The following is a 144,179-nucleotide window of genomic DNA, read 5'->3' as shown; positions in this document are numbered from 1 at the left end:
TTCAACAGCTCTCAGACTCTTTTTCACTTCCTAAACACCAGTTTTTTAGGTATTTACAGGCCCGCAGTTTTGTTCGCAGCACATTTCCAGAGAGAGGCCAATTAAACCAAATGCACTTTGTGCTCCGTTTGGTGTCTCCCCTTCAGCGTCACTCCACAAGCCCCAACGAGATGTTATAGCGTTCACAACTCTCTTGGCTAGACGGCTCATACTGATCACCTGGAAATCGAGTCGACCTCCCTCTCATACTCGCTGGATAAGAGATATTCTCTATTTCATTAAACTGGAAAAAATCCGGCTCTCAACCATTGGCTTATCCGACAAATTTGGCAGTATCTGGAGTCCTTTCCTTCAATATATCCAAAGGATTAAGTTCCCTCAGAGTGACCTAGATGTCTGAAAATGTAGGATGTGTGTCTCGGGTGGAGGTTATAGCAGGTCCCAACTTAAACTTTAAACAATTTTAAATTGTGTAATGACTGATGTGTTTCTGTTTCTGTTTGTTTTTTCTTTCTTTCTGAGTTGTATGTGTGAGTGTTTCTCAACTCAACTGTGTGATTATAATTGACTGACTATGTTAATATTTGCCAGATATCCATGTGATTAAAAAATGGTCTGTTGAAAAAAAAAAAAAAAGAAAACATGCAAACTCCTCTCAGAAAGGTTCAACTTGGATTCAAACTGGAGACATTCCTGCGGTAAGTCAAATGTGGAAACCACTACACACATTGTGTCCCCGAAATAGCTGTTAGAGATATTTAATGACTCCTCCAGGGCATCTCTCTACACAAACACCCAAATACACAGAGTGGTAATAGATTGTTTTTGTTGACAAAATAATCTTAAAGGAAGAAATTTTTCATGAAGCTGTCTTACATTTAAGAAACAAAACTGCAAAATTTGACCTTAGCAACTGCAAAGAAAAATACCTTAACTTGTTCTGTGCGTCATTGATTTATGGCCCCATTAAGAATAATTTATATCGTCCATAAATAAAATGCCCCCCCCCCCCATCACTGAGCGAGAGCGGAGGACTACATTTTCCCAAATGCGTTCCCAGAATCCATCTTACTGGGTAACGTCTGCTATTGAAGAGCCACAACAGGAAGACATAAATCGATTTGTAACAGCCTGTTGTACGTTCAACTGCAAAATAATGCCAGCTGTGATCTGTAATGTTGACATAAAACTGCACAATAAGTGTGACACGGCTGTTGAAAGTGGCATGTTAAAACGTCAACCAAATAGAATGTGACTGGTACCACTGGAAAGAGTAGGAAAAAATTAAGAAGATGACCCCAAAACCATTCAGATATCTTAACAAATGAGGAATTTATAGGCAAACAAATTTTATGAATTAGTGCAATAATTTTTTTTTTTTCTTTTTAAAGGTGCACAAACAAATGTAACTTTTTACACAAAAACACTTGCAGTTTCTTGAATAATCAAGATATCTCAATGAAGTTTTCAGAGAACGTGTATCTCTTTATACTCTTCAATCTGAAGGAATAATATTTTAAGTTTGAATATTTCAAGTTTGTTCTTGATCTGAAATAAATTTGATAGTATTAGGATTGGAGCTGCCACACTCTACTACCAGACTACTACATACTACCTACTACCACACCATATTTATTGTAATAGTCACTTTTTATCCATTTACATGTAATAACCTGTTAAAAGTGTGTCATGTATTTTTATTATATTGGTCTAAATCAGCAGGAGGCCCCGGTCAGAACGGTGAGGAAATGCTACATAACTTCATCGGTGGCTGAAAATTTTATAGAACTTTTACAGAATATCCCTGCTGAACTTTAGCTGCTCCATGTGATGTTATTGTTGACAATTTTAACAATAAACTAAAGTCAAATCTATACTTGGTGGCCCCAATGATCACAAGAAACATAAATAAAGCCAAACCACCAGCACCATGGAGAAACAAAGAAAACGATCAACACAAAAGAAACTACAGGATTGCTGAGGGGAGGTGGAGAAAGTCAAAACTCACCATTCACTATGAAATTTTCCATGACCATTTCAAATCTTACAATCAAACAGTCAAACAATCAAGTACTTTCTACTTCTTAAAGCTCATCAGAGACAACAAAAATAACCCCAATCTCCTCTTCTCCACCTTCAACCTTTTGACAAACACCAATTTTAATAAAAACTCATCACCCACTGCCTCCTTTTGTGAGGATTATGCCCACCACCTCAGAAGCAAAATCAATGACATCAGATCCAGTCTTTTACCTTTACAAAGTTTAACTTTTAATGCACCTGGACTGGTGTCTTCACCTGAGGAATTACTGGACTGTTTTGCTCTGGTTGAAGCAAGAACACATGGTGGAGTATTCTCCCAAGTTAACCTAACAACCTGCCTTTTAGATCCAATTCCTACATCACTTTTTAAGTCATTTTAGACTTTAGACTTTGCTTTATTTATCCCTTGGGATGACTCCATCAGGGAAATTTGAGTTCCAGCAGCTTAATAGAAGAGGAGCAGCACACAGAGGATAACAAAGATGAGTTACAGAAAAAGTTAATTCATCCATCTTCTCCCACTTATCCATTTCCGGGTCACAGTCTGAGGACTATCACCCAGATCACATCACACAGATTAAGAACCTTTCCTGCAGGTGGTGAGCCCACGGGAGGGTGGCACCTGGCGTAGGACACAAACCCACTACCTAGAGATTGTGAGTCTCATGCACTACCAACTGAGCTAGCCGGGTGACCCATGTAATTCACCTTAACTTAACTAAATATAGAAGTGGCAAAAAGAATAAGACACCTTGCAAATATTATACAAAAAATATAACATAATGTAAACTCTTAACCAACCTTGACTTAGGTAGATATAGAATGGCAAAAAGAGTAAATAAAACTCCTGCCAAAATTAAGTACTAAGTACAAAAAATATAGAATATTATAAACTCTTAACCAACCTTGACTTAGCTAGATATACAGTAGAATGGCAAAAAGAGTAAATAAAACTCCTGCCAAAATTTAGTACAAAAAATATAGAATAATATAAACTCTTAACTAAATATAAAAATGGCAAAAAGAATAAGACTCCTAATAAAATATAATAGTGAAAGTGGATGGACGTTAAATTGCACTGTGGTTACAGACAGAATTATTGCACAAGTATAATCATTTGCAGTGAATAGACAATTACATATTGCAGTTTTGCATTATGGTATGTGAGATGTGGATGGTGAGGTGGATGGTGGCTACTACTGTTACTTCCCTTCTGTCCTCTGTCACCTCCTCCCCCCCAGTGAGGAGTTGTATGGCCTGATGGCCTGAGGGACAAACGCAGCTCGACTGGTTGAAGGATCCACAGACCCATCTGTATAAAATTGTACGTGTCCATCCCAGTGCTCACTGATTACTTCACTGACCATATCAGCAGAGTTTCCCTTGCCCTTTTCCCTGAGAATGTCTCTAGCAGTTCAGTATATATCAGCCTCTGGAAGCACCCATGGGGGGACAGAGGGCCTCACCACCCTCGGAGCCATATCGAAAACTCAGGGGATTTCTCCCCCATACTCTTTTAACAAATGCTCCTCTCTCCTGCCCACCCTGAGCTGTCTCCCAACTTTCCTGAAGCAGACATTTCACCGTGTTACACTCTTCCTGGCTCTGGATTCTTCCAGGATACTGGAGGCCTAACCTTTCTCGCCTCAGCCAAAGAGGCATCTCTCCACATTCCACTAGAAGAGCCGGGATATGGGTGTTCCTAACTGCTCCACAACAGACCCTCAAGGCTTTAGTCTGCACCACATCCAGTTTAACAAGGTTCGTCTTTGCTGCACTCCCATACGCCAAACACCCATAGTCGAGAGAAGAGCGAACCATTGCTCGATAAATCATGAGCAGAGTGCTTTTATCTGCCCCCCACCGCATAATATTTATAATTTTTTCACATTTATTCACAGTTTTGTGTATATGGGTCTTCCAAGTCATTCTCTCAAAGTGCACACCTAAAAATGTAAAATTTTTTACTTTTTCCAAAGATTTGTTATACACGCTTAACCCTTCAGGCGCGACTCTACGTTTATTTCCAAATATCAAGTATTTGCTTTTTTCAGCAGAAATTTTGAACCCCCATCTTCCCGCCCACTCTGCCACTCTATCCAGGGCTCCTTGCATTTTCCCCATTATAAACTATATATTTCCCTCTTCCAAATCGCCCCATCATCTGCAAACAGCGAAAGTCCAGAACCCCGATCAATATTTTCAAAAACATCATTAATCATCACATTAAAAAGCACAAGGCTTGTTACGCTGCCCTGCGGCGTCCCATTGTCCACTTCCATAACCTCAGACAACGTACACCCTACCCTCACTTGGATTCTACGGTAATGTAAAAAAGCTTTAATCCAATTAAACATGCAACCTCCAACTCCCGCATCGTATGGAGGACCTCCCTCCACAACATATCATAGGCCTTCTCGATGTCTAGAAACACTGCAACAACAGCCTCCTTATTGGTCAGGGCCTTCTTGACATCATTATCCAACAATAAAACTGAATCCATTGTTCCTCTTTCTAACCTTAACCCGTTTTGAATTTTTGATAACTTTCCCTCTTTCTCCAGCTTATACACAGGTCTATCAGTCACCATTCTTTCCACAAAGTACTGCAGTCAAAGCTATTGGTCTGTATGACCCTGGGCTCTTAGCTTCCTTACCTGGCTTCAACATCGGCACCACCACTGCATGCCTCCATGCAGTTGGCACCTCTCCACTTCCCTATACATTTTTTTTTATCAGTGCTAAAATCTCATTCAAAACATATTCATCAAATTCTTTGTAAATCTCATAACCTATCCCATCCTTACCTGGTGATGTCTTGTCTCCTCTACTTATAGCATTCTGTAGCTCTCTTAGTGAAAAGAACAAGTTAACAAAATGATCACAGTTTACACCAAGTTTAAACTCCTGATTAACCAAAGTGTTATACCTCTCTCGGAGCCCATCCTCCCCAATATTATCCCCACAATGGACTTCTTGAAACTTCCTAGCCAGCATACCTGCTTTCTGCCTGTCACTCAAGGCCTCTATCCCCCTGTCTTCCAGAACAGGAACACCCCTACACCTGCAGACACCCAAAATACGCCGCCCAGCTGACCAAACTTCTGCCACTGACGTTTGCACACCCAGCTTGCTACAGTACTTCCTCCAGCATTCTCGTTTTGCTGTCTTTATTATTCTACAAGCCACTGTCCTCAGTCTTTTATACTCAACAGCATTCTGTTCTGAAGGGAACTTCCTTAATATTATCCTATATGCTTTATTCCTCTTTTGAACAGCCTCAGTATATGCTCTGTTCCACCAGGGCACACTCACCCTTGCCTTTGCTCCTGTGTTCTGAGGGATGAATTTACAACATTTTGAGTAGTAATCCCACACAGAGACTCCCACCATTCATCCACAGATCCTTCGTTAACCTGGTCCAGGTCCCTGTTACACCCCTCAACAAATTCCCTCCACCTTGCTTTACTAAAATCCAAAGATTTTGGCCTTCAACAGAGTAATCCCAAACTTTATCATAATTGGAAAATGATCACTCCCTATAGAGCATCTATCTAAAGTATCCCACTCCCTGCTCCTCGCTAGAACTGAAGAAGCCAGTCCCAAGTCAATGCATGAATGTCCTCTTGATCTAATATCAAACCTTGTGGGTCTACCATCATTTAAAAGTGATTTTCAACCTTTTTTGAGCCGCGGCACATTTTATATTTACAAAATCCTGGGGCACACCACCAACCAAAATGACACACAGTACATATAGTTAATAATATAGTTTCTAAATGTATTCATACTCACTTAGTGTGAAACCTGGGCCTGTTTCGATGAACACAAAATGGATATCCCGGCAGGAATGGTCGAAAGACACACACGAAGCTCTTCCTCAACAGCTCTCAGTCTCTCTGTTTTTAGTTTTTATCGCAGTCAAGCTTGAGAAGCTCAGCTCACATAGACATGTGGTTGAAAACGGGAGCAATGTCAAAATAGCTTTGTTGGCCAGAATGAGGAACTCCTTGGCAACAGATAACCAAAAACTGTCCAAAGGAAGATCAGCAAAGTTTAGCTTTAAACCACGATCTTGTTTCAGTTCAATGAGTTCCTCTTGCTCCTTTAAAGTCATGTCCTTTCCAGCAACGGATGCTGAGCTGTATGGGTCCCTAACCCAGTCAAGGCATTCTGTGAAGGTTGAAGAGAAATAAAATGACAACTTCTCCTCAGGAGTTTTCAAATGTGTGCCAATCACCTCGCACATTGCAGCAGTGTTGCCATCATGCAGTTTCTCGGTGAGTGGGAACATCTCCAGGTTGCCACGCTGCACATGTTGTTGCCAGAGCTGCACCTTTAAACAGAATCCATTAATTTTATCAGTGCTTGTAAGCAGGTTTTCATTTTGGCCTTGCATATGTGTGTTCAGTTCATTCAGATGATGAAATATATCAGCCAGGTATGCCAGCTTTGCACACCACTCATTACTTGCAAGCAGCTTTGAGTAATCGGACCTCTCATTTGTCAGAAATACTTTAAGTTCCTCTCGCAGCTCATACACACGGGCCAGTACTTTGCCGCGTGACAGTCACCGGACCTCCGTGTGGAGCAGTAAGACTTTATGTTCCGCTCCCATTTCCTCACACAAAGACGCAAATAAGCGACATTTCAAAGGTCGAGTCTTCACAAAGTTCACTATGCGCACAACATCATCCAACACAGGAGCTAGATCTGCTGGTAAGGTCTTTGCAACGAGGGCCTCACGGTGCAAAAAACAGTGCTTAACCATAACATCTGGGTTTCTTTCTTTGACAATACTTACGAAACCTTTGATGCGCCCGACAATGGCTGTGGCTCCATCAGTGCAGATACTTGTGCAGTTTTCCCACGTAAGCCCGCTTTTGTCAAGATATTCCGACGTGACCCGAAATATTTCCTCTCCTGTTGATTTTTCTGGCAGTGCCTTGTAAAATAGGAAGTTTTCTCTAATGGCTTCTCCATCCACAAAACGCACGTTGGCCAAGAGCTGACAATGTCCACTAATATCCGTCGACTCATCAAGTTGCAAGGCAAATTTCTTACTGATGCGCATCTTTTCCAAAACAACAGTTTCGATGTCCACAGACATGCCATCAATACGTCTGGCAATTGTGTTATCTGCGAGAGGCACTTTAGCTATCTCTTTGGCCACGTCAGGGCCGAGCATCTCATTTACAATGGCTTTACAAGCTGGCAGTATTAATGTTTCTGACACAGTGTGGGACTTTTTTGATTTAGCTATGAGTTCAGCAACAAGGTAGCTAGCTTTGAGGGCTCTCTCGTTAACTTTTGTGGTTTTTCTCAGAAAAGTTGCCTGTTTCTCATTGTTTGTACGTAAGTGTACAAAATAGTCCATCGGTTTGTTTTGAACGGAAGGGTGTTTTGTTTGGAGATGGCGTTTAAGCTTGCTTGGCACCATGGCGCTATTGGATAGCTTCTCACCACACACCAAGCACAGCGGAGTCGTTGCTGTCGCATCCCGGGTGAAAGTAAATCCAAATGAAAGATAGCTTTCGCTGTATTGCCTCAAGCTCACCGTCTTGTCTTTTTTCTTTTGTCGACCACTCATACTAGGGCCTTCATCTGGGTCCGAATCTTGTCCAGGACCCTGTTCGGCATTTGCATTTTCCCTTCTCAAAAACTTCTCCATCACTGTCACTTGCTCGCCTCGTCTTGCTGTGATCCCAAACTGTCACTGTCACGTGTCGCGCAGCGCTAACTCTCTTGTCTTTCCAGGCATTTATCGCCCTCTGCTGCCACCCACTGAAATAGAAGAGTATTACATCATCTGCCACACTTTATTACAGCACAGACACCCGACAATGGTTAATTAGTTGATATTAGATAATTTCCCACGGCACACCTGACGATCTCTCACGGCACACTAGTGTGCCATGGCACACTGGTTGAAAATCACTGCACTAAATAACTACACTCCATAAAATTCTCAACAATCTCCCCATTAAGATCCCGCCTACTACTACCCCAGAGTGGGCTGTGCGCATTAAAATCTCCCACCCACAAGACTGGTGCATCTACTGACTGCTGAATATGTTCTAAAGTGCCAACATTTAGGTGCATACCTGGATTCTATAAATTCACAACATCTATTTTACCTTGTGTACCCCACACCCTCACTGCTACACACTCCAACTGTGAGTTTAGTGTTAGCCTTTGATACTGAATCCCTTCTTTAATAAATATTGCACACACCCCTCCAGGACTACTTACTCGGTCTACCCTCTCACTATCATACCCAGGCACCACAAAATCTAAACAAGGTTTTAACAATGTCTCTTGTACACATATTAAATCAGGCTTATATTCAATTTCATCAATATATATTTTAAACTCCTGTCCATTTGCTATAAGGCTACGAGCATTCCACTGTAGCATTTGGAACATTTAACCTGCAGAACCTTCCCCACTCATTGGATTCTCCTTTGAGCGAGCATGAGATAGATTCAGGGGTTTTGGGGATACATCAACTCCTAAAAACTAGCGATGTCCCGATCACACTTTTTTGCCCCCGATACCGATCCGATTTTTCAGAATTGAGTATCGGCAGATACCGATACTTTCCCGATCCGATACTCGCATTGCTATTGCAAATATACTCAATAGTCTATTTTTGGAGCAACTAAGATGTCTGAAGCTAAAAGCACTATTGGCAGAAGCTTTGTTTAGCTAGAAATTATTGTAAAACTCACTTATTGAATCAAAATTCTACTCTTTAGTTGTTGTAAACTGAGGGTACACCCACACGACGAAAAAACAATCTTTTTCTCCCTGGCCTTCTCCCAAAAAAACCGTCCACACCTCACTATGAACACGGCTCAACACGAGGCTTCAGGGCATGTAGTACACATGTCAGGCACCAAACACAATAAAAAAAGCAGAAGAAGACAGACCACATAGAAATTTAGAAGTAGACTTCTGCACATAAACACATGAATCACTATTTATAACTCTAATTTTATAGGTCTATGGACCCGCTCCGCCTGCTTCTAGCTTCTGCAGCTCGACTAGAGCTTGTGGTCCGTGATTGTTGTGGTTATTAGGTGACATTGCGGACTGCGTTTTTTTTTTTTAGATCGGCGGGGTGATCGGCTGGTTTTGCCGATCCCCAATCACTCACAAATCACTAAATATCGGCCCCGATCCGATATCTACCGATCGGATCGGGACATCCGTACTAAAAACCTCTGAGCTTCCTTTGCAATTATTGTTTTAATGTCACTTGAAGTCTTAACCTGTCTTGCTGCCCACAAAATCTCAACTAAGAAAGCGAAAAATGCCATTTTGTCAATAACCAAGCTGTTTTCTGGGACGTCCATGGCCTCATTTGTCTTAATATACTGCGCCCTCTGGTGGACATCTCCCTGAGTCATGTTAACCTTTCTGACGGCCTCTGCATAAGATATATTTCTCGCCTGTTTTACGGTCTCCACTTTCTGAGCTTGGATAAGAGCTGCACATCTTCTATAAGCAGTCACATGGTTTCCCCAACAAGACCCCTGATCAGGTTCTGGCACTAAACATTCAACCGCACATTTATCCAACTCACTAACTTTTAGAGCTTTTTTCCTCTTAGCCTCAGACTTGCAAACTATCAAAACGTTCCCATTTGACAGACTTTTAGCGCGCAAAACGTCTCCAATTTTGCCACGAATCTCTGAGGATAATTCAAGAGGGTTAGGAACTTTCCTGACCTCATCACGAAACTTCAAAATAATTTTGAATTCTTTCTCATCTACCCTCACCATTTTGGTACCCTCTCCGTCTCGATTTTCCTTGCTGCTGGATCTTCCTCGCTAATGCTCAGCTTTCCCCTCTCCACCCCCTGGGCTCCCCCCTGTCTTTCCCATACAACTGGGGACTCCACCAGGGAACGGTGCAGATGCACACACAACAGTTCCTATACAGATGGTTCGATTGATTTCACCAGTTGTAAGCAGAATCCACTGAATTCCTCCACCACTCGCCTCACTGAGCGCACCCACCGGCCCGCTTCAAATTTCAGATCTTCTTTTCATTCCACGAAGACACGAGTGATTTGCTTTCAGAGCCAATTGCTGACTGTCCAAGTACCAGAACCACGAATGATGTTAAAAGGTGCCTTAAATACAGTACGCTCAACTAGGTGAAACCATTAAAAACTTCACAGGTGATAAAAGGTAACATTAGTTTCATAAAACTAGGTTAAAATCCTCCCCACCAAAACCATAACTATAAGTTAATGAAAAGAAAAAAACCTATTAACAAATAAATCTAAAAACCAAACATCTAAATAATAAACTAAATCCTAAACCCTGCTAAAACTATGTGCAACACCCCCTACTTGCTCCTCCTCTTGGTTCAGCCCGGAACCTTCTTTAGCAGTGTCCAGTGCAGGGGGAATCTTTTACCCGGACACCGGCCTGAACACAAGAGAAGAAGGTAAATGAAAACTCTCCTCACACACACCACACAACATTCTCACCCACATCTTAATACATTCAGAGCACACACATCAACAACTAAAAGAATCAGCCAGTCTTAAATACACATATTGCACCATGCTCAATCGATCATTTGTCTTTTGTGTTGCCTCCACAGATGGCCGGATCTAAGGATGACAACAAAAGATTCAATAAATAAGTTAAAAAAACAACAATTGTGTGCAAATTTCATTTATATGTGCAAATGGTGTCCTCTTAAAGTGCCGTGTGCTACTCAAACTGCTGGTGAACATTTAAAGTGCTGGAATAAAGTGCTGTGAGTGCTTAAATGAGGAATGGACTGCCTGTTCATTACAGTCCAATTTATTTCACAATAAGATAAAAATCAGTTTTACACTACATCTTGTGTCTAAAATATGTCTTATCAACTAGCAACACTCACCTCTGTCCACACTGACTCATGTTGTTCCAAACAAATGTCTTGATGGATGTTTCAAGGTCCGACTCTCCCCCTTTCAACAGAAACCTAATCTGCTGCTGACAGCCGCCATTAGTGGGTGTCAGGCCAAACTGACTAAGTGTGCATTGTCAAAGGTAGCTTGGTGTCCAACTGCGCAGTGCCATGTTATTATTGTTACAACACTTTGTGCTTCTTGGGGTCCCTATTAAAACATGCTAACAGATGACGCACGCCTGCCCTGCAAAACATCTGACAGTGATACCCTTGCTAAAGAACACAGTGGAGGACAGATGGGTTAACCCGCTGCCCTCACACCTCTGCAGCAAATCAGCCACCTTAACAGTTGTTCGCCAAGTGCTTTGGAGTTAGTCTAGCTTCATTGATTGAATCTAGTTACAGTCACTCTGTGATTACGGGGTTTCACTTTCTCCCATGGCGCTGGTATGTCACTGTCTCCCTAAGACATTAATCTGTGGGCCGTGTTCTTGTTTGAAGCTTTGAGCATGAGCTCATTCATGTCAAAGAATAACAGAGTTGCCTAGTGAAGTGTGAATGAGGGGGACTTACACTAAAACACTAATGTGCATGTTTCAGTACAATACCAGTTTGCAACACCACGCGTTTCTTTATGTATAAAAAAGTAACATTTGTGTGTTTTTACAGCTGCGAATGAACAATAAATTGCAAAAAAATAACAGAAGAAAAACTTCACACTAGTTTTTGATCTTTTTCGCTGCTGCTTCTGCTGTTTATGTCTGGGAACAATTACAGACCGTAGAAATGCCCCTACTGACTTTCATGAGAGAGACGACATTTTCAAATCAGGCAATTGCCTGCTGACATTCGGTTTCTAGGGTGATTTTTACCAACTAGTAGGTGGGCAGCAGAGGCCCAGCAACTCACGATAGAAAATGACTCTTTGTGCAGTTGAAGCTTTGTCTTATTCCAGAAATCACTCTGCAGTGGTGGTTTGATCCCACACTGGTGATAATAAAATAATTTCATGTTGCACTCTTTCTAGTAATACAGAAGTTAACATCATGACAAGCAAGTTGTTTATTCAGATGGACTGAATTGCACTAAACTCTGCTTGTCTCTGTGTCTTTAGACTTGTACAAAGTGTTTATTCAGTTGCTCTTTCATACAGATTTTGCCACAGGAAGTCATTGCAACGTGCACTCTAGCTTGAGGTTGCTTTAACATTTGATTACCCTTCCTACCACAATCAAAATTACAACCCGAGTCCCTCACACTCAAGGTCAAGGGGCAAACTCTGCACTGAAAAGCCCAGCCCAGATTCAAACTCACAACCTTCTTGCTACAAGATTGCTAACCAATATGTTGGAATAAAACTGTCAAAACAAGGAAGATTTTTTTTTTCTATTTGACCAACTTATGTGTGTCAGCCCACAGTCCACTGCTGCTTTCAAACACACATAACTTCTGTCCTGACATGGCTAAATGTAAACAACTGTTCACAGGCTTTGGGAAGTGTCGTGGTCTTTGTTGTAGGAAGTTGTCCTGGGCCAGATGCGTCGACGAAAGACCTTACGAACATTTAACACTACTTGTTATAGCTATACTGGTACTCAGCTATCCTAATGGTACAAAAAAGACAGAGAGTGGAGCTGGATGCAAAATAGAGTTTTATTTCTAAAACCCGGTGCACCGATCAGATCCCAGCGGACACAACGGACACACGATTGCTAGGCATGATCGGACACACTTGAGTCGTTTAGACTCCCTCCTTATATGCAGTGAATAAGGTCCACCTTCCCGCATAAGGTGCGACCCCTTTTTTGCTCGTCAAATCATCATTTGTGTAAACATAACCGTGTCTTGTTGGGGCATGTTTGGGATGCCCCTCCCATCGTTACTCCGTTCTTTTTACGACTCTACTGGTGTCTCCTCTTTTATTTATGTGAGGCCTTTTAGGCAGTGAAGCTATTGGCATCATCCTTTTCGGGTCTGCCTGATTTACGGTGGACACAGTTAGGATTGCCCAACGCTGCATTCCAATTTTTTAAGAAACATTTAAGAGTTTAATACATTGTTTTAACTCAGTTGGCATGCATAATAAGTTTGTGTTCACACAGAGATATCTGAATAATTATTCAACAGAAGACAGAGATTCCAAAATAGCCTCAACTGAAACTGATGTTTGTGATATTCAATGATAAACACATATACATGAACATATACATACATGAAGCCGTGTGTGTCAGTGAAAAGAGCCGTGGATGTGTTCATGCGTGAATTAATTTATTTTTAACATGTGAAAACTGTATATGTAAGTATGTCTGAAAAGGGTTGCAAGAGAAGAGGGTTGCCTCTGGTGTTGCCAGAGATTGAAACACTCCAACCAATATGGTGGCTGGATTTTACTCTCCAGAATTTAATCAGTCAGTTTTGACATGGAGTCCCTCCATAAGAATCTTTCGAACACATTCAAGCAGCATCCAATTAGGGGGCGCCTTTACGGGCAGTGGTGGACTCGCGGTGGTGGGTTCACGTTCCAGCTCTCTGACTATCAGTCATATTTTAATCATGGGTTAACGTCGCTACTGTATGAGCCCTGCAGCAACATGTCGGAAGTCGCACTTACGTGATGCACCTGAACGTATCACTCAAAGTGGTCAGCTATGAAGTGGCACTTTAACTTTTCAACTGCACAGCTTATTTGTTTTCAGAAATACATTTCTCTGAACTGTTTTAGTAATAAAAAAAGAAAGTTTGTGTCCAAGCCGCGATGTTGGTCTGGTTTTAACTGCAGGAGCTGACAGCTGTCTGCGCAGACATGGGGTGGAGTCACAAGACCGTTTCTGAGCTGGTGCACGGTGCGCCTCTGTTGAGTTTGCGCCCTGGGCAGCTGCCCACTTCGCCCATAGCAAAATCTGCCGCTGTTTACGGGTACACATGTGAGGAGGACTTCTAAAGTATTTCGATGTTGCCATGTCTTCTAGGCCGTTTCTTGACCACAAGTATTTTGTTTGAGCAATTGAAGTACTCAAAGTGAATCTATATTGTGCTAGGAATTTCTTTTAACTTTGTTTGTGATTGTACAGGGAAAATTTGGGTCCCTCTGGAACAGGGGTGAGCAACTAATTTTCCCAAAGGGCCACATAAAAAATTAGCATCGAGGGGCACATACCAAGATGGCAGCATAGAGCGGAGCTCCCAAGTCGATTAGGTGAATTATCCCCCAAAACTTAGATAAAACTTGAGAAACACGAATATTTGATCAACGCGAAATGAGCGGGGGACGAGGAAAGAAAGGTTCAAGAAAGAAAACCATGTCCAATGACCCAGAAGAACCCGACCACGAGGTCGAACTAACAGACGGGGAAAACGTGAGTGCCGAACAGCCTCATTTATTAATTGAGAGCCTCGGTGTTATTACAACAGAAATACGAAACTTGAAGAAAGAGATGAAAGAGGATCTTACGAAATTTGGAGATGACTTCAAAGCAGAAGTCAGACGAGAATTCGCCGGGTTCAAAGAGGAAATTAATAAAAAATTTAACGAAACGCCGAAGAAATTAAACAGCAGCGGAAGGATATTGACGAGATGCAGGAGCGTGGAGGCGAAATATGCAATCCTCACGTTACTACAACAACAAAAGAAACTACAGGAAAAGTTGACCGAGGTGGAGGGACACGGAAGACGCTGCAACTTGAGGATTTATAATGTCACTGAAAAGGACGGTGAATCCGTGCCTGGGCTGGTGGATGCGCTCCTTCACCGGGAGCTCGAGTTACCGGAAGGTTCCGAGTTACATATTCAACGAGCGCACAGGAGCTTTGGCAGGAAACCACCAGCGGGAGCGTCTCCGAGATCTATTGTGGTCAATTTCCTGAAATACGAGACAAAAGAGGATATTCTGGCCAAAGCATGGAAAAAGAATATTGAAATCGACGGAAGACAAATATTTTTTGACCACGATTATCCTACGGAGGTGATGAGGAGGCGCAAATCATACGCAGCGATTAAAAAGACCCTCCACGGAAAGAAGATCTGCTTCCAAACACCGCTGGATAAGATGAGGGTCCACTGGCCGGAAGGACCAAAGATATATAACAACGCCGAGGACGTGCTACAAGACATGAGGAAACGAGGAATGGAGACACCTGAAAGACGTGATGGCGCGGCCGACACCGGAGCGCCGCTCGAGGAGCGCCTGCAGAAAGCGCTTCAATGGCGACACGTCGGAGAGAAACAGGGGCAGAGCGGATCCGCTGCGGCATTAGAGGATCTGAGTCAGGACGCAGGAAACCGAGCAAAGGAAAGACTACAAGAGTTTAAAAGATAAAGCAGTGATATCTACCTGGTTAACAGAGAAAAGGTTTGGTTTCTTTTTTCTTGTTTTTGTTTTATTCACTGAACCTTTTGTGTTTTGGACAATAATTGACAGAGAGAGTTACTAAATTAATAACTGTTGGACTTATCTGGTGACATGGGAGGACCTACATCAGGTCTTCCCCCAAACACTAGGGGGGGCCCTTTTTTGTTTACAGAAGGTTATCCCCCACTCCTACCAACGGGGTGATTGGGTCGGTGTTGTGAGCGGCCCCTGTTTGCTGTGGAGTTCAGGTTTTGTGTTTGCCCTCTTTGTGTTCTCAGGGCTGTGTTTTTTGATATTGTTGATAATGTTACAGTTGAGGGTCTGAGGATAATTTCAAGGGATTCAAATTATGCAACATAGAGATATAAAGGTGGTGTCATTAAATGTTAATGGCTTGAAGAATTTCAAAAAAAGAGATAAAACTCTAACCAAGCTCAGAAAGGAAAAGATGCAGGTCATTTTCCTTCAGGAGACACATTTGTCACGGGAGGAGCATGCTAAGTTTAAAAAGTTAGGCTATAAGAACTCGTTTGCCAGCTCATTTGGAGAAAATCATAGAAGAGGAGTGGCAATATTGATTTCTAACACTCTGGGGTTTGAGATGATCAAAGAAATAATCGACAAGGAAGGGAGATATGTCATGGTCAAGGGTACTATGGAAAACAAACTGGTTACACTGTTTAATGTGTATGCACCCCCAGAATGTGGGAAAAAATTCTATAAAACAATATTCGATCTTTTGAACTCAGAAACAGAAGGGACATTGATATGTGGAGGGGATTTTAATGTGGTACTGGATTATAGGTTGGATTCGACAAGTACAAAAGGAAGCAAAAAGAAAAATAGTAGTTATGTAAACATGTTAGTGTCAGAGATGGACATGTTGGATGTATGGAGGGAACTCCACCCACTTGATCGAGATTATACCCACTATTCAGTCCCTCATGCGATGTACTCCAGGATTGATTATTTCTTGTTGAATAAGAGTGACATACACAGAATAAAGGAGTGTCAGATAGTGGTAGCTGATATATCAGATCACAGTGCAGTTTATCTAAAAATGTATTTGAATAATAAGAGGAAAAATACAATATGGAGACTCAACGAAGGTATTCTAAACAATAAGGGAGTAATTACAGAATTGAAGGGAGAAATTATGAGATACAGAGAAGAAAATGATAATGGGGAAGTATATCTGACAATTTTATGGGACGCCCTGAAGGCCGTGATGAGAGGGAAGCTGATATACACAGCTTTGGCCAAAAAAAACAGATTAGAGACGTATCAAAAGCAAATTGGTAAATTAAAAGAATTGGAACAGCAACATAAACAGTCAAATGACTCAGATGTATGTACTCAGATTCAGGAAATAAGGAAAGAAATAGATGATATATTGTTAGAAGCGGTGGAAAGGAAAGCAAGATTTTGTAAACAAACATACTATGAGGGAGGAGCAAGAGCCACAAAAAACATTTCCAGACGTATAAGGAAACAGCAAGCCTCAACAAACGTACATAAAATAAGGGATCCCATCACAAATGTAACTCTATATAAACCAGAAGAAATAGAGAAGGCTTTTGAGGAATATTATAGTAAACTGTATTCACGGCGTGCTTCTGTAGGAGGAGAACATCTGACAGAGTTCTTAGAAGGATTGGATTTGCCATCTATAGGCGCAAAACAAAATAAGATGCTGACTTCAGAAATCACACTAAAAGAGATAGAAGAAGCAATTAGCTGGGCAAAACCGGGGAAATGACCTGGAGCAGATGGATTTGGGGCCTCATTTTATAAAACCTTCAAGGGGGAGTTAAGTCAATAGTTATGTGACTCATTCAATTGTACCCTCAGGTCAGGTAAGATCCCTCCCTCATGGAAGGAGACCATCATCTCCATAATCCCAAAGGAGGGCAAGGATAGAGAATGCTGCAGTAACTACAGACCCATATCACTCTTAAATGTGGATTATAAGCTGTACACCTCCATTATAGCCAAAAGATTAGAGACATTTATGCAGGACTTGATCGATGAAGACCAATGTGGGTTTATCAAAGAAAGGCAAACACAAGATAATATCAGAAGTATATCATATTGTGGATTATGTCCAAATAAAGGGGGAAAATTTTGGTTAGTATTGATGCCGAAAAGGCTTTTGATAGTGTAGATTGGGAATTTTTATATACGGTAATGGCAAAATTCGGATTCAATGAACAATCAGTCAATTGTATTAAATCACTATATCAGCAGCCTAAAGCAAGGGTCAAAATAAATGGCAGCCTGACAAAACAATTCAGATTAGAGAGGGGGACTAGACAGGGATGTAGTCTCTCTCCGACTCTTTTTGCACTGTTTATGGAGCCACTGGCCCAGATGATCAGGCAGGAGGACGGAGTAGATGGAGTGAGATTATGAGGGGTAGAACATAAAATAGGATTGTTTGCCGACGATATATTGTTTTTCTTAAAGCATCCTGACAAAAGTTTTCCGAAAGCAATGAGACTATTGGAATGTTATGGTGGATATTCAGGATTCAAAAATAATGTGAAAAAAACACAGATTTTGACGATAAATTACTCGGCATCGCAAGACCTAAAGGATGTATATCAGCTCAAATGGGATGCTAAAATAATAAAATACCTGGGAGTCAACATTACGAACAGAATAGACAAGCTATATGAAGCAAATTACACAAAAGTGAACCATGATATTAGGAGGGACCTGGACATATGGTCGGCTATTTGTTTGGATTTCAGCTCAAGAATAGAGATAATTAAGTTTAACATTTTACCAAGACTTCTGTACCTGTTTCAATCTTTGCCGGTGAAAATCCCACAAAAACAGTTCATGGAATGGGTTAAGTGGATATCAAGGTTCATATGGGGAGGGAAGAAACCTAGGATTCGTTATAAAACCCTGCAGCTGCCTAAAGAGAAAGGAGGTCTTGCTTTGCCAAACCTGAAAGAATATTTCTATGCAGCACAAATCCGACCTCTGGTGTTTTGGTGCAACAATGCTTTTGTCGCAAGATGGAAAGATATAGAACTGGGCACAATGGACACAGAGTTACGGAACTTAATAGCAGACAAAGGACTGTTGAGAAAACTGGATAATAGACTGGATATAATAACTAAAACTACAGTAGAAATTTGGAATGTAGTGGTGGAAAAGTATAAATTGGAGGAGGAGATAAAGATGCTGATTTGGTTTGCATTTGACCACAGGTTTAAACCAGGGACGATTGATAGAGGATTTGAGCAATGGGCAAACAAAGGAATCACAGCAATATGCACCATAATGGAACGGGGGAAGCTGCAGGGTTTTGAGAGACTCAAGGAAAAATTTGGACTAAAGGAAAATGAACGCTATCGATATCTACAACTAAAACACTATTTCGAGAAGGAGATTAGGATTGACAGAGATAATGGAATAGTGGAGATATTCCAGAAAGTTTATGAAGGGAAAAAGTGTAGAGTGATCTCAGCTTTATACCAAAACCTGGTGTCGAATAGGGACGATTCCTCTCTATATATTAAAGAAAAATGGGAAAGAGAGCTAAATGAACAAATAACAGAAGAGGAATGGTTTGTTATGTGTAAATCACAGTGCACGGCCACGAGCTCCAGGGTTTGGCGGGAATTTAGCTGGAAAAATATTGTTCGATTTTTCATAACTCCAAAAATAAGGACAAAAGTGGTGTCGGCACAACAGCCATGTTGGAGATTGTGCGGACACGTTGATGCAGATCACACACACATATTTTGGTCCTGTCACAAATTACAGGTGTATTGGGAACAAATATGGCAGAGTTTACAAAAAGTAATAGGATATCAGTTCCCCAAAACTTTTAAGATTGTGTATTTGGGAAACATAACTCATAATGTGATACAAAGAGAAGACGTATATCTGTTTAAGATATTACTAACAGCAAGCAAGAAAGTGATTACCAGATTGTGGTACAAAGTGGAGCCGCCGACCCAGGAGCGGTGGTTACGTGTTGTTGAGGAAATATTTGTAATGGAGAGACTCACTCACAAACTAAAATTACAGGAGTCTCAATTTGAAGAAAAGTGAGGAAAATGGACTGACTTCAGGAGGACAGAAGAGGACACCGCCACCACTGGACAATAGAGACTTTGGTTGATGGAAGATGGATAGATTTTGTATATTTGTTTTGCCCTGACACTGTAACTGTGAAAACTGAAAACATTTCAATAAAAATTAAGTTAAAAATAAATAAATAAATAAAATTAGCATCACTATCGAGGGCCATGACTTACGCGGTTAAATCCACAGTTATTTACTGTATTTTTGTGAAGTTAATTACTGTAAAAAAACATTTTTTTTTACGGTAAATCGTTGTATAATAAGCAGTAATAATTTAAATAGTGTAGAAATCACAATAATTTTCATAATACTGTAGAAATTCACTGTGGACCTTGTTCTACTGTGATAAATCACAGTACTTGTAACACTACTGTACGGATTAACTGTAAACCCTATTCTACTGTAGAAAGTCACAGTAATATTACCACTACCATATAAAGTAAAAGCAAGAATTACAGTGCTGTAAAAATTCACAGTAACATATAATGTAACATAGAAAATCACAGCAATATTACCACTACCATATATAATCAAACCAATTATACAGTGCTGTAAAAATTCACAGTAACATATGTACTGTAGAAAATCACAGTATTATTACCACTACCGAATATAATCAAACCAATTATACAGTGCTGTAAAAATTCACAGTAGCATAATATCTTAGCAACCATTATAGTTCCTAAGAAATTCACAGTAACGTATCAAACATTACAGTAAAACATTGTATACAGTGGTGTTGGGCCTAGATCACCATGCACATTTAGTTAATAAACGCCTGTTAGCTGAATTGAACGATTCTTGGTGATTATTGTGTATTTATTGTTGACAATTCACTGGTTTGTAACAGTCTGTGCTCAGATCTCACACCTTTCCTTTTATTTAAGAGTGTTATATTTTTACACAGAAATATTAGCTAACTTAAATAAACCTTTTTACAAACGAGACTGTTATTTTGGTATTAACTATTTCCAGTTTATCTGGTGGTGCCCCCCCCCCCTTTTATTATTAATAAATATATAACAAATTTATGCAAATTAATGATTTTTCATTAATAAATTAATTTTTGATAATTTATTAACTTTTAAGTAATTACTTTAGGAGTTGTTAATGAGTAAATGACCGTTTACTTCCATTAATAATTAAAATTTTTCATAAATTGCTTCCAGTGATTTATTACTTTCAGTAATCCATTACTTACAGTAATTTAATGCTAATAACCAACCATAAATCCCAACAGTGGGAAATTGTAGCAACCACTACAGTACTGTAAAAAGTCAGTTACATATTGAAATATGTAGAAAATCCCAGAAACCATGTTAGTGCTATGGAAATTCACAGTAACATTTCAAAATTTACAGTATCATATTGTGCACTGTGGAAAATCAGGGCAAGCATTATAGAACTGTAGAAATTCATAGTGCCCTAAATGCCCTGTTACAAATAGCTGTGAAATCCAGTTATTTACTGTATTTATGGGAAAGGAATTACTGTAAATATTTTTTATAGTAAATTGTTGTATAACAACCAGTAATTAGTAAACTACTGTAGATATCACAGTAACAATCATATTACTGTAGAAATTCACAGATGAAGGACTGTTGAGGGGGTGGTGTGGCCTTGTAGCCTGTGAGAGTCTTTATCCCCTGCCACGTTCCTCTGGAGTCCCAAACATTTCTGGCTGGGGTTCTATCTGTTCATATTTACGATACAACAATATTTTCTTATATTTCTAAAATGCTTATTTAGCTTCTAATGTGTAGTTTTAATAGCACCCCAAAATTAATGATAATCTTTGTTACATTGTTTTGCATGTTTAAAAAAACAAACACGTTTTATGTGTGGAATAAATGAAGTTAGCTTTAATGTTATATTTTATTTTATTCATTGTATGATTAGTGTTTATATATACAAAGCAATAATGGGTGAGCAAGCCTGGTCCGCAGCCCTGCACGGTTTCAATGTGTCCTCACATCAACGCTAACAGCAACCATTGGCTCGTTATCAAGCATTCTGCAGAGCCTCATCGCGATAACTCAGGTGTGTTTGAGAAGGGATACATGGAAAACATGCAGGGCTGTGGCCCTCAAGGACCAGGATTGCTCACCCATCCGTCTCGCAATCAGAGAGCGCAATCAGAGGGCAGGGCTGCACTCACTACAGCTGCGTGAGCCATGAGGTGATCACCATGGGCTACATGAGCGGAGCTACAGGTGCGCGGCATGTTAACAGAGACACCGAGTGGCGCAAATGGACCGTTGTATGCTGTTTTTGAGAAGAAAAACACACTAATGGATATTATTTTATCTATTATATTTATCTACATTCTCTAGATTCTGCATGTTCCTAAACTGTGGCTGGCTCAAGGACAACAGATCTGAGATAGTTACGAATTAACACAATTATTTATTAAACAAAGACATTCTCACCACATGGTCAGCTGTACAGGACGGCCGTGCTCTCCCAAACACTTAAGACGAAGGAAAGACAGAGATTCTACACAAACACGGGCGGACTTCTCTATCCAGGCCCTCCCTATGACCCTGGACCACTCCGGCCAATCATAATGGACTCCTGTCCTTCAGGCGGGCTTCTGTTTGACAGGCTGCAGTGGGTACTTATTTACATGACAACACCATGGGTACGTCCGAACTGTCCCTCCTAACTCCTTAACTATCGACTTTATCTTAACCCCGTGGATGACGTCACGGGGTTAAGGAAAGGTGTTAGAGGGCTTCCTAAAGGAGTTAGTGAAAGGCGATCACGTTAGTGTGGCAGTCGGACAGCACTTTCACTTAGTGACGTCATAATAATGCGACGGCGGTGCAAGTTAGTGACGTCCACCATGGTGGGGAAAGAACTACAAGTTCATTTGGGCTTTATATGATTTAAAATTGTTAAAGTCAGATTATTGCGTTGGTAACTTACATGATCTGCTCCCTGTTTCCGACATCGTGAGTTTCGAGCGGGTCCCTTTAAATGCTGTCGCCGCACGGAATTGTGGGGCAGCATGAGTTCGCCTCCTTTGCGAAAGGATGCATCAGTGGTTCCTAAGCTAAAGGAGGCTCTAAAGGAAGCAATGAGCCTCCTTTCCTTAGCTTATTGAGAATTCGGACAGCACTTATCATGGCCACCACACAAAACACTTCCAGGGTTAAGGAAAAGTCGATAGTTAAGGAGTTAGGAGGGACAATTCGAACATACCTCTATTGTTCTTGAGAATCAGTGAAAACAACATTTAGGGAAACACATGGTCAAATGCAAAGCTTTTGTCTCTGTAACAGTGAACCTAAAATGGCAGACTACATAGAAGAATTCAAGTTAAAATAATACAACAACACTTATTGACTTCATTGGAGCTTCTGCACCAAATCCCACCAGACTGTGAAAGGAGTTCTCCAGTGGAGCCTGTTACTCCTGTGACATCACAGCAAGATGGAGGAGGGTGAGAAAGTTTGATCTGCTTAAGCGAGCGGCAGTAAAGTTTTACTTTCCCTCCTTTTTTGTAGTTTTTTACGAGCGGACGAAGGCAGTATGACAAAAATGTTTCATGATGAAAATATTTTTATTTTGTGTTGCTTTTTCTCAAAACTGATTTGGTGTCACAAGCTCTTAAGTGGCAAGGAGTCTGCGTATTATGGTGGAAGCTTTGCATACTTAATATCAGGTGTAGCAGTCAATATTTTGTGCAACAATCTTGTTTTTTTCCTCTGTAGAGTAAATACCAACTGTGTCACAGCATTTAGGTCCGAACACAACAACGAATACGAGTGTATCCACAAAACTTTCTTACACGGCACCAGTGTGCGGAGGCACTGTATCCGCAAAGTATTTTATCCGGCTCCCAAGGTGAAAAGATTCTTTCACGGCCGCTATTCCCTCCTGCAGAGACTGATGGAGGCTACAGAGCTTGTTACTGCGCATGCGCATCTCTCCCCCTCCCTCCTGCTCATCCAGTTGTAAACACACATGGCGGCCGCATAGTGGTACGACTCACAGTCCGTATTCTAGTTTTATCGTCCAGATCAGTAGTTTAATAGTTGAGACTCACCCCTGATAGCATCCGATGCGTCATCAGTCCATGCGGATGTCGGGTTCTCTCCATTTTCTTCACGTTCATAATGTATTGTTCTCTGCACACAGGTCTGTGTAGTTTCATTACAAAATCAAGCAACAGCACCCTTGTATGGCCCGGCATACTAACTACATCGTTGTCTCTGTGTCCGCTGCTGCAGTGTAAACACACTCCTTTTTTTAACGGATTAGGTGTTGTCAGTGTTGGGCCTGAACGAGTTCAACGAACGCTTGTTCATGAACTCGTTCATATTTTAGGCGAACGTGCTGTATTTCTGCCTGATGAACGTTACTGTGAGTGCACTCATTCTGGCGTTTGTGAACAGCGCTCGCATCTCACAGTTAAACATTGTTTAAGAGGGTACCAGATTTCCCAGCCTTCCAGTCGAAAACTCGGCTAAAGCACACCGTAAACGGGCCTTATCATGTAGGGGGAAAACAGCCAATCTGGCAACAGCAGCCAACACAGAGTCGCACCGCCGCATACGTCATCAGGATGCGAAGCATTGCGGCCAAAACAAATGGAAGACAGCAGCACTACCTCAGACTCTGCTTTCACCATTAATACTTCATCTTCGTATGGTTACCGTACATTCCGGACGATAAGCTGCTACTTTTTCTTTTTTTTTAAACATGCTTTGAAGCAGAGGACTCAGCTTTTTAAGGATTAATGAGCTTCATGCCGCAGATACCTGGTGATGCGTTCAGGTGCATCACAGACCTCCTACATTTCTTTTTCTTTTTTTCCCTTTTAAATTTGGTGGGTGCCGCTTATATTCCGGTGCGCTCATTAGTCCAGAATTCACGATACTTAAAATAATTTTATGAAAACGTCAGTGATGATCCAGGTGGGAAAAATCGTACTATTTTGTATAAACTTTGCCCGCCGGGTTTCAAGAAGCAACTCAACCACTTCAACATCAAACCTGAGACAGCTCATTGAACCCGGCTAGCTTTTCAAGGTATGTGCGAGTAACTGAAAAATTCCTTGAGGTTTCTACTATTTTAAGTTGTGATATGTTTGTAGAAACTGCCTGGTATATTTTCCTTTGCACCTTAAGGACTATTGTTCGGGTTTTTTTTGTTTTGTTTTCATAATTCCTCATTCAAAAAGACCATTCAAGCAGCAAGGTTTTCCTCATGTTTTTGAGAATATACTGTCAAGATGGGAAGCTGCAGCTGGCTACTAGTGTGGACTGAATGGGTGGCAACAATGGAGAAATGCCAGTATTCTGAGGGTAATAGCTCGAAGCAACCTATTGAAAAAAAAAACTATGAACTAGTTCATTTTTGAAACTGGGAATTTAGAACTATGAACTGAACTAGTTCACTTTAAAATTTGTGAACTGAACTTTGAACGAGTTCATGTAGAAACTGAACTTTCCCAACACTGGGTGTTGTCACGTGAAACGTTTGACTCCATATTACTGCAACTTCCCCACAACCTTAATGTTTAGATTTGGTGAGTGGATTTTGCTTCAGAGGTTTTTAACTGTGTTCTACTTTTTACATTTAGTTGTTTATTTTCAATATGTTCTATGCAAGAATAAAGTGATAGTGATTATCCTACATTTTGTTGATATAATAGAATAGAATAGAATAGAATAGAATAGAATAGAATGCCTTTTATTGTCACATGTACAGGTACAGTGAGATTAAAAACAACTCCAGTGACAGTGCAGCAGTCAAAAAGGGCAGAATATAGTGCAAGAAGGAGGGTGGGGGGTGTAGGGGGTAAGGTGCACGGTCCAGTCCTGTGAACGGTACAGAGGGTATTTACAGGGGTACAAAGTGTATTTACAGGAGTACAGAGTGTATTTACAGGATAATAAGAACTATAAAAATTATATTGCACATTATGAGGTAGTCTGTAAGTAAAGTTAAGTGAAGTCAGTGCATACAAGAGTTCACAGTGGTTATGGCTTTGGGGAAAAAACTGTTTTTGAATCTGTTCGTTTTTGATCTCATGACCCTGTAGCGCCTTCCCGAGGGCAGCAGGTGAAACAGGTCAGAGTCAGGGTGGGAGCTGTCCTTGATAATGTTCGTAGCTCTGCTGAGGCAGCGGGAGGTGTAAATGTCCATCAGGGAGGGGAGAGAGCAGCCGATGATCCTCTGTGCTGCCTTTACCACTCTCTGGAGCCTCTCGCTGTCTGCAACGGTGCAGCTGCCGTACCATACTGTAATACAGTAAGTCAGCAGGCTCTCGATAGATGAGCGGTAGAAGGTCAGCAGCAGGTTGGAGTCCAGGTTGTACTTTTTGAGAACTCTCAGGAAGGGCAGCCGCTGTTGAGCCTTCTTGGTGATTGCAGTGATGTTCTCTGTCCAGGAGATGTTGTTGGAGATGAGGACGCCAAGGAACCGGAAGGAGTGGACCCTCTCCACACACTCGCCGTTGATGTAGAGGGGGGCTGGGTCGGTGCTGTGTTTCCTGAAGTCGACGATGATCTCTTTAGTTTTCTTGGTGTTCAGAGCAAGGTTGTTCTCTGAGCACCAATCTGCCAGCTTCCGGAACTCCTCTCTGTAGGCTGTCACGTCCCCCCTCGAGATGAGTCCGACCACCGTAGTGTCGTCCGCGAACTTCACTATGAGGTTGTTGTTGTGGGTCGGACTGCAGTCGTAGGTGTAGAGGCAGTACAGGAGAGGGCTCAGCACACAGCCTTGTGGGGAGCCGGTACTCAGCGTGCGGGTGGAGGAGAGGTGGGGGCCGAGTCTCACTGTCTGGGGCCGGTTGGAGAGAAAGTCCTTAATCCAAGCACAAGTGAGGGGGGGGGGGGGGGCAAGAGTGTCTAGTTTTGTGATGAGGATGTATTAAAGGCAGAACTGTAGTCCACAAAGAGCATCCTGACGTAGCTCTGCTGTTGCTCCAGGTGGTGCAGAGCATGGTGGAGAGCTGCAGCGATGGCATCTTCAGTGGATCTGTTCGCCCGGTATGCGAACTGGTAGGGGTCGAGATCTTTGGGGAGATGGTCCTTAATGTGCTGTAGAACTAGCCTCTCGAAGCACTTCATGATTACCGGGGTGAGGGCCACCGGACGGTAGTCATTCAGGGTGGTGACGGGAGACTTCTTCGGCACCGGGATTATTGTGGCTGATTTGAGGCAGGACGGGATGACTGCCTGGGCCAGGGAGAGGTTGAAGATCCTGGTGAAGGTGGTGGTGAGCTGGTTGGCGCATGCTCTGAGCACCTTGCCAGGAACTCTGTCTGGGCCCGCAGCTTTCCTGGGGTTCACTGTCAGGAGCACCCGCCTGACCTCGTACTCCTGTACAGTCAGTGGAGTGGTGGGGGAGCCTGGTGGGGGTGAAGGCAGGGCTGGAGGCAGGGCTGGAACAGATGAGTGCTGCTGTGGTGTCTCGAAGCGAGCAAAGACTATATTAAGCTCTTCTGCTAGCAGCACACTCGGGTCTGCTGTTGTTACATCACAGCCTCTGAAGTTGGTGATGTGATGTATGCCCCGCCACACCTCTCGTGGGTTGTTGCTGGACAGGTGGGACTCTATTCTCATCCTGTGGTCCGCTTTAGCTTTTTGATTCCTTTCTTCAGGTCAGCTCGAGCAGCCCTGTACAGAACTCTGTCACCTGACCTGAAGGCAGCGTCGCGGGCCCTGAGGAGTGAGCGGACCTGGCTGGTCATCCAGGGTTTGTGGTTTGGGAAAACCGGGATGGTTTTGTCGACCGTCACATTCCCGATGCAGAACTTGATGAAGTCCAGTACCCTTCCTGTGTAAGTCTCCAGTTCCTGGTGTTCAAATAAGTCCCAGTCTGTTCGGCTGAAGCAGTCCTGTAGGTCTGAAAGTGCCTTCTCAGGCCAGGTTGTAACTGTCTTTATGGAGGGTCTGTCTCTGCGTCTGAGGGGGGTGTAGGCTGGAGAGAGCAGGAGGGAAAGATGGTCTGACTGTCCGAGGTGGGGGAGGGGTGTGGCTCTGTATGCGTGCTTGATGTTGGTGTAAACATGATCCAGAGTGTTCTCTCCCCTGGTAGAACACTTCACATGTTGGTAAAACTTCGGCAGCACAGTCTTCAAGTTGGCCTTATTAAAGTCCCCTGCAATAATGTGAACGCCATCCGGGTGGACCCGCTGCTGTTCGTTGATGGTGTTCAGCAGGAGAGAGAGCGCTGTGTTTACGTTGGCATCGGGTGGGATGTAAACAGCCGTGACGATCACTACAGTTAGCTCTCTCGGTAGAAAAAAAGGCCGGCATCTTACAGACATGTACTCGAGGTCTGGGGAACAGTGCTGGTCTATGATTGTCCCGTTGTTACACCAGTTATCATGCACGTACATACAGAGACCCCCTCCTCGGCTCTTACCGGAGTCCACAGTCCTGTCCCAGCGGAGCAAAGTGCGGCCTGCTAGCTGCATGCTAGCATCGGGGATCCCCGGGTGAAGCCATGTTTCAGTGATCACCAGAACACAGCAGTCCCGAACATAGCGATTTCCAGCGAATTGTAGTTCCAGGTCGTCCATTTTATGTACCAGGGATCTGGCATTGCAGAGAAACAGGCTCGGTAGAGGCGGCTTGTGTGGATGTTTCTTTAGCCGTAGCATAACACTGGACCTGCAGCCCCGTTTCTGCTTCCTCTCCCTTCGCAGTCTGCGCCGCCTCCCAGACCCGATAACAATCCACGGAGAGCCCGGTGGTCTTGCTATATCCTCTGGGATGTTGTGCTTGTGGTGGAAGTCGCTGGAGACCGATATCTGGCGATGGAAGCCGGTATCCAAAAGTGTCTGGCGGGTGTACCGAATGTTCGCCGAGCCGGTAGTACACGCATACGTGAGAAAAAAGTAAAAAAAGAAAGAAGTAAAGAAGTAAAAATACGATAAAGAATAGCACTGAGGAGGAGAGCCGCTAGCCGCCGCAACCGTGCGCGCCGCCATCTTGGATCAAAAAAAAATATTGCCACTGTTTTTAGGGATATTAATATCCACTGTTCTATGGTTACTAACATTTTAAAAATGTAGACATTATTGCAGAAGGTCAGTTATTCGCAGTTTAGTTCAGATGGACGAAAACTGCACGCATTATGTTCAGGAAGACAAAAATTCATTGTGTTTGTGGTAGCCATGGTATGCTTACCATTTAGGCAGAATTGTGTTCATTGAAATTTTTCCATACTTGTTACTGTTAAAAGTAAAGAAGTAAAGAAAATTATGTTTGGAAAAAACTTAAGTTTGTTGAAACTTAAAACATGAATAATTTAAAATGTATTAACATTTTATTTTGACAGCAGAATACTAGTATTCACTAAATTGCTGCATAACATGAATCACACTAATAGAAATGCTCACAAGTTGCTATATTGAATATTAGGTATGTCCCGATCAGATCGGTAGATATCGGATTGGGGCCGATATTGGTGATTTGTGAGTGATCGGGAATCGGAAAATCCAGCCGATCACACCGCCGATCTAAAAAAAAGAAATAAAAAATTTAAAATTCACGTCAGCTGCCGTAAAGCGAGCCCCGTTTGCGACCTGCCGTAAACTGAGGTTAGCAGCCTAAAGCCATTGAGAGGATAAAATGTCAGCAGTCTGGAGGTATTTTAAGGTTGGCAACGAAACCAGTCCAGCGGCCAGTTGTACTATTTTCTTCGCCACAGTCCCGAGAGGTGGAGCACCAGAGCTTCGTTTAACACAACTAATCTGATAAGACATCTAAAAAGTAAACATGCGGCGGAGTACGCTCAGCGAAGACGATCATCCGTGGAAAAAAGATGACGTAATCGCCCCCCTCCTCCCCCCACCGCGGTCCGCAACGTCACCTAATAACCACAACAATCACGGACTACAAGCTCCGGTCGAGCTGCAGAAGCTAGATGCAGGCGGTGCGGGGCCATAGACCTATAAAACTAGAGTTATATAGAGTGGTTTATGTGTTTTTATGCAGGAGTCTACTTCTAAATTTCTATGTGGTCTGTTGTGTTTGGTGAGTCACAGCGCCCCTAAAGGCGTGGCATTTGCACTACATGCGCTGAAGCCTTGTGTTGAGCCGTGTTCATAGTGATTTATTTGCCAAAACATCCAGGTGAAGTTGTTTAAGTTAACATAAATAAGAGATACAAGACTGCAGAGAGTAATTGGGTTTTTGTTGTTATGACTGAATAAAGTTTAAATAAGTTCTTAAGTCATTCTGAGAAGAATTTTGATTCAATAAGTGAGTTTTACAATAATTTCTAGCTAAACAAAACTTCTGCCAATAGTGCTTTCCGCTTCAGACATCTTAGTTGCTCCAAAAATAGACTATTGAGTATATTTGCAATAGCAATGTAAGTATCAGATCGGGAAAGTATCGGTATCGGCCGATACTCAATTCTGAAAAATCGGATCAGAATCGGGGGCAAAAAAGTGTGATAGGGATGTCCCTATTGAATATAATTGAAATGTAAACATAACATACATTACAGTTTTTATTATAAAGTTAAAATATGATTTCTATAACCAAAAATGCAACACTTGGAAAATAGTTTTATTTAGTTCAATCATCAATAATGTATACCAGTGATTTTCAACCTTTTTTGAGCCGCGGCACATTTTTTATATTCACAAAATCCTGGGGCACACCACCAACCAAAATGACACAAAATGACACACAGTACATATAATACATATAGTTAATAATATAGTTTCTAAATGTATTCATACTCACTTAGTGTGAAACCTGGGCCTGTTTCGATGAACACAAAATGGATATCCCGGCAGGAATGGTCGAAAGACACACACGAAGCTCTTCCTCAACAGCTCTCAGTCTGTCTCTGTTTTTAGTTTTTATCGAAGTCAAGCTCCTTCAGTGCAGACACCTGTGCAGTTTTCCCACGTAAGCCCGCTTTTGTCAAGATATTCCGACGTGACCCGAAATATTTCCTCTCCTGTTGATTTTTCTGGCAGTGCCTTGCAAAATAGGAAGTTTTCTCTAATGGCTTCTCCATCCACAAAAAGCACGTTGACCAAGAGCTGACAATGTCCACTAATATCCGTCGACTCATCAAGTTGCAAGGCAAATTTCTTACTGATGCGCATCTTTTCCAAAACAACAGTTTCGATGTCCGCAGACATGCCATCAATACGTCTGGCAATTGTGTTATCTGAGAGAGGCACTTTAGCTATCTCTTCGGCCGCGTCAGGGCCGAGCATCTCATTTACAATGGCTTTACAAGCTGGCAGTATTAATGTTTCTGCCACAGTGTGGGACTTTTTTGATTTAGCTACGAGTTCAGCAACAAGGTAGCTAGCTTTGAGGGCTCTCTTGTTTACTTTTGTGGTTTTTCCCAGAAAAGTTGCCTGTTTCTCATTGTTTGTACGTAAGTGTACAAAATAGTCCATCGGTTTGTTTTGAACGGAAGGGTGTTTCATTTGGAGATGGCGTTTAAGCTTTCTTGGCACCATGGCGCTATTGGATAGCTTCTCACCACACACCAAGCACAGCGGAGTCGGTGCTGTCGCATCCCCGGTGAAAGTAAATCCAAATGAAAGATAGCTTTCGCTGTATTGCCTCAAGCTCACCGTCTTGTCTTTTTTCTTTTGTCGACCACTCATACTAGGGCCTTCATCTGGGTCCGAATCTTGTCCAGGACCCTGTTCGGCATTTGCATTTTCCCTTCTCAAAAACTTCTCCATCACTGTCACTTGCTCGCCTCGTCTTGCTGTGATCCCAAACTGTCACTGTCACGTGTCGCGCAGCGCTAACTCTCTTGTCTTTCCAGGCATTTATCGCCCTCTGCTGCCACCCACTGAAATAGAAGAGTATTACATTATCTGCCACACTTTATTACAGCACAGACACCCGACAATGGTTAATTAGTTGATATTAGATAATTTCCCACGGCACACCTGACGATCTCTCACGGCACACTAGTGTGCCATGGCACACTGGTTGAAAATCACTGATGTATACAGTACATATTAATGTTGGGTTGAACTATAATATTGGATGCTAATGTGTTGTATCTTACATTAATCCTACTGTAATATAAATCACAGTACATAATCATTTATATTTTACAGTTATAAAATACTACTGTAAAATATAATGCAGTAGAATGTGTGTTTTATTTCACAGTCACAACTACTGAAATACAAACAACAGCACATAATTACCGTGCTATATTTTACAGTTACAACAATAGATTTGTCATATGAACCACAGTACAGAATAATTCTACAGCACTCTCGCCTCACAGCTAGAAGGATGTGCGTTCAAGTCTGACCCAGGCACTTTCTGTGTGGAGTTTGCATGTCCTCCCTGTGTGTGCGTGGGTTTCCTCCGGGTACTTTGGTTTCCTCCCATAGTCCAATAACATGCATGTCAGGTAAATTACTCATGCTAAGTTGCCCCGAGGTATGAATGTGAATGGTTTTCTGTCTATATGTGTTTGACCTGTGACAGACTGGCGACCTGTCCAGGGTGTACCCTGCCCTCGCCCACAGTATACTGGGATCAACTCCAGCACCCCACGAACCCTGAACTGGATAACCGGGTTAGAAGATGGATGGAATCTACAGTTGTAGTACCTTTTTTTTTTACAGTAACTTACTTATCAATTGCTGCCAGATATTTACTCTGGATTTCTTTACAATTACAACAACACAACTGTAATATAAACCACAGTACATTATAATTACTGTGTTATATTTCAGTTACAACAATAGAACTGTAATAAAAACCACAGGACATAATAATTACTGTGTTTAATTGTACAGTTGGAGCACTGTGATGTTTTCTTTACAGTAACTTGTCAATTGCTGCCAGTCATATAAACTACGGTTCTTTATAATTAAGCCACTGTTCCACTGTGCAGTACGTGCCGGAGCGGGAGGTTATGGTACGGCAAAGCGCACCCAGGCCCAACTCTGTTGCGCAGTGCCACCACAGAAAGTACGGTAAAAATGTAGGCGGGGTTGTGAATGACTCAGGGACGCGTCCAGCGAAGAACATGGAAGCGGCTGGCGGCCGTCCAAGTCGTTCTCTTTAACTCAGGTTAAACTTTCTCATTGTAAACTGCAACATTAAGCTCCTGCTGAATCTCCTCCTCCTATTCCTGAGAGGAGCGTCTGTATCTTGTTAAGAGACAGCCGATGTTTCAATAAACCCAGTTAACAAAACCCCCAGTGAGCACAAAGCGGCGTATGTAAACAACAAGGGGTAGCAGAAAATCGTACCTGGTGGTCGCATGTTGTTTCTGTACCATCCACAACTTTTCAGTCGGACCGCGTGAAAACCCGCGTAGTATAGTTCTGTAATATAAACCACAGTACATAATAATTATTGTGATTAATTGTACAGTTACAGTGCTGTTATTTTTTTACAGTAGCTTACTTGTCTTACTTGCTGCCAGTTAGTTACTGTGGATTTCACAGTCGGTTCGTTAAACTGTAAGTGGACTTTAGTTTTACTCAAAGAATTATCTCTTGAATAAAAGCTGATTTATGCATATGATTTTTATGAGTTACTGTTGTTTTGCATCACTTTTCTTTCTTACTCTTTGTCTGATCTCGTGACATTTTTTCAAATTTGAAGTTCGGTAAAAATTATTTTTCTTTTTAACAACTGTCTTTTTTCACTGTGGAAAACCGATTTTGTGAGGTAATAATTGCGAGCTCTGCTAGCCAAGGCACTATCAAAACTGTAATAATCACCAGTAATGTGAAAAAATGTGAGTTTTAGATGTAAAAAGCCAATAAGCCCCCCACCCCCCTCCGCGGGCCTTATGATGCCCAGATCTGCTCTACAAGAAGGATTTTACCTTAATTTCATGTATGACTACAATTGAGTCATTTTGAATCTGGATGAAAGCACAGGGCATGGAAACATAATTTATCACCATCACATGCATTTCATCAATACAATATGAAGGTTTTAAAGTGTAAAGTTGACAGCAGACATTTGCTTTCAGCAAGGAAAAACTGGTGCAAAGTGATACTCATGGTCTAACCTAAAGAAGGCAGAGGAGGTGGAATATGGGGGGGTACTGCGCCCTCTCATCATTTCCTGCTCTCTCTCTCTCTCTCTCTCTCTCTCTCTCTCTCTCTCTCTCTCTCTCTCTCCCTCCCTCCCACGTCCAATGGTGTGAGTCCTCACGCGGGGAAGAGGGGCGGCGGAGAGTCACCTTTGATAAAAGCCGCCTGTCGGAGCGCGCGGAGCCACAGAGAGGGAGGTACAAGCAAGCACGGGAGAATCAGGAGGCGGCAGACAGTCACGGAGCTCCGGACCGGGTGAATGCAGTCCTCTCTGCGCTGGTCGCTGCCACACACACACACACGCGCACACACACACACACACACCCACCCACACCCACACACACCGTGTCCGTTCTATCCCGGAGGCTGGAGGACGAACTGAGCGGTCTTCATCCAGCCCAGTGCTGACTCGTATCGGCTCTGAAAGTGCTGCTTTCCCGCTGAAGTGCTGAACGCGTCTCGGGAGGAGCCAGGAGGAGTGTTTTCCTCGTGTGTATATGCGTGTGTGTGCACGCGTGCGTGTGAGACAGAGAAGCAGTAACCATGGAGAACGCGCACACGAAGAGTGTGGAAGAAGTTTACAGTTATTTCTCCGTCAACGAGAGCACGGGACTTTCCCTGGACGAGGTGAAGCGGCAGCGGGAGAAATGGGGCCTAAACGGTACGACACTCTCTTCTACATGGTGGTGGTGGGGTGGGGTTTTAAGTCATCCTCAAACCTTCTCCGTACTACCGGGTGGATTAGCGACGTCATCACTTGTGACCTCGAGGGTTTCCCACCTTATTGCACAATAACAGGTTCGTCATTACCTAAGCGCACGTGCCACTGGCTCCTGTTAATCTGTTGCACCTGTGGCATCATGAAAACACCTCACCTGCAGGTGGTTTACGACTGTAAAATCCCAAATTCAAAGCTAGCATAGGATTGTGTAGGGTTTGCATGTTCTCCCTGTGCTCTGTTTTTGTATCCACAGTCCAAAAACATTCATTTGATGCTTATAGGCGTCTGTACATGTGAATGCATTTTCGCTGTGATGGACTTGTTATTTTTCCAGATTCTAATTTGCCTTTCTATTTATTATAACTTTTTATTTATTTGGCATTCATTTATACAGGAAATCTCATGTTGTCAACACAAACTTGCATAACCTTCCATACAGTTACAGACCATAAAATGAAACACAGTGCAAGGATATATATATCAGGAACTGCAGTGGTATTATGACCTGGGATCGGAAGCATGAAGTTCCTTAAACCTTGAATATTTGATAGTTTTACCCTCCACTCGTTTCTACTGGAATATATCGTACCAATTATAAATCAAGCTTGAATGAATCTATTCAAAAACCTAAATAATGTGTTTACATGCTGCAGTGTCCCGGAATCTCACGGTGACCATAAACCCTCATGCTAATGTGTCTATCTGTATGCGCACAAGTGTTCTTGCTATGTGTCGTACATGTAAACTTCTGTTCAGAAACACTTGTGAGATCCTGACCTAGTTTTAAGAAACATGGATTTGTTAGTGTGTGGGCTCCTGAAGCAGATTTCCTTAAAGCCTTTTATGGTGCAAATCATAGAGATGACACAAAACTGTATGCACATGATCAGAAACCTGACAACACTAGTGAATGAGATCTGATTATTCAGATTTTTCTGTTAACGATTCTGGTTAAACACGAAGCCACGGGAAGCCTCATAACTGAAATATAACTTGAATATTACACTATAAACTATACTAGGGCCCGACCAATATAGATTTTTTGGGGGGGCTGATGTAGATATTGGGGAAGAAAAAGTTCTGTCAACCTATACATCAGTCAATAGGAAGGCCAAGGTTTTGGTCGTAAGCCCACAACAACTATTGGACTGTGTCTGATATTTGGGGAGTCATGGCGGCAGCTGTGATCACGTCAGCTTAAACAAACCAATAGAAATGCAGTATGACATGCTTACAAGTTCTTCCTTCAAGCTCCTGCAAAAGTGGCATCCCCAGTTCGCCTCTCTTATCCAGCCATGTTCTCTTCTTCTTTTTTGGGGGATTTTTCTCCAAACAGAAGAATACTGCAAGGGCCAGTGTTCTTTCCATGTTTAGTGCCTTTATTTTTTCTGAATGGATGGCGCACACTTATGACGTTTTATTCTTGCTTAAAAACATCAATTCACGTCATCACAATTGCATAATCATGCGAGTCGGCGCAGATTCAGCTCGTACAGTCTGCAAAAACGATTATTTAAATTTTTCTTGTATATTCGTGAACAGTGTGAAGGCTTTGACGACCCCAATGACCGAAAATCGTGCTGTTTGGGGAAATAAAACACAAAGACATCAGAAAAACAGCATATCCCTGCATTTTATTTGGAGAAAAAAAATAAGTGTGAACTTTGGTGTCAATCAGCCAATTTTTGGTCGATTTTCAATTATTCTCTAATGACTGTAACCGAACAATTAAATCGGCTGGCCAATTAATCGTTGGTCCCTAATATATACTGTATTTTAAAACAGTTGTGAGGGAAACAAAAATACTGTCATCATCTCGGGCCAAATGGTAACAGAATGCATCTACTTGATTAGTCTAACCATAAACTGAATTTAATTTGACAGTATTGACAATAAGTCCACTTGACATTGGCTTCAAATGTGGTTAAGTGACATTCTTACTTGTCTCTCCTTTTTTGGAATTATTTCGGTAAGTCGGAGGCCACATGTGGCCCGCGGGCTGCCAGTTGCCCACATCTGCTGTAAAGCAATACTCTATTAGATACTTGTACAAGGAGAGACATTGCAGAGAGAGAGACTGTATTTTACTGTCTCTTTAGTTATTTAGACTAGAGCTTTTGTTCCTTCACAGTTACCTTATGATGCTGAAAATCTTTAGAGCTTCTCTTGATTACATAAATGTTGTTGTGTTTTGCCACATTGCCTCAATAAATTGTCTTTTTCTCTGCCATTAGAAAAATATGCTTTCAGGTAGGAAATTTAATTTCATACTGACTGGACAGAGTACAACCAAGGTCAGTCTACCTGGTAGAGGTATTTTCTTTCATAATATTTTATTGAAGTAAAGTCAGTAAACAATGATAAAAGTAATGCTAAATGAAATTTCATGCTCAATCTATATCAGTAAGACTTTCCAGACCAACCTGTTGCATTCATGCGCTTTAAAATGAGAAATTAGTTTAAGAAACAGCAGACTTGTGCTCAACTAATAGACTCAAAGTGTTTGTTCTTATGGCAGCTGTTCTTACTTCTACAGTCAGATAACTGCCTTCCTTCATCTTCTCCTCCAACACAGTCGTCAACATAAAAGAAACATCAAGACCATAAAAAACTAACCCTAACCCTAACCCTAACCCTATAAACCCTAACCCTAACCCTTTTATCTCAGAGTTCAGTGATCACAAGTATTTCCACGATAAATAGATACAATTTAACCAATTAAAATTGTTTCGTCTTCCACTCAAACACAATCAGACCCTAAAATGCTGAGCTGCTCCACGTAATCAGAGACGTAATGGTTTGACATGAGTTCTGAAAAGCTTTGTGTCCGTGTTGAGCACGGTGACCTTGTTGGGTGTTGCCTCACTGTAACACATCCGCCCTGGTACCTGGGATCTGGCAGACATTTGACACTGAACAGTGGCCGCAGGATCACCGCAGTAACTTTATATCTGCCAAAGGTAATCTCTCTTGTCCCGGACCTAAACAGCTGCTTTGTATTAATCCCACCTGGGAGGTCACAGAGGGTGAACTCCACTTCCCTCAGATACACTTTAACCTTTATTCATTTTCATTATTTCTCTTCAAGGAAAACACTTGATTCATGCCGAATGTTTGGTTTTGAAGGGATTCTCTCTTTCTGTGTTTATGTTATGCATCAAGTAACTTCCCCATTACGAAATAGGAAGTTAAAAACATGTCTTTCCAGTATTTATTCATCACTAAGTCGTCTTTTTCTCTGCTGTCTGTTCCTGTGCGGTTCCTGGATCGACTCCCATGTCCATACGACACACAGAGTTACCAGCAGAGCAAGGTAATCCTTACTGTCACCCAGTGTACCGCTGCTCCTTAATGCTTCTGAGTTTTCATGATGGATTGTTTGTTCACTAACTCCTTACCTCTCTCTCTCTCTATCTGGGGCCGTCGCTGCAGGGAAATCTTTATGGGAGCTTGTCCTTGAACAATTTGAAGATTTACTTGTTCGAATTCTTCTCCTGGCTGCCTGTATATCTTTTGTGAGTATATTCCACAACATTTAATCCCCTTAAAGTTTTTTAACTGGTTTTCTGCCATCTTGAAGTCATGAGTATTACAAGTCTAGTATTAAAATGTTAGGGCTATTCTGACGTATACATTAAGATATTTTTCTTTAACTAGCCTCCAGAGGTTTATGCAACTGACGATGATTTGGAGAACAAAGTAAATAGCCTCAATCTCAGTTCAAATTTCAGTATTTCATGTGGTTACAGGCTCTTCAGTTCATATTGCCGTCTGAAATGTATCAATATTAACCGACATGGCTCGGTTGGTAGAGTGGTCTTCTTCCAATTGGAAGGTTGCAGGTTTGATTCCCATCTCTGCCTCTCCCTGCCTATGTGTGTGAGAGTAAGTGGTCGGAGGGGACGATGGCGCAGATTGGCAGCCTTGCTTCTGTCAGTCTGCCCCAGAGCAACTGTGGCTGCATACATAGTTTACCACCATCAAGTATGGAGTAAATGAATAATGCAATGTAAAGTATCTTGAGTGTCCAGATAAGCACTATATAAAACCAATGCAATATTATAAAAGATAGAAAAAAAGCATTTGAACAAGTCATACATCAGAGAAAGTATCGTAGAATTTCTCTGTAGATTTGTGTCAGTCGTATTTATAATGTAACAACGCAAATGAAAACCACTTGGAGGAATAAAGTCAGCCGACCTTCATCAGACACTGTTAACCCTCAAATACTTTTCCTACTTAGTGCCAAGAATATCAACTGTTATACAGTACAATATGTTATAGTAGTATCAGCTAGCTCAGTTGGTAGAGCATGAGACTCACAATCTCAAAGTAGTGGGTTCATGTGCCGGGCGCCACCTTCCTGTGGGCTCACAACCTGCAGGAAAGGTTCTTAATTGGTGCAATGTGATCTGGGTGATCGTCCTCAGACTGCCACCCCTGCCACCTGGAAACGGATAAGCGGGAGATGGTGGATGGACATCATTAGAATGGATGAAAAGACAGTTATGACTAAATCCCAGATGGCACTATATAGGGGTTGATTTCTGATTTGCTTGTTGCAGCACACACTTTTTAAAAAATAACCCAGGGAGAGAGATGACATTTTCTTCTCTTCTGGGGGGTCATTCCAGAGTGATTACAAAGTGAATTTGACATTTAAGTCACTTAAATATTAAATTTAATCAAAGTTAAAGGTTAAAATGATTGTCTTTATGGAATTTTTACTGCTGTCAAATGTCAAAACAGGTCAATTCTGACATGCACATTTTCTATTTGTCTTTCTGTAGTCTGATGGAGAGTGTTCATTTCTTCATTATAAGTCACTTTGTTAAAGCAATCCACTGAAGAGGCCTCCAGGTTTCATACTCTTCTTTTTATCAGTAACAAGAATGAGAATCATCAGGGTTGTCTGTGGAGTAAAACTTTATGTCGTTGTAGGAAAACGAGTAAAAACATCATAGTTGTCCTGGATATATTTTCTATCATCTGATGGTTATGTTTCCACTGAGCAACAGTACAGTACAGCACCCAATTTAATTCAATTCGGAGTGCTTCACAGAAACATTAATGCAATGATTGCAGGACATCACAAAGAAACAGAAAAACATAAGGAAACAGTGGAGAAAAAAAATACTTATTTTAAAAACTAAACTAGGAGTGATTATGAAGATTGGGAGAAAGAGAGGGAGATTACATGTGTTGTTATAAAATAGATCATTTAAAATGAAATCGGATTATGATGAAGCAAATGTAAAATTGTTCATGAAAGATGGTAAAACCAAGTATTAAAATGAAATGTGTAACTGTGTTTATTTCTGTGTTTCTAGTTTTATGTGAAGTCATAGATACATTTGTTTGTGACTTGGTGTTTGTGTGACTTAATATAAATCTTGTATTTTGTGGAAAAAAACTCAAATATTGGGATATACAGTACTGTTAATATGGAAACAAAAGATTTTCAGTTAATATCACAAAGCGATGGTGAGACTGATAATAAATGATGAATGGATTTCACTTATACAGCGCTTTTCAACTGCTTGAGCAGTCCCCAAAGGGCTTTACATCATTAATCACATTCAACCAAGGGGTTGCAAGGCGTCTAGTCCATGTAGGGATACACCGATCCACGTTTTTTCACTTCCGGTCCGATCCTGGTACCTGAATTTAGATATCTGCCGATACTATTCTGATACCAAAGCTCTGTTTGCTTTAATATTATTATCATTATTGTTGACTTTTATATGACTATCAGTATGTGATTATATCCTCTCTACAGGCAAGCATGAAATGTACGAATGTATGCATGTATTCTCCCAAAAGGCAACATGAGGTTAGTATAAGGACAGAAAAGGAAGCAGTACAAACTATTTTTGTTCAATTTGGACCATAAGGAGGTCTGCGTAACATCATCGCATAATAAACTTGTTATATCTTCAAAACCTCCGAATCACTTTATTAATCCCTGGGGAAATTCTTTAGGAACGCAGCACAAAAAGCAGTGTTTCCAGCTCTAATGCAGCAAGAACAATTGTGACTATTTTCACAAAGTTTTGCGTAGGTTATGGTGCAGCTTCACGGAGGTGTGAATCACCTGCTACAGCGTGGAGGAGCTGCTTTTCATTGTTTTGATGCCGCTGTCAGTGCTGTTCTCCTTGGCGAGCTCACGTTTTAAAACGGTGACATCTGGCTGCAGAGCAGCCGCCTCGCTTTACGACGGCTTTTGCAAGCATTGCACGTTACTGTGTTGCTTTGCGGTGTTTTACAAATACATCTAAACAGCGGACATGTTGTCATGAAAAGTTGGATAGCTGCAGTGCTACTACGCTAGCCTAGCTGCAAACTGTGGAATAGATTCTTGACTCATTGCTCCACGTCTCATTGAGACCTGCCTCCTTTCAGGGAATCCAGTCCACATTTTGCAGCCAGCGAGCAGAGCAGCGGCAGGGAAACACTTGTGGAGTCATTTCAGCAACAGTAAAGCACAGACACGGCTTCATGGATCGTAAATCTCCGCAGATTGGATGGGAAATTTCCGATCTGTGGATGACATTTGTATCGGAACCCGATACCGATACGGGATTGGATCATCCCCGTCCCTAAGTCCATTGGGAGGAATTTGGGGTTCAGGGTCTTGCTCAAGCACATTTTGGCATGTGGACATTGGTAATTCAACCTGCAACCTTCCGATTGGGAAAAGACCACTCTAACAACCAAGCCATAGCCTTTTTATTCAATTATAAACAGATAAAACAGAAACTAAGGCACTGATATGAAATTAAATATTGAAAATAGAAATAGTTTGAAAATAACTAAGAAATAAAATGAGAAAAAAATCTAAATAGATGATTGGGTTTAAACAAATGATAGAGATGTCCCGATCACACTTTTTTGCCCCCGATACCGATCCGATTTTTCAGAATTGAGTATCGGCCGATACCGATACTTTCCCGATCCGATACTTGCATTGCTATTGCGAATATACTCAATAGTCTATTTTTGGAGCAACTAAGAACTCAGCTCAACACGAGCCTTCAGGGCATGTAGTACACATGCCAGGCCTTTAGGGGCGCTGTGACTCACCAAACACAACAAAGACGCAGAAAAAGACAGACCACGTAGAAATTTAGAAGTAGACTTAGGCACATAAACACATAGACCACTATATATAACTAATTGTATAGGTCTATTGCCCTGCGCCACCTGCTTCTAGCTTCTGCAGCTCGACCGGAGCTTCTAGTCCGTGATTGTTGTGGTTATTAGGTGACATTGCGGACCGCGGTGGGGGGAGTAGGGGGGCGATTACGTCATCTTTTTTTCCACAGATTATCGTCTTTGCTGAGCGTACTCCGCCGCATGTTTACTTTTTAGATGTCTTATCAAATTAGTTGTGTTAAACGAAGCTCTGGTGCTCCACCTCTCGGGATTGTGGCGAAGAAAATAGTACAACTGGCCGCTGGACTGGTTTCGTTGCCAACCTTAAAATACCTCCAGACTGCTGACATTTTATCCACTCAATGGCTTTAGGCTGCTAACCTCAGTTTACGGCAGGTCGCAAACGGGGCTTGCTTTACGGCAGCTGACGTGAAAAAGTTTTTTATTAAATTTTTTTTTGATAGGCAGGGTGATCGGCTGGATTTTCCGATTCCCGATGACTCACAAATCACCAATATCAGCCCCGATCCGATATCTACCGATCTGATCGGGACATCCCTAATAAATGAAGATATGATGACGATGATGATCTGACTGAACCTTATGGGTCATCCTGCTCTAAAAGGAATCCGCTGCCCTCTCCAGTTAACCTCCTTCAGTCTCTACCAATAAACTGCGTGGCATCGAGTGAATAGCTGCATCTTTCCACTTCCCATCTAAAAGAGTGTTTACATGGAAGCAAGCCAGCCAAAGGGCTCCTTGATAATCCTTTGACCCAGAGCAGCGGGGGGCCGTTTGTGTGGCACATAGTTCCCAGCTCGGCGGAAACACCTGAGAAGGCTGACGACCCATCTGAGGAATGGTGACAATAGCAGTAAGCAGCATTGAGTTGCTCTCACCTCGTGCCGAGTAAGACATCAGAGTTGTCGTGCATGAGTAACTGCTGTGGAATGACTTAAGACCGCGGACTCCCACGGCGAGACGGATAAACTTTTGAAACTGGACTGCAGTTATCTAACAGCCGAGTCTTTTCACACCTTTCAACACTGCAAATTATACAAAAAAAACAACAACATTTTCTGGACTTTAGGCCTAAAAATTTACATTTTCATGACGACTATAACCACCTGGACGTTTAAGTCTCACATATTTTCAATGTTTAGTTCAAATCTTGGCAGCGCATGATTCATGTGTACAGTCTTTTTATAAAAACCTTTCTCACGTTGTTAGACAGAAGTGCTCACTTGATGAACAGATGGCCTGGGTTACATTTCGATAAGCGAGGCTCCCTCTGTGAGCGAGCTGGTATGTGGCGTGCAGTACCCGGTCAGGTGATACAGAGGTGTCAGCAGCTGCTGTCCGACAAGCCGGCAGAGCCACTTAACACCAAATTTGGCCTGTCGTCTCTCGGTGGGAGGTCCCGCTGTCTGACAAAGCCACACCCTCAGCTCCATGGAAGTTCAACCCTGCTTGCGCTCCTTGTACACCAACTGTGGAAAAAGGTCAGGATGCCATGAAAGTGCCAACTAGCTGGTTCATTGGCACCTGGAACAATTAAACTCAAAGTGACTGAACTTTAAAGTGGATTCACATTTGCATTAGATTTGATTCATCCATTGTTTTCAATTTAACATGAATTTGTATTTGTTATTCATAACAATAAATGAGATTCTATTTCAGTATATTTGGTATATATTCTACCTTTTTTTCTCCATGCACACAAATGTAATTTCTTCTAGTAAGTATTTATCTGAAACAATGAGACCATTTACATTTTCATGAAAATCAGATAACACGGAGTAATCAGATAATTGTAATAATCAGATCTGATATGTTCACTCACACTTAGGAAAATAGATAATAAAAAAGGTGTGTTTTACAAATTTATATCATTATTTTGATTCCTTAAGCAAATACCAATGACTGAAATTTGCCTTTCATTTTTAAAACCCTAAAATTTTAACAAAAGTTTAAATGAGATGCACTTTGTGTTTCTTGTGTTTTGTTGTCTTTTTTTGAACACTTATGCAGATATATGTAAACTAGAACGGACACCCGGCAGAGCACTTTGCCGATGCCGCATTTGTCACCATGGAAACAAATGGATTACTGGGTTATTTGATCCACCACACCACTCCCTCCATTATTTGTCATGGTCTTTTGAATTGCTTCATGCTGTCACTGTTTGACACAGATGTGCACACATTTTACAATTTCTGTGTAGCCCCCCCGACATTTGACCCCAACCAGGGTAATGATGTCACTGCATCATGTGGCATAGCAGAGGATAGGGAATTGAAAACTGAACATATTGCCATTGATTGACATCAATTACAACTGAATGCATTATGACAAAAATATGTTTTTAACTTTTTTGTGACATAGGCCTTGACATTTGACCAATCACTCTCAGAATTTAATGACACCATCCTTGGATAAAGACAAATCATCCCTGAAAATTTCATGCAATTTGGGTCAATAGCTTTTGCGAAAAGTTGATACATACATACATACATACATACATACATACATACATACATACATACATACATACATACATACATACATACAAACCAATAAATAAATACACGCAGACAAAAACAATCTTGCACGAACATTTGTTGGCAAAGGTAAAGCTTTAGAATAATGGGTTTATATAGATGGACAGATTATTGGGGGATGATTATGTGTGTTAATCTTAAATCTGATGAAAATATGTTTATATGATAACTTGAATAATCTGATATCTCAAGGAATGGGATAGTGACTTGATTTTCAGGGTGATGTAAATGGGCTTTCTGTCTCTCCATTGTGTGTGTGTGTGTGTGTGTGTGTGTGTGTGTGTGTGTGTGTGTGTGTGTGTGTGTGTGTGTCTGTGTCTGTGTGTCTGTGTCTGTGTGTCTGTGTGTGTAGTGCGTGGGGGGGGGGGGGGGGTATTAGATCCTTTAAGGTCCCATATTATACAGCTTTTCGACATTTAAGTTAGTTCCCCTCATGATGTCATGAAGGGAAAATCTCTGCGTCGCCTGTATGAGGCCTGTTAAAAGGTGGAGCAAGCAAGTAGGTAGATGACAGATTATGTTCACTTCTGGGGCCTCATACACAGGCTGTGGGGAGAAATTACTATTAGAAAACCATTAGTAAGGGAATTTTGCATAATCTTGGACCTTTAATAAATATTTATTAACTGTTTTTATTATTATAGTATTTATAGCAAAAGAAAGGCAGCTAAGCTCAGATTCGAATCCTATAATACTGAGACGAAAGTTTATGTCTGTGTGTATAATTTCCTCATTTAAACCAGCTCTGTGCTTTTCTATTATCTCTCACCACTTGCATTGTTGCTGATATTGACGTCATACACACTCACTGATGTGTTAAACAATAGAAGAAAGCGCAGTAATATTCTGCCAATCGGAATCGCAAAATCGGGTTGACCCGATGGCGGAAATTCCCTGACAGAATGACTCAAGTTTTGCTTAAGGAGCAATTGTTCATTATATTTTTGGTCGGTCACTGACACAAACTGCATGAAAAGAAAAAATATACATGGCGGCTTTATTTGTGTCACACATTTCAGCAACGGGTTATTTCAGAATTATTTATATCAACAAACATGAAAAGCAACAAATGCAGAAATAAAACATGAAACTGTCATTGAAGCATAAAAAGTTTTGAAATGAAAATGAAACGTTAAAGTAAATGCAATACATGACAATATATACAGTTCCTATGAAAGAGACGCAGCAGCAAAGAGAAATGCCTATAACCTTGTTTCTAAGTAATTGAAAAGCTGTTTAATTGACACAAACAGAAAATGCCACAGGGACAAAAATGTTTATACAATATTATAATTGTTAATGCGATGATGACATGTGCAATATTCACACCGAGAAAGATTGACTAACCAAAAAAAGCATAAAACACGACTCAGTCCCAACTATTATAAACTCGGGGCAAGAGAAAGAACACTGTTAATGGAACAAGTCTCATAGAACAAAGACATTAACATTGTCAGTGTCAGTGCTTGTATTAACTACAACTCATAATGTTTTAAAGGACCTGTTTTATGCATTTTGAGGCTAGGAATTGAGCCATCAAACTAAACTAATTCTGATTTCTTAAATAAGCCATCATTGTAGCTCTGGAATTTAATTTCTTTCTCTGTGGAAATTGTATTTGTGGTTTTGGACTAGTTAATGTTGGTTCTTTTTCTTGACATTTTTTAAAGTGAAAAAACCTAATTAGTGAAGTGTATTGAACCATAATGATGGTGGTCATTATTTCCAGCGCTCTTTTCTCCCATCCAGACAAGACTGAGGGATGTAAATCTCTCTGCTGCGTCACATCATACAGGAGCAGAGCTCTTAAAAAGCACTGAGCTTCCGTATTGGCAGAGCTGTTAGGAGTTATGCTCGCCATGCAAGATATGTCATTGTAAATGTCTTTGGCATCCACGGCAGTCAGACGCTCAGGTCTCTCTCACTGAGGTTGATTGCTTTATTACATTATGGGAGATTAACTAATTGTTTGCGACTTAAAGGATAATTTTAGGACAATTTTCTCAGGAACAGAGAGCCAAATGAGACTGAAGTTCAAGCTACAGACATTTGTTCTCCCTCCTGGCAAACACATAAGCAACATTTTCAGTATAGGGACTTCGATTTTTTTTGTGATGGAATTCAGCCTGAAATGAAAGGGATGAAAAACTTTAATGGAATTTTCAAAGAAAATTTAATGCGTCCCAACTGCCTTCTTACAATTATCATGTTCAGTAAGGAGCTTTGGTTCCTCGACTGTTCGGTTGTCCCGTGTTCATAAAATCTATAACTCTAAATATGCATTCAGAAATATATGCATTCATGTGCAGGTATATCCAAATATCTATTCATTTGCTGTGGCAGCTTTTATTCAGTCTTGTATTAAAGTAGTTGTGGCAATCAGGCATGCCACCGTCGGGTTCCCCCACAGAGACGCGGAGTCAGATTCTCCAAAAATCATAATTCTTTTATTAAAGTAACACAAAACCAAAACTCTCCCATGCAGTCCTGCATAAGTTTCTTCCGCCTGTCACCCCGAGTGTCTGGGCAGCTCCTCCTTTATGGGCAGAGAGGTGAGGCCGCACACCTGATTCTCATCACCTCTCTGCCACATACCCCCTTCGCCAAGTTTAGGCCTACGGCCTAACCACGGAGTTGGGTGAGACGTTGGGAGGCAGCCCTGCTTCGGCGGCCGGTTACAGGGGTGGCCCTGCTCTGGCCCGGTCCCCCACCGGGACAGCAGCGCACCAAGGAGGCATCCCTGCCTCTCCTTCGCCTGTAAGAGCGCCGCCATCAGCTCCTCATTCTGCTGGGCCTGCTCCCGCTGCAGCCGGGTGAAGCTAACGAGCACTCGTCCCAGTGCCTCCTCCGCCGTCCTCTGGAGAGCCGCTGCTCCCGTGGCACTCCTCCGCACTCTGCAGGTTCGACGAGGAGCCAGTGTGGCAGTCAAGCATGCCACCGTCAGGTTCCCCCACAGAGACACGGAGTCAAGAGTTCCCAAAACCATCGTTTGTTTTCTTAAAATAAATCACAAAACAAACCAAAACTCGCAAACACCACTGCCTCTTTCAGGCTCTCTGTGTTAACTCTCACATGCAAGACTCTGCAGTCCTACATGTCTCTTCCGCCTGTCACCCCGAGTGTCTGGGCGGCTCCTCCTTTATGGGCAGAGAGGTGAGGTCGCACACCTGATTCTCATCAGGGGCTTAATCACCTCTCTGCCGCAGTAGTATTTTTATTTATTTTCAGTTGCATGTTGGAGAAACGTACAACATTGAGAAACCAAGCCACACCCCCTCCATAATTTACGGTACTAGTCAAAACAGTGGCCCTGAGGACCAGTACAACCGTCAAACTACAGACAACATCCATCAGCGTGTGACACATGTGTAACATGAGCTTCACAGTCTGTATAAGTCAATTCATCCATGTCACAAGAGGGTAAAAAGATAATCCAACCAGTTAAATCATCTCGATTTCCATCTATCGCAGTGGTTCTTATCCCTATTGTGACTGTCTACTGTGAAATTTCCTGCCCTGTTTTCTCTTGATACGGGATGTGTGTACAAAACTGATGTTATTTTCTACTCTGCTTTTAGGTCCTGGCTTGGTTTGAGGAGGGGGAAGAAACTGTCACAGCCTTTGTGGAGCCTTTTGTAATCTTACTGATCCTCATTGCGAATGCCATCGTTGGGGTGTGGCAGGTGAGGGAGAAAAAAACCTTTGGATTGTCTTAAAAACCTTCTGAATGTGGAAATAATCCAAGTAAAATGCTAGATTTTCAAGCTTTTATAAACTTAAGCCAGGATTCTTTTCTAGATTTTGCTATATGTATATGCACAAAAGGTGCAATTTATATTGAAATTAGAAATGTGCACAATTACATGCAGCTCATACAATCAAATCAAGTCCCATATATTTCACCATTTCTACATAAATACATTTTGGAACTGAGCTTTCGCTCTCCTTTGAAATGGTTATACTTTATAGAGTTCTACTGTCCTACCATAAAATGTGTTATCCACTAATAGGTGCACAAATGGGACTTTTTCGAGTTGTAAGTTTAAAAATAAATAGTGTTATGTGCAAGCATAGAGATTAGGGAAGTGAACTTCCAACCTGCAGTCTGTTGAATTGTCTGAAATGTTGGTGCAGTCTCCATTTGAACTGCAGTCACCACCAAGAACGACATTGTATACTTGGTGTTTGATTAAAGGTGTTTTGGCTTGGCAGCTTCCTCCGAGCTGCCGATTTGCACTTTTCCAAGACATGGGTGACACTGTGGATAAACACTCTGTGCCTGAAGTTATTTTTATCTCAAGTTTGTCTCAGAGAAGGCCTATTAAAAAGAAGCAGCCTGCCAGCTCCCATCAGCAGTCTGCTCTCTGTGTCGCTCAAATACAGTGTGAAGCTGCTTTATTTATTTATTCATTCATTCATTCATTCATTCATTCATTCATTCATTCATTCATTCATTCATTCATTTATTTATTTAATTAATTAATTAAAACGTTTTTTTTTTCTTTTTAAATGTATACATGTGTAGGCTGTCATTTCTGAGAGATGTGATTTGCTTGCTGATGGTGAAGAATAAAATTGGAAAAGACAAAATTATGTGCTGCACTTTTCATGCAGTTAAAATCTGAAATCCTCCACGAAACAAACACTGGCTTATGTGAATTCATCCGACATGTTGCCACTAAAACTCATGTTCTCCTCAAAAGGAACGCAACGCTGAGGATGCCATTGAGGCGCTTAAGGAGTACGAGCCAGAGATGGGAAAAGTTTACCGGCAGGACAGGAAAACTGTGCAAAGGATCAAGGCCAGAGACATCGTCCCAGGAGACATCGTGGAGGTCGCTGGTGAGTTCACCCTCGCCTGACCTTGTGCCTGTTTAATTCATCATCAGCGAGGGGAGCACAACTCCACATGTCCTTCCTTAAACTATCTTCCTCCTAAATTGTTATTAGTTGATAACAATCACACAATATGTGGATAAATAGATAGTTGTGTAGATAGATACTGTATCTGTAGGATTTCTAGAATGCATGTTCATTCAAAACACCGCAGCTTTACAATTTCCAAAATAATTTAAAGATTGATGATAAATCTCAGTTTTAATTTGGCAGAACATGTCTTATAATGTGCCCAACTCGTGCTTTCACTTTTGAGCTAAAATGCTAAAAAAATACAAACCCATGACACATGAACCTATGTGGTCCTATGTTCTATAGTTTGGATGACACCAAGTATGGATACTAGGTCAGATATAGGCTTATTTTTTAGTAAATACCACAATATAAGGTCGACTATCAGATTCTATGGTCTTTTATATAAACACATACAACCTACATTTCTGAATTTATGACTTTGGTTAAGGTTTATTTTGACTGATATTTAAAAGACAGAGATTGTATTTAAAATAGCTGTATTCAAAGTAATTCATTCTAAATACTTAAACTAACAAAATAGGTTTTGTTCTGCATTCATAACAAAATACTGTTGGTCCTGCTTTTCATTTTCAGCTTCAGACAAATCTGCACTTCAATAGTTCTTTTCTGACAATGGTACAATTTAATTTCCTATTTTTAAAACAAGTATCAACTCTTGTGGGGGGTTTTTTTGCCAGCTCGAAGTTTGAATAAAAATAAATTATCAGCTTAGACATCATGGAAATGATGTGCTGCGGTCTGACTTATCGTTGTCTAAAAAAACTATTGAAGGGTCCCAGGATTGAGCCATGTGGAATGCCGCATATTGTTTCTGTTGCAGAAATCAACCATGATTCATTTTTGTACACTTGACATTGTGCTTTAGTTTTAATTTTAGGCTTGAAAGTCTTCATTCATTCATGTGTGAACAAGTGCATTTCTCAATTGACTTCATGCAAAAATGATCCACAAGACATCATTTGGAACGATATGTGTCTTATCAAATGTAGTGCTGTGGATGGATTATTCACATGATGGAAGAGAAGCAAATCATAGATAGGCTCTTTCTGTATTCAAGAAGAACGTGAGAAGTTGTTGGGTTAAAGCAGAGAAACTTTCCGCCAAAATGTCCTTCAGAACATTTTACATACTATTTATTTTATTGAATAACTCATCTCAACTGTATTTCAAGAGCACTTTAAAAACAACCACATCTGAACGAAAGTGCTGCACATAAATAGACATAAAAAGCTTTGTTTTGTGTTTCTACTGAACATAGCACACATATAGATAGATACTAGTTCCCCAAAGATGAATACTGACAATAAATGTTTGACTAAATTTAGCAAGATGGGAAAATAACCCTCTGTATACCAAAGTCACGGACAAAAGACGTGTGGTTTGATTTGTGGACTGATCTCGAGCCAGAGAAACCCTGAAATCACATGAACAGGGTGGAAAGTCAAGAATAAACCTTGAACTTTGCAGAATATTGCCAATTTAATGCCCCTGCTGCTCCCATCAAGAGCTTTTTTGTTTGGCCATGAAAGAGGGTGTTTTTCCATACGTGGCTTTTTTTTTTTTTTAGAGATGGAGGTGTTTCACACAGTGCCTCCTGGCTTGTTTGGGTCTGCCTCAGGTAAAAGCCTCCTCTGGACGAAGCGGACAAGTCCATGTATGTTCATGGATTACATTTAGCACATTGAATCCCCCCCCAATCCCCAAGTGGCACTGCAGAGGTCACTCACCCAGCAAGAGGGATGTATTTTGAAACGCTCTTATTAACCTGTTGTCTCAATGGACTGACCGCAAATGCTGCGAAGATCTAGTTAAATGGTGTGTCTTTGTGTGAGCCCCCTTCAATAATGAGCTTCTACTGCATCCTCCCAGCTCCACAGTTTCCCACCACGCAGCCCGGTGAACTTACTTCTGCTGGAGTGATTCATGCTGCTGAGGTCCTTTCAGCATATTTCTGCTGTTAAGATCCTCCGGATGTACATCTCTGGTTTTAAGCAGTGCCCCCTCCTCCCATTGTTACACACACACACACACACACACACACACACACACACACACACACACACACACACACACACACACACACACACACACACACACACACACACACACACACACACACACACACACACACACACACACACACACACACACTCACACTCACACTCACACTCACACTCGTACAGTACATGTGATTCTACACAGGAATGCTTACAGTCCTTAAAACACCATCCTTATCTTGATAGTGCGTTTAACCCAAAGTGATGCGGTCTTTTTTTTCTGTGCATAGTGGAAGGTTTTATTTTTAGCCTTCATAGGCCGTGCAGATTATGGAGCGCTGTATTTATGGAGGCAGTGACAGCGGTGAAGATGACAGGTGTCTGATACCAGCCCATGCATGCCCCTTCCATCCTGCTCTAGGGAACATTGGTACGCTGGGTGACGTTGGACAGCATTCAGCAGGACTCCTGTGTAACTTTGACAAGGACAAATTAAGCAAGAGAGTGCAGAGATTCAACTGTTCTGATGTGTTTATTCTTCTTGTCCATCTTCCTTTGCTTGACACGGCTAATTATGATGCTATAATTAGAGTTGCACCAGCAGCAGAGCACGGAGAGCCTAAACACTTGGCTTCGGTTTAAAGAGGAACTTATGAGTCAGACGTGCTCTCCTTCTCCATATTAGAGACTCAGTTCTTTAAAAACTCTTGATGAAGGTAGCTGGAGGCTTTTCTGTCAGCAGTTCTGAAGCTTTCACTTAAAAGGATCACAGCAGGAGGCGAAAACTGGATGTTTTCATCCTGCATCCAGGAGGAAGAGGAGGAGGAGCTCATCAGTTCAACTTACTTTCCAAATCCTCCACATACCTTTCACACTGACTCCCTCCATGCTGGGTTTTTATGCATATTACATATCTAGAAGCTCCAAAGTGACCCTTTGTCATGCAGAGGAGGAGTGTGATGACGCAGATGCTGGTCGGGTGGCTGCCGAGCCGAGGCAGAGGACACAAAGACAAGCCCTCTGTGGCTGTGAAGAGAATAGCCTGCAGCCAATCTGTGCAGCTTTCCGTCAGGATGCTGCTGAGTCCGAGTGCCTCCTACTCAAACCCGATTGCTCGCTAGCTTCATACATAGCTTTCAATCTGAATGGCAAAAACAGCAAGAAGCACAAGAGGGCCTGATGTCCCCGACTTCTATCTCAGATAACTCTGACAAACAAACTGCTTCACTCAGCTTCAGTTCTTTCATTTGCTGTCTCAAAGCTAATGTAAGTGGTCCAAGTGCGATAATGAACGGGAGTGGTGACAGAAGGCTGGCGTCTTTTCTTTAAGCCCTTTTAACAGAACAGTCTTGACAAATTATTCTTGAAGAAAAGATAGTGGAAAAATAGATGCCTTGTACACGAGTTTGAGCGAATGTTTTTTTCTTCATGATGCTTTTTTTGGGTCGTACTAAAATAATAGTGTTTGGGTTGTGCCTGTGAAAAATCTGCATAATCCTCTCCACTGATGCCAAACAGTTTTTCTTGGCTGTTGACTATTTGAGTTGATTCGATGATTGCAGTCTGAGGAGACAAGATTCAACAATTTATTTTTTCAACTATCAGGAGTCTCCATAGCACATGGAAGAACCAAACACAGCCACAACAGCCTGGAAAAACTGTCCCCATGGTGGTCTGCAGCCTGTGTTTGACTTAAGGACTGCTTCCAGGCCTGTCTTCTGGTTGGATTTAGTTTAGTCCCAGACTGTAGAGATACAACTGGTCACAATATCTCTTCTTGATATTTCTCTACATTGAGAACACTTGAGGAACCAGATGCAAGCCAAAATGATGCAGAATTTACCAAGTCATTTCACTGAATTTTGATTTGGTCTGTTTTTTTTCATCCTGCCAGTTTACAGCTTGGTGTGGACAGCTTGTTGAATTCGATATTGGCCTTTTTCTCTGAGCAGCAGAGCTTAGTGGGTTTGTGTTCTGCTGCCTCTGAAGTTGTGCTGTGTGGTAAGTTTTGTGTGTGTGTGTGTGTGTGTGTGTGTGTGTGTGTGTGTGTGTGTGTGTGTGTGTGTGTGTGGGCGGGGGGGGGGGGGGGGGGGGTGGTGGACCTCTCCTCTGCTCCTATTGTGCTGGAGAGAGATGACCTTATAGGGAAGTACTTTGTCGATCACCATCCCACCCACCCCACTGCGCTCAATGCACAGCGACTCGACCCACCAATACCCGCACCCTCCGCTGAGATTCCAGACAGCACGGATAGTATGTGGCATTTAATGTGGTCTGGCAAGTGTCCGCTCTCACTGTGGGACTGTCTTTTGGCAAAGATTCCCTCGCTTGTCAGCAAGACCGAGAGATTTGGTCTCCTCAGAGCAACAGTGGAAGCAGCAGTTAGAGAGACAACGAACCCTCTATGTAGTAAAGTCCAGACAAGATGGGTCAGAGGTCGAACACAGCACTGTGAAAACAGCAGGATCAGAGCTTGGCGCATAAGCATGCGAGACGTCAATAAATTACATGTCTGACATTTACTTTTATCTGTGATCTCCCTTGAATGTCATGATATTGTGCTTCTATTACGTTCATAAAGCCAACTTGTATTCTTGAAGCTCCTCAACCTCTCGGCCCTCTGAGCGATCCTGCAGTGCAGGAAATCTGAGCTATGCTCCCTGGTTATAGATGAGGTGGTGAGATGTCAGAATTTAACCCGTGAAAAACTTTAATGAGGTGCCACAACTGAAATGATTGACCTGTAGACATAAGGAGAATGTGCACGTCTGACCTGCTGTTTGCACATGTTCTGTCCTTTTAATCCAAGCTGTAAAACCTCAATTTACGCTCCTGCTGCTGAATATATTCTCCCACCTTCAACACCCTAATGGAAATGTTGCAGGACATGTGATGTCAAATAGGGCAAGTTAAGCCCTATCAATGCAATGGTCTGTCTGCTTTTAACAACCCTTTTATTATGTTTAGTTATATCTCCACCCACAGACCTTAAACCGCCTCTCACTTTTGGGCATACAATGTTTTGATTACATCCGCCAACACTGAAAAAAGGGGACATAGCAGGTCTTTGAATTTATGAAAATATATTTAATATATGTGACACAATTCATTCAAATTCCTGTGTTAAACATGATTTCATCACATAGACTCAAGTTGTTTATGAAGAATGTTGAATGTGGATGTTTTTCATGCATTATATCAAAATGATTTATTTGAGAACATAAACGTAATGTAATGGCGTTTGGTCTCCACTCGAAATAGATAGTCGCTCCAATTCAGAGGGTGGCGGTAGAGTGCCAAGGCCAACCACATTTTAAAGGAAGAAGAAGTATTTGCCCGCGCCCAAGATCCATCATTTCTGCAGCCACATTTAATCTTCGACAGACACTGGATTGGGTAAGTTTATCAAATTAATGTATTTAGTGTTTCCTCTACATTCACTTCGTAGTGGTGAGCCGCCATTCAAATTAGTTAGCAGGACTCTCGCCAGCCGTCGCGGCCAAGCCTTGCAGCAAACCCGGCCGCGGTCAAGCCCCGCGGCGAACCGCGAAATCCGTCCGCACCGAAAATCGCGGGCTTTATTGCGGACGGATTTTGTGGTGCTTTGACCGCAGCTGAGTTTCAAAGTGCTACGCGGGGCCCAGCCAGCCAGCCAGCTGGGTTTGCAGTATGAAGTGTTACAAATGTCTACATAAAATGCTGCAGTTAATTTGCTCCGTCACATACACACTCACACACACTCTGACTACTGTTATAAGTTACTTTACATTTTAAGTAATCACACTACAGATGGATGGAGCTTCAGCAGCCCACCTAAACAATTTTTCCAATTCCCAAATTATTCCTTAAAAGTGTTATATTTGAATTCATGACAGTAATTCAATCAGAAATATGCATCAACGGTCATTAAATGGTGTTTAATTTGAATTCATAAGGTTGCATTTCTAAAAAACCTTGAATTTACTCTTGTCAACATAACTGAAGTTTCCGATGTTAAACTTAAACTTCTTACATTTATGCTAACCTGCTGCACTGACCATCTGAGAAAATGAGACCACTCACATTACACTGATCTGTGATTATTTTTTTAAGCTGGTTGCCCCAATTGATTCTTCTCTTTCAATCTCCTTCATGATTTCGGGCTCACAGCAAGGCTTATAATATTTTATTAACCCTGGCGTTATATTGTCTTAATGTACTCATGTGACAGATAAAGCCAGTATTAAATTTCTGAATCAAGAGAATCAAGAATGAATTTGGACACTAATTAAAAAACTTTCTTCCAGTCTGATGTAGATGCTGTGCGAGAGTGCATCATAAAGGGAGTCTGTATCGACATGGGTGAAGATCCAGAAAACCTTGTAAGGGAATATGTGGTATGTACACAAGTCAATGCTTACTTTTTTTCCTATCCTTCCACTCCTCTTTTGTTCTCCTACTTGATAACTTGGGCTGAAGTGATTCGGTGACTTTGGTCATTACATTGGCTTACGACCAAATTTGATATTTATTTATTCTTTTTTTAATGGGTCTCATATACCTACTTATTTACCTATCTTTGTTTTGTATAGGGCATGGATGAAGGCACTATAAACGAGGCCATTGAAGACACAACTCGTAAAGAGCATGCTCTGATGAACCACAGTACATTGGAATTGTCCTGGAAGGCATCAAGGTGCTGCAAGGCCTCGACAATGTCACTCTAGCTGTGGCTATGCTGTTTGGACTGATGTATGCCCTGAACCTCAACTACCCTGCTGACCTCCGCTACACCTTTGAGGCAATACAAAAGATTTTCATGGAAATGGATGTAGGTAAGCTGTCGAAGAGAGCACTCACTCTCAAAAACAGGCTGTTTCAGTGAAGGGATAGATGCTGCACCTTCGTCAACAACATGGCGTCTTTGGTATTGCTGTGCCATTTTGATCACATTTCCTTTCTTTTGTTAAATCAAAGACATTTTTCTCATTGCTATATTGTTAAGATTGTATAAGTTCTTGTTTATACTTTGAAAACTGTTTTCTCATTGTTAAGATTTGATATGTTCCTGTTGATACCGTAAAGACATTTTTGTCATTGATATCCTGTTTGTTTATATTTTCTCTTGCTGCATTGTTAAGACTATATGTTCCTACTGTCAGGTATTTCTCATAGAATCACTTTATGCCCAATTTGGGGGGGAAATGATCTGTAAATAATTCAATACAACAACTTGCTGCTGATCTGTGACTCGTGTTTTTGTAAATGCAAATCAACATTTATGATTTTGTATTTGCGCAGATTTTAAACACTGATTTACAATACATTTAGACAGTAATCAAGTTACATTCTTCAACCTCAATTGTTAACAAGAGACGTAATAAAGTTAGATTAAAGCAACATAATTCTGTTGAATAATATTACCATTAAGAAATCAATTTTGAGTTAGTTATAATGGGTACCCTGGAAAATGATAAAATCCCTTTGATGTTGCACAATACATTGGTATTACATCAACTGTAAAATGTGTTCAATCAAAATGATTATTTTAATCAGTCTAATGTGAATTAAACATTATGGTTTGACAAGCAATAATCACATAAAGGGAAAGGGAAAATGTTGTGTGGGATGGAAATGATATGATTGTGTGGGACCGATGTACACATTAAAATTAAGTAAAATCAAGAAACTTTTTTTTCAGTGAGGAAGTAATTAAATCATCGCTGTATATTTGTCTGTCTGTTTGCAAGATTACATCAAAACTACGGCACAGATTTTGTAGAAATTTTCACCACAGATGGATATTAGGCCATCGATGATACCATTACATTTTAAGAGTGATCAGCATCCGAATTCTGTATCAGGATTTCATTTTATAGGCTTTTAAGGATTACATCAAAACTGCATGACAGATTTTCACCAAATTTTGGCAGACATCAGACATCTCTGATTGATTTTGTCAGCTATGTAATTGTGTTTATTCGTATAATTTTTAAAAAACAAATTAGTTAGTCAAATGTGCTAACACTGGGGGAGCGGCTTAGCTTGACTTCCTATTTCACTGAAATAAATGTCCTTTAAGTGAACTGCTGCCACCGAGTGACTGAAGGTTGAGCTCAATCATTTCATCTTAAGATTGATCACTTTAATTTGTTTGAATTGTAAAATACTTTTGATGATTTTACAATTTTTATTGGACAAAAACACGACTAATTTTATCTCTTACAACTTTCCTAAAGTTGTATTTACTACTACTACTGATGCAATAGGAATCCTACTTACTAAGCTGAAGAAAAATGGATCGATGGAAATGGATATATTGGAATATATATATATAAGACTTTTCCTTATGAGATGTATGTTATGAGCAGGTTCCTAAAGTCACTTTGCAAGGTTTGCCAAAATATTCTGCGATCCCAGCCTGAACACATCATCTTATGTTTTGTTGTCATAATTTATCATCTTATATCAGGGACGAACAGCTTTGCCCCAGTATCTGGGCGCTTAGCTTTACTTTCTCTGCATTTCCCTTCTCCCGCATTAGTAGCTCTTTCTTTTCTTTGCAACTATTGGACCCATGTGGGAGCGCATAGCTACCCAGCCACCAGACCTTCACTGGTGAAGTAGTTGGTAGGGGTGTGCGAAATGGCCCAAAAAATATCTTCAGAATTTTTTTTATAATATCCTGATAACGATATTCTGATGATATCCTCTAAAATGTGATGTGTTCACAAAAAACGTTTGAAATTCTTCTTGCTTACCAGGACATCTATGGATGGACACCAAGTTTTAGAAAAGCAGGTCTTGTTTATTTTCTTTAAACAAGTGCATTCAAGAAAGTACTCGAATGTCATTTTCTGCCATTTTCAAAAATGGAGGGGGGTATACACTTAAGGGGGTGGCGCCACTTACATTTTCCCATTCATACCTCAGATTTCCTTAAATCTTCTTCTCCTTTCTCTCTCAGCTGCATCAGTGGCTCCCTCTTCTCTCCATTCTCTAGTCTTTCCTGTCTTCTCCTCTGCTTCACCTCTTTCCAGCTAATAACACTGGAAATGAAGCTACAGTGTATTTGTGAGCCTGAAAAGTTGTGAAGGATATGATACTGTTTGTGATGTTAACACCTAGTCTGAACATTATCCAATGTTACACCAGATTAACACATCAAATGCTCTCTGTTTCTTCTCTCTTGGTATTATCTGAGCCCGGCGTCAACAACCTTTTTATAACTGAGGACCACTTCATAGGTACTGAATAATGTGACGGGCTACCAGTTTGACACACTCCTCTGAAATAACAAATTTGCTCAGTTTGCCTTTAGTTATATATTATTAGGGACCAAGCAGAAAGGCCTGGGCCTGGAGGTCAGTAACCTATTGTATTTGTAATGATTCTTATTAGGGACCGAGCAGAAAGGCCGAGGCCTCCAAAGGAGGCCAGGACCCTATTGTATTTGGAATGGGTGTGCTATACTACACGCGGATCCCACACGGCACTTGCTGCTTTCCTCTCTTTTCAACACACACACACACACACACACACACACACACACACACACACACACACACACACACACACACACACACACACACACACACAGATACACAGGCCTGTCACATTATGCCTCTTAAGGCTGTATAATGATTGACGCGTCCCGGCGACGGACGTGACGTGCGGAACGTAGATGTGGTTTTCCTGCCAAATTTCAGGCTGAGCGATACTGAAATGGTCAAAATAGTTGGACTGGACCCGCTTATTAGAATATTGATAGTGATACATGATTGCCTCAGTACTTCACTCTGGTTTCACTTCCATGCGCTTAACGTCATGTAACGATCCCGAAAATCCCCACAGAGGGTTGGAGCCTCGTGCACAGGGCGGATGACGAGTTTGATGTCGCGTGTACTTAAGTTTCACTTTCACATAACAACAGAGATCATAAGGCCCGTGAGCAGAACCGACCGCAAGAGGCTCCAATCTGATTCCACCAAGCAAGGAGGTTATAAAGGATTTATACAAGTTTGTTTTTGACATTTCATTGTATTTTGCACCAGAATGTTTCATTAAAATTGACTTTCAGTAACTGTTTGATCTTTTAAAAATATAGAGAATTTCATTACACACACTGTGACTACAACAAAGAAAAACTTCAAAGTGTAAATTTCAAGGGTATTATAGCAATGGAGGAGGAGAACAGAGCAAGAGGAGGAGGAGGTGGAGCAGGAGGTGGCATGCTTTTTAATGCTAATGCTAGGCCAGTTAGCTTAGCATATTAGCATGTGAATAAGACCAGATTCCAGGTCAGGGACACCTGGGGAGTAACCTGTGTGATTTTCAGGTAGATAATATTTAAAGGGGCCAAAGACCGTGATTGGACCAGAGGCCGCTATTGGGCCGACCCCGACGGGCCAGGGGGCGAGGTCCTGACCAATGCTGCTTGCAGCTTTAATTATTAACGCTACTCATCTACGTGAAGACACTGATCATGTTGATTATTTCTCACAATCATTTTCAACAATGCTTTAATGAAGTGGGAAACAAATCATATCAATATTCAACACTTTAGTTCATAGAAAAATTATCCCATTTTCACTCGCTCAGGGGTCGGCAACCTTCAACACTGAGAGCCATTTGGACCCGTTTCCCACTGAACAGAAACACTGGGAGCCCAAAACCGTATTAATCATAAAAATGAAGATAACACTGCATATATCGATTTTAACCTCTGCGCTCCATAAAAATACTGAGGAATGGCGGCTCGAAAATAAAAAGGATAAACAAAACCGCAACTTCAGAATTAATTAAACATATCTAAATCAATTAATGCGCCAACAAGGACTCAAACCTTCGTCTCCCCGCACGGCAGGTATGAATCATAAACCACTGAATTACTATGGGTTCATAGGTGAAAAGGCTTTATCACTGGGTCACTCAGTTCAATCTTTTCCCTTTACAAAAAAATTCTACATAAGTGAGGAAGGGTAAAAAGAGGCGGCGAGGCCAGGGGCAGCGACCCAGAAGCTTCTGACCCACCAGGAATAGAACAGAACCCTCTCTGTGTTACGAGTCGTCTGTCCTGTTACAATATTTTTTTTTTGTCAAATATTTTTATTGCTTTTTCCATTGGGAAGGCACAGAAACAGACAAAAACATTCCAGATGTACAACAGTGGTCATCTCTCAAATGGATTGAAGTTGTGACAGTAGAACATAACCATAAAACCAATGTGTGTCAAGTCCCCCTTCCCTATTGAAACAACTCATTCACTCACAGCCATTCCCACCACAAACAACAAGAGGACAAGACGATCAAAAGCCTGAAAAGTTAAATAATTAAAGGAAAAGCAAAGAAGAAAGAAAAAAATAAAGGGGCATTGGAATAAAAATAAATAAATAAATAACATTAATTAAATAAATAAATAAGAATATAAAAAGTGAAAAATAGACAGAATCAACAACTCAGTTCATTGTTTTTCAGCTTCAATGTGTAAGGTATCTATATGAAGTAGAAAAGGTTGCCAGATTTTATAAAAGGCCTGTAGGGAACCGTTCATAGAGAATCTGATTTTCTCACGTATTGCAAAATCTCCTGAATCCATCTATTTTGTGTAGGTGGGGTTGAGTGCGTCCATTTAAGGAGAATGAGCGTCCTTGCAAGCAAGGCAGTGAAAGCGATAATATGTTGTGAAGTTTTGGACCAACTGAGTGATGGGGGCATTCCAAAAAGAGCCACAAGGGGGTCAAGGTTCACTGTGCGACAGAGGACTGTTCCCAACATATTGAAGATGGTACGCCAAAAGTTTGGGGCACGACCGAAACATGTGCATGTGATCAGCTGGTCTGAGTTTACGTCTGCTACAGTAGTCAGCTCTATCTGGGTAAATCTTAGCTAACCTTGCATTAGTGAGATGGCTCCTGTGCAAGATCTTACACTGTAGGAGTTTTTGCCCAGCGCATATTGAGGATGTGTGAACAAGATTAAGAATACGGCCCCATTATTCATCAGATATAGTGGGAATTCAGAGAGGTCGGGTTCATCCTAAAAATTGTATCATATAAGATTGAAGGCAGGTCCAGGAGCTTTGTAGCTTTGTAAAGAGCCGATAGCCTAGGACCTCAGCAACCGTAATGGGGGCTCCTCGATTACTAAACACATCGTTGTCCACTCGAGGGTATGCTAAATAGTCCAGGGAGTTAGGCTCTGACCAAATACAAGAGGAGGCCTGAGATGAGTGCAGTGTTGAGTAATATCAAGAAAAGGTATTACAAATTTCCCTGGGGTCCATTGTGACGAACCCAGTTGTAGACGCTATTTTGGGTATAAGTATATAAAAGTATATATGTATGCCAAAAGTTTGCGAGGTTTGTCGCCTTGTTCAAAGAAGCGTTGCTTTGTTTGTAAAAGCTGAATCTCAACTTTGCTGGCAATAAATCATATTGAGACTATAACTGTAACCTTTCTTTATATACAATATATTTAGTCGGCGCAAATATGCAGGATTTCAGAATTTTTAGAATCATGAGTGTGAGCGGTGTGGCTTCAGTGTCATTCACTTGTGCAGATCCTGATTATACAATGTTGAGTTGATATTTGCTGGTGTCTGTGGCATTGAGGTGAAGAAGTGAAGTGACCTTTGTCAGTGTCGTTCTTCCACATAGCGCATCAGGGATCTAAACTTCATGTATTTTAAGCATGTTTTTAATTATTTTATTTTTGAAATATTGTCTTATTGTTTTAAATATGTATAACTGCAAGTGTGATTAAAAAAAGAATAGGAACAGAATAAAATGGAAATTTTAAACAGGCCTGCCGCCGACTCGTGTGATCCTTGGGGGCGACCTGGTGACCCGGGCATACATTGCTGTAATTTTGTTTTGTTTTGTACTTTTCCTCTTTCTCCCTTTGATTTCTCAGCTCCATCTCTTTAAAAAAAAAGAAGAAAAAAACGAGGAATCTGCCAAAGGTTCATTTAGTTTTGACATAATCCTTAAAAGTCTATAAAATGAAATCCGGATCCCGATCACCTCCAAAATCTTATGGAATCTTCCATGGCCTAATCTGTGATAAAAACTTCGACAAAATTCATGAAGTGGTTTTGACGTAATGTTTCTAAAAGACATACAGATAAATATACGGCAATGATTTTATTGGCTGTGAAGGACAGCTGATCTGTCCTTCACAGCTGTGAGGACAGATCAGAAACTATATTTCCCTTGTTTCTAAAAAAGAACAGCACTTTAAATTTTGAATGCTGTTTTGTGTTTGCCGCAGTTTTCTTCTTTCACAAGATGTTTCTTCTCCCTTGTACCTACAGTCTCATCAAGTCAGGAGCCCAAGGTTCAGATCTTTTTCTCCTAAATTTGTTTGTATGTATCTGAGGGCTGTGATGAACACTCGTGTTAATTGAAAAGGAAAAAAGAAAAACAAACTAGTGAAGCAGTTTGATCTTTCAAGATATAATACTGTTCACAGATTAATGCATCCAATTAAACATATGTATAGTTTTCACTGTTCTCAAATAGTGTTGTCACGATACCAACATTTTGGTTTCAATACCGATACCACCATGTATTTCGAAACTTTCGATACTTTTCCAAATAAAAAGAGAACACATTTGCGGCCTTGTGGATGTAGCAGCAGCCATTGTTTCCCTTCTCTCTCTATGTCTCTCTCTCTGTCTCTGTCTCTGTCTCTGTCTCTCTCTCTCTCTCTCTCTCTCTCTTTCTTATTCCTCTTTTGCCAGAATCTTGCTCTTTGGTGCTCCGTTATTGATGCACTTGATTTCTTTTTACGGTGTTTCCGCGACTCATTTGAGTCATTTACACATGCACTGATCGGACCGCAGGCGCACACCATCTCTGCCGATTACTTCAAACCTCTCGGAAACCAGAGTGCGGAAAAAAAAAGAGGGGAAAAAAGAAAGAAACCGGAGCACTGTTTTCCGCACTTTCGATTGTCTAAAACATCCCGCAACAACCCGATTCTCAATTAAACCCACACTTCCTCCACACTGGGTATGGGACGGAGTTTTTAAAGCTTGCAGTCCTGGAACAGGAGGCTTTGTTGCCACAGAAACAGTTGCACGCTGCTATTGCTGCTGCTGCTGCTGCTGCTGTTTAAGATTCATGATGGACAAAGAAGGAAGCAGCAATCTCAGAGAGCGAGTAGACGGGGCTTACACAACTCGAGTTTGCAGGTGACTATCAACTGCATCTGACAAGTGTTTGCATCTGCAGCAGCACCAAGTCAAGAAACTCGTCAACTGGTAGATCTGCCTCTTCCACCAACCAGTGTTACTCTGTGGCTGTTTACCCAGCTCGCACGCGACCATGGGGTTACACGTGACTACAGTCCAGTGTGATTGAATTTGTGTTTTAAATGCTCGTTTGTGATATAAAAGTGATTCCATGATAGACAATATAAAAATAACTGATGCAAAACTAATCTCTTATTAAATAAAATGATGTTATAGGTTCACATGGGTGTATGCAAATTTCTCCACTGTGAGATAAATAAAGGCTTGTCTTGTCTTGTCTCGTCTCATCTTTACAAGAGAGACCTGCATTGGACGGAAGACAGCATTTATATATAGTTGAAATAGACATGAAAGTAAGAAGTTGGCATAACAAAAAATAAATAAATTGAAATAAGATCATTTATATGATTTATACAAAAATAATTACATATTAATTATTTGGGTGGCTATGGCTCAGTACGTAGAGCGGGTTGTTTCTCAATTTGAAAGTTGCAGGTCCAATCCCGCAACATGTACACATGTTGAAGTGTCTTTGAGCAGGACTGTGTGTGTGGTGTGTGTGTGTGTGTGTGTGTGTGTGTGTGTGTGTGTGTGTGTGTGTGTGTGTGTGTGTGTGTGTGTGTGTGTGTGTGTGTGTGTAACTTTGTAAAGCACCTTGAATGCTGTTAATGAGTAAAAAAGCACTATATAATTGAACTATATTTATCATAATAAAAAAAAAAATTTTTTTTGACAAACACCTCCAGAGAAATATTTTGCTATTAACTATTTTTCATTGACTACCTGCCCTAATTTAGAGGGGTTTCTGCCTCATCTTCGGCACAGCCTCAACTTGTTGAGGAGCATGTCATAATTTGGGAATTACATCATGCTGTCATTAATATATAAATATGGATGAAGTATTTGCACACATGTGTTGGAAAGCTTTGTGAGATGCTTTGCCTGCTGGCAGCTCAGAAACGGCAAACTCAACGTGACAGAAGTTCAGCCTTTTGTTCAGCTGCCATCAGCACATGTAGCCTCCTGGCCGGCCCCTTACCAGACCTGGCCCAGGGTGAAACAAACATGCGCGCACGTATCTCCTGGCACCTACTGATGCACAGCAGGTGCCGGTGCCCTGTCTGAGCTGGCACCGTCAGTCTATTGGCTGCTTTTAAAAGGTCAGTTTCAAAAGGCACCTCTGGGAGGCCTGCTTGCTGAAATGACTCACCTGGTCTGAGTTTTTACCACAGTGAAACCTGCAGACATTGTGACCTGTTGAAGAGCACGATGGTGAAAAAGTGCTCACGCTTGAAGAGAAGGCTGGACTGTTATTTAGTAGGATGTTGACACAAAGAGACAGATGATTTACACAGGCTTTGTCAGAGCACGCCTGCAGTATAACAAGCTGTCTTGGGGATTTACAGTGTCACTGAGACTTTGTAATAGGGCTGAAGCAGGCGCCATTGTTGGGAGCCTTTCCCTGCGGCCTCGTTTCTTGGCGTAGTGCCATCTGAGGTTGTGTTTCGTCAAAAGCAGTGATCGAGCACAGGAAGTGTGACGCAACCATCGAGGATATAATTGCAAGCTTGTTGGCTTCAAAAGAAAACATTTCGTGCTTTGTTCCTGTGTTTCTCCTTTTCTTTTCTTTTTTGTTTCTGTTCGTGAAAGTACAATTTTATGGTGGTCTAGTAGTTTCAATTCACATTTATTTATATAGCCCCAAATACAACATAACTATCTCATTGAAAACCCCACAATCCCACATGAACAAGCATCACAGACTAAAAAGAGATTGAATTTTCTGCCGTATTGGTTGGGTTAGGTTATGGTAAGAAAAAAACCCAAGACGTCTGTGATGCTGGTTTGTAACCACAAGATCTCTGGCTTGGCCAGAGTAAAAATGGTCCGTAATCAAACATGAAGATCAGATGATCTATAGTGGCGACGTGGAAAAGAAGCCACCAAAATGTTTTGCTATTAATGGATATAAACAGGATGAGTACCATATTAAGTATGTAAGTTTACATTTCTGCAAGCAGATAATTTTATAATTGTTGTATTTTGAAAAATAAAATCAATTTCTACACCTTCTACACTTGATTTATTCACGTCACAGTTGCAGGGAGCTTGCATCTGTCTCAACAAGCATTGCGCAAACGGTAACAATCAACACAGGACCTTTCTTCTCTATTGTCAAATGTAAATTACATTTTTATAGTTAAGGTAGTTAGGCAATTTATATCAAACCAAAATTTAGATATCAAAATATACATGTGCAGATCATTTGGGACCACTAGATGTCACTGTATGACAGCAGAAAGCTGCTACAGTACCAAAGTAAAACATCTATTGCTACCGTACTTACCTTGACTGTGCAAGTAAATTGTAGCCAATATGAAAAACTACGTTGCAAGAAATAAATCTGAAAATGATAAAATGTGGGTCAGAAAGACTTCAGAGTGTGCGAGAAATGTAAGAAAAGCAGAGAAACTGTTGTGATGAAGGAAATGAATAAGACTAATTGTGAAAAATTCACAAAAGCTTCTGGAACAGCAGTCCATTGATCAGGATTATCAATGCAGCTGGATACAAAAAACTAAATGTGTGTTTTGCACCAATGTGATTTATAAATGTTTTGCTCTTCTTTGTGATACCCAACCTGGGTTATTTTTTAACCCAACACTGGTTAACTATTGGACAGAACACATGCTGGGTTATTTTGACCCAACAAGTTGGGTTGGCCTCTTTAAACCAACAGTTGGGTTGTTTATAAAACCCAACCATAGGCTCAATTTGACTATATTGTTGGGTTCTTTCTACTCAATCAGTTGGGTTGTTTATATAACACAACCATAGGCTCAATTTGACTATACTGTTGGGTTCTTTCTACTCAATCAGTTGGGTTGTTTATATAACCCAACCATAGGCTCAATTTGACTATACTGTTGGGTTCTTTCTACTCAATCAGTTGAGTTGTTTATATAACCCAACCATAGGCTCATTTCTAATTATTAATATTTTATTATAATTATATAATATTGTCTATTTATTGATTAAATATACTCTGACACAAAAAATTAAGAATAAATATTTATTAAGATTCAAAATTCACCAAATACAAAATATTTAAATTAACAAACTTTATCAAAAACAGGGAACAGTGATTTACACAAACTTTTAGATACTAAACATATGAACAATTTTGCAAAAATCTTTTATGAACAATTATTTATCACAATTTACAGAACACAAAAATATTTTAATGAACAAAATTCCTGTAATTGTAATAAAAAAAAAAAAGAGGGAACAATGACAATCTTTTCAGGAGAACAATATCTACAAACAATTGTAGGACGATACCTACAGGCGAAACGGTGTCCTGGCCTAACTGGAGGCCAGTGATAGAAGCTGGTTCCTGAGGAAGCCAACTGCTGGTGAAACGGTTCCCTCCAGTTCAAAAACCACGCTTTGGAGGAATTGCCATGTTGGCGTGCACTCTTTTGGGTAGTGCAAGTCAAAAACATAAAAACATTTAAAACAAATATCCACCGCTGCAAGGGCTGTTTCGGCCTCAATTGTCCTCCCGAGATCACAGAAAATGCCTGCGAGTAGTGCGTCCCGCTCTCCAGCAGGAGGACATGGGGGCAGGATCTCGTCGTTTTTGCCTGCTCGAGGTATTCCACCATGTTGGTTCCGACCTATGATGAGAAATAAAATAGATAAGGTAAGTATCTCTACTGGGGCAAAGCAAGTATCATTAGCTCACAACTCGAGCTCTTTCAACCCATTCCTACCAAACTTTGTTGAACCCCCTTCCACTGCAGTTACATCTAAAGTCTTCTGGGGTGTGCCTCCAGCTTTGCAAATCGACACACTGCATTTTTGTCTGTTCACAAAGACAAATATTTTTCATTGGGGTTTTCAGTGATCGACAAACACAAGGTAACACACATTTGAGTAGTGAAACAAAAATGATACATCATACTCAGTCATCTAATACAGAGGGGGCTAAATACTTTGAACCACATTTCACTGCAGTTACAGCTAAAAGTATTCTGAGGTGTGTCTCTACCAGCTTTGCACATCTACACGCTGCATTTTTTTGTCCATTCTTCTTTGCACAACAGCTCCAGTTGTCAGATTGGAGAGCATCTGTGAACAGCAGTTTTCAAATCTTGCCAAAGATCCTCAGTAGGATTCAGGCTTCATATTTAGCTCCATCCATCCTCCCATCAACTCTGAGCAGCTTCCCTGTCCCTGCTGAAGAAAAGCCCCCAGCAACTCGATGCTGCCACCATGAACCTGGACACACCATCCACTGTGTGAAACATGGTGGTGGCAGTTCACAGATGTTTTGTTTTGCAAAGAAGAATGGACAAAAAATGCAGTGTGTATATGTGCAAAGCCGGTAGAGACACACCCCAGAATACGTTTAGCTGTAACTGCAGTGAAAGGTGATTCAACAAAGTATTTTAGCCCCCTCTGTATCAGAGGACTGAGTATCATATCATTTTTGTTTCACTTCTCAAATGTGTGTTACCTTGTGTTTGTCGATCACTGAAAACCCCAATAAAAAATATTTAAGTTTGTGGTTGCTACATGACAAGGGGCGTATAAGTTCAAGGGGTATGAATACTTTCACAAGGCACTTTAATAAGTGTGAACAACAAAGATTCATCCACATGAGACTTATTTAATAAGCAAAAAATGTTTGTCGTCGTGCCTTTAACAATGAAATCATGCGGCATGTGCAGTCTTCTTATGCGAGTTATAACTTTTAAGAATTGTGCTTTGTGAAATGAGTAACATTATCTAACGTTGCACTGTCACTCATTCCAAGGATATAACGTTTTTACCATGCCCTTTGTCATATAAAGATGAATGTTTCCTTCCAACTTTTTAAAACAACAACTGGGGTTGTTTCTAAATTAATTTATGTTTTGATTTATGCTCAAAGGTGAATTACTTACAGGTTGCACATCCATGAATGCTCTTCTTGACTCATTAATGGTGGCCCGGACCAGTCGTCTGCCTTTCTTATACACTGGCGGAGGGAGCATGGTTGGCAGCAGCGCCAGGGCGACTTCCCTCTTGGCATCTGTAGGAGAACAATTATGGGTGTCAATATAGACTTGAATAGCTGTAATACAATAAAAACAAAAAAGTCAAAATGCCTTCCAAATTGGCAGCAATTGCCATCCATATCGATCTATAATTAAAAACAAATCCCATCAAGCTAACTTGCATGTAACAATCCTCTTTGAGCATCCCCCATCTTTTCTTCCTTTCTTCTGCAGTTTACATAGGTGACTTTTGCGTTTGAGTGTTTTTGTAAGTTAAATTCAAATTTTAAGTGTCATTAGGTTAAAATTAGAAAAAGGCTCCCGCACACAGTTAACTGCACAGCTTTTATTTTCAACGTTTCAGTCGTTAGACTATATATAGGCTGTCGCACGTACATCCAACGACTGAAATGTTGAAAATAAAAGCTGTGCAGTTTACAGTGTGCGGGAGCCTTTTTCTAATTTTGATTCAGTCTGGGTGGCACCTCGCTCCGACGCACCCGTGACACGAGGTGTGCTGAGATTGTTTCTCTTCTTTTAAGTGTCATTAGGTTACAAGAAAATCATGGTATAAAATCACATATTTGCACAACATATCAAATTACCCCGAGCTCTCCGTTCATCCACATCGGTGAGTTTCCCTTCGCGTTTCGCAAGACTTATTATCTTGTCTGCATAAAGAGGAACCCACTTCTCAAACAGCTTTGGGGCAGCCTCACCGTGAAGGATAGCAAAGTCCTGTGCAATCTAAAAGATGGAGACAAATTGAGAAACAAGGTCATTTAAATAATATGTCAATATTATATTATAATATTATGTCAATTTATTTATAATAGTAGTGGCTACCAAGTTAGTACCAATAAAATAATGTGACATTGAAACAACTTAAATTGACTTATCACTAAACCTGTCAATGAGCCAAGGAAGCCGCCACTCAATCAATTTGGATCTCACGAAATCATCCATGAGGTGGGAGAATCAAACTGCAAAACCAACACAAAGAATTAAAATAAAACAAACGTATCATAAATAACTCATTCAGTAACGTTAAATCAAAGGTATTTTCACTGTCGTAACAATTAACTTCTCTACGGTTTTAAACTTCGACTTGAGCAAATTAGAAAGTTACCGGTTCCGCCTCGGCAAACTCAAGCTGGCTAATACAGTACACTGGCTAGCTACGTTGTTATATATGGAAGCCAAATTGATGAAAAACCTCACGTTGTCCTCCTAACTTTAAAACAAATATACTCGAGTTACTTCGAAACTGCTACGTAGCGCCCAGGCTAACATGCTAACTTGCTACGTTTAATGAAATGGAGTTTGTGCATGCTAATAACATTAGCCAACAGCTTGCTGACTTACAAATAGATAGTAACGTTGCTCATTGGTGCGTCATTAACTCACATCTAAACCTCATATTCCCTAAAGCCCTGGCCGCAAAGGCTGTATCTATGTAGCTCACAATCACTGCTACACACGCTCATATTACGTTGAACCATTCGTATGACCAACATACACGGTTACTACAATAAGCTTTATATACATATTATTCATATAAATTAAACAATGTGGTGAAACAATAGTGCACACGTAACAAACCTTGATTTGTAAAGAGCTGAGTCTCAGTATGTCTTGGCGTAGCGAGATTTTTCCGATCCAGCATCCGGGCACTGCTCGCAACTGGTGGTCGAATGAGTGGGTGTAACCTGGGAGGAACGTTACTGTTGATCGCGCATGCGCGATCGTCAACCCAACATGTTGGGTAGTCCAAAATAACCCAACACAGTATAATGGAAATTACAACCCAACAGCTAATAACCCAACTACCAATGACAATAACCCAGCAAGTTGGGTTCTTAGATTACCCAACTTAATGAAAACAACCCAATTAAACTACCCAACAGTCTTAACTCAGCTGTTGGGTTGAAAAATAACCCAACAATTCTTAGAGTGTATGGTTTTGTCAGGTGTGACTTATACAGGTGTGAATATACAGTAATCAAATCAGTTTCCATTCTAAAATCACCCGCATTGTCTGTTTGTGAACTTCTCCAAATAAAAGTGTCCTCTGTGGCGTCTCTATTTCCAGATTGCCGTGCTTTGAAAGATGCAGCTGGACATTTGTCCTTCTGAGAAAAAGTTGCCCGCTGACAGACAACAGTTTTTGTCACTGCTGTCGGTACATTTAATGAGCTGGTGAAATTCACTCTCAGAGTCAGAAGAGAATTATATCATGGTTTTGCATGTAGTTTTAAACATGTCATAAGACACATATTCGCAGTTTATTAGACTACTGAAGCAGTGTTTTGATAGAGACACTCTGTTGTGCACAAGGTCAAAAGCATTATATCGCTGATATCTGTGGCTCTAACATAATATTTTGGGGTGTCCCTACCATGTTCATGATAATACTAAACAGCAAAACCTGGACAAACATCATAAGTTAAAATTTCTGTCTTTAATTTCTACAAAGTTTCCAGCGTTATAACCACACATGAGTTACAAATCATGTGACGTATTATTACAAATACCAACAGTTTATTTTTGCTCTAAATTTAGTCACGTTGAATTCTTGAAAACTGAATGTATTTTTCTTCGTGTTACTTATATACAGATAACTGCGGGCAATGTGTTTCATTATATGCCTTCGATATATCTTATTAGGAGTTAGAATACACTGTGGCACATCCCTGCTGTCTTATCGCATGAAAGTCGTTCAAATCAATGTTGTTTAAATTAAATCTGGAGAGAGATTGATCCTGTTGAAAAGATGAATAGATGGGTACATGCTGTGTAGTTTACATATAGACACAGTGTCTGATACTGCATAAATGTAATGTAACTAAATTGCGCTTTCAGTTTGTGTGCATTTTGCAGGTGATCAACTAAGAGTAACACACGTTTTCAAATATGGGTTTTTACATACTGTACATTAGACCTTAGGAGTCTTCGGGCTCCTAAAATGGCTCCTCATGTGGATGATAGACTAAAAACAGCTCGTTTAATTAACCGGTTTCCTGGTGTGGACGGCCCCGTACTCTTAATGACTACCGGCCAGTTGCACTCACCCCTGTGATGATGAAGTGCTTTGAAAAATTGATACGGCGTCATATGACATCATTCCTCCCACTGACCTTTGACCCACACCAGTTTGCATACAGGGCAACCAGATCTACAGAAGATGCCGTAGCTCCAGCCCTTTATACTGCACTGTCCCACCTGGAGCAGCAGGTGAGTTACGTCTGGCTACTTTTTGTGGACTATAGCTCCGCATTCAACACCATCCTTCCTACAGACTGGTGGGCAAACTAGTGGACAAACGTCTCAGGAGCTTCCTGTCTGGTGGCAGTCAGAGGCTGAGAGTGGGCCCACACACATCTACAGCCCTTAACCTCAGTCCCCTGCTCTACAGTGTAGATACTATAACAGACCAGTGCAATGGAATGTGTACTTGTGTGTATATGAGTGATGAGTTTTTATGCCTCTATTTTTTGTATTTTAACTGTTTAATTTTCGTTTTAATTTCGTCATACTTCTTACATTGACAATAAAGATTGGGTGTACCAGAAGGGGTTTTGTGTACACATCGCCTTGGGAATCTTTGGGAGTTTCAGTGACCACAATATGTCAAAAAATGGGCTGTTCCGTGAAATTTAAATGCTGGAGTGTTTGTATGAGTGTAATGATGAATTTCCTTCAGAACGGTATTGACAACATATTACAGACGTACATCAACAACTAAAACTAGACCCCAAATTTTTCATTTTTCCCATGTTGGATTCTGGTTGAGTAACTTTAAAACGATGAGTTTTGACTGCTGGGTCAAACAGATACACAGAGTTTCTGTGTGATGTGAATGATAGAGGAGTTTACAACCACTTAAAAAAAACAAGTTCCATTGCTTTTGAAGGTTTTTCTTGTTTCAGATCTTATCAAAAATGCCTGAAGCAGAGAGGGAGCGTCTCTTCTTCTACTGGTTGGTCTCCTGTGATAATGACGAGGGAGAAACTTTTTAACCCAATCGGCGGTTCGGGAGATTTATTGAAACGCATTTCCCTTTTTTTTGGCCTCACGTATTGTTCGTGTTATTTCCGGGCTGGATTTGAATTGCGGTGTGTGTCTCCTCTCTGATGGGACCTGGATGCTGGTACATGGAATCAAATCTTTGTTAGTATTCAGGTTTCTGTTTGATTGCTGAATATTTGGCACACTCATGTTGGTTTCCACGGATTCTGACTTTATTGTATTCCCGACGTCTTCTGTGACAAACTGACACGATTTACATTTTTAGACTACGCCCGCGGGTCTGTGCCATACCCTGAGCCATTTCCCCATTTCCATCGCCTTTATGTACCATTAGGAAGCTGAATTGGGACACTGCAAACCCGATGTACGCAAATTGGCCTTTTCCTTTGAGACAGGCCTTTTATGGCTCACGAGCCATTCACTTCCTCCTCTTTCTTTGGTTCTCCTTCTGTTTCCCGGCCGTAACAGCAGCTCTGCTCTGCTGTTGTGTTTTGCTGCACCCGGCCTGTAAAACTGCTTTAATTCACACTATTTCTCAGTTTCTGACTGCAGTACAGAGTCAACATCACGTTTGAAATCCTCACACACTGTGATTTCATACCGCTTTGAATTTTCACTAATTTACTACCTTAAAAGTTATTTTGTTGATGTTTCTGCACATCATAAGTTTATAAATAATTTCCCTTTAAGAATCAGTGACATCCAGATTGTAGAGCATCTTTCTCCCATTAACTTATGTAACAATGAAACAGCTTAAAAGAGGGACTCTATCAACAGGAACTATGGATGCACGGATCCACGTTTTTTCCACTTCTGATCCGATCCTGAATTTGGATATCTGCCAATATCGACACTATTCCGATACCAGAGCTCTGTTTGCTTTAATATTATAATTTTTGTTGATTTTATATGAGGCTGTATTAAACTCCTCTCTACAGGCAAGTATGAAATGTACGAATGTATGCATGTATGCTCCCAAAAGACAACTTGAGGTTAGTATAAGGTCACAAAAGGAAGCAGTACAAACTATTTTGGTCAATTTGGACAATGAGCAGGTCGACATGACGTCATCATCTCATAATAAACTTGTTTTATTTTTAAAACCTCAGAATCACTTTATTAATCCCTGGGTGAATTATTTAACAACGCAGCACGAACAGCAGTTTTTCCAGCACTAATGCAGCACAAATGATTGGGACTATTCCAGGCATGCTAGACCCTGCTGGGTTCACCCCACAGCTGAGTGGTCTACAACACCCACATTACTTGCTATGCAGAGCTGCCATACCAGGCATGGGTTAATGTCTGTGTGACTGGGATCAGTATTAAAGTTTCATTTCAACATGGCAGGTGCAGCACAAGAAAATGCTCAAGCCACTCACTCAAATTAACATTTTTCTTCTTCCAGTTAATTTATGACAGTTTCATTTAAATTTTATTTTTAATGTAATTTAATTTAAACATATCTGTCTCATGACTAGTAATACACAGAACAGAGACATACTTGTACCAAGTCAGCACTTGCCTGCAGGGTGCTAAGCTTGAACTATGAGGAGTCTGGACTCAGTCCTGTAGATACTATACTAGGGCTGAATGATTAATTGCATTTGCGATAATATCGCAATATGATAAAATGGGATTTTCTAATCGCAAGGGCTGCGATTTGAAGGCTCACGTGATCTGGTCACGTGACGACTTGCGTGTCCTGCGCGTGTCATGCGCCCACATATACGTCGTGAGCGAGCGGAGCAGAGCAGCAGTATTTCTCCTTATTAACATAATTTGAAAGGGCAGGTGGAAATAACTCAGGCCATAACGGAGTTATCGACATTAAGGACTGTCCGACCGTCTGGGGCTAGTAAAAGCTTTGCTTGGGCAAGTGATTCATTCGTTGCTAAATAATTTCCCCACGTAGACCCCCACATTGTCCAAATGGAACAAAAATAGTTTGATCCTTAATGTCAAGCCCTGCAGTGACCAAGCCTTGGTTTACGGCTTTAATAAGCACAATGGACAAGTGGTTGGCTTGTTGTGGTGAACGCTTACAAGACTGCAAGTCACAGTATTTAGTAAGTTTACAACTATAATTGAAATAGAAGATAAATAAACTGTCTTTCAGGAACATGCTTCATTTAACTTTATCTTAACATAAGTCTGGCCTATAAGAAAGAACAATTTATGTATAATAAATGTGATATTGTTTATTATAATACAGTTTGATTTATTGCTTGTGTTTGTTCAAAAATACATGAGAAGAGGACCTTGAAAAAATAATCGCATATTATCGCAATCGCAATATTGAGGGGAAAAATCGCAATTAGATTATTTTCCAAAATCTTTCAGCCTTATACTATACAATACTAAAATGCATGCAATACAGGATGAAGTAACTAGTAGGAGTCTTTTTAAACAAAGCACGTGATCCACCACCATGGTTTTAATGTGATCTACAATGATGCATGAATATGAGCTAATAAATCAAGGAGCAGTCTGTTGTATACACTTACACAGCATCTTGCAGTATTTTGAATAAGGTCATTATAAAAATTATAACAACTGGAGAGCTTCAAGCTGTTGCTGCACGATGTGCATAAGCCATTGCCTAAGCAAAAGTGCAAAAGCCAATGTAACCACACAGCAGAAGGTAGGTGATGTGGGAGGCAGCGAGTGACTAAATTCTGAGCCGCTTTTCTAGTTTTTTGCCATGCACCATAAGGGAAGAAAATTTTAAGATGATGTATCTTGTCGTGGTCTTCTTGGTGGAACGCTGTCCTGGGCCAGATGCGTGGGTGGAAGACCAATCGAACATAGTAACACTAATGGTTGTAACTATACTGGTACTCAGCTAGTCTACTCGTACAAAACAGACAGGGAGAGCGGAGCAGGATGCAAAAATAGAGTTTTATTGCTAAAACCCAGTGCTCAGATCAGTCCCCAGACAGATGCCAACGATCAGACACTTTGCTAGGCACGATCGAACACAAAAATAACTTGCTTGGGCTTGGTCTTTATATACACTGCAGATGTTCCTCCTTTCAAACATGTACTTCCCATTTTCATCGAAGGGGGGTCCCCCGTGCACATCTGGTGCCGCCCATATCTCTTTTTGCCATTTCAGCATTAGTGCAGAAATAACCGTATTTCACTCGGGCATGTTCTGGGGCCCCTTCCGTCATAAATTCATTCTCTTGTTGACACTAAGGGTGTTTTCGTCTGGCCCTGTCTGGTTTATTTTGGGCTTCGTCCAGCACCTTTTAGCTGACACGGTTATAATCGCCCATGTTTGCATTACAATTTTTAAAAAACCTTTATGAGTTCAGTACATTGCTCTGGTATAGTTTTCATACATAATATGTGTTAGTGCTTCTTGAGATACATGAAAGCACATGAATAATTATTCAACATTTCCCTCCTTTGAGACTGACAAGTCTCACCTTTGGGGTGTTAGTACATACATATACAAGTTAGTAGCATTGTGTGTGTAAGCATGTGTCAGCAGTCAGTAGACTGCGGTCAAAATTGCTCCTTATAACAAGGTTATGTGGTTACCGCATTTTTGTGATTATAACAACATAAGCATTGTACTGCAGTGAGGATTACATTAGCAGGTCACACATCCACTATATCTAATGAACAAACTTCATCATCAATACTACTACATAATACTGTAAATAAACATCACTACTGAATAATCGTTTTATCAAAACATCCATAATCTAACAAAACTTGCAACTAAGCGGTAGCCAGCGACTTAGTGTAGGATACACTTTCTAATCAGCACGATTCTGGATATTGTTGATGTCAGTGGGGAATGTCCCTGGGTGGTTACGGCAGCGTTGAAGGGCCGTTCGATACTGCTCCACCCTCCTTTCGAGGGACTCAATTTGCAGACTCATGATGCGGTTGTCAGCCTGCAGGCCAAGGAGATCCGTTCGACGCTTATGCCATCGGCGTCGGCTGCATTCTCGTCGTTTGTATCTTTTACGGGCCGCAAGTGCTCGTTCACGCTGGCGGTAGGATGCGTTCTCCAGTACTCCTTTGACAGAGCGCATGTCCATATTGGCCAGGTCACGTGCAGTGTAAGTGTGGCCCTGCAGATGCCAAGATTCGCTTCCTTGGTTGCTGTCGTTGTCACCGTCGCCGCTGCTGCTGTTGCTGCTGTTATCATGTGATATTGGGGCATAAGTTGGCGAGGGGGTCGGTCCTCTGGAGCCAACTGACACCGTGGGACTTTTCTGCACCGTTGGCTGCACCTGCGCCATTGTAGGTTGAGGTTCCTGTCTTGCGGTCGTCGTAATTGGAGGGGAGATAAGGGGTGGCAGTGGAGGGTAACGGGGGCTGGTTGGGGTGACGTAGGTTGAGAGGGGGGGAAGATGGGAACTAAAATGGGTGGTGGTGGCTGGGGCCTGGTAGCGGCGAGGAGGAGGAGCCCACCATACGACGTCAGGGTTGCTGTGTCGGATCACACTGGGTCGTGGTGGTGGTTCTCGGCCCGGCATCTGCCAAGAGGTGGGTAGGTGGCTTAGGTGGATGTGGCCGGCGTCGAGATCCTGTTGGATGGTGCTCGTTGTAGCCCTGGCCCATGGGGCCCCTCCAGCCAGTGGTGGCATGTTGTCGAACAGAACGGTGTTCCAATCTATGTCGGTATTGTTAGCCATGGTTTTTCTGTGGACATACGATAGAAAAATAAGCACACAATCTAACGGTTTGCACCGCTGGTACAATGTTACCTTGTTTTTTTATAGCAATTATTTTCTGTTATTGTTTTCAGCACTACCCAAACTGGTAGGATGCCATCCTAGGTTTGTAGTCCCAGGACTAGGCACGGAACCACAGGGGTTCTTATTTTAATAAAGTAGCTTTCCGCTCGTCTTACCCTCTCGTCGTTCGTTGAGTCGATCTTCCTGTTGCTGGGTTTTAACCCAGCATATCCTCCTGATCGAACTCATAATAGACGTGAGTATCGGACTCAATCTCATACTCATTCTCAGCCTTAAACTGTTCCTCAGCCTGAAGCTGTTCCTCTCTACCCCCTATGTCGGTATCGATGTGTATTTGCAGGGGGAATTGTCCCGTCATTGCAGCCATCATACGCGAGATTAGGAGTTTTATCAGTGGGAGTATGCAGCACAGCAGGATGAGCACAACAACAAGGAACCCACCGACAACCATTCCTATTATATGAAAAAGTCTCCTCCAAGACAGGTTAGCCAACCAATCCTGCAGAGAAGTCATTTTGGTGTTCCAATTTGAGTTTGTGACATGTTCATTTCTGAGTTCCTTAAGCTTCTTTAGGGCCAATGTTAGATTGCCTTCGTCTCCTGTGTGCATATTGATCACTGTGCAGCAATCATCACCTACATAAGTGCACACCCCCTGTTCTTCTGCCAATATAGTATCTAATGCGAGTCTATTTTGTAATGCCATGAGGGAGGTTGCATGCAATTGATCCCGTATGGCGTCAATTGCCGTAATTGTCCAATTTATAAACCTCTGTTGGTTGTACCATAGTGCATTTACCCATCTACTGTTTCGTGCTATGTATTGTGCATTAATGTATTGTCCCCATAATGGTATCATGCCAGCTACTTGACCACTAATGATCCAGTCTTCGCCTATGGCTTTTTGGTCACTGGGGATTCCATATGGTTCTTGATTCCAGGCCACATACACCTGTGGGTCTGCTTTCCAACTATCATCAGTTTCTCTTTTCTCTCTGTCATGTATAGATGTCGGTGTGCCCAATACCGTTATTTTTCCCGTTAGCATGACCGGGGCACACAGGTCTATCTGTTCATACGTTAATTTATTTGTCAACTGCGTATCCTTTTCACATAACCAAAAGATATCAGCTAGTGGCTGCAGGCCCTTTTTCAAGTTTCCGATATACAGCTGATTCAAGAGTAGTGATCCGTTCATAATATTCATGTAACTTTTGTCTGCTACTATCTGGCGACATTGTATGCGAGATTTTTGGGTGGTGTTACATATTGATATGTACATCTTGCGACCTTGGTCCTGACTAAAGAATTTGTGATTTCCCTTTTCTATTTCAACTAGTGTATCTTCACATTGTATTCTCTCGTCTGTTCCGTTCTCCTTTCCTAAACTTATCCCAAGATTTGTTTTTAGGCAGTAGGGGTACACTGTGTTCGCGTCTCTATCTACTACCGGGGGAATCACTACACTTGCCTCATCCGTCACTGGAGGGGGGCATACTGTCTGGTCGTCCCAGCCTTTCTCTGCTGATGCCCATCCGGTGGCCATAAGTATGGTACAATAGGCAAAACAAACTTCAGTAATAGCACATGTAGGATCGTCAGTTCCGGGTATTGGATATATGCGGGATCTTTTCTTAGCGTTGTAACATGTTACGCAAGAGCGCGTACTGACCTGTCTTGCCGAATATTCCATCCACTGATAAAACATGTTTTCTCCCGAGGTCTTTACCCCTGCTAAAGCCCTTAGACTTCTTTTAGCTCTGGTGTTATCTAGGGTCATTAATTTACTTGCTTCATTATAGCTAATTTGTAATTTAGACTCGTTTTCTATGCAGGCCTCCAGCGTGCATTCAATAATTACAGTAATCCCGCCGTCTAGCTCACATTCTGCAGTCTGTACATTGTAGTGTGTTTTGGTCTTTTGGGGTCCTATGATCATGGTTATATCATGTTCTACAGATCTAACGTACGTTAGCTCTATTTTAGCATTACGTGGTATTGTTCCTTGTCATGCCGCCATCACTCCAGCAGCTGTTGCACATTGTTTTAGTTGTAATTTCGAATCGATCTCTGTCCCCTGTGGTACTCCTCCTCCCACCAATAGTAGTAGTGCTAATAGCAGCATTATTTTATGTGGGCTGGGAGCCCGATGGTCCCTCCTCTGGACCCAAGTCTTGTGACTCTTCCTGGCTCTGTATTGAGTCACTATCTGAGTCACTTCCTTGTCTACTTGGTAGTGACCCACTACTCCTAGTTTCTCTGCTGGTTTGTCTGGTGATCAGCCTTTGGGATCTTCTTGTCTCTGGTGGTGTAGTTTCTGTTGGGGAGACGCCGTCTTCCCCTTCCTGTGGCCGGCCTAGTTCCTGCGGGGAGGTGTTACCTTCCCCTTCCGGCTCAGGCGTTGTCGGCTGATGTTCCGAGGGCGATCTGTCAGCCCTGCAGCAGTGGTTTAAATGGAACCAAACAGTCTTACCCTCGACCTTCAAAGCTGTAGGTGTGGTCAGGACAACTTTGAATGGGCCTTCTCGTCTCGGTTGGTTCCACTTTCTTTTGAACACCTTCACATATACCCACTCCCCTGGTCGAACTCTCTCCAGTGGTGGTGGGATTTCTGCTTGTCTGTCTTCTGTAGCTCCTTTCACCTGTTGGAATATAACTTTGTGAATGGTTGACAGTTGCTGAACATAGCTGTCCAGTTCTCTGTCCAGCTGTTCGAGGGGTGGGCCTTTATAAGGTCCCCTTAAGTATGGCACAGGCATCGGTCTTCCTGTGCACATCTCATGCAGTGTTAGATGCGTTACTCTGTTAGTTTGACAGCGCATAGCCATTAGTGCTATTGGCAAGGCATCCACCCAGTTTAGTTTGTTCTCACTGTCAGCTATGATCTTAGCTAGTTTTGATTTGAGGATTCCGTTTGCTCTTTCAACTGCTCCTTGTGACTGTGGGTTATATACGCATCCAAATTTTTGCTTGATCCCAAGCATTTTTGTCGTGCGCTTTATTACCTCTGCCACAAAATGGGATCCATTGTCGGAGCTGATAGTATCAGGGAGACCAAACCTTGGGAAGACTTCTCGACACAGAAACTTTGCCACTGATCCGCTGTCTGGGGCCCTGGTTGGCACCGCTTCCACCCATCTGCTAAAACGACATATTACCACAAGAATATATCGCATGCGTCCTATCCTTTGAGTCATATCCACAAAATCTATCATTATATGACGAAATGGGCCGTCTGGCAGGGGAATGTGTGCAATAGGTGCTGAAAAGGCTTTTCTCGTGTTATATTGAGCACATACTTCACATTCATGTAACACGCGATCTACTGTGGGTGCCAAAAATGGCGACCATCAAACAGCTCTTAGGCGTCTTAGCACTTCCCCCCTTGCGCAATGGTCCTGACCATGCGCATTTCTAATAGCATACCGTAATATCGACAATGGCAGGATAAAATGACCAGTACAACTTCTCCACAAACCCTTCTGTGGCCCGTCTAGGGTGTTCTTAACTGCACCTCGTTTGAGCCACAGCGTTTTCTCTTGTGGGACCGCTCTGTCCTGTGCAGTTATAAGAGAAGAGAGAGTGGTTAATGGTTCACAGTCTTCTGCAAACAGTATGGGACACATACTTACTTCTGCTGCCTTTTTAGCCAGTTCATCAGCCAAATGATTCCCTTTAGCTATGAGGTTATTAGGTTTCTGGTGGGCAGGGCATTTGATTATTGCAACAGCCGTTGGTAATAGTATTGCCTGCAAAAGAGCAGCAATCCCTTCTCCGTGTGTTACTGGAGAGCCATCTGCTCGTAGAAAACCGCGTTGTCTCCAAGTGTTACCATGCACATGACATACGCCATATGCATAGGCTGAATCAGTATATACATTTAGACTTTTACCTTTAGCGTACTCACATGCTGCTGTCAGGGCCATTATTTCTGCCAGTTGGGCAGAACATGGCTGTGTGAGCTTGGTAGCTTGTGCTTCTACAAAGGTGTTGTCTGGTTTTAGTTCAACTATGGCAAAACCTGCATGGTTTCCGGTGGCGTCTCTGAAACAAGATCCGTCAACAAACAGGGTCACATCAGCTGCTATTGGTTGATTGTGTAGGTCATTACGAACCCGCATGAACTTATCTGTTTGTTGCACACAGTCATGGGGAGTGCCATCCTCAGGAGTCACCATTTTAGTAGCTGGATTTACCGTCGAACAGCGCTGGATAGTTAGCTCAGGAGCTGAAAGAATCACTTCGTAGCCAGTCCGTCTGGCCTGGGTCAGAACAAATCTTGGACTAGTTAGCAGAGCATGTAATTGGTGGGATGTATACAACGTTACTGGGTGTCCCATGGTTACACTAGATGCCTTTTTAAATGCAAAAACCGCGGCTGCCAGTCCCTGGTAGCAGGGTGGCAGGCCATTCTCGATGTTATCGAGTTTGGTGCTGTAATAAGCCAGTGGCTGCTTCCCCGTGGGCGTGTCTTGCATAAGCACCGCATTCGCGTAGCCAGATTTTTCTGCAACATACAAATGAAAAGGTTTAGTGTAGTCCGGATTGCCTAACGCCGGTGCGGACTGCAGGTCCCCTTTCAACGTCTGGAACGCAGCTTCTGCCTCGTCATTCCATGTCAACGTGGTGGTAACTTGGGCTTGTCCTGCAGCTTTTATTAGAGCACGTAGTGGGGCAGTTTTTATAGCATAATCAATGATCCACGGACGACTGTATCCAGCCATTCCCAGAAAGGAAAGCATTTGTCCTACTGTCTGTGGGCGTGGGGCGTGTGTAATGGCTTCTATCTGTGATGGTGCTATGTGTCTTTTCCCCCCACTCAACTGTCTCCCCAAGTATTCTACTCTGTCTGTACAGAACTGTAGCTTTTCCTTACTAACCTTGTGGCCGCCAACAGCCAAAGCTGTTAACACAGCTATTGAATCCTTTCTGCACTGTTCTTCAGTTGGACTGCATATCAGTAAATCATCTACATACTGTATCACTGTGCTGCCTACGTCTAGGTGTTGTAAGTCCTGTGCTAGCACTCTGTTGAACACTGATGGGCTTTCTACATAACCTTGTGGAAGCCGGGTGTAGGTGTACTGCTGCCCCTGGAATGTGAAGGCAAACAGGTGTTGTGATTCTTCATCTATGGGGACACTGAAAAATGCAGAGCACAGGTCTATTACTGTATACCATTTAGCATCAGGTGGGATGTTTGACAGCAATGTGTGTGGGTCAGGGACAACAGGAGTTTCAGCATCGACAATAGTATTGACAGCTCTAAGATCATGAACCAACCGGTAATCTGTAGAATGAGGTTTTTTGATTGGAAAGATTGGGGTGTTACATTTACTGACTGTTTTAATAAGCACTCCTGCTTCTAATAAGCCTTTTATGGTTGGTTCGATACCTTTGATTGCATGTTGCTTCAATGGATATTGTTTTCGGTATGGCAGTCGAGCATTTGGTTTCACTTTTATGTGGATGGGCTGAGCAGACTGTACTTTGCCCACATCCGTCTTGTGTTGGGACCACACCTCTTTTGGTACTTGCTCCAGGATGAGTAGCTGATCTTCCGTGAGCACCAGTTGTTTGGCTACTCTTGGTTCCAACACAACCTTTTCTGCCGTACCTTCATCCACTAGTCGCTGCGTAGATATTCTCATCAGCTGCTTATCTGGTGATATGTGCACATACTTGTTTCCCGTAGGTTGCCAGTCACGTACTTGCACTGCTGTCTTCATCATTGTTCCTAATTCATGGCTCTCGTATCCCGTAGCAATGGAGAGTGTAACATGTGGGGTGGAAGATGGCACTTGAAACCATTCTTGCAGGTCCTCAGGGAGGGTGACTGCTGCAGCGGCTCCCTGAGGTCCCACATAAATGTCCTGGCTGGTGAGATAGTATGGTCTTTTGTTGATCATTTCTTCCCAACACTTGTCATAGTCTTCATGAGGTTCTTCTGTGAACATCAGCGTGCAATGTAGTGGCAATGCTAGACCCTTCACACTTCCAATGTGACTCTCTGCCCACACTTTCCACTCCTTCCACTTCGAGAGTAGGCTTGAGTCCGTCATCAATCTGATCCAGTAGACCAATGGTGGTGTTTTCATGTCGTCTGACTGTTGGATCATCATGGGGCATGATTCTGTCAGTTCCCGATCAGGGAAATCAACGTGTACTCCGTCCGGTGTACACATTATACTAGCTTGTAACTGGCATAGAATGTCTCTTCCCAGTAGGTTCACTGGAGTGTCAGTAGAGTAGAGCAATGATGCAGTGATGGTTTTTCCTCCAATTAGCATGGGGACCGGCTGAGTTACTGGTATTACCTGGGCCTTCCCAGAGAAGCCTATAGTTCTTACTGAGGTGCACGATAGGGGGATTGATGAGCCGGTTTTTCCAATACAAGAGTACGTGGCACCTGTGTCAACCATAAAAGGGTGTTCTTGATTTTGGATAACTACCGCTATGGTGGGCTCGTCATGAGGTCTTGCTGTGAGAGCAGGTGCCATTGTCTCCCCCCTTGGCTCCTCTGGGCACCCCTATTGCCATTGCGGGGCGGGGCCCTCCCATGGATTAGTTGGGCAGTCCCGTCTCACGTGGCCTGTTTGATTACATCCCCAGCAGGCTGCATTCTGCTCGTTGTCAAGCTGAGGGTTGGATTGGGTCCGGCGGAGCCTCTCCGCTCCTCTTCCTCTGGCTCGACGCATCATGTCCCCTCTTGGTCCAGACCAACCTCTCCCCTGTGCTGGCCTATATGGCTCTTCTCTGGTGTTCACATGCACGTGTATGGGAGGCAACGGCGGCATTATGGCATCAGTTGGTGGGGTCTGGCGTGGTTTTTGCCCACTATGGGGTGACTGTGTTGCTGACTGCGGCTGTTGCATCGCTCCTTGACCTGATCCGGGTGGTTGATTGACTGTCACGACCGGAGCCTGTACTTTGGCTTTGTCCTTCTTTTGTCTTGCCAATTCTCCAAGCTGCAGCTGTGTCAGTTTGTTTGAAAGTTGTTTATTCATATCGTCGTCCTTCTGTTTTTCTTTCCTGCATTGCTCCACAAAGTGCACTACATGCTCAGAGAATAGCGGCCATTCCATCTTCATGAGTCCTACCACGCCATCCAGTCTTTTCTGGATCTCTAGTGGCATGGCTTTCTTTATCATTACTTTAAACAAACATTGGGTTGTTTTATTGGCGTTCCAGGCGCTTCCTGTTTCGTCCCTCCATTTCCTCTGGAACTCTCGCAGAAACTTTGCTGGGCATTCAGTGTCTGACAACATCTCTCCTTCCAGCTTGGATGGGTCCATTTTCTCTGGATAATGCTTTCTTAGTTCTGTCCAGACTGAGTTGCGATGTCCTCCAAAGCCTACGTGGTCAGCTGTGTTACCTGTCACCACTAGGGGTAGCTGTATTGCCGTGAAGACCTCCTCTGTTATTTGTTTGCCTGCTACATGCATGAGCAGGGCTTTGATGTCTCCTAGCGCCAATTTCACACCTGCTGTGTTTTCCTCCAGTTTGGTGATCCACTTGTTTGCTCCTTCAGTGAGATCAGGCAGACGTGAGGCCAATCCTATCATATCCATGAAGGACCATGGCACATACTGAGTCTGCCCTCCTGCCTTTGTCATGAGGGGGTTCATCGTGGCTGGTGGTCCGTTTCCTTGTTGCGATTGCACCAGCCTTGTCTTGCTTCGAGTCATATGTAGGGGCGTCCAGGTCGATGGTGGTGGGCCCTCAGGCGACTCAAATGGGTCCAGTTGGTCGTTACCACCATCTTCATCCTCTGCATCCTCTACTTTCTTCTTTGCTTGACTGAGGCGCTGTCCGCTTTTGAAGATTTCTTCTCGCCACTCTTTTATGGTATCTTGTAGTTCTCGGCTCTGCTGGCGCCTTTCCTCTGTTAGGTGTTGCAGTAGTTTGAAAGCTGGGTCCTTCTCCAATCTTCCTTCCACTTCCAGCTTTACGTTGTAAACATCTTCCGAGCTGTTTGATCTCCTGCCTAACGTGGCAGTGTCTTTTCTTGCTTGATGTGATGAACAACTGCTGTCCTCTTCCCAACTTGGAGCTCGGCTTCTATTTATAGACGAACCTCTTCGCGACGACTCCCTTGAGCGTGCTTTCTCTTCCGATCCTGCAGTGCGTGCGACGTACGAGTTTACATTCCTCTGATGTTGGCTGTCCCTCACATATTGGTAAGCTCTCTCGTCTTCACTGCCATTGTGGTTTCTTTGATCCAATCGTTCGTACTCTTCTTCATCCTTACTCCTCATCTTCTTTTGACAGTCCCTCTGGCCTCTGTCCTCGGTGGAGCAGCGTGGATCCTCGTGTTTGCTTCTGCTGTCATGGTATCTCGGTTGTCGACCCCTGGACACTGTGTCCATTTCTGGCTCCTCCGCATACTCACTTTCCTGTTCATTTTCGGGCTTGATGGCCTTGTCCCAGGAGACTTGAAACTTGCCCCTCAGCTGTCCGCTGCACTCTCCCTCCTCTGCGTGTAATAGGGGGTATTGTCCTTTGAACGGATTTGTGTCCTTTTTTAGCAGCCGGACCTGATTCTCTGTGAATGGATTCATTTCCTTTGGGTAGTGATAGGGTGGGGGAGTTTCGTCTATCCAGGGAGGCGCCACGGGGAAGGTGACTGTGTCTTCGGGTCCGTGTGCTGACTTTTCGCCACTTCTCTTGAGACTTGAAGGGCGGCCAGGGCTTCTCGGAGCTGTGGGTCGGGCTGGTCTCATTCGTTTCAGTTTTTGTCCTTCCTGCCGAAACCATTCCAACAATTCCTGTTCTTTTGCTCTCTTGCCTCTTCTCTTGTTGCCGTTATCACTGGCCTTATGGTGTCTGATGTTTATGACCATTTCATCACAACATTTTTCATCAAAGGATCCATCTGTGGGCCACTGTGCCTCTCCAGGTGTTCTTTTGTTCCATTTCTGCATGTATTTTAGAATTTGCTTTTCGAATTTAGGGTGCTGTCGTATTATTACCTGTGCTGGACTCTCTCTCCTGTTGGTCTCCTTTGCCACTTTGGCCCCCATGATTCCTTGTCTCACGGTTGGCGCTCTAGGCAGTTCAGCTTCTCCGTCTGTGGGAGTAGTTCGTATTAGTACAATAATCTTTTTCACTGTAATCGCTGTTTTCAGTGTTGGTGTTCTGGTGTAATCATACAACAATACCTCACTCCCGTCTTCCTGTGGTTCTCTTATTAATTGGGCAAATTTACCTGTTTCCCACTTTACCTTTCGTGGAATAATTGTGATACTCAGTCGTGGATTAACTGCCACTCTGTGCCGCCCGCCTATACCGTATCCGTCGGGTATATTTAGAGCTGAGCTCAGTGGAACAGTTGCCTGTTGTGATGGTGCTTCACACAGCAGCGTTAACACTCCATCCAGGCCTCTTGTATTCCAGCACCTCCTGAGCACCTGTGTCCAAGGCACGTCAGGAAACTCCTCCTGTGTTTGCGTTAGATTGACAAACCTTGTTAGATGCCACAATTTCTGATTAATTTCTTGCTCGGTTTGCCACAGTTCAACACCAGTTTCGTCTTTATAAGTGCGTTCCCTCCAAAAATGGGTTCTTATTCCATGCGTCTCTATGTCTCCTGTTTCCTCTATATTTTCTGGCAGCCAGCACTCGTCCTCACTGCTGCCTTCTTCCATGCACACTTATCTTTGGGTTTGGCTCGCCGTTTTTTATTTTTAATTTTGAAGGTTTTTATTTAATTAATTTTGTTACTTGCCGTGTTTTATTATGTAGTGTGATTTATATTGTGATGTACCCCTTCTGGGTTTACACCAGTTTATTTTACCAGTTTTACTCAGATTTTGTTCCACCAGAGTTGCCTCTGCAATTTTAAAAATGCCCTTGGTGCTAAAACTGATTCAACAACTTTCTCCACGGTGGCAAGTACAGTTGTTTATCCAAAATTACCCACACCAATCCTGCCGTCAGGCACATTAATGCCACACAGATCACTGCTCCTAAGACAATGTGACCTCGCTTTGTCTGGTTACGTATCTGTCGTAGGTTCTCCACCTTTACAACTTTAAGTCAGGTTTTTATTGCTTGTCTATTTACACTGTTTTTTGTCAACACTCTTATTCACTACATGCATTTATTTACACTGTCTTTTTATTTACACTCAGGCACTCCTCGTCAGGAGTTTCCGTGCTTCAACAGCACCTTAAGAGTTTTACAACCTACCCTTGCAGCCCCAAATTTCTCTCTTGACGGTCCAGCACCCAGCTGAATCCCCAAGAGTGCTCTTTGGCGGTAACCGTAAGTTGGAGACAGAACCTTCCGTCTCTGCTCCTTCCTGGAGCCTTGTGTACACCTTCTCCAAATCTCAGGAGGAATTACGGCAATCGCTGCCCGTTCAGACCCGGCCTTAGGTTACCCCACAATAACACCTCAGTTATTCTGGTTTAACGAACTTCCGGCGGTATCCACAGCTCTTGCGCCGGCTTTACCAAGGCACTCTGGCCGTTGGTTACTTAAACATATAAACAAACCCTGGTCCTTTATCTAACTAAGTGCCTTCGTGGGCCCGTCTACTTTAAGAACCCTGTCCTTTAGCGTGTTTTGTTGACTTTCTATGACCTCTGTTCTGCTCTTATAATACTGTCCAAATTACTCCTCCCAGAAAAGCCAAGCTGCAGAAAAGCCAAAAGACAACAAATGCATTCAGACAGGTATCACTCATTCTTTCCGCACCATGGTTTGCTAGACATACACGTTTACACACATACAATTATTTGCATCCTATTCCAATCCCCCACTCCGTATAATTTTATTCTTAAACTTTAACTAGGTTCTTTTGGATTAATTTTGATCCGGTTAGACCTCACCTGGGCGGAGACCAGACATCAGGCACACAGAAATTTTAAGAGCAGAATAAATTTGTCTGCTTACCTTCCAATTGTTTGTGGCCACAGTGTGCTGAGTCAGGTGCCCGTCCACAGATGACGTCACTTCCGGTTGTTCCTCCTGGCTGAAGCTCGCCAATTTTATGTCGTGGTCTTCTTGGTGGAACGCTGTCCTGGGCCAGATGCGTGGGTGGAAGACCAATCGAACATAGTAACACTAATGGTTGTAACTATACTGGTACTCAGCTAGTCTACTCGTACAAAACAGACAGGGAGAGCGGAGCAGGATGCAAAAATAGAGTTTTATTGCTAAAACCCGGTGCTCAGATCAGTCCCCAGACAGATGCCAACGATCAGACACTTTGCTAGGCACAATCGAACACAAAAATAACTTGCTTGGGCTTGGTCTTTATATACACTGCAGATGTTCCTCCTTTCAAACATGTACTTCCCATTTTCATCGAAGGGGGGTCCCCCGTGCACATCTGGTGCCGCCCATATCTCTTTTTGCCATTTCAGCATTAGTGCAGAAATAACCGTATTTCACTCGGGCATGTTCTGGGGCCCCTTCCGTCATAAATTCATTCTCTTGTTGACACTAAGGGTGTTTTCGTCTGGCCCTGTCTGGTTTATTTTGGGCTTTGTCCAGCACCTTTTAGCTGACACGGTTATAATCGCCCATGTTTGCATTCCAATTTTTAAAAAACCTTTATGAGTTCAGTACATTGCTCTGGTATAGTTTTCATACATAATATGTGTTAGTGCTTCTTGAGATACATGAAAGCACATGAATAATTATTCAACAATCTGCAATACAAAATTTAGCATTTAAAAAAAAAGAATTGTTATTTCTCTGATCATGATTTTGATATAACATGAAACTGTTTTTGTTTAACAAAATATATTTTACTGGATGCAGGACTAGTGCAAAGTCTGCAGGACGAGTGCAACCCATGGCTCACTAGTCCGCTCGACTAGTGGGAAAAAAGATTAAGATCTATCCCTGTTTCTGAAACTATATAATTATAGACTACTTGTAGTACTTTATAAATAAAGATTGGAGGATTGAATTGCATTTTATTCATACATGATAAGCATCCAGTGTATGTTAAACGTTTGTCTGGCTCATTGTTGGTTATAACCTGTCAGGTCCCGTGTTGTTACTCAGTAGAGCTGCATCAACGCCAGAAAGAAATATTTTTTCAGATGTGTAAATCATAACAACGTTTACACATGTACATGCCATGTATACAAAATGATATACACAGTTTTCACGTCGGGATGTGTCCACATCCCTGCAGCTGTCGTATATAAACCCACTAAAACTGCACATTCACACAGTTATGTCTACAGTAAAGCTTCTGCTCCTTTTTTTATGTTCTTTTTGTTTCAAATAAAACATGAAGTCCAGAGTTTAATGGGGGGGGGGGGGGGGGTATAGAAGCTGTTTTGCACATATTCTGTTTGTAAAGTGGTTTTCTTCTGTACTGTTTCATTTGATTGATGAATGCTTCTTTGTCTATTACAAGTTTTTATTATCCAAAATCTTTCATCTGAATTTGCAAATGAGGAAAACATAACTATCACTAAAACTTGTGAAAACTAAGTTTGAACTAGATATAGACTTCTGGAAAAACTATACTGAAGTAATGAAACTACATTTAAGATAAAAACAAAAATCAAAATTAAATGAAAACTAATGTAAATGAAACTATTATGGCCTTGGTCATTATAGGGAAATATATTCTTTAGAAAGAATCTAAAATATTGTTTTTTATACTCCTGAGGGGAACACACTTTATTGTACTTTGAAACATTTCTGCACAAATTGACTAGACGAGAGCTTCAGTGTCACCATGGAGATGGCAATGCGAAAATGGCACGAGCGGGGCAATTGGCATGGTTACGACATGGGTGAGCTGAAACTGACAGACACGGTTTGCTGACGACATTGCTCTACTGAGCGGGAGCAAGGAAGAGGCTGCCAGGATGGTCTCTCTACTAAAGGAAGTGGCGGCAACGGTGGGACTGGAAATATTCTGGACGAAGACAAAATACATGCACGTTGGAGATGACCTGGAATTGCAGCCTCTACAGATCACCGATGATATCGTGATCGAAGGAGTCTGTGAGTTCATCTACCTGGGAAGACTGTTCACGACAACAGGAAACGACAGTACCGAGATACGATGACGTTGCGGCATGACAACCAGTACGCTAAATGCCACAAGGGCACTCTACAAAAGCAACCTGACCGGGCCGATGAAAGAGAGGCTTTTCGAGAGCCAGATTTTGTTGAAGCTTACGTATGGTGCAGCAAGCTGGTCAATGGGCAAAGCGGATGAGAAAATAGTGCAGGCGGTGCGCACAAAGTACCTGCGATCAGTCCAAAAGATCAAGTGGGAGGACAAGATACCAAATATAGAAGTATACAATATGGCGAGATGCGAACAAGACGACCTGATATGGCAGATCAGGGAGCGTAAAGCGGAGTGGGCTGGACATGCTTTGCGGACGGACCCTGACTGGATGCCAAGACAGGCTTTAGAGGAGATGATGCGACCGAGAAAGCGAAGGCGCAGGCAACCGAGACTGAAATGGTGGAGTAACATCAGAGACGGTTACGAGCTGGAATACCAACAGCTGAAAAATTTGGCGGAGGACAGAACTGGTCTAAGGCGAATGCTACGGGACATAACAACGTGCCGGCAACAACAACAACAGCAGCCGACACAGAGATATAACGTGCACAGAGAGAGAGGCCACGGGCCTGGCGCCTATGCCGAACTGTAAGAGCACAGATGAAGGCGAATCAATACATTGCAACTGTTGGGGCTGAAGATTCCATTGAACTCCTCCAAGCATTCTCCCCTGAAGGAGAATCACCAGGGACAATGAACAGGCCATAAAACAGCAGGGGAGCGAGCCAGATACCGGAAGTGGCCAATGAGGATGCTCGAATCCGACCTGAACCCCACAGGGGTCCAAAACTCAAGTTGGTGAGACCAACTTTCTCCCAACACTCTCTGCTTCTCAATCTACCCTTCGAGGGAGACACATGTCTCTGCCTCAGGATGATGACGAGAGCACCCAAATAGGAACAAAAGAAACATCCACGCCAGCCAGCTGGACGAGCAGGACCCAGTTTGGACTACATCTTCTGTTTTCCTCTATTTTTCCTGTTTTGGGGTGATTCTGGAGACCAGAGCCATCGTCTCCGGTGCTCAGAACTGGGCCAACGGAACCGCCCGTTCGTTACGCCCTCGGTAGACTGCCTCACTCCGAGACCGCCCTCGCGCACGCGTGCTCAACGGACGTCTTGTTTAGCTGGTCGCTAAGAACCGCCGCGTCCCCAGAAAGAGCGAGTCAAACGCCTCTAGTGGTCACGTGGGTCATCGCAATCCCTCTTGACCTGGTGGACACATCAAGTCATTGCGCTCTCCCTCTGCGCGCCGCCGCACGCCCCTAGTGGTCGTCACAGTCACCGCATTGACACGCCGACGTCTGCCTCCACCTGGTGGACGTTCGAGGTCATTACACCGCCACCCTCATCTCTCCAGACCACACACACACACACACACACACACACACACACACACTTTGTACATAGTGTTTGCTGTTTAATAGATTAGATCTCCATGTTAGATGTCGTTTGCTATTTGAATGTGTTGATTTATGAGATGATTCTAGAATTATTTATGAATTAATACATTTTGTTAATAAACGCCTGTTAGCTGAATTGTACGCTTCTTGGTGATTGTTGTGTATTTATTGTTGACAATTCACTGGTTTGTAACAGTCTGTGCTCGGATCTCACACCTTCCCCCTGTATTTAAGATTGTTATATTTTAAGCAGAAATATTAACCAACTTAAATAAACTTTTACAAACGAGACTGATATTTTGGTATTAGCTATTTCCAGTTTATCTGGTGGTGCCCCGATTTATTATTAATACATAAATAACAAACGTATGCAAATTAATAAAAAAAATTATTAATAAATTATTTTTCCGCCTCAACAGTTGCTTTTCTTTGTTTCTGGTCTCTGTTGTTTGTGCATTTTCCGTAATTTGTGAATGTGTTTTATTTGTAGTTGGAGACAAAGTCCCTGCTGACATCCGCATCTGTTCCATCATATCTACGACTCTGAGAGTGGACCAGTCCATTCTGACCGGTAAAGACTTGTTTTCCTTTTCTGTGCTATCTATCTATCTATCTATCTATCTATCTATCTATCTATCTATCTATCTATCTATCTATCTATCTATCTATCTATCTAGTGTGTGCGTGTGTGTGTATATAATATAATTTTAGAAATTAAAAAAAAAAGCATTTTAAAAGACAATGATACAATTTGTTAGTACCAATAATAATATGAGCATAGAGAAGAAATAAAAATAGTAAATTAATATTATTATTAGTTAGTACAACAATAACAATGATGATAATAATATTAATAATCAATAATTACTCATCTATCATAATAATAGTCTATACTTCATCTAATCATCTACCTATCCATCTATCTATCAATGGAATTGTCTTTATGTTGAGATTATAGTCATATTTCAAAATATAGATATTTTCATCAGGTATACTCTGCACCACAACAAAGAAAAACTTTAAAGATTAAATATACAAGTTTTTATGTCACTATTTTACGAGTTTGGCCCACTCAACAGGAGATTGGGCTGCATGTGACCCCTGAACTATCATTTATTGACACCCCTGGCCTGGTCCAACCAGGGCCCTTGGTCTTTGTTTATCTATCTTTAACTCATAAGAAACCTGTGTGAATATCGTCATGATTAATGTTGGCTGTCAATGTTTCCGTGTCTCTAACACATAGACCTGATATAAGATAATGTCATGATTGATGGATCGATCCTCTGATAAAGCTGCTGGTTGTGTCCTTTCTGACATTCTTTTCCTATTAGCATGTTTGAGCTAAAACATTCATGCATGAAACTTCATGAAGGATCTGTATTAATCTGTAAAGACTCGCTGGCTGTATTTTGTTCTTGAAATCAGGTTGCAAGCTGATTTAACTTGAATGTGAGTGTTGTGTTTTTAGGTGAATCTGTTTCTGTGATCAAACACACCGACCCTGTGCCCGACCCTCGAGCCGTCAATCAGGACAAGAAGAACATGCTCTTCTCTGTAAGATCCAGTCTGCACATTTTATCGCACATCCTGTTGATGGCTCATGACTTCACGTTTGTTTGTTTTTTATGAACTTTCTGGAAAGCTCTGCTCTCGTTTGCTACTTAAAGATGTGAGAAATCTTATTGGGCATGTGACTTTTTGTTTTAGGGTACCAACATTGCAGCTGGGAAGGCGGTGGGCGTGGTGGTGGCCACCGGCGTGAACACAGAAATTGGTAAGATCCGTGACGAGATGGCGGCCACAGAGCAAGAGAAGACGCCCCTGCAGCAGAAACTGGATGAGTTTGGCCAGCAGCTGTCCAAGGTCATCTCCATCATCTGCATCGCTGTGTGGATCATCAACATCGGACACTTCAACGACCCCGTCCACGGCGGCTCCTGGATCCGCGGGGCTGTCTACTACTTCAAGATCGCCGTGGCGCTGGCCGTGGCTGCCATCCCCGAGGGGCTGCCAGCCGTCATCACCACCTGCCTGGCCCTGGGCACCCGCCGCATGGCCAAGAAGAACGCCATTGTCCGCAGCCTGCCCTCTGTGGAGACCCTGGGCTGCACCTCCGTCATCTGCTCCGACAAGACGGGAACGCTGACCACCAACCAGATGTCCGTCTGCAGAGTGAGTATCACAAGTCTGTTACAATTAAACACTTACCGACCCAAACCATCACAGCAAGTAAAGCAATCACTAATCTCAGTAGATATGTTTCTAATTTTAACTATCACAACTTGCAACCAAACTCGCTAATGTCGCTAACCCGGGCCTTAACCGTCACATGCAAGCACCTTCCTTTAGTCACAACTATTAACTAAACTCCAAAATTAACTACCACAAGCTTCACCATCACAGCTAATATCTAACGAACTGCTTCATTTGAATGGTCAAACCAAACCAGAACAATTACACACGTGCCTTCAACATGACGACTAACTGACTCAACTTATCATAACAAGGTGATTAACCCCAACTAACACAACTAAGTGACTAAATATTCAGTCAGTAAATACTAAACCTATCTTAACAAAGTATTTAAATGCAACAGTTACAACCAAGTGACTAACGACTGTACAATCTGATGCCTGATGCCTGTTTATCATTTTAAATTTTTCAGTATATGAAAAGCTTTTCGAGCTGTTTGTTTTCCAACATGGTTGGACTTTTTAATGAGAGCAGACTGCACAGCGCATTTGAGTTCATTCTGTGTAGTCGAACCCTTCATGGTAACTGTGCTTCCTACACACACACATACACACTGACACACACACACACACTTTGTTTTGGTGCATTGTGAGCAGTTTGCTCGTCAGTGCTTTGTCATGTTTGCTGTCCCTACACGATGTTTGAATAGGTTGACAGCGGTGAGACAGAGCGCAGCTGCTTCACAGTCACTTTCAATACGTTTTGTCAGCGGAAATGCACAAATCCTCCCCATGCAAGCCGAGGGAGACAGAGAGAGTGCAGTTCTACTTTTGATCAGGTATTCAGGTTATTTAACAAGAAGACACCTCGCTATCGCTGCTCTCTAATCTACATGGAGCGGTTGAATGACTTGCAGTGCTGCTGTTGCATAACTGACCTTGCATCATCACGCTGCAAAGAAGCCAGCCTGTAGTTCCTCCTCCTCTCTGTGTGTCTGTGAGTGGCACCCTAGCATCGCTTGGCCCACATAAAAAGTAGTTTAGTTGCCTGTTCCCCACAAACATGGCACCGTCTGAATTAAAACAGTGGCATTATAGCTGTTGTCTTAGGTCTAGTGTCCATTGAGCTGTGTGCTTCTGCAGTGATTATTCATTAAGGATTCACTGAAAAGAGAAAACTTTTCTATCAGGACATGCAGAGCAAATATTTTGAATAGGCATATGCTAATTAGTTTGTAAACTCCAGACTGATACAGAAAAAAATTATCAAACATGACTTTCATATATTATAAACAAACATTTATATCAAATAAAAGCGATTGTGTGTGTGTGTGTGTGTGTGTGTGTGTGTGTGTGTGTGTGTGTGTGTGTGTGTGTGTGTGTGTGTGTGTGTGTGTGTGTGTGTGTGTGTGTGTTTGCGTGCGTGCGTGCGTGTGTGTGTGGGTTGTTCAACGGGAGCCGACCTGGCACTGCGACTTCTTCTTTTCACTCTGCCTCCCTGGCAGCCTCCTCTGTTTACTTATGGAGAGAAACTGAACACACACACCCCTCTGTCACATTAGGCAGCAGGCCACCCAGCCTGGTACACACGCATGCACACACGCACACACACACACACACACACACACACACACACACACACACACACACACACACACACACACACACACACACACACACACACACACACACACACACACACACACACACACACACACACACACACAGGAGGAGCCTTCAATCCGAATAAAACTGGGCTTTTAAACTAAATGAAGTACATTGTCTCAATGAAAGTTAACGGAGTAAGACAAACAAATCAAGACGATGTAATCGAAGCTGGATGTCTTCCGGCATGTACACAGAGCAAAGCGGCTGAATGGGATGGTTTATTTTTGAAACTCTAGTCCATAACCTGACTGGGAAGACAAACAGTGTGTAAAATAGGTAAACGGGAGGAAGCTCAAATAGATGAAGATGACTGACTGCTGTCGAGTTGCTAACTGACTAGCTTCCTGTTGAAGATTGTTCTGGGGAAGTATTCCAGAAAGCGGGTTTTGTGAAAACTCGGAGCATGTTAACCCTGAAATGAAGGAAACTCTGAGTTTTCCGTTCCAGAAAGAGAGCTGTATTAAGCTTGGGATCAGTCACCACGGTAACAGACTCTGTGAACCTAACCTGCTCGCTGGCAGGTTTTGTAGAGGAAACCCTGAGGTTTCACCTGTCCCCTCCCACCTGAAGCAGTTACTAGAAATGGATTGTCCATTATTTCCACACCTGATTGGCATCGAGGCAGAAATAATTTGAGATAACTTATGCCGCGAGAGAGTCTTCCGGCCCAGCTTAGAAGTTTGTTTTGTGACTGTATTAACTCCTTTCTAAATTGACCCGTGCCTCAGCTCAGAGCACATTTTATGCACAGCATTAAGTTTTTTTGTGAAGTGGTAGTTTTTTTTATAATATTGGAAAACAACAGTGTGTAGAACAGTTAGAGAAGTCACCCTGGGACTGAAACAAGTGATTTTTTTGTGTATTTTTTTTTTTTGGTGTTAGGGGGTTATATAAATAAAGAAATTCCTGTGTGTGTGTGTGTGTGTGCGTGTGCGTGTGCGTGTGTGCGTGTGTGTGTGTGGTATTCATTTATTGGGTGTTGATGTACACATCATCACATTTTAAATGACTCTACTTTAATTAAAATGTCTAAACACTGTTAATCTACTAAGTAGGATATTAACAGAGGACGAGTTCAAACAACATTTACTGGTTGAAATTACAACTTGAAGTGGCTACTGATTAATTTTTATTTTTATTTAAAAGCCTACATCAATTTAAATACTAAAATCAAAATGAGGTACAATCAGAACACATATACATATAAGCCTTTTCATTCTGAATTATGTTTATATATTTCATTTTGAACTGTTTCCAAGTTGCCTTTCTCCTTTTGGATTGCACCTAAATGAAATTCAGATTTTACACCTACTTATTATTTCTACCTGTCTGCTGCGATCTTAAGTTAAATGTTAAGTCAATGTAGTTATGCGTTCGAACCTATGCGTTGATTTTAGCAGCAGTTTTCTCCCAGTCGTCTCTCTCCTCCGCTGCTGCAGCGCTGGACTTTTACGGCAAAATAACTCGGTTTTCGGTGTGTTGTCATAGTGACTAGTGGTATCGGGGCTCCATTGATGATGGCTTTTTATTGTGGCTGTGCACGCGTTTAACTCAAGGTTCACATACTGAGAGTTGATTGAACTAATTCAGATTAGCTGTTCTGGAACTGGAAACTGAACTTCCCATCTCAGGCCATGTTTACACGTACCCGGGTATTTGAAAAAACTGTGATATTTCTTTGCGTTTGTGCCGCGCATTTACTCATAAACATAGCTACGACTCACCACAAATGATGATTCCTGAAAACTCCAACCACAGCGGAGATTCTGGATAAAATCTGTGTCTCTGTTTGCATCTAAAGGGGGTTAGGCGGATATTTACATCACAATTCGTGACATGGTGTTTTTTCCAGTATTCTGATTGGCTATCATGGCTTCATACTTCTTGCTACACTGCCCCCTACAGGTTTGGCATGCTCATAGCAGGTCTGAACCAGTACTAAATTGGTTCCTCTCTGTGCATGTATACTGAGACAAAGCAAATAGTTTAGTTACATGGATGATATGGTTTGTTTAGTTCGTAACTGCTCTCCTATGACTTCCAGATGTTCATTCTCAACAAAGCTGACGGTGAGGGCTGCTCTCTGTCAGAGTTCACCATCACAGGCTCCACCTACGCACCTGAGGGAGAAGTGTGAGTACTGACACAGCCTCTCGATGAACCATGAAGATCATAGTTGATCATACATGTTCTTGTCCTCAGTTACCAGGATGGCAAACTGGTGAAAACCTCCCAGCACGACGCCCTGGTGGAACTGGCCACCATCTGCGCTCTGTGTAACGACTCTTCTCTCGACTTCAACGAGGTCTGCAGCCCACATTTACCGTAAACTGTGAATGTGCACAATGTACACAAATGTTGACAATCACCAGCCTGTCGTGCGTGCAGGCGCTTTCTGTGACGTGCAGAGACAAACAGTTTGCAGTCCAGATGGCTCCAAAGAAATGTGACATCAGCACTGTGTATAATCATCTGGTGTCCAACTCATTTAGTTCATGAAGTCCAGGCTGATCTTTAACAGCCTGGACCATAAAAATGATACAGCTCCCAATGTGTACTTTGTTATAGAACAAAAACTTTTGTCCAAATATTTGGATACACATGTAGCTCTTCAGCCTTCCTGGTGTGGTGTTTTTGTAAATAAAGATTTTGTTTTTATTGTTATTTGTATGCCACATTGATTTTCAGAGATCCACTTTCCAGACCAGTTTTTCCAGGAAAAACTTTTAATACCAGCCAGTCCAGTACTGGGCTGGTGAGATGTTGCCACGGTAGGGGGGTGTGACGCGCTAGGCGGATGTTGTTTACCTTTTGCTTTGTGTCCATCAACTGAGTCCATGGATTCGGGAAGATGCAACAGTCTTTCTTTATTTAGTGCAAAATCATATTAGATCAGAGTTTTAAAGAATCTGAAAACAAAACACGAGCATAGTCTCACAAACTCCGCCAAAGCGGTCAAAAACCTGTGCGGGGTCAACACCTGTTTGCTCATTGATTGCCCCAGCATATATGCATATGATGTCGGCCCCACACAGTCTATACACACAGGTCAAAACAAATATCCAACTTTCATTAATACCATATTTGGCTCCTACACACCGGCCCCTAATTGACATGGTACAAAAACATGACAATTCTCAAAACATAAAGGAGACAAATACTGTATTGACCTTTCATATTTCTTTCCTCATTTACCAGATACAGCTTGGAAATTGGTCTTTCAGTTATATTGGACTTAGTTTTCAATTTCACAGATCTCACTAAACCATGAGCATCTGGATGAACTTCCAAAACTCTTCCCAAAGGCCATGATCCCTGTGGAGCAGATACATCCATAATAGCCACAATATCTCCAACAGCAAGGTTCTTTTCCTTTTCATTCCATTTCTGTCTTTGTTGGAGCAATGGTAAGTATTCACGGACCCATCTCATCCAGAATAGGTCAGCAAGGTATTACACCTGCTTCCACCTCTTTCTTCCGTACTGGTCCTGTGGTGTGAATACTCCAGGAGGAATTGATGATTATCTTCATAGCAAGAGAAGATGATTGGGCGTGAGCGGCTCCAAATCATTGTGGTCATCTGACAGTTTGGTGATGGGTCTGTCATTTAAAATAGCTTCCTCTTCACATAACACTGTAGCCAGCCCATCATCATCCAGGGTCATGTATGAGCAACACTGAGCTTAAGACCCTTCTCACGAAGCGGATCATCCTCTCCCATATACCACCAATATGGAAGCCTGCAGGTGGATTTAACGTCCACTTTACTCCAGTCTGCGCCAGGTATCCTGCTATAGCTTCCAGGACCAAATTGGCGAGAGCTTCCCTTAATTCTCGCTCCGCTCCCACAAAGTTTGTTCCATTATCGGACCAAAGGTGCTAGACTTGTCCTCTCCGATTTATGAAACGTCTTAGGGCGATTATGCATGCATCAGTATCCAAGGAAAACGCTACCTCCAGGTGTATGGCTCGACTCACCATGCAGGTGAATATCACACCATACCTTCTGCAGCAGGATCTTCCTCTTTTTACTTCGATTGGACCAAAGTAATCAACCCCAGTGTTGGTAAAAGGTTGATGGTCGGGTAAAATCCTTGCAGCAGGTAGGTCAGCCATCTTCTACTGTAAAGGTCTGCCATTGTAGCATTTTCAGAAGCTGCACAGTCCAATTATCTTTCTAATGGCAGAATTGCCCTTTGTGATCCAGTACTTTCTCCTCAGGGATGACAGAGTGTGAGATCGTCCAGCATTTCCAACACTTTGGTAAGCGTGCATAAGAATAAGACTGGCAATATGCAGCTCTTTAACGAGCTTCCATTGGATGTTTAGTTTCCACAGGCATTGCACTTTTATGGAGCCTGCCTCCAACTCTCAACAGCTCGTTGTCAAAGATTGGGTCCAAATTATAGATGGAACTGTGGCGGCTCACCTTTGAGTTTCTGGAAAGAGCTTCAATTTCCAGCTTGAACATCTGGTGTTGACAGTAACTGATGATGGAAATTTCAGCATTTTGTAGCTCTTCCAGGGACAAAATATTTGCTTGTGGCTGTCGAGTGGCATTTTATGGCGAGCTTTGTCTTTTCCTAAAAGGAGTAACTGATTGTTCCTTTTGCACTTCTCCTTCAACCATGACTTAAACTTCAAGTACCAAGCCACAACTCTCTTGAGCTTCCACCAGTCTGTGTAGAATGGTCAGCTGGTCTGTGGGTGTAGGAGTGTCCACTGTGACAGAATGAGCAACTGCCTCCCTCTTGACCTCTTTATCTTCCACATCCAGTGAAATATCCATCGTAGTGTTGGGACACTTTTCCTCATCCCTCCACAAATATTCTGGTCCCTCCAACCATCATCTGCTTTTCAAGAGTACTGAGACTTTCAGCCCTCTTCAGCCTTCGTACGGACATGTCTCCATTACACAGGCTCAGACAAACCTCTTATGGTGGCAACTCGATTTGCTACAAATGTGTGAAAACGCCTGTTATCATTGTTCACGTACTTCAACACAGACACAGTGCTATCAGTCCAAAATGCTGATTTCCGGAGGGACATTCCCAGTTCTGCTTTAATCATAGCATCCATTTTTACAGCAAAGACAGCTGCAGATAGCTCAAGTCTGGGAATGGTCACAGCCTTTAAAGGTGTTACTCTGCCTTTGCCAAGAAGAAAGGCGATGTGTATTTTATTTTCTTCAGTCACCAAACAAATATATGAGACTGTTCCATAGCCTCCTTCGCTGGCTGAGAAGTGGTGTAATTGGGCTTGCTTTATTGCTCCAAAGTCACATGGTTTGATTGATACACCGATGCACACTGAATGCTGCAAACTGGCTCAGCTCCTCACACCACCTTTTCCATTGCTGTAAAATATCCTGTGGCAAAGGATCATCCCAATTACAGCCTCTTTTGCAAAGCTCCTGCTGCATTATTTTGCCATGCAGAGTCACAGGTGCTAAGAATCCCAGTGGGTCATAAACAGAACTGTTGACCGTCAGCATTCCACGCCTGGTCAGACCCCGATGTTTCATTTCCATTCTAAATTTGAAAATATCAGTTTCCGCACACCATTGAAGACCAAGGGCTCTTTCCACAGGAAGCTTATCATTATCCAGATCCAACGTTTTCAACTCTTTGGCTCTCAGCTCTTCAGAGATGACTTGCAGAACAACACGACTTTGCTTATCCACTTTATAAAGGCAACGCCTCCCTTTGTACACAGAGCAATGAGACCATGTATCAGTTGGATAGCTTACATATTTGTGGCCGAGCTCTTAAAGCAGTTATCAACGTAAAAGTTCTATTGGACTGTTTCTATAACCCCGGCTGGAAACTGGCTGATTGTCTCGGGCAGTTCTATTTAGAGCGTAGGCTGCACAGCTTGGTGACGAGACGGCTCCAAACAGATCCACCATCATTATATAAGGCATTGGTTCTTGTGTCGTGTCTCCACCGGGCCACCACAAAAAGCAAAGGAAGTCCCGATCCTCTTTCGGCACACGCACTTGATCGAACATAGCTTGAATGTCTCCCATGAAGGCTATTTGTTTTTGTCTGAACCTCATCAGGACACCCAGCAATGTGCTTGTGAGATTTGGGTCTTGCAGTAACTCTGTGTTCAGGGACACACCTTTGAATGTAGCACCACAGTTGAACACAGCATGTAATGTTCCTTTCCTTGAATGATGCACCCCATGATGGGAAATATTCCAAACTCTTCCATTGCCAAGGTCTCTTTGATCTTCAGGTACTTGTTCAGCATAACTGCCAGCAATTGTGTTGTTCATATACTTCACATATACTTGATGGAAGTGCTGGTTCAACTGAAATGTTTCTTCAAACCTTGTAATCTCTGTTGGGCCACAGCTAAATTGTTTGGTAAGTGAACATCTCTTTTCTTAAATGGTAAGTTGACAGTATACTTTCCACCATTCTAACAGCATATGGGCCATTTCCTTGGCTGTTGACGACTTCCCACAGCTCCAGCAGCTTGGGTGCATTGGTACCAATCAGCAGGTCAACATTGGCGTGGATGAATGGCATGTAAACTTTTGACAAACAAGGCCACTTCAACAGGTCTTGAGCTCTTACAATGTTGTCTGTAGTGACTAGCATTTGTTTTTGAGTAAAGACTTCCAGAAGAGAATAGAACTGAGAGCTCTCCAAACCAACCACTTCAAGGCTGAACAAGGAATAGGCTGAGCTCATCTTTGTTTGATCAATTGTTCGCAGCTGGACTTGGGTTCTTTTTCCAAGGAGGCTCAGGCGATGCATCAGCTGTTCGGAGCAAAATGTTTCTGTGCTGCCCGGATTCAAGAATTCATATGTTTGAATCACAGCATCACCCATGGCAGCTTTGACTTTAACAGGAAGCACTGACAGCATGGTGCGACCTTTGCCAGCCCCTGTATGTCCACAAGTTGTGTGAGATATGGGAATGGGTTCTTGGGTTTCTAATCCACGTTCTGGAGAAGTTGTCTGTCGATTTATGTGCAACACAGTTGGGTGGCTTTGTTTACAAATGTTGCATTTCAATCTCGCTTCACAGTCATGGCTGATATGGCCTCGACAAAGACAACCAAAACACACTCCTCTTTTCTTCAATCAAAAACACTTTGTCCATGTGTCTCTTCTTCTTGAATTGCATTTCTATCCTCTTTTGGTGAGAGTGGCTGCTTAAATTCGTTGTGTGCACCCATAGCAGTTACTGTGCTAGCCACCACATTTCCTCTTGTTGTGTTACTGGGCTGTGACCTAGAGTGACTTAATGATGTTGTGACTGAACTGTATTCTTGTAGATCCCCAGAAAATGGGTCAGAAAGGATCATTTCATGATGCTCCAAAAACTCCACCATGTCATTGAATCCAGCTCTATACCCAGTAGTCTCCATTATGCCATGAGCCTTGCTCCAACAGCACTCTCTCAGCTTATATGGCAGCTTTGCCAAGATTGCCCTTATGTTCACTGGCATGTCCAGGTCTTGCACATACTCCAGCTCATCCATGATGTTACAGTAACCTTGCATGAATAGAGCGAAGCTCTGGAGTGCCTTAGTATCATTTGCTCTGATTGTTTGCTATGACAGAGCTTTGCTGATGTATGCAGTTGCAACTTTGTAAGGATTTCCAAAATGATCCTGCAGTAGAGCTTTGGCAACAGCATAGCCACGATCTGGAGTCATATGTTGACAACTTTGCACCAGTTCACGAGATTGACCATGGGTGATTTGCTCCAAGCAATACAAACTGTCTTCTGCAGTTGCTTTGCTTTCCACTCCTTGCTCAAATGCCTTTATGAAAGTCCTGTAGTGCAGAAGATCACCATTGAACAAGGGAATGTGTTCTGGTGGGAGTGCCATTGACTGCTGCTGGTTCATGATAGCTGCTGTGATTTCAGTTGGTCTGCTCATGATCGTCAAAAGCTCCCCAGGCATTCGTTGGATAGTCAGTGACTGAGACTTAATTAAATTTTGTGTAGCTTGTTCTTTTGTTTACATCCTTTTACTATTGTGTTCCAAGCGTTGTTTTGTTTCACATGTTTACATCTTGTTCCACCAGAGGGTGCTGTTAACGTGTTCCATTTGCTTTCATTTTTTTCCACTAGGTGTTGTTGTGTTTTACTTGCTGCATTCCATTGCTTTTGGTCTCACATCCACAAGTTTATTTTCCAATTGTGACATTTTTATTTTCTCTTCTTGTTGTGCTGCTTGTTTGTCATTGCCATGAAGAAGTATGAACTCTTGGGCAGTGGGGTTTGTTTGTCCATTTTTTGCTCCATTTTTATTGCAGCTACTCTTTGTTTTTGAGTTTGTTCGCGACTAGTACTCTTCCTTTGCAACATAAATTTCCATTTTTGCTTCAGATGCAGCCAGCTTTGCTTCCAAAGCCAGCATTTATGTTCTTATTTTTGTTTCCTCTTCTTCAATAGCATGTCACTCCTTTAATAATTTGACACGAGCCAAAACTGCAGCTCTTTCTGCTGCTGCCTTTAATTTCGCAGATGAAGCACTGGAGTTGTTGCTTTTTTGACTGCTTCTGTTGACATGTTGTCTTCTGGAGAGAGTTCATTTTCACCATTTTTATTTTCATTTCATTGTGTATCTGAATTCATTTGTGTTTCTTTTTCAGTTTGAGAAAGCCATTCATTGACATATGAACAACATTGTTTGGGATCATTTTGGCTTTAAACCCTATTTCATGTTTTTCACTCTCTTCAATAGACAATAGCCTCCTCAAAGAATCATGACCCTTTTTAGATTCATCACACATCATTTTCAGTTCCTCAAGAGCATTTATCACCTTTGTTTTATCACCAACAGACATAAACTCATTCAACTCCCTTCTAATGTTACAGGCTTTATTTAGTTTAAACTTTCTAGTATTTTGTAATTTATCCAGTTTTTCAGCCTAAGCCCTTTCTGTTATTTTTAACAGTATGTTTTTCAGTTACCACATTATTAGTATTTTGTTCATTATCAATGTTTGTGTCCGTACTCAACACGCACGCTCCCTTCATTGTACGAGGACTCGCAACGCAAAGTTCAGTTCAGATGAGCTCAACGAAAGTAAGTCAACGAGTCACATGATCCAACGCGATTACACAATGCTCCGATTTGATCTCAACGCACGGGGTATAATCACCAATGCATTGGATTTTTGTGTGCACAGAATTAGGCCATCGATGGTGTAGCGCTACACATACCTCTTGTTGGGCGCCTTTATTTATAAATGCAAGCGATCGCCTACGGTGCTCCTCCAGCTCCATGGCCCAACAGCGCTACCCGGCATTAACCCGTTAGCAACCACCAGGACTGGTTATGGTGCGATCTGTCATCTCAGGCCGCCTGTCCACTCGTCAGCTCCCGCGATCGTCCCACACGTCTCCCAAAGGTAGGCCTATTGCTGCCAAACTGTTCAATCGGGCAGGTTTTTCACAATATACCATCCAGCCTAGTACTGGGCTGGTGAGATGTTGCCTCGGTAGGGAGGTGTGACGCGCTCGTCGGCTATTGTTTACATTTTGCTTCGTGTCTATCAACTGAGTCCATAGATCCGGTAAGATGCAACAGTCTTTCTTTATTTTAGTGCAAAATCATATTCGATCAGAGTTCAAAAGCATCAGAAAACAAAACACGGCCATAGCCTCACAAATTCCGCCAAAGCGGTCAAAAACCTGTGCGTCCTTCCGGGGTCAACACCCGTTTGCTCTTCTTCTTGATTTCCAGCAAGCGGTACGCCGTACCGCATAATGCTGCCCTCCACCGTCTAAAGAAGATTTTACTCTACCAGCTCAAATCCTCTTGTATAATCCAGAGGAATGGAGGAATTTTAACACTGCCTTCCCAAGAGAGTCATAATTTTCCTGTAACTCTAAAACCGTTTTCAAGGAAAACACCTCCAGACCCAGATCAGACAAATCTTCAAACAGCTTCTGCCTGTGACAACAGTATATCTCGCAGCGAAATAATACTTGAAATACCGTCTCTGATTCCTCACACTCACATAAACCATTCAGACGTTTCCCTATCACCTTTCAACTACTTGCCAGACAGCAATGCCTCAATCTCAGCCTGGTTTAAATAACATCACCAGCATACTCCTCCACTTTTTATGTTTTACTGAAGGTTGCACAGAGTAAAAATGTCGACCTTTCTGCTCCTGATCCCACTCCTGTTGCCACATTGTCTCCAGCTTTTCATTGGAGATGCTATGCTAATCCATTCCACTTTACCCATTTGTACATTTAATTCAATTGTTTCTTTAGTCAAGATTCTTTAGCTATCAGCTGTTTCATTTCCCTCAATTCCCAAGTGACCTGGCACCCACATAAAGAAACATGACAACCGGACCCTTCAATTGGATTTAATAATGGTGATCCTCCAGGATCACCATTATTAAATCAGGGCGAGCTCTAGAAGCACCTTCTTCTAATGCCACCAAAGCAGCAGCAGAATCCGAGCATATGACACTGTTCTTTGGTTTATTATGCTCCACCAAGTCTAAAGCTATTTGAATTGCCAAAAGTTCAGCAGAAAAAAATAGACATATTATCTGATGTGCCTATGCTGGTTAGTAGATTTTCCTCATGAACAAAAACTCCAATCCCTGTGTTCCTAGAAACAGGATCCTTTGAACTGTCTGTGAATATTTTCGTGAACCCATTAGGCTGATTCAGGAACATCTTCACATCCTTGCTGAGGCTATTTCTCCCTTCTTCAAGGAGAGACAGCTGAACCTCAGGTTCAGGAAGAAACCAAGGTGGAACAGACAACCAACCAGACACAGCCACTTTTCCACACTCCAACCCAAAATCCCCCGCCAGCTGCTTTATATGATGTAAAAAATTGGTCTTCGTTCTGTTACCAGAAAATTCCCAGCAACCACCTAAAAGGCAACCCGTTTGCTCATTGATTGCCCCAGCATATATGCATATGACGTCAGCGCCACACATTCTATACACACTGGTCAAAACGAATTTCCAACTTTCAATAATACCATATTTGGCTTCAGACAAATGTTATGTACACAAACTGTAAATGTGTGTGTGAACCACCTGTCAGATTAAAGGTTAGGAAAAGAAGGATGTTGCTAAAATCTGTGTGGCGTCACAATATGAGGCCAGTTTTCAGTGTTTTTGCTGTTCATCTTGCTGAAATCACACATAAACTGTTGTTTATTTCTTTCAGAAATGTCTTTATTTTTGCTTATCTCAGGTGAAAGGCGTGTACGAGAAGGTGGGCGAGGCCACTGAGACTGCGCTGACCTGCCTGGTGGAGAAGATGAACGTCTTTGACACTGAAGTAAACAGTCTGTCAAAGATTGACAGAGCCAATGCCTGCAACGCGGTGAGTGACCCTGACTCCATCGTGCACACGCCGCTTGTTTCCTCGTCTCGCTCAGCAGGATTTTCTCACCCGTCCGATGCTTTCTGGCCTCTCAGGTGATCAAACAGCTCATGAGGAAGGAGTTCACGCTGGAGTTCTCCAGAGACAGGAAGTCCATGTCGGTCTACTGTACCCCAAACAAGTCCCGCTCATCCATGGGTAAAATGTTTGTGAAGGTATGCAGAGAGGAAAACGTGCACCATACGAGCGTCATCCCGCCTTATTGCTCGTGTTTGAGACGTGTGCTCTGCCTCGCAGGGTGCCCCTGAGGGGGTCATCGAGAGGTGCACCCACGTCAGGGTGGGAAACAGCAAAGTCCCCCTCAACCAAAACATCAAGGAGAAGATCATGTCGGTCATCCGGGATTACGGGACGGGCCGCGACACGCTGAGGTGTCTCGCTCTGGCCACACGGGACAGCCCACCCAAGGTGGACAACATGATACTGTCAGAAACGGCCAAATTCTCAGAGTATGAGGTAAGATCCAGGTTTAATTCGTGAAGAACCTTTTATGCAAGATTATTGAGTTAAAAGTGCTGCAGAGATGTTTGAGAGGAACAAGTTAGGAGCATGAAGCAATAAATACAAGATAAGATTGATAAATAAAATGTAAGATTGATTGATGAACACTTAAACAGAAAAATAAAAAAAATCTTTAAATGAACAAGACAAAAAAGAAGGGACACCAGAATCTGTCTTTGATACGTGCAAGTCGTAATGTACATAAACGAAAAGGAGTAGGAAGAAGGATAAACTTATTTAATCCTATCCCTCGGGCACTTGTGCATTTTATCAATCTTATTTCACCTATCTTTAACCAGAAAAAACTCGTAAAATACTGTAAATAAAACTTAACAATAAAGACTAGAATTTAATATAAATACAATAAAAAATATTAAATACACATGTGTGTATTTTTAAAAGGGAAAATTATTTGCTTTTGTTTGGATAATCATTATTTCTCTTTTTGGTATTAAACTTTAAGCGTTAATGAGAATCTTTGATCATTTTAAGAACCAAAAAAAATTGCTTAAATTCTTCTTTTTTCGCCCAGATATAGCGAATTATCGGCTTGAGTAAACAACTCTCGACTGACATTTGTATTATACCCAGTAATGAGCAACGAGATTGGTTAATTGATACCATGTGGTACATATCTTTTAAAGAGCGGCCTCCGATTGGTTCGTAATTCTCGGACTTATCCTGGTGCGTTCAAATTTTGGGGCAGATGGGAGGAATTTGTATTTTCTTTCCAAAATGCTGAGGAATTATATCTGCAGAATCCACACAGGTGGGACTAATTCTATGGACCTATGATCGATCTCATTTTTCATTTCCAACATGTTGACACGTTTGTATAACTGCACATTATTCAAGCTTTTCAGTGAAGAATAAAATATTCTTTGCTGTGAAAATACTGATTTTGAGTTCGACAATCATTCTTTGCTCCATCACCAGTTTATGCGTGACTGTGACATTCTAAAGTTTTGGGACCTGGCTATACGTGGCCTGTAGATAACAAATAAGCATCTAATATTCAATTAAAACTAATACAAGGATAATGGAAACTATTTCACAGTTCAGAGTCTGCAGGTGCACAATTTAAGGGTGCAGATAGAAGCAATGTGATACTGCAGGGGGCATAAAAAAGTACATGTAGTGAAGTTTGGAGTGAGGTGAGTCAGGTACAAGTATAAGTGAAAACCATCACCAATGAAAATAAGCTATGACCTTAAAAGAAAAAAGACAACTTTTTACCAAAGCAAAAAAAGTATATTGGATGCATCAGCAAAAATGTCAAGAAGAAAAGGAAATATATTATTGTTAAGGGGCAAAATTTAGATACCCAGATTTTTGGGATGGACACCCATAACACCAATTTCTGCCTAAAACGATGATGGACAATAACATCAATGTTTCTTCCAGAGTGTCATGACTCCCAGTCCATATTCTCCTGGGCTTGGTAGTTTTATTTTGACAGTCACCGTAATAACAATCCAGCTTGGTCTACTAGAATGTCTAAGTTATCCCATTGATAATGTTTATAGCATATCGTTCTCTGCTACGTGTGTGGTTTCCTTATAAAAACAACAAATGAGAATTTAAAACTACATACTTGTCTCTCCCCAGTCTGACCTGACCTTCGTCGGCTGTGTGGGCATGCTAGACCCTCCCCGGCAGGAGGTGGCCGCCTCCATCAAGCTGTGCTGCCAGGCGGGCATCCGCGTCATCATGATCACAGGAGACAACAAAGGCACTGCCGTGGCTATTTGCCGCCGCATTGGCATCCTGACCGAGGAGGACGACGTGGAGCGCATGGCTTTCACCGGCCGAGAGTTCGACGAACTGACGCCGTACGACCAGCGGGAGGCCGTCACTCACGCCAGGTGCTTCGCCCGCGTCGAGCCGTCCCACAAGTCAAAGATCGTGGAGTTCCTGCAGGGATTTGATGAGATCACAGCTATGGTACGAAGTCTGAGAGCTGAATCCGCAGAGGTTACGAGGTCTGATTTGAGTTACCGCCACTGCCATTTAAACTGAATGGACTTATTAAGTCCATCTTCGATCCACATTCACACATCAGGATCAGGAAGAAGAAGCATCAGCAGTTTGCGACATTGGTGGATGTGATGATTTCAGTTTTTTACAAGTGTTAACTTCTACATTTAGAAGTACAACACAAAAGAGCATGACAGAGAAATGACTGAAAACTAAAGCCAACGTACAAAACTAACACGACACAAAACATCATTTTCAGGCCGTGCATTTCAGACCTAGGCTTTCACTAGTGCTGGTCTGAGTCAATGCACCCCTCAATAACTTTTTTTATGACTATAAAAACCATGTTACCATGTAAAAATGCAGTATAAAAGGCCTTTGCATTACAGATAGATACTCGTGGAGCCAGACCTTTACGGATTAAACAAATCTGAGTTCACATCTCTCCTTCTGGTGCAGCTGCATAAAAAAATTGGCCGCTATTCTTGAAACTTCTAGTGGTCGAGAAGGGTGACAAACGTCAGCTTTCGTGGTCTTGAAAATAATATAGTGGCAAATAACATAATCCTGAATCCTGCCATGGAAGTTGTAGTGAGCCCTGCTAGATTGCATCGGACCTCCATGTGGTTGGAGTGCTGCGGTGTGTTTAATGGCCTCTTGGAAAAGTCTGTCTTGAAAATTGTTTTTTTAAAACGTGCATGAAGATACAAAACAATTGAGGGCAAGGATATTTACAATTATGAAAAAAATACTGTAATCATTAAACAGGAGCAATGCACAGGTAATGCAATGTGAGATTATACATTCTAATATACACAGTCCTTTAGAGTTTTTAATGCTATCCCATTTTTCCCAGTATTCCTCTCCTTTTTCTTTTTGTAGTCGTAGCGTGAAAGTCAATATCTCCATCCTGTGAATCAGGTTTATGATATTTTAAGCAGTTTCATGGTGGGTGGGTCCCTCTGCAGCCAGCATTTGGTTATTGCCTTTTTGCTGGCAACCATAATGATCCTCAGCAGGTACGAGTCTCTTTTATGGTAGGTTTACACTATGTTCACGGCAGCCCCATTTGCCCAAAACGTAGTGCGCCGTGGGATTTTGGGGGATTCTGAGGAGGGCGTGGCACGTTTTTCACGTTCTGTCAAGGCTTTCTACGGATGAAATGTGGACACTGGGCCATTTTGAAGCACGTTTATGCCCTAAAGGGTCACCAAAAGTGAATGTAATCATTGTATCCTGGGACTTTTGCTGGATGCATACATACCTCTTGATTTCATTTGCGGTGACATAGCTTGTAGAAGGTGTTCTGTCGTTGATTGCTCAGACTCGAATGAAACTCCCCTCTGGGCCCGGCTTCCTCCCAGACCGTGCGCGCTTTGGCAGACCGGAGTAGAACGCAACACGTCGGGTCCACAAACCGTCACATGCCGGGATAAGCCGCGATTGAACGTAACTATGCCGTGAGAACCGTGACAAAGCACGGCGTGATACAACGCGAAGCAACCGTGAAACAACCGTGATACAACATGCACTAAACCTAACTTCCTGTAAGCCTCCCGTCCCACTACGGACCGCCTCCAAGTTCTATTACAGCTAATTATGTGCGGCCACGTTTTGTGACGTTCATCCCGTTTCGTTACGGGCTACTAAGTTTCTCATCCACATCGTGGCCGCCGTGGCAAATTCTCTGACCGTTTAAAAATCTGGCACAGTACCCACAGCAATCACGACCTGTTAAGTTTGCCCATCCCGTCCCCCTGCTTTGTCTCACGTTCATCCCGTTTTGTTCATGATGGCCTGAAATGGGGCTGCCGTGGCTGCCAGGAACATAGTGTAAATGTCCCTTTATTCAAACCCTTTGGAAGAGTTCCTAAGTACTAGTAATATGAAAGAGAGATCGAGTACAATATCCAGGGTTTCTGATATTTGTTGTTCTACCCCCTTCGAGAATTTCTTTAAATCTGGGCAAGACCAGAATATATGGAAGCAGTCTGCAGAAACCGTTCCACACTCCCTCCAGCAGGACACCGCTGAACCACTGCACTTTGATTTCTGGTTTGGGATAATAGAAAATCGAATAAGATGCTTCCAATTAAAAACCCGCCATAGTAAGGAGCTTGTTGTTAAAGATCAATTTTTCCAGAGTTGGAGCCATACTTCGTCCGAAATTACTATATTGGCTTCTTTCAATAGATTCATATGCTTCATTAAATATTTGAATTAGAGATGGATTTTCTTTAAGTCCATGAGTCTTAATTTCTTTTGTAATAAAGTGGCGGATCTGTAAATATCGAAAAAGTCTTCTTTCACCAAATCATATTTTTGACAGAAATCCTCAGAACTAATTAGTTCCCCACTTTTTGTTATGCTACAGATGGAGGTGATTCCTCATTTGGTCCATTGTTTATATTTATGATCCAGCAGTGCAGATAGGAAGTGTGGATGAACTGCAGACCAGCTCAACAGTTGTATTTCTCTTTGAAGTTGATATTTTCTAACGTTAGACCCGGTAGGAGGCCACAGGGCAGACCTGGGACACGCTGGAGGGGCTATGTCTCTCGGCTGGCCTGGGAACGCCTTGGAGTCCCACCGGAAGAGCTGGAGGAAGTGTCTGGGGCGAGGGAAGTCTGAGCATCCCTGCTTAGACTGCTGCCACCGTGACCCGGCCCCGGATAAGCGGTGGACAGTGGATGGATGGATGAATGGTTAGACCAGGTTTTCAGGGATAAACCAACCCCGGGGTTTTGCAGTGGGCATGTTTCATTGAGCTTGTTCAAACAACCCAGAACAGACTGTATATGGCCTTCCATCTTGCTTCATAGCCTGGGTTACACCAGCACACCAGAGGCCTGAGCTGAGCTGACTGATAATAATCATACAGGCATGGCAGAGCCATACCCCCCTCTTCCCCGGCAATTGTAATGTTACATAGCTTACTCGTGGTCGCTTATTACTCCAAATGAATCTTGAAAAATGCTTATCCCATTCCCTGAATTGTTTTGTAGACACCTCTGTTGGATGTGCCATAAATAGGTATTAATAATCTTGGGAGAATTTAATTTCTAATTTTAATTATCCGAATTTTACTGCCAAGGTCGAAGGGGAGCAGGCTCCACTGGTCCAGATCATCATAGATCCTTCTGTTTATCAGCCTGTAGTTATCATTCAACTGTGAAGGATTTTTTGTCAATATCACACCCTAGTATTTAATTTGTGACTGGTGCCAACCTGTCGAGTAATTGTTTTGTTGGTGCAAAAGGTCAGAACCTGTTTGTTTTTGGATGTTGCGTGTATATCCAGAAAATTTTCCATATGTTTCCAAAATATTCATGACCAGTGGGATACCTGATTCTGGATTTTGAATGGTTATCAGAACGTTGTCTGCATGTAAGCAATTTTTATTTTCAACATTACCAATTGTTATACCTCTCAGGTTATTCTCCTCCCTAATAGCCCGGGCAACCTTGTCTACACCCTCGTTGTAATGTATTTCTGTTTGAAAGACCACCATTGACTTAAATCCTTGCTGTTGGAGAAGAATACAGCACTCTTATAATTTGCATAAATTACACATACTTTCACACTAAGTATGTTTGAATTTCGGTTTAAAATTTTTCTTTAATTGCTGGGTTATTTAAAATATTTATGTTCAAACTCCAAGTGGTAGATCTAATCTTATTATTAAGTTGGACTGAAATGTACACTGGGCAGTTATCTGAAAGAGGCTCGGGCCAAATTCACAATCTACTGACTTATGGAGATCTTGTTTAAACATAAAACAATAGTCTATCTGGGTATAGACATTATGTGCCGATGAGTTATGTGTGTAGTCACGACTGGTTGGATTTTTATCCAATTTCTATATCAAATTCCCAATTCTTTTACAAATATTTTTTGTAACTGATTTTCCATTTGGAGATTCCACCTTTGGATTTAATCGAGTATTAAAGTCACCACCACATATTAAGATCCCTTGAGTTTTTATAGCCATTATTTCAAATATCTATTTATAAAAAGACCAGTCACTGCCAGGAGGGACATTCACATTAAGGAGGCTCATAATCTTGCCCTCTATTTTGCAAATAACTGAGACAAATCTACCCTCCTTGTCTTTATATTCAGATATGTGTTCATAGTTCACAGCACTGGCTATCAGGATGGCCACCCCCCTTCATCTACCTGATTTGTGGGAAGAAAAATAAACATGTTTGAAACCCATTTTATTCAATTTAACATATTGTAAATCATTAAGGTGAGATTCCTGTAGAAATCCTAATTGAATTTTATCTTTCTTTATTTTGTCAAATTTTTTCACCTCTTAATTGGGTTGAGTATGCCATTTATATTAAATGATACAATTATTTAGAGGTCTATTTTGCATCTATGTAATTGTCCCCTTAACCACACACATGATCTTGATCAGCTCCCTCTTCCCTGGGAGAACCGACAGAGAGTGAACAAATAGAACATAAAATAGAACAATGATGAACGTAGTTTCTGACTCCCAAAGCTGGGGTCTGCCTATGTGACCCTATTGAGCCGCACTACAGGGCTCAAAGAGACTGCCCTCGTCCTAAAGAGGGCTCTTTATATTATGTGATGGCTGTACAGTACAAGAAAGCGAACCCAAAATGAACCATTTTACTTTCTTGTAATTTTCTACCAACTCACTCCTTTTAAAAGTATTTATGCTCATTTTAATAGTGTCCAACAAAAGAAAGTCAAGAATTAAATCCTACAACTCCCCGTGGAGCTGATGGTGTGTGCTCTCTCAGGTCGTCGATGGTCCTGGTGAGGCTCTCCTGAAGGCTCGGAGCTTCTCCTTGTAGCTTGGGTCTCTCCCGGGGTTGAGCATGCTCTTCCTCCCTCTCCTGTTGGTCTTGTCCCAGGACAGCTGTTGTATCTGCTCCATCAGTGTTTGCGGAGGTCTGGTGACCGACACAGTGTAGCCTCTTTTCACCAGGTCCTCTGTTGCCTCGTTTATGGTGTCATAGATTTTGGCTCCATACTGGTGTTTCACATGCAGCCTGGCTGGGAAAAGGGTCTGGAACTGGAATGGTTCTCTGTCAGAACCCGGCCGACCTCTGCATATTCTGATTGAGAGTTTGAGCAAATGATGACAGAAAACAAGCAACTTCAGCAACACATTTCATGAGGTGTGGAAATGTGTGTGTGTGTGTGTGTGTGTGTGTGTGTGTGTGTGTGTGTGTGTGTGTGTGTGTGTGTGTGTGTGTGTGTGTGTGTGTGTGTGTGTGTGTGGCTTGTCCACTGGGTGTGGCCGGAACTGTTGTGGGGTGACATGTAGCGACACCCCGGGGCCCGAGGCCATCGGTCCCGGACACCGTCACCCCGGCGGACGGCAGCCCCCCCAGAGAGCTACGCCCCCGCCCAGAAAGCACCAGATGGAGAATGCAGAGAAGGCTCCCCCCCAAGCAAGAAGAGCCCACAAGAGAAGGTTTAAGGGCACAGGGCACAGGGCCCCAGGCCCCGACCCAAGCCGCCAAGCCGAGACTGGCCGGAGCAGGGACCCCGGGCCGAGCGGGCCAAGAGCCCCCCCAATCCCGGTGGCGAAGCCCGCCGCACCCCCGGGAGCCGGCCCACCCACCGCACCCCCAACCCAGCAGGGCAGAGATGGGCCCAGCCGCCCCCCCCCGATCTTGATAGATACACCCACCCCCACACAGACACAGACGCACACGCTCACACACTCACACACTTGGGGGGAGCGTGATGCCTCCCGCCAGCCGGGCCCCCACCCAGCCACCGCGAGATCCCATCCTCCACTAATCCAACAGCGAATGGGGAGCACCACACCCCAGTCTCCCCACAAGCGCCATGCCTGAGCGAGTGCGCCCCCCGCATTCCAGCCACACTCACCCCAGTGAGACCTCAGCCGCTGCCAAGCCGTCAAGCGGAAGAAAGTCGGGGTGTGCAAAGTTTGGGGAGGACCCAGACCGCCGTTGAGTAACCTGGACCTCCCACCCTAGGCACCGCCCCACTGTTCCTTATTGTAAAGTGAAGTAAGGTGAGATAAGGTACGTAGGGTTGTGAGGGAGGGAGGTCCCCCCATCGCTAGGACCTTGGCCCAGCTGTACCCCCCGAGCTGCCTTACCTACCCCCGAGCTGCCGGCTAAGAAATTAAATGAGGTATGGTTTATATCAGAGCTGATCTGATCTAATCTAAGTCAGAATTTTACCAAGATTAGAGTGGGCTGATGTCTATAGTATTATAATAACATTAATACATCACTGCCTGAAAATGTGTTTGGTTTTTGCTTCTGCAAATAATAACTTTTATCAAAATTTTATTTTAATAGTTTGTGTCAACGATACATTAATTTATTTTCTTTGTTGTTATGTGTTATTATTAACCGTAGTATTAATTTGTGTTTCATTAACTATCTGAATGAAGGCGAGATCGAGTTCACTGAAACGTCACTTTTATTTTGAAATCCGTGTGAGTATGCTGTTACGGTAATGCATAGTGTATAGGCACACCGCTAAACTGAGTGGTGGCTGGCTTGACTACGTTTTCTGAAGTGGGGGCTGGCTTGACACCAGTTGCTTTGTGCTCATTGGTTGTTTTGTTAACTGGGTTTATTGAAATGTTGGTGCGAAACACAGTATCGCGGTCATTTAACCTCTCAGTAACAGAGGAAGAGATTCAGCACAAGCTGGACGCTGCTGTTTACAATGAGAAAGTTTGTGCTGTGTCACAGAGAACGACTCGGAGTGGCCGGGTAAAGTCGGCCGCTGCCGGCCGCTTCCGTGTTCTTCACTCGACGCGTCCCTAGTCGATCACAACCCCGCCTACCGTTTAACCGTACTTTTTTGTGGTTCGACCGTGCCACAGAGTTTGGTCTGGATGCGCTTTGCCATACTGTACCCTCCCGCTCCGCCCCGCTGTGGCATGTACTGTGAGGTGGAACTGCAGCTCATGTGAAGCTTGCTCAGAAACATCTTGGTCTTTATGTTATTTGCTCATGTCACAGCTTACAAGTGAAACCTGCTCTCTGTATTTGTTTTTTTAACAGACAGGAGACGGTGTGAACGACGCGCCGGCCCTGAAGAAGGCGGAAATTGGCATCGCCATGGGCTCCGGCACCGCCGTGGCCAAGTCGGCCTCCGAGATGGTCCTCGCCGATGACAACTTCTCCTCCATCGTGGCAGCTGTGGAAGAAGGCCGAGCGATTTACAACAACATGAAGCAGTTCATCAGATACCTCATCTCCTCCAATGTGGGCGAGGTCGTGTGGTGAGTGTTTGGTGGAAATGAATTACACAGCTGGAATGATGTGTCTGAGAAGTTGTACTTGTATCTGATCCACTAACTGGATTTCTTGGTCCTGGTAGCATCTTCCTCACTGCGGCTCTGGGCTTCCCCGAAGCTCTGATCCCCGTTCAGCTGCTCTGGGTCAACCTGGTGACGGACGGCCTTCCCGCCACCGCTCTGGGTTTCAACCCCCCCGACCTGGACATCATGGAGAAGCCCCCCCGCAACGCCAAAGAGCCCCTGATCTCCGGCTGGCTCTTCTTTAGATACCTGGCTATTGGAGGTGAGCTGGAAGTTCTTGTATGATACAAAGTCAAGGATTTGTTGGATAACAAATCATTTTTGTTAAATACTTCATTGTTCCACAGCTCATCTACTGTGTGGAAGTTTGGATAAATGCCTGCAAAACAAACATCCAGTCAATTTTCATTTTACAGAAATGAGCCATAACAATGATCAGTGGAAACAAATATAAAGATCCAACAAACTCATTATGCATTCAGTTAAAATTGTTTAAATTTCAAGACATAGTAAATTATAGTATTCTGTGAATTATGTATGAAATTCATAAACAAATGTTACCAGTTAATTTTCAGAACAGATTTCCCAAAAGAGAAAATAACTGTCTGAAAACTCAACTCAACTCAACTCAACTTTAGTCATTGAGCACTTTAAAAACAACACCGTTGGCCAAAGTGCTGTACAGACAAATAAAATATATATATATATATATATATGTACAGTATAACTACAGTCTGAGAGGCCTGCGCAGCCACTCTTTGTTTTTATTCCTGTTGTAAACTGATTGTGGAGTATAAACGAGCAGATTCTTGAGTTAATTATTTCTGCTCCCTTTAATTCATAACTTTGGAAACTTTTTTCTTTGTATTGTATTGGTTTGTTTATTTTCTTTGTCAATGAATGAAATAAAACTAAACTCAACTGAACTCTTCCGCTCTATCGTTGGATGACTGGACATTTTCTGGTGCTTTCAGGGTACGTTGGCGCTGCCACTGTGGGAGCTGCTGCCTGGTGGTTCATTCTGTCTGAAGACGGACCGCAGCTCACCCTCTACCAGCTGGTGGGTGTCTGAAGGAATAGCATCCATCAGCTGGACTCTCCGCCTCACCCCCCCTCGTGTCCTCCTCCCCCACAGAGCCACTTCCTCCAGTGCGGCCCAGACAACCCCGACTTCGACGGCCTGGACTGCCACGTGTTTGAGTCGCCCTACCCGATGACCATGGCGCTGTCCGTGCTCGTCACCATCGAGATGTGCAACGCTCTGAACAGGTGGGGGAGACTCCCCTGGAGGAGAGACTGTGACAAACGGATCGAGACAAACTGTATTAACTGCAGCGCAATCTGTGTCCCGTCTGCTCCGCAGCCTGTCAGAGAACCAGTCTCTGCTGCGAATGCCTCCCTGGGAGAATGTGTGGCTGCTGGGAGCCATCTGTCTCTCCATGTCGCTCCACTTCCTCATCCTCTATGTGGAACCGCTGCCGGTGAGTTCCTCAGGAAAACTTTAACCGAGCCATCTGCTGCCAGCTGCAGCAGTTCAGGCTTTCGGAGTGTATTTCTGCACTCGAGTGGCCAACCAGCCAAAAGAGATGCAGAAGAATGTAGGCGTGGACTATTAGAATGTTTCCTATGCAGACCATCTTTTTATAATGATAATAATAAATAAAAGTAAAATCATGTAGCACCTTTTGTACAATAAATACAGCTCAAAGTGCTTCACAATGAATAAAGAACATATTTAAAAAGTGATGAATAAAAGTTCAAATACAACAATGCACTCTGTATCAAAGTATGAACATAAAATCATGTCAAAAAGGCTACTGATCTGTTACGATGTATGTTTTACAATATAATGCATTCAATTCTGCTCTGCAGTACATTATATGAGTTGACCAGAGGAGTGAAGGACAGAAAAAACAAATTTCACTTTTGAAATTTTGAGCTTCATTGAGTGAAATCCACTCAAAAGGCTAAATTGATTAAGTCTGTTGTAAGATTTCAGTTGAACCTCTTGAACTGGTTTCTCTGATGTTTATTTTTTAATTTATTTAATTAATTAATTTTTAATTTTTAATTTTTAAATTTTTTTGAATAAATCTTTTTTATTTTTTCCCCCCGGCTAGCTCAGTTGGTAGAGCATGAGACTCACAATCTCAGGGTAATGGGTTCACCGGGCGCCACCTTCCAGTGGGCTCACCACCTGCAGGGAGGTTCTTAATCAGGTGCAATGTGATCTGGGTGACAGTTCTCAGACTGTCACCCCCGCGACCCGGAAACAGACAAGCGCAAGAAAATGGATGGATAGATTTTCTCTCTCTCTCTCTCTCTCTCTCTCTCTCTCTCTCTCTCTCTCTCTCTCTCTCTCTCTCTCTCTCTCTCTCTCTCTTCTCTGATGTTTTTAGGTGTTTTGGTTATAGTTGATGAAAGTCTCCAGTAAACCAGAAGATACTTCATGACTCCAAACAGCACAGTGTGATCATTTCACTTAAAAAAACAAAAACAGCTGTAATATTTCAGGAGAATTATATATCCACATTTGACTCAGGGGTAAGATGAGGTGCTGTATTGTTTTTTTCCTATAAAAACCAGAAGAAACTACATTTACTCTCCCTTCAGAGCACACCTGCTGTCGCACACTCAGGCCTTTTGCATGAGTCAACTTCATCCAGCAATATGAAACATTTTCCACTCCTCACACCTGTAGAAAATTTTACTTGTTGCCTATTTAGTTAGAATCACAGTCAAAAGAATGTCTTTTTAAGATTTGTGTTTTAGTGAGTTGTTTTTTCATCCTGATTTCTTTTCCAAACTTAAAAGGAAATACCATTGAAAGAAGAGGTGTCCTGTGACCCTCTGACTCGTCCCACTGCTCTCTTTTGAGAACCGCTGCAATACTGCCTTCGTCTTTCTTAATGAAATCAGTAGTGGATATTTCCCCCATGTATTTCTATTTATTATGACCCATCTGAAAAAATGTAAATGGCATAGAGAAATACCCACTAGAGGCCACGCTTCGGCCCTGTTTACACGACAACATTTCAAATGAAAACGAAAACTTCTATTGCATTTTTGGAGTCTGTTTAATCGACAACGGTGCTCGGAGAATCCGACAACTTAACTTTTTGGAAACAGCTCAGGATGGAACTTTCTGAAAATGCTCGCTGTCATATAGACAGCAAAAAATGCTACTATTGCTCATGCGAGCCACCGCCATGGTAATTAGTTCTTTTGCACATGCTCAGTAGATGAACAATAAGAACAATGTTTCCTCCAGAGGGTCATGACCAGTGTTGCCATAGTTACCTTGAAAAAGTAATACAATTACTGATTGTTAGTTACTCCATTAAAAGTAACTTTGTTACTTTACTGATTACTTCTATTTAAAAGTAACTCTGTTTGATTACAAGTAACTATTTTAGTTACTTTCAGAACCTGCCAACAACACCACCCACAGTCTCAACATAAAAATGACAACCGGTTTTGCCAGAAACTGTCCTGATCCCTGCTTGGCCTCCTGCTCCTGCTGATACATACAGTATTTTAACCTTTGGCCTTCATTCTTTGTTGTATTTATGTCTGACTCACGGCTTTATCACCAGATTTTTACTATTACTAGTATTTATTTACCCAGTGATGTATTTGTAGTCTGTTATTGTATTATTTATCTCTGTCTATTTATTTGTTTGTTTGATTATTTATTTACTTGCACTGCCTGCTCTATGCAACTTTTTAATTGCCCCCTGGGGACAAATAATGTTATTTGATTGATTTATTGCTTAATTGAAAAAAGGAGGAGAATGAAGGAGCAGCCTGGTTCTGTCAGTAATAAAGTAGCTTTGCAGACAAAAAACTCGTCTTCCATTTCAACGTCCTGCGTGACTCTACAATAGTAAAACAACGCATAGTGACTTGGAGAACTTACTTTAATCTGATTACTGGTTTGGAAATTGTAATGCGTTAGTCAATACTGAAAGAAGTGGTCATATCAGTAACGCGTTACCGGCATCACTGGTCATGACTCCCAGTCCATATTATCTTGGTAGTATTATTTTGACAGTCACTGTAATAACAATCCAACTCTGTTGTCTGTCCACTAGATTGTTGAACATTGTTAATGATTAGAGCTTATTGTTGCACACATAAGTGTAGTTTCTTTATTTTTTTTTTTACTTAATTTTTATTGACATTTTTTCAGTTTTCACAGTTACAGTGTCAGGGCAAAACAAATATACAAAATCTATCCATCAACCAAAGTCTCTATTGTCCAGTGGTGGTGATGTCCTCTTCTGTCCTCCTGATGTCAGTCCATTTTCCCCACTTTTCTTCAAATTGAGACTCCTGTAATCTTAGTTTGTGAGTGAGTCTCTCTATTACAAATATTTCCTCAACAACACGTAACCACCGCTCCCGGGTCGGCGGCTCCACTTTGTACCACAATCTGGTAATCACTTTCTTGCTTGCTGTTAGTAATATCTTAAACAGATATACGTCTTCTCTTTGTATCACATGAGTTATGTTTCCCAAATACACAATCTTACAAGTTTTGGGGAACTGATATCCTATTACTTTTTGTAAACTCTGCCATATTTGTTCCCAATACACCTGTAATTTGTGACAGGACCAAAATATGTGTGTGTGATCTGCATCAACGTGTCCGCACAATCTCCAACATGGCTGTTGTGCCGACACCACTTTTGTCCTTATTTTTGGAGTTATGAAAAATCGAACAATATTTTTCCAGCTAAATTCCCGCCAAATCCTGGAGCTCGTGGCCGTGCACTGTGATTTACACATAACAAACCATTCCTCTTCTGTTATTTGTTCATTTAGCTCTCTTTCCCATTTTTCTTTAATATATAGAGAGGAATCGTCCCTATTCGACACCAGGTTTTGGTATAAAGCTGAAATCACTCTACACTTTTTCCCTTCATAAGCTTTCTGGAATATCTCCACTATTCCATTATCTCTGTCAATCCTAATCTCCTTCTCGAAATAGTATTTTAGTTGTAGATATCGATAGCATTCATTTTCCTTTAGTCCAAATTTTTCCTTGAGTCTCTCAAAACCCTGCAGCTTCCCCCGTTCCATTATGGTGCATATTGCTGTGATTCCTTTGTTTGCCCATTGCTCAAATCCTCTATCAATCGTCCCTGGTTTAAACCTGTGGTCAAATGCAAACCAAATCAGCGTCTTTATCTCCTCCTCCAATTTATACTTTTCCACCACTACATTCCAAATTTCTACTGTAGTTTTAGTTATTATATCCAGTTTTCTCAACAGTCCTTTGTCTGCTATTAAGTTCCGTACCTCTGTGTCCATTGTGCCCAGTTCTATATCTTTCCATCTTGCGACAAAAGCATTGTTGCACCAAAACACCAGAGGTCGGATTTGTGCTGCATAGAAATATTCTTTCAGGTTTGGCAAAGCAAGACCTCCTTTCTCTTTAGGCAGCTGCAGGGTTTTATAACGAATCCTAGGTTTCTTCCCTCCCCATATGAACCTTGATATCCACTTATCCCATTCCATCAACTGTTTTTGTGGGATTTTCACCGGCAGAGATTGGAACAGGTACAGAAGTCTTGGTAAAATGTTAAACTTAATTATCTCTATTCTTGAGCTGAAATCCAAACAAATAGCCGACCATATGTCCAGGTCCCTCCTAATATCATGGTTCACTTTTGTGTAATTTGCTTCATATAGCTTGTCTATTCTGTTCGTAATGTTGACTCCCAGGTATTTTATTCTTTCAGCATCCCATTTGAGCTTATATACATCGTTTAGGTCTTGCGATGCCGAGTAATTTATCGTCAAAATCTGTGTTTTTTTAACATTAATTTTGAATCCTGAATATCCACCATACCATTCCAATAGTCTCATTGCTTTCGGAAAACTTTTGTCAGGGTGCTTTAAGAAAAACAATATATCGTCGGCAAACAATCCTATTTTAAGTTCTACCCCTCCTAATCTCACTCCTTCTACTCCGTCCTCCTGCCTGATCATCTGGGCCAGTGGCTCCATAAATAGTGCAAAAAGAGTGGGAGAGAGACTACATCCCTGTCTAGTCCCCCTCTCTAATCTGAATTGTTTTGTCAGGCTGCCATTTATTTTGACCCTTGCTTTAGGCTGCTGATATAGTGATTTAATACAATTGACTGATTGTTCATTGAATCCAAATTGTGCCAGTACCGTATATAAAAATTCCCAATCTACACTATCAAAAGCCTTGTCGGCATCAGTACTAACCAAAATTGCATTTTCCCCCTTTCTTTGGACATAATCCACAATATGCAGACCCCTTCTGATATTATCTTGTGTTTGCCTTTCTTTGATAAACCCACATTGGTCTTCATCGATCAGGTCCTGCATAAATGTCTCTAATCTTTTGGCTATAATGGAGGTGTACAGCTTATAATCCACATTTAAGAGTGATATGGGTCTGTAGTTACTGCAGCATTCTCTATCCTTGCCCTCCTTTGGGATTATGGAGATGATGGTCTCCTTCCATGAGGGAGGGATCTTACCTGACATGAGGGTACAATTGAATGAGTCACATAAATATTGACTTAACTCCCCCTTGAAGGTTTTATAAAATGAGGCCCCAAATCCATCTGCTCCAGGTCATTTCCCCGGTTTTGCCCAGCTAATTGCTTCTTCTATCTCTTTTAGTGTGATTTCTGAAGTCAGCATCTTATTTTGTTTTGCGCCTATAGATGGCAAATCCAATCCTTCTAAGAACTCTGTCAGATGTTCTCCTCCTACAGAAGCACGCCGTGAATACAGTTTACTATAATATTCCTCAAAAGCCTTCTCTATTTCTTCCGGTTTATATAGAGTTACATTTGTGATGGGATCCCTTATTTTATGTACGTTTGTTGAGGCTTGCTGTTTCCTTATACGTCTGGCAATGTTTTTTGTGGCTCTTGCTCCTCCCTCATAGTATGTTTGTTTACAAAATCTTGCCTTCCTTTCCACCTCTTCTAACAATATATCATCTATTTCTTTCCTTACTTCCTGAATCTGAGTATATACCTCTGAGTCCTTTGACGGTTTATGTTGCTGTTCCAATTCTTTTAATTTACCAATTTGCTTTTGATACGTCTCTAATCTGTTTTTTTTAAGCTGTGTATGATATCAGCTTCCCTCTCATCACGGCCTTCAGGGCGTCCCATAAAATTGTCAGATCTACTTCCCCATTATCATTTTCTTCTCTGTATCTCATAATTTCTCCCTTCAATTCTGTAATCAGCGCCTTATTGTTTAGAATACCTTCGTTGAGTCTCCATATTGTATTTTTACTCTTATTATTCAAATTAATTTTTAGATAAACTGCACTGTGATCTGATATATCAGCTACCACTATCTGACACTCCTTTATTCTGTGTATGTCACTCTTATTCAACAAGAAATAATCAATCCTGGAGTACATCGCATGAGGGACTGAATAGTGGATATAATCTCGATCAAGTGGGTGGAGTTCCCTCCATACATCCAACATGTCCATCTCTGACACTAACATGTTTACATAACTACTAATTTTCTTTTTGCTTCCTTTTGTACTTGTCGTATCCAACCTATAATCCAGTACCACATTAAAATCCCCTCCACATATCAATGTCCCTTCTGTTTCTGAGTTCAAAAGATCGAATATTGTTTTATAGAATTTTTTCCCACATTCTGGGGGTGCATACACATTAAACAGTGTAACCAGTTTGTTTTCCATAGTACCCTTGACCATGACATATCTCCCTTCCTTGTCGATTATTTCTTTGATCATCTCAAACCCCAGAGCGTTAGAAATCAATATTGCCACTCCTCTTCTATGATTTTCTCCAAATGAGCTGGCAAACGAGTTCTTATAGCCTAACTTTTTAAATTTAGCATGCTCCTCCCGTGACAAATGTGTCTCCTGAAGGAAAATGACCTGCATCTTTTCCTTTCTGAGCTTGGTTAGAGTTTTATCTCTTTTTTTGAAATTCTTCAAGCCGTTAACATTTAATGACACCACCTTTATATCTCTATGTTGCATCATTTGAATCCCTTGAAATTATCCTCAGACCCTCAACTGTAACATTATCAACAATATCAAAAAACACAGCCCTGAGAACACAAAGAGGTCAAACACAAAACCTGAACTCCACAGCAAACAGGGGCCGCTCACAACACCGACCCAATCTCCCCGTTGGTAGGAGTGGGGGATAACCTTATGTAAACAAAAAAGGGCCCCCCCTAGTGTTCGGGGGAAGACCTGATGTAGGTCTTCCCATGTCACCAGATAAGTCCAACAGTTATTAATTTAGTAACTCTCTCTGTCGATTATTGTCCAAAACACAAAAGGTTCAGTGAATAAAACACAAACAAGAAAAAAGAAACCAAACCTTTTCTCTGTTAACCAGGTAGATATCACTGCTTTATCTTTTAAACTCTTGTAGTCTTTCCTTTGCTCGGTTTCCCGCGTCCTGACTCAGATCCTCTAATGCCGCAGCGGATCCGCTCTGCCCCCGTTTCTCTCCGACGCGTCGCCATTGAAGCGCTTTCTGCAGGCGCTCCTCGAGCGGCGCTCCGGTGTCGGCCGTGCCATTGCGTCTTTCAGGTGTCTCCATTCCTCGCTTCCTCATGTTTTGTAGCACGTCCTCGGCGTTGTTATATGTCTTTGGTCCTTCCGGCCAGTGGACCCTCATCTTGTCCAGCAAGAAGTGGATCTTCTTTCCGTGGAGGGTCTTTTTAATCGCTACGTATGATTTGCATCTCCTCATCACCTCCGTAGGATAATCGTGGTCAAAAAATATGCGTCTCCCGTCGATTTCAATATTCTTTTTCCATGCTTTGGCCAGAATATCCTCTTTTGTCTCGTATTTCAGGAAATTGACCACAATAGATCTCGGAGACGCTCCCGCTGGTGGTTTCCAGCTCCTGTGAGCTCGTTGAATATGTAACTCGGAACCTTCCGGTAACTCGAGCTCCCGGTGAAGGCGCGCATCCACCAGCCCAGGCACGGATTCACTGTCCTTTTCAGTGACATTATAAATCCTCAAGTTGCAGCGTCTTCCGTGTCCCTCCACCTCGGTCAACTTTTCCTGTAGTTTCTTTTGTTGTAGTAACGTGAGGATTGCACATTTCGCCTCCACGCTCCACTCTTCCGACTCAGTCACCCGCTCCTGCATCTCGTCAATACCCTTCCGCTGCTGTTTAATTTCTTCGACGTTTCGTTCAATTTTTTTATTAATTTCCTCTTTGAACCCGGCGAATTCTCGTCTGACTTCTGCTTTGAAGTCATCTCCGAATTTCATAAGATCCTCTTTCATCTCTTTCTTCAAGTTTCGTATTTCTGTTGTAATAACACTGAGGCTCTCCATTAATAAATGAGGCTGTTCGACACACGTTTTCCCCTTCCATTAGTTTGACCTCGTGGTCGGGTTCTTCTGGGTCATTGGACATGGTTTTCTTTCTTGAACCTTTCTTTCCTCGTCCCCGGCTCATTTCGTGTTGATCAAATATTCGTGTTTTTCAAGTTTTATCTAAATTTTGGGGGATAATTCACCTAATCGACTTGGGAGCTCCGCTCTATGCTGCCATCTTGGTATGCGCCCCTAGTCCATAAGTGTAGTTTCATTATAAAAACAACCAACAGCACCTACGAGTGGCCACCATGCTAATGGCATTGTTTTTTTTCAGTGTTTTTGCCGTTTCTGTGTAAGCGGACCTCGTTTTTAAATTCTTTCTGCGTAAACTTGGAAACTTTTCAGGAATGAAAACATAAAAATCATGCATTTTCACCTGAATGTTTGATTAGGATAAAATAGAATAGTGTCTCACAGAAGATACACTAGCTGGTGCATATTTGCACCAATGAAATGAAACTTCATTGCAAAAAGCTTGCCTTCAGACCGATAAATACCAAAGATCCTAAATTCTATTCTTTCAAAAATAAATATTAAACAAGATTTCAAAATCGAGTAAAAAAAAAGCTCATTATTTCTTCTTGTAAAACATTTTGAATCCAATGTTGGAGTTTTTCTGAGTCAAACCTTGTGATGGACTTGCTGTCCCCTGGTACAGGTTATCTTCCAGATCACGCCTCTGGACACCACCCAGTGGATGATGGTGCTGAAGATCTCGCTGCCCGTCATCCTGCTGGACGAGCTGCTAAAGTTTTTGGCCAGGAACTACTTGGACTTTGGTAAACAGCCGGAGAAGCCGACTGGGAAAGGCTGCTCTCTGTCTGCATGCACCGAGGGCATCTCCTGGCCCTTTGTGGCCGTGTCGCTGCCCCTGGTGCTGTGGATCTACAGCACCGACACTAACGTGTCCTCCATGCTGTGGCCCTGACTCACCCCGGCCTCCCCCCTCACCCCACCACCTCGGCCCCCCCTCCCCCCACCCCGCCTCCTCCCTCATGTGCACCGGTATGAAGTGGACATTAACAAGCACATTTAACACAGTTAACTTGGAACAACACACCGTTTCTCTCCAACATGTACAAAGAATTTACATTTTATAATAATTAATATTTTGTAATTTTGGGGGGTGGGCGGGGCTGTGGGCACCACAAAGAGGATGCGATCCAGAGGACTGCGTGTGGTAAAATACTAATTTTTAGGGTGCAAAACCAAGTTTATTTGCCCCTAGCATGAATCTATGATGTTTTCTTGTTAACTCATTGTTGTCTGCATTAGGCAGAGCACAACTACCTCAATGCTGTTAATGTAACCACAACCCTCCAGTGTGTGTGAACGCACACTCACAGATCATCACTCAAAGTGTTGAAGTAAACACAATTTGCTTTTCCAGTCGAGACGAAGCGACACTCTCTTTATTTAATTTTTTATTTGTATAATTTTCTTTTTCTTTGTTATTTGAGGGAAGAGGGGACAGAGACATGTTACCACTACCATTCAGAGAGTTGTTTTTGTTTTATACAGTCTGTTGTTGAATTTATTTACTTGAAAGAATAAACACATTTGTTCGGTTTTTATTTAGCATCTTAACAGAAGAAAGTCTTGAGATATTGTAAAATGTGCACATACTGTACTTGAATATGTAAAACGGCACCAAGAAGCTGTAAGTCTGAGCAGCTGAGCACAACGTGAACAGTTTGTACTGGGAGCTCGGCCGTCGGGCTGAAAACCACAGCACGTAAAATCTGTATATACCACACAATGTAGAGTCTGTTTCCTGACGGTTTGATTTGCTCAGAGTGCGCGGTGCATTTACACTAGTTCACTGTAGCGTGGCGTCAGCCTTGGTGCATGCCCGGGCAACTGAGTTTTTTTAATAGCTAACTCTGTGTTTCCTCCAATGTCTGCTTACCTACAAAGTGAGTACACTTTGACAATGCATGCCAGCGCACTAAAGCACGGGGCCCCTCTGCGCTTTGCAGCTTCACATGGGGTTTACAGACAAGCCTAGTCATGATGGTACAAACGTGTAGAGATTTAGAGCTCGTGTCCACATACTGTGTGTGTGTGTGTGTGTGTGTGTGTGTGTGTGTGTGTGTGTGTGTGTGTGTGTGTGTGTGTGTGTGTGTGTGTGTGTGTGTGTGTGTGTGTGTGTGTGTGTGTGAGTGAATTCTGGGCACGAGGGTGTCAAAATCTGTCACAACATAAAACCCCTGTGCATCATCCACAGTGATTTATCCCAGTACTGATTATAGTGGGAATCAGGTTAAACCCTGAATATGTTAAGCACATTGCACACAGAGAACCTGCAAACTCCACACAGAAAGGCCTCTGGGCCCACACTGAAGAAGAAGCTAGATAGTTTGAAGCTGTAAGGTCACATATGAAAACATCTGCACAAGAGTATACCCTCGATGACGGGAAGGTCCCATTTCCTCTGAGCTGGATTCATGTTTTAGTCCATTGCAGCATGAATTGACATACAATTGACATCGTATGGAACCAGATTATGCAGGGTTTTTTCACAAACCACACTTAAATGTGTGAGTTGGATCACGCTAAAGACAAATGTATTAAATAAATTAACTTCTTAGACTTGCTTTAAACAACTAATAGATAATAAATGATCATAAAATTCAGTCAGCAGCTGTCAAAACACACTAACTGATGATAATCAGCAGCTACAGATTGGTGATAATGGCACCACAAACTGCTGCTTGTATTTAATTGATCACTGATGGATTATTCCTTGTCCTCTCTGATCAGAGTTAAAGAAACTACCCGGATGAATCAATCGCTGCTGATTCTGAACTGTCCATCAATGTGGATGTAAACGTACCGCTCACACATCTATAAAACATTTACAAAACTGTATGACACCTTGAAGATTCAATAATTTGCAGAACGAAAACAACAGCGTTTCCTCCACATATTACTCATCACTGTGGCCTTAAGCCAATCACACACAAGATTCATCTTCACCATCGAAAACACAGTGATATTAAGGCACATTTGAAAAGAAAAAAACAATTTTTAAAGCAATAAAATAAAAAGAATACAGTCAATGTAGCAGGAAATATCCGAAATCTTGTACATTGGGTTCTGGGTTCAATTCGATTTTTTGATTCACTGGCTCGTCAGTGCTGCTCGAATTTGTCTAGTACTACCTTTTTAAATGCAATAATGTTTAAACGGCAAAACAAGAGATGTGAGACTAGAAAAACACTCACATTTATTAAGAGTTAAACATTATTTTACTAATGTCAGACTTGCGCCTTTTAAATCTATATTTGAACTCTCGGCCTGGGTCGTCTTTCATAACAGCACTTAGTTACATCTTATGTAACTGACACATTATACTTGAGAACAGTGAGACATAACAGTTTGCAAAATGTGTGAACTTTTATGGCATTTCTCAATTTACAATCAATTGGATGATATATAATAAATGTAGTTACAGTGACTCAGAAAAGTGACACTCATATTACATCTTGAAATAACCTCATTGGACATTTTTTTTTAAGTGATAAAGCTGACAGAAACGACCAATCTTTGATAGCGTTATCTGATTCATCCCAGCTGACAATGTGTGAAAGCAGTTACAATAAAGCGCAAACACGTTTTGTTTGGACAAACTCCACACAAAAAGGCTCCCGAACAGACTCAAACCTGGGATTTTCTCCCAGTGAGGCTAAACCCCTACACTACCATGCACCCCTAAATGAGCTGAAAACATTTTATAAATATTCAAACGCTGATTTGGGATGCTTTCCTTTCTCGTTAGCCGTGTGGACTCTTTGTGAGCTTTTGAACGTGTTTGAGGCTTTATTGTTTGAGATGCTTCGGTCGCCTTAAGTGCCAGAACAGAAACCTTCTGACTGCATGTTTCAGAACAGAACATTTCTGGTTGTTTGCATTTCTCCGCTCGCCTGCAGCATGGCCTTTCAATAGGTGTTTGTGTGGATGATCTCGAAAGTCTTGTTTCTGGTGTCCATGGGTTTGATTCTCCTTCTCTTTCTGTTTTCTTCTTGTCTTTGCAGCAAAGTTCAAGTAAGCCTGCCTCTCCTCTAGATTCCTTGCAGAAACTTTGGTTTTGTTTGATGTTGTGCATGTGTGTTTTGGGCAGCACATCTTATCGGAGCTGCACGTCTGTTAGGTGAAACCTCGACTGGGGCTCATTGACCTCATACGTCTTTTTATTCTCTTATTTTTAATGATACGACGGCCATAAAACGAATGTCTGAAGGAAAGTAGCCGGTCCCACCTCATCACTCCTTCCGTCTGCCTGCATGAAGAGCTTCAGATTATGATCATGCTAATGGCAATTTATTTGAGAAAATCCCAGTTCAGACAGCTGTACATTATTCCTGGTGCATGTCCGCTCAGCCATCAAACTTCTGTAATAGACTGTGTATAGCATTGGTAAATAAAGCATTCATCTGGTAGTACAAATGTTAAATAAGCTCAAAAAACAAGGAAATACTTTTATGGGATATTTAAAGAAAAAAAACCTGACTTTTTTTGTGTTGCTTTGCTTTACACCGAGTCGTGCAACGTGTTTGGAGCAGATTATTGACCAGGAGAGCGACGGGCTGGTCGCTTCGCTGGCAGTTTCTGCCAAACTGCTGTACTGTATTTTTAGATGATTGTATGATGCATCAGATTAACTTTGGTTTCAGGCAAATAAAAACAGTGATACATGAGTTTCCCGCCTCTTCCGTCCGCTACATGCATCTGGCTGCCATTACTTCAAAAAGTAGTTCAACTACTTTTAAAAAGCCACTTGTACGACATGTTTAATGGTCATTCCTAGAGTAGCATGTTTTAATCTTGATTACTTGGAGTAATACATTGATCAGTCCAATGACTTCAGCTAAGGTGAATATAAGCTAATGTGGCTAATGCTAATGAGAGGAGAGAGCAGCTGTGCAACAAAATCATGAAATGTCAATCCAGAATGTTTTTTTTTTTATTATTATTCAGAACTTATAGTTAGTCTGAAGAATAGAAAGTGCAGATATTTGTCTTCATGTGTAGAGTAAAAACAATCACATATACTAACTCAGAGGGTTCAATAAATTTATTATACATTTTGAAAATATATACAAAATACTACAAATCTTGAAATGGTAAACTTTACTGAAGTAAGAGCGGCTGAACAGTGAGGTTCGTTATGATACACAAAAGGCAAAATTCACAAAACAATGCATGACAGAGAAATGGGATCCGTTTGAACACTGGTGTTTAAGACGTGACGCTCAAAGAGACAACTTTTTAGCAAGTTTCCTTTCATCTGGAAAGACAAAGTGTCTGTAAAGGCTTATTTTCTCTAATGATTCCAGCATGAAACATTCAGACATGTCAACGAATCAAATGCTCATTTTGAGTTGATAATCATAAAGAAGTAAACCGTAGACCTCCTCCAGCCTCCGGAGCAACAGGTGACTGGCACATTTCACCCACCTCCACCTCAGGATTCACTGAAAAAACAGGAAACACACACACACACACACACACACTTCCTCTGGTTAAAAGTCTGTGCTGGAGAGCTTTATGAAGAGGAAAAGTTTTCCTTCAAGTCGTCGAGCGTCTGGATGTCAGAGTTCATGTGATATTTTACCGGCGCCCCCTCCCCCTCCCTTGGGGTCACTGCATCCCGAACCACTGTTCCTGATCGGCCCACTGAGCCGCCTCGCTGTCGCTGCCCTCCAGGTCTCCGTCCTCGCCACTGCCCTCCATGTCGTCTCCGTCCAGCTCCACTGTGGCGTCGGTGGGACTCTCCTCCTTCTCCATCTTCTGCATGCCTTCCAAAGACTTCTGGTCATTGGGATCCAGGCTGAGGAGAGAAACACAAACACTCAGAGAGGTGCGAGTACTCAACATTCGTGTTTTCATCCATTTGTAGCCAAAAACGACTTCAGGCAGAAAACTGTCCCATGATACTTTGCAGCATTTATAATCACAAATCCAACCACATAAAGTGGGTCAGTCTCATGAAACCATCAAAACACCATGGCAATAGTGATTTTAAATATAAATCATGCAATTCATTAACAGAAACATATCATAAATAAGATATTAGCGTTCTCTAACCTTCACAAAGAGTAATTTAAACGTAGAAAGTAATAATTTTTGTATTTTATTGCATTTTCTGCTGAAAATCTCATTGCCGCAATGCTGTTTGAATGTATCTCATGTTGTAATTTAAACAGTTATTTTTTCAGAATATTTTCATGTTACTCTATGTTGTACATAGTATAATAATAATAATGAAAAAAAAATGAAGTGTCAATGATGGATGTTCTCATCCTCCGCGTCATTTTTGAAGCACTTTACAAAAGACCACAGAATTTTAAATAAAGTTTGACTCTTGGATGATGCCAGTGCCTTCTGAGATTTTCAGCAGAAAATGCAATAAAATACAAAAATGATTACTTTCTACGTTTAAATTACTCTTTGTGAAAGGTAGAGAACACTAATATCTTATTTATGATACGTTTCTGTTAATAAATTACATGATTTATATTTAAAATCACTATTGCCATGGTGTTTTGATGGTTTCATGAGAATGACCCAAGTACAGAGAAAAAATAAACATCTAAAGAGGTCTGTGGCCCAAACACGACTCCAATCCGGCCTCCAAAACATCAAGTAAATTGCAAAAAATCTTTAATCAGAGTAATCACTGTGGATTAATTTTGAAAATTCATTTTTAATCTATATTAATAGATATAATTAATATATTAGTCGATTGTTCAGCCTTTTGTTCTCAAATTTCCTATCGAGAGGCCAAAGTGTTGTTTAGCGTCTTCCAAACGAGTTAGTCGTAGCGGTCAGTACCGGATCAAGGGATCAGTACAGAGGGATCCATCAGGATTAAGTATCCGGTAAGAAAAATACTGAATCATCTCAAGTCATATTCAGAGTTCTGACAATCACAAAGCTAAACCAGTTGACCTAAAAGCTGGTTTTTCCCTCCACTCAGTCTTAAAATGGAGGTTCTGTCTTATATTGGAACTGCCAAATGACATCAGAGTCAATTCCTCAACGTGTCCGTCCTGCTTCACCTTAATGCTATACTGTACTGGTCCATGGCTTCCTGGTAGTCATTGACCGCCACGAGGAAATCTCCCAGCATCCTGTGCAGCACACAGTCACTCTGATTGGCCAAGGCGTTTCGCAGGAGAGCGATCCCTTCTTCATATTTCTGTTCCCGACCTTAATAAAAACAGTAAGCACAAAAAAAGGATTTGTTTTGTGTTTTGAGGTCAATACCAGCTGCTATTGTCTGTGTGCAGGTGTAGTTTGAACGCACTGAGCAGTTCGGCTTTTTTAACTACAGCTTTGGTGTAATCAGGTCTCTGGGCCAGAGCTTTGTCCAGCAGCGTTTTGGCTTTCTCCTGCGTCACCGGGTCCTCCAAACACACCGTGGCCAGGATGGTCAGCGTCTGTGCGTTGGCCCCAAGCGTCTTGTAGATGTTGTTTGCCATCCCCATCGCCTCTCGGATCCCATTGGACGCCAGGTAGCAGTCGATGAGGCCTGGAGTCGTAAACACACCAAATGATTAGAACAAAAAAATAAATAAATAAATAAAAACACAACAAAAGAAGATCAGTGTCAAGCGAACGTGCCTTCATAGCAGTCGAGCCGGCAGGGCGCCAACCGCATGGCCTCTCTGAAGTGGATGATGGCCTCCTGAACTCGGCCCATGTTTCTCAGTGCTGCCCCCTTCAGGAGGAGGGCCTGCACGCTGTTACTGTTCAGCTGGATGGCCTTGGCACCCAGATAGAGCGCTCTGGAGTAACGCTTGCTATAGAAGCTGTGACAACTGGACCACAAACACACATTCATGAGAGATCTCACACAGTTCAGACTCATCTCAGGCACCATTTACACAATGTTTCAAGTGAAAAAGTATCATTTTTGCATTCAAATGTTTCAGGTTTCCCACCCAGAGATCACCCAGGGCTCCGCGTGCTGGTCAGATATGTTAAATAATCGCCCTCCCAGGACCTCCACGTCCTCCAGGTGCCCCTCACGGGCCATCAGGTAGCCGTACACGTCCATTCCTGAAAGAACAAAATCTATGAATGAACTATCCATCAAAGGGCTCATGTGTGAAGTCATGTATAACTGCGAGAGTTAATGAATACTAACGCAAAACTTTGAACAGATCAACAGAATTAAACATTAAACGTCCAAATGTTTTGTGCAGCTCAAGAAAGAAACCAACTGCAATAATTCATGCGTGCCTCCCCCACTAGGTGGCAGCATAGTGGTAATTTCTCAGCTATTTCATCTGGAGAGAAAAGATTTGTTGCTGTGCATGTGCAGCGAGTTCTGTTCAGTTTTGGGACACACCTTTGATGAGGTAGGGGTCCAACATCTGGGCTTGTTCAAATTTAAGAATGGCATTTTTGGTGTCACCCGCCCTGAAGTAAACGTCCGCCAGGCTCACCAGCAGGTCCACGTTGTCCCGCAAAAGAGACTTCTTCTCCAGAGAGCTGAACAAGAATCAATAAAGTTCAGAGCGACAGCACAGTTGAGTCACGTCGTTCAACTTGTTCACGTTTCACCCACCAGATGGTGTTGATGGCTCTCTGGTTGTCTCCTGCGTGGATGAAGGCATACGCTTTGATCCACACCGACAGCCAGTCCAGGTTGGGGATGCTCTGAATCACATCCATCGTCATGGACGCCACCTCGGCTCCTTTGACTGACAGAGACAGCAGGCCTGCGGGACAGACTCAGGTAGTTTCAAACTGTGGCAGCAGAAAAATAATACAAGGCCTCATTCACACTGCAGGGAAATGCGACCCATTTCAGATTTTTTGCTGGCAGTGACTCATATCCGACCTGTTTCGGGGCCATGTGAAAGCTCCAATCCTGATGTTTTCACACAAGACCCAGGCTTCCATCATATGTGGTACCAATTCACACATTTTTCTACGCGCGACTGCTCCGTCATTGACATGCGACTGACGTCACAGAAAAGCGCCGGAGGAAGCGGCTCCGCCAAAATGTCACAAGGCGTCCTATCTTTTTTCTTAATTCTCCTTCTTTCTAATGTGAATGGTCACACAAAAAAATCGAATCCCAGCAAAAAAAAAAAATCGGAATTGAGCATTAATCCAGTGAGGTAACATAATTCATGCAGTGTCAACGGAGCCTGTGTTTAGAACAGGGAAGTTAAAGGATAGAAGTCAGTTAATTAACCACTCAGTGCTGTGATCTATCCCAACAAGTGTTTGGTCCAACTAAAACAAATCTTGGTTTCATAACTTAATGGCTGGACCATTTGTTGAGTCCAGCCATTAAAAAACTTAAATGCACATCACAGAAGGCCAGAATCCACCTGAAACTTACATGAAGTGACCAAACGAATATACGGGTTAACACGCACTACAAATACCATCCGATTCAGTCGTTGAATTAATCCCACAATGCTTTGCACCAAGAGACTAGTTGATGGTGACTTGGGCACATGATCCCTAATCCCGTTTTACCCAAAAGCCTGACCGTATTGAACATGTCGTTAGCTAGACTAATCAAGCTTCTGTGTCTAGTCTCAATCAAGTCGGTGTTTTTATATAAGGTCATTATATTCGGATCAGCATGGAATGGGATTACTTACAGGCTGTGTAACCGCCTCTACAGAAATCCACAGTGGAGCAATTCTTATAGTTCATACATTTAATAACTAGCTGAGTTTTAGCTTGTAAATATTCTACCTAAATCATGTTGATTTAGCTCAGCATGCGTTTCTGATGGAATCGACAACACAGAACCTTGCAGCGGTCCAATCGTGCAGGACGTGCCGGGGCGGGAGGGTATGGTATGGCAAAACGCACCCATGCCCAACGCCGTCGGATAGTCCCACCGCAGACAGTACGGTTAAAATGTCGGCGGGGTTGTGAACCACAAAGGTATGTGTCGGGCAAAGTACGCAAAAGCAGCCAGCTGCAGCGCATACGGCCGTCCAAGTAAAGCCTTGAGCCTCTTTCTTTGTGACAGTTTAAACTTTCTCATTCTAGCAGCATCCAGCTCCTACTGAAGCTCCTCCTCTGGAGGTTAAGGAGAGAAACGTCTGCAACTTGTTGAAAGACTGCGGTGCTGTGGAGTGCCAACTTTTCAATAAACCGAGTCAACAAAACAACCAGTGAGCACAAAGCGGCGTATGTGAACAACAGCGGGAGGGTTTACGGCCGATTAAATATTTATATATTGCAGGCAAGTCGCTACCAATCAGCAGACGGCTGTCGCTCCTCCTTATGAGACCACTTCCTCAGTGCTCGGTACCTCAATGGAGGCGTGGCGAATAAATTTAACCTGTGGTTATGGTTCTTTCGGTACCATCCACAACTTTTGTCAGTGGAGCCACACGAAAACCCATCCCATCCTGGCAGAAACGGCGTGGTGGGACCGCGGCTTTAGTTCCAAACACAAGTACATAAATTGGATTGTGAGCACACATCCTGCATGTCTGCTGGTCTGTCTGTATCAGAGTGTTTGCGTACCAACAATTGCGTCCAGAGCGAGGGGACACTGTCTGAGCACCTCCTTGTAGCTGGTCACAGCAGATCGTTCCTGACCGGCTTTCCTGTACAGGTTAGCCAGCATCATGTTGATCTGCCACAAAGACAAACATTCTGTTTACAAACTGGCAAGGAAGTATTTTCCTCTTCAAATTTAAAAGAAAGGACAGACTGAAGGGCATAAGAGCTGCAGTTCACCTTTGGAGTTCTTTGTCTGGAGGGAATCCCATCGAGCACAGCGATCGCATCTTTGTCCAACTTTAGGATGGTGTAACACTCGGCTATCTTGTACTTCACCTCAATTTCGGAAGGCAAACTCTGGAAGAAAAAAACAAAACAAAACATGTTTTTCAGCTTTTATTTTTTGTCAGAAACTTATTTTTAAGAAGTACAATCCTGACTTGTGAGAATATAAACATTTTCATTACATTCACTGATCAAAACAATATATTGGCTGCCGTTACGTCACATGACTTTTAATTGTACCTGTGCTTGTAGGTTAGCTGCAGCTCCTCCAGTGGACTTCCGGACTATGGAAGTTTTACTGAACACCTTCTTCTGTTGCAGGGCCATGTTGTACTTGCAGGCAGCATTCCGGTATTCCTTATCATGGAAGATGGCGTCAGCGTGGTAAACCAACAGCTGGTACTTCTGTGCTGGGGAGAATAGTTCTCTGCAATGAAAAAAAAAAACAAAAAAACACTGCAGTGATCAGATTCAGAAAACATCACTCAATTCTACTGCAGAGATTCAATCATTGGACAGGCAGTGTTTGTGATTATTTATTATTATGCCAATAATATGACAATGAATTGAAAAGAAACTCCTACAAATCTGAAGTAGAGGTAAGGAATAGCATATTTTTAACTTGGTATTATTTGGCACGATATGTACTTTTATAATTGTCATCTCTCTTGTATCAGATTTTACTCATACATTTTTAAAACAAACCATCTTTGATCATGGCCCAGCTCATGAAAGCAGGAAAAGACATTGTTTTCGTACTTTATTGATACCACTTAGGGTAAATTTGTATTCACAGTGACAGACTGTTTTCACCAGTCCATCACAGGGCAAACACACAAAAATAACCACACACCTAGTCACGCTCAGTGATTAACCATTTTGTGGGGGGAAATTATAGTACCGAGACAGTCCACGCACTCATGGGGAAAACATGCAAACGCCACACAGAAAAGACAGTCTCGGATTTGAACCTTCTCACAATGAGCCAAGAAACAGTCAAGTTTGCTATGGTGAATGGCAAAAATTTGTAAAATTGTGTTAAAGAAACATTTGTGTAACTTCCATACACTATTTATTTATTAAGTTTATTTTTCAGGGACCATGTACAAAAATATTAATCTTGAAGAAAAGATACTTCGTACCAGATTTTAGCTGTAGCTAGTTTCCATCTGCAGTCGCCTAGCAGGCACACAATATAATACATATATAAAATATAGTAAAAATTATAACATGTGAAGCAACCATTAAAATGTAACACCTGCTTTCATAAAAATTCCTACAGATATCAAAAATCTTATGGGAGACATTATACAGAAAATACAATGAGCAGGAACACAAATATAAACTACAGTAAAATTATTTTTAACATCAACAATACATTACAATGCCTGAATTCTTAAAATGCATACAAAATACTAAAATATATTATACAATACAGTGGACAATTAAAATAGACTAAGGCCGACACAGCTGGTTTTCCCTAATGCGATTCTTTAGGTTTTGAGGAAAAGTGTTCCAGTCTCCAGACAGATTCAGACTGTCCGGAAGCTAATTCCAGAGTTTGATGGCTTTAAATGAAAAGGCTGTTTGTCTAAAGGTGGAGGATCTTTTGGGGGTGAAACAGTTTCTGTGAGCGGGATGTTCTTGTTGTTTGTTCGGAGTAAAGTTTTGATGAATTTTTTCAGTGGCGGTGGAGCAGTATTATTAACAATTTTGAAGATGCTTTTTAAAATAATAGATACATATTATTATTATTATTGCCAAAACTGAGTGTTTTGTATCTGCTAAGAATATTACAGTGATTGTAATGAAGGGCTTTCTGTCCAGGACCTTTGGCTTTAGCTATTAGTGGGAATAATGTGCTTCACGCCTTATATGTGCAAATAAAGCAAATGCCTGCTATTGACAATATGAACAAATTGTGGATTAAATGTGCTTACAGTAGTTCTAATGACATATTTACTTGTAAGAGATTACATTTTCAGGAGTGCAACAGTCGCAGTTGTACACAAGAACAAATCTTAAGTACTCGTCATCTTCTAATCAAAACTGGCAATCATGGGATGAGAAGCTTAACAAAATAATGGATAAAACATATGCTGAGCTTGATCACAACAAAAACAATCAATCAAGAGTAACTTGAATACACAGCCACCCGTGTTTGACCGATCTTAACATCCTATATTGTTTGTCAAAGGTGGAAACAGGCAGATGTAAACAAAGCAGGAGACAGTACAAACAACGTTATACTGGAGGGGACTACGTCTTGGGAGAAACCACGCCAGATCTCAGGCTCAACACGCTGTAAATAATAACTGACGGACTCACTTGGGTTTTTAATCAAACTATAGCTGCGAAGGTGTAGGTAGCACGTGCCGTTGAAGACCAGTTGGGTTTGAAAATACACAGAATATAACTCAGTTTTGGAGAATCCCCTCACCAGGAGTTAGACGGCCCCGCTCTGTTAATACTTACGGATTATTATTACTCATCGTCAGCAACAAACTGCTCACTATCCGGACGTTGGAGTGAAGGCCGGCGGCCGCCATGTCCCGTACATGGTCTACGACATTCATAGTGGATTACTTTGGAGGGGTTTGCCTCAGGTTTCTGTCTCCGATCAAAAGTTTGAGCTTTGAACACTTAGCGTTAGCTTTAGCATCTGCTATATATGGCGCCGCAGTGCCTTCCTTCCGCCTTGTGCTGCGTTCAGCTACACGTCGTCAGCTCGTATTTCCAACAATCATTACTCTATAAATTTCAAACCTGAAAATGTAAAAGGTATGGTGGAAATACATGTTGTATAACACGATTTTTACATCTTGTTTTAAAAAATAATACTTGCTAATTTTTGTTTAATGTTGATGTAGAATTTCTTTTTGAACTTTATTGCACAAATAGGGGACGTACAAACAGTGCAAACAAACAATGAACACAACAAAAACAGACACCTTTAATAGACAGTGCTCACAAACAATACATTCAATCTTAAGCTTTATGACAGGTACTTGTGAAATTTGTAACTACAACAAATACAAATCTGAATGACATTTTTTTAACGAGAATAGTATAATGAAAATAATGAATGAATAAATAAATAAATAAATAAATAAATAAATAAATAAATAAATAAATAAATAAATAAATAAATAAATAAATAAATAAATAAATAAATAAATAAATAAATAAATAATACAAAAGGGACCAGGGAAGCAAAGAGGGTCATTATTCTTTTTGGAATAGTTCTTTAAACATCTGAACAGTTTTATTGCTTTTTTGTGTTTATCTTGCTTAGTGTTTTAATGTGTTCTTTAAATTCAATATGGAACTTAAAATTTGGGTTTACCATTGCTAATCTGCATTTGTTAATTTGAAACTTTCCAATAAAAATTATTAAATTACTTATGAATTGTAGTCTTTATTTTTGCCATCAAAATATGCAATTACACTTTTACAATAAATTTGAACATGATTTTTAATTTTAAACAATATATAATTCTCAATTTTAGTTCATAGGTACGGAAGAGTTTTAGGGCCACTGAAGGAAAAAAAAAATTCGGCGGCTAAAAAAAAAAAAACCTCCGTGGCCTCAAAAAAAGTCGAAAATCAATGTTGAGATTTTTTTAGGGCCACTGAAGAAAAAAAATATAGGAGGTAAAAAAAAAAATCCTCATGTACTTCAAGAAAAAAGACTAAAATTGATGTCAACTTCTTTTTTTTTTTCATTATGCTGACTGCTTGTACAAAATGCCTGGCAGGCAGTTTGAGAAGCTTGTAAAACTATACTTTAGAATTTGTTTTAGTAACAAAGAAATCCTTTTGCTTTTAGCTCACAAACACGGTGTAGTTATTAGTATTAGGACGTTGAAGAGACTGTGCCGAAAACTGCAACTTTTCCGAAGGATAAACCACACCAGCTTGGAAGAAGTGGCCTCATTTATACAAGCTGAATCGGGTAATGGACAAATGCAAGGCTATCGATGGCTGCACCTGCGCGCAGTTCAGTGGGGGTACGTGGTATCACAAGATAAAATAAGACGCTTGATCAAGTTGTTTGATCCTGAAGGTGTGGAACTCAGACGGGCGCGTCGTTTGAGGAGGAGGCATTACCGCAACAAAGGTCCCAACGCGCTGTGGCAGAACAAACAGGGACCCAAAAGTGATAGCCAACTACTTCATCACATCCATTGCGCACTTGGGAGGATGCCCGGAGCGACTGCGTGCAGACAGAGGCACAGAAAATGGGCACGTAGAAAACATGCTTGTGTTTTTGCGCAGCAACCACACAGATAGTTTTGCCGGAGTCCGAAGTTTCATGTATGGAAGCAGCACCGCAAACCAACGGATTGAATCGTGGTGGGGGATCCTGAGGAAACAAAGTGCACAGTTTTGGATCAACATTTTCCAGACTCTCCAGGATGACAGACATTTCTCTGGTGATTTCCTGGATAGGACCCTGATCCAATTCTGCTTCTTAAACCTTGTTCAGGTAGGCTTGGAAACTCATTATGTTGGCACCCCTGGCCTCTCCTTCAGTCACGTGGATGGAATTTAACAAAATGAAATGCTTAACGTTTGATCAGAGCACATTAGAGAGGAATTCAACTTGATTTTTCATTTGGCTTTATTTTTGAATTGTAGAGGGAAATTTTCGCATTGTGGTGTAAGAATGTAGACTGCAGTATGAGATCTGAATAAATAAAAATGATAACCATATAAGGCCACCTTTCAAAGTGAAGTCCAAAGTAACCGTATTACTGCAGCTACTGTACTCGCAGCCAGATGTTCACTCATACCAGACAGCTTGACGTGTCAGGTATTTAGTTAAATAACTAAACAACATAAATAAACTGTCACTTTCTTTCAACAACAACAACAATATGTATTTCTCATATTGTATGTGTAGCCTATTGTATAGTGAATTAAACCTCAAGTTGTGCCATGTTTTATTTTTATGCAGGATGAACTTGATGAAGTTGTGAGAACCTGGAATTCACACAAGATAAGAGTAAAGGAAGGCGACGGTGTGATGGGAGGTCGCCCAATTTTGATGTACACACTTCCAGACATGTACAGAGCAGAAGACAATCTCAAGGCAATCAACATGGATGAACTGGCCTTTTGTCAGGAGGAATGCACCCCCAAGAGCCAATACCCATGTGATGAAACTGTATTTGTCCTTTGCTGTCTTCTGATGCAGGAAAAGGGATGGGATGCTCCTGTAGATGCATTTTCCGCTGCTGAGCTGTACACATTGTTGAGAACGGAAATACTGCTAAGTATCTGCGAGTAGTGAACATGCACATAACAAGTGGTGAATATTGCCTTCAAGTACGGCGATGTGCAAGACCAGACTGTCTATTGCCCTCTGAATATTTTTGACCACATTAAATCCTTGGTTTAATGTGGTCAGGCTGAACGCATTAAGGAATAGAAATACCTCAGAAGTGAAATTCTATAATTGTGAACTACTTGTATTTACAGCAGTTCCCAGCTGGTCTTTTTCAGTACAAAGATTGTTTCAGTATCCAGAGAAAACACAGGATATTTTATATATAATTTTTATAATTAAGTACAGTTTCTGAAAATATTTCACATTCATGTGAGATAGACCTATGCATTTGGTTTGGATAGCATATCATGTATTTCACATGAATGTGAAATATTTTCAGAGATTGTACTTCATTATGAAAATATGTCCTTTGTTTTCTCTGGGTAACTAAAACACATTCTGCACTGAAGAAGACCAGCTGGGAACGACTGTATATAAAAATCATTCACAATTATATCATTTTTCACTTCTGAGTTATTTCTATACCTCAATGTCTTCAGACTGACTCTTTTGTTGTAGTCAGGTGAGACAGATTCCAATTTATTACCAGCCTAAATTTGTGTAAGCTGTTGCCTTTGTTGCATTGACAAACATCATGTAATCTCATTAAAGGTAGTATTGTGGAAGACACAATGTGCAGTTTATTTCCCACCAAATAATTCGGGAGCGATAATCCATAAGAATTATCCTATTAAACAAAAACTGTTCACTAGTGTGAGGTGTTATCCCTGGTGTGGATAGCACATAATTCATTCCTAGAGGTTGACTCTTCAGCTTAAATTCTCATTTATTATCAAAGAAGTTCATGAAATATTGCATCAATTTGCTCAAATTTCCCTCTGCCAATATGGTGCTGTGTGTCGGGGACGGCATGACTACAGTAAGAACCATGTTGTTCCCACTTTCCACACCTTGTCCTCACCTGTGCTCACTATTACCTTTAACCTTTGCCCTTAAACCCATGGGACATGTGACATCCTAGTGCAATACACCCCCAACTGGTCAAAATACTAACAAACGACCAAATAAACCTTAAACAGAGTGGGTATAAATGGCTATTACAACTAGAAAAACTATAAAGACATGTGAGTTTGGCCTGCAACACTTTAGTTAATCTTGCCCTTTGGCTTAATGAATAATTCCAAAAGGCCATATGTGTAATATCAGTGTGATTTTTATTAACACATTTTGAACATGACTTGGTTAATTTTTAATAAAAACTGAACCCCCAGAGCCCCCATATAACAACAGAGTTTTCTTTCTTGGCAACATTAGTAAACTTGTATTTGTTTTTATTCACAGCACCTTTCACAGAACATCTTGTGCTTAATTTGTACAAAATGCTAATAAATAAACCACTTTATTCATTGAATGCCTAACAAAATATATATCAAACATAGTTGACCCGCAACACATGCTTGTGGTGGTTTGATAAATGAAAAAATATAGAAATTAATTGGTGTAAAGTTACAAAAGAGAACATGTTCTAATTGAAAAAAAAAAAACCCAACCCAAAACAAGCATTTAAACAACTTAAAAAGAATTGAAGCACAAAAGGCATTTTAAAGCACAAAACTAGCATTTTTGCAGAAACTGCAAATTGCACAACTGTGAACACACGAATAAACATCCAATATAGTGCTGGACAGGTATTTACAGGGGAAACTTCAACATTAATATTAACAGGTACATTTTAAAACATTTGACTACTCTAAAACATAACATCTAAGATTTGAACATTTTATCGGGCCCTTAGTTACTTCATAACTACAGAACACCTAAGAACAAGAATAATCACACTCTGTGTGTCAAATGAGTATCACAGCAGAGTCTTGGTTGAAGGACCACGTACTGTGTTACACAATGTCCATCACCCAGATGTTGCTGTCAAGGATTTCACTGAATTCAACACGAAAGTCTGGGAAATTTTCATAGCACTCAGGTAGCTCTAGAAACATTCCACATGTTCGTCCAATTGGACGTCTTGTGAATTCAGACATTACTGTGAACTCAATCATGATACTGTGATACAATCAAGCTTGCTTGAGATGGTGTGTCATAAATTTCAATAACTTCGTCCTGGCCGTCAGAGCTAAAATCACTGTCTCTGAGTTCAGCATTTTCACCAGATTGTGGTTTTGGCTGTGTGGTGATGTAGAATCTCAGCTTTGGAAATTTGACAGTGTCATATACGGTTCCAATTGAAACCGCATCAGAAAAAGTGTTTTGTTTAAAGTCTCATACATCAAATGTGAAGTCTGACTCATGTCCTTTACTTGACACACCTTTTGGGAAAAAAAAGACTCTTCCCCTCTTTTAGGATCTCATGAAATCCAACATTAATGTCCAT

General features: G+C 41.9%; 3 protein-coding genes across 5 annotated transcripts in view; 1 reads left to right on the top strand and 2 right to left on the bottom strand.

The window, feature by feature from the left end:
- Positions 1 to 5,943, bottom strand: part of LOC308112707 (uncharacterized protein) — a 13,584-nt gene extending 7,641 nt beyond the window's left edge. The window contains exon 1 of the mRNA XM_080468428.1: positions 5,838 to 5,943. The gene's annotated coding sequence lies outside the window, so the exon portion shown is untranslated. The remainder of the gene's footprint in view (positions 1 to 5,837) is intronic.
- Positions 5,944 to 33,622: 27,679 nt separating this feature from the next.
- atp2a2a (ATPase sarcoplasmic/endoplasmic reticulum Ca2+ transporting 2a) lies at positions 33,623 to 130,418 on the top strand (the record flags this gene model as incomplete). 2 transcript variants are annotated; one of them, XM_080467389.1, is made up of 21 exons in its annotated part: positions 33,623 to 34,098; positions 37,454 to 37,471; positions 37,591 to 37,673; positions 47,453 to 47,557; positions 48,578 to 48,716; positions 91,780 to 91,860; positions 92,761 to 92,846; positions 93,000 to 93,464; positions 97,197 to 97,285; positions 97,355 to 97,457; positions 106,360 to 106,491; positions 106,587 to 106,706; positions 106,789 to 107,007; positions 108,661 to 108,996; positions 116,064 to 116,284; positions 116,383 to 116,585; positions 117,298 to 117,383; positions 117,459 to 117,592; positions 117,687 to 117,804; positions 126,377 to 126,497; positions 129,756 to 130,418. In XM_080467389.1, exons 1-21 carry the CDS (start codon positions 33,981 to 33,983, stop codon positions 129,767 to 129,769), a joined length of 2,991 nt encoding a protein of 996 aa, XP_080323515.1. In that variant the 5' UTR covers positions 33,623 to 33,980. The 2 variants fall into 2 exon arrangements, with proteins under 2 accessions (XP_080323515.1, XP_080323514.1); XM_080467388.1 differs by lacking the exon at positions 129,756 to 130,418 and having other exon boundaries at positions 126,377 to 126,646.
- Positions 130,419 to 130,778: 360 nt separating this feature from the next.
- Positions 130,779 to 139,202, bottom strand: anapc7 (anaphase promoting complex subunit 7). Of its 2 annotated transcripts, XM_080466474.1 has the most exons (12): positions 138,973 to 139,181; positions 136,738 to 136,924; positions 136,450 to 136,569; positions 136,234 to 136,345; positions 134,297 to 134,450; positions 134,078 to 134,220; positions 133,668 to 133,785; positions 133,348 to 133,544; positions 133,031 to 133,255; positions 132,783 to 132,933; positions 131,336 to 131,551; positions 130,781 to 131,195 (listed from the first exon to the last, which is right to left on the bottom strand). In XM_080466474.1, exons 1-11 carry the CDS (start codon positions 139,071 to 139,073, stop codon positions 131,362 to 131,364), a joined length of 1,698 nt encoding a protein of 565 aa, XP_080322600.1. In that variant the 5' UTR covers positions 139,074 to 139,181; the 3' UTR covers positions 130,781 to 131,195; positions 131,336 to 131,361. The 2 variants fall into 2 exon arrangements, with proteins under 2 accessions (XP_080322601.1, XP_080322600.1); XM_080466475.1 differs by having other exon boundaries at positions 130,779 to 131,551; positions 138,973 to 139,202.
- Positions 139,203 to 144,179: the final 4,977 nt, after the last annotated feature.

Source organism: Lipophrys pholis (assembly GCF_963383615.2).
Source record: "Lipophrys pholis genome assembly, chromosome: 7".
In the NCBI taxonomy this organism is placed as follows: Eukaryota; Metazoa; Chordata; class Actinopteri; order Blenniiformes; family Blenniidae; genus Lipophrys; species Lipophrys pholis.
Note: the sequence above shows the minus strand (reverse complement) of the source record. Positions and strands in the feature narration are given on the sequence as shown.

Coding starts and splice junctions, on each gene's coding strand:
- anapc7 (XM_080466475.1), bottom strand. CDS start 139,073: ATGAATGTCGTAGACCATGTACGGGACATGGCGGCCGCCGGCCTTCAC. Junction 134,451..136,233: donor CGCTCTGGACGCAATTGTTG/GTACGCAAACAC, acceptor TCTGTCCCGCAG/GCCTGCTGTCTCTGTCAGTC. Junction 131,552..132,782: donor CAGTACAGTATAGCATTAAG/GTGAAGCAGGAC, acceptor TTCTCTCCTCAG/CCTGGATCCCAATGACCAGA.